This window comes from Triticum aestivum, chromosome 5A (genome assembly GCF_018294505.1).
Source record: "Triticum aestivum cultivar Chinese Spring chromosome 5A, IWGSC CS RefSeq v2.1, whole genome shotgun sequence".
In the NCBI taxonomy this organism is placed as follows: Eukaryota; Viridiplantae; Streptophyta; class Magnoliopsida; order Poales; family Poaceae; genus Triticum; species Triticum aestivum.
This window is the reverse complement of record NC_057806.1, coordinates 661,379,749-661,522,295: the sequence shown is the minus strand read 5'-3', so window position 1 is coordinate 661,522,295 and position 142,547 is coordinate 661,379,749. Positions and strand designations below refer to the sequence as shown.

At 45.1% G+C, this 142,547-nt stretch overlaps 8 protein-coding genes and 1 pseudogene across 12 annotated transcripts; 4 read left to right on the top strand and 5 right to left on the bottom strand.

Annotated features, from left to right (window-relative positions):
• Positions 1–31,690: 31,690 nt before the first annotated feature.
• On the bottom strand, positions 31,691–35,414 carry LOC123105756 (cyclin-B1-2). The gene is made up of 4 exons (XM_044527897.1): positions 35,195–35,414; positions 34,982–35,082; positions 32,880–32,977; positions 31,691–31,925 (listed from the first exon to the last, which is right to left on the bottom strand). The coding sequence occupies exons 1-4, from the start codon at positions 35,315–35,317 to the stop codon at positions 31,825–31,827; spliced, it is 423 nt and encodes a 140-aa protein (XP_044383832.1). The 5' UTR covers positions 35,318–35,414; the 3' UTR covers positions 31,691–31,824.
• An 8,064-nt stretch (positions 35,415–43,478) lies between these two features.
• Positions 43,479–45,446, top strand: LOC123105755 (fasciclin-like arabinogalactan protein 8). The gene has a single exon (XM_044527896.1). The coding sequence runs from the start codon at positions 43,794–43,796 to the stop codon at positions 45,060–45,062; it is 1,269 nt and encodes a 422-aa protein (XP_044383831.1). The 5' UTR covers positions 43,479–43,793; the 3' UTR covers positions 45,063–45,446.
• Positions 45,447–45,909: 463 nt separating this feature from the next.
• Positions 45,910–66,644, bottom strand: LOC123105754 (callose synthase 3). Of its 4 annotated transcripts, none has more exons than XM_044527895.1 (43): positions 66,162–66,644; positions 65,827–66,068; positions 65,466–65,566; positions 64,992–65,116; positions 64,821–64,914; positions 64,579–64,689; positions 64,369–64,485; positions 64,153–64,245; positions 63,891–63,982; positions 62,759–62,885; positions 61,825–61,962; positions 61,650–61,726; positions 61,492–61,582; positions 60,315–60,431; positions 60,002–60,119; positions 58,898–59,232; positions 57,992–58,044; positions 57,823–57,883; positions 56,144–56,225; positions 55,227–55,276; positions 54,989–55,075; positions 54,592–54,729; positions 54,397–54,494; positions 54,230–54,314; positions 53,982–54,142; positions 53,747–53,870; positions 52,780–52,877; positions 52,507–52,645; positions 52,160–52,311; positions 51,787–51,896; positions 51,570–51,686; positions 51,370–51,438; positions 51,058–51,238; positions 50,415–50,562; positions 49,649–49,768; positions 49,435–49,550; positions 49,267–49,350; positions 48,487–48,599; positions 48,088–48,317; positions 47,052–47,849; positions 46,921–46,971; positions 46,588–46,773; positions 45,910–46,463 (listed from the first exon to the last, which is right to left on the bottom strand). In XM_044527895.1, the coding sequence occupies exons 2-43, from the start codon at positions 66,029–66,031 to the stop codon at positions 46,215–46,217; spliced, it is 5,841 nt and encodes a 1,946-aa protein (XP_044383830.1). In that variant the 5' UTR covers positions 66,032–66,068; positions 66,162–66,644; the 3' UTR covers positions 45,910–46,214. The 4 variants fall into 4 exon arrangements, with proteins under 4 accessions (XP_044383830.1, XP_044383828.1, XP_044383827.1 ...); XM_044527893.1 differs by having other exon boundaries at positions 53,982–54,314; positions 66,162–66,287; positions 66,382–66,644; XM_044527892.1 differs by having other exon boundaries at positions 53,982–54,314; positions 66,162–66,330; positions 66,447–66,644.
• Positions 66,645–70,317: 3,673 nt separating this feature from the next.
• Positions 70,318–72,272, bottom strand: LOC123101753 (uncharacterized). The gene is made up of 4 exons (XM_044523061.1): positions 72,046–72,272; positions 71,758–71,868; positions 71,497–71,659; positions 70,318–70,796 (listed from the first exon to the last, which is right to left on the bottom strand). Exons 1-4 carry the CDS (start codon positions 72,270–72,272, stop codon positions 70,410–70,412), a joined length of 888 nt encoding a protein of 295 aa, XP_044378996.1. The 3' UTR covers positions 70,318–70,409.
• Positions 72,273–80,885: 8,613 nt separating this feature from the next.
• LOC123108270 (uncharacterized) lies at positions 80,886–81,982 on the bottom strand. The gene is made up of 2 exons (XM_044530092.1): positions 81,375–81,982; positions 80,886–81,277 (listed from the first exon to the last, which is right to left on the bottom strand). The coding sequence occupies exons 1-2, from the start codon at positions 81,813–81,815 to the stop codon at positions 81,188–81,190; spliced, it is 531 nt and encodes a 176-aa protein (XP_044386027.1). The 5' UTR covers positions 81,816–81,982; the 3' UTR covers positions 80,886–81,187.
• Positions 81,983–82,941: 959 nt separating this feature from the next.
• Positions 82,942–88,812, bottom strand: LOC123105753 (DNA polymerase delta small subunit). Of its 2 annotated transcripts, none has more exons than XR_006450998.1 (15): positions 88,547–88,812; positions 88,322–88,451; positions 87,503–87,609; positions 87,284–87,407; positions 87,077–87,181; positions 86,854–86,969; positions 86,685–86,768; positions 86,542–86,610; positions 86,377–86,448; positions 86,172–86,263; positions 85,967–86,094; positions 85,691–85,792; positions 85,560–85,627; positions 84,397–85,354; positions 82,942–83,427 (listed from the first exon to the last, which is right to left on the bottom strand). XR_006450998.1 is itself a non-coding variant. In XM_044527890.1 (15 exons), exons 1-14 carry the CDS (start codon positions 88,577–88,579, stop codon positions 85,295–85,297), a joined length of 1,290 nt encoding a protein of 429 aa, XP_044383825.1. In that variant the 5' UTR covers positions 88,580–88,812; the 3' UTR covers positions 82,942–83,427; positions 85,263–85,294. The 2 variants fall into 2 exon arrangements, 1 of the variants encoding a protein (XP_044383825.1); XM_044527890.1 differs by having other exon boundaries at positions 85,263–85,354.
• Positions 88,813–93,992: 5,180 nt separating this feature from the next.
• LOC123108269 (serpin-ZX-like) lies at positions 93,993–96,661 on the top strand. The gene is made up of 2 exons (XM_044530091.1): positions 93,993–94,421; positions 95,690–96,661. Exons 1-2 carry the CDS (start codon positions 94,011–94,013, stop codon positions 96,500–96,502), a joined length of 1,224 nt encoding a protein of 407 aa, XP_044386026.1. The 5' UTR covers positions 93,993–94,010; the 3' UTR covers positions 96,503–96,661.
• A 2,127-nt stretch (positions 96,662–98,788) lies between these two features.
• LOC123101752 (serpin-ZX-like) lies at positions 98,789–99,962 on the top strand (annotated as a pseudogene).
• A 386-nt stretch (positions 99,963–100,348) lies between these two features.
• LOC123101751 (serpin-ZX-like) lies at positions 100,349–102,399 on the top strand. Its single transcript, XM_044523059.1, has 3 exons — positions 100,349–100,358; positions 100,904–100,959; positions 101,608–102,399. Exons 1-3 carry the CDS (start codon positions 100,349–100,351, stop codon positions 102,397–102,399), a joined length of 858 nt encoding a protein of 285 aa, XP_044378994.1.
• Positions 102,400–142,547: the final 40,148 nt, after the last annotated feature.

Here is a 142,547-nt window from a genome sequence, read left to right as displayed (position 1 = left end):
GTGTCGGGTATCACTGTCGCTGGCTTGCATTTTCATGTTGTTCATTATTTTGCTATTTTCATTGCAAAATGTTGCTTGCTAGAGAGAAGGTGGGTGCACTCAGTTCACCAGACCTTGCTGTTTTACGTCGTGCACTGGAGGGTGACAACACTTATAGCTTGGGAGCTATTGTGGCACGTCGCCTCCACATTAATAAGTCCAAGGGTAAAATACATGGTGGTATCTTCGCTACTCGTTTGGCGGCTCACTTTAATGTTGAGATATGCCTTCATGATTATCCTTTGCCCAAGGTTTACCTAGATCGCGCAGCCATGGAACACCACCAGTTTATTGCACACGATTATCCTAACATTCCTATTCCTTATAACCTAGTTTTCAGTGTTAACACTCGTGATATTATTCCATTGCCTGCTCCTGCTTTGTTTGATCCTGTTGCTAGGGGCGGATATAGGATTATGCCCACAGATATCATCGCCTACTGGAAAGACCAGGCTGCAGCAGAGGAGGAGCCTCAGTAGTGGGATCCATAGATGCCTGCTCCTCAGCACCCCGACTACTATCCAGGCTACTGACTGCTTACCAAGTTAGGGCAAAAGCCTAAGCTTGGGGGATTACGTATTCCCACCGACATTACATTCATGTTCACACATTTCATTGCAGTTGTCGATGTCCACACTTTTTCATTGTATTATCCATGTTAAAATTAGTTTCTTGCTTTCTTCTTGTGTGTTTGAAAAACTTGAGAAAATCCAAAAATACCGCTTCTTTTTGTTTTTCCTTCTATGCATGCTTAGCTATAGCACTAACAAGAAAACCCAAAAAGATTTCATTTTTCTTCTTTTGCTTGTTTGGAGCTTTCCGGTGTAAATAGTTTTTCTCGTTTTTGCTTTTCCCTTTTATTTGCTTGTTCAAGAAAACCAAAAACTCCAAAAATATTTTGGTGTGTTTCTCTGAATTTCTTTCTTTTTATTCAAGTCGTACCGAGGAGAAGACCATGACGGAAATGTTGAGTAGCTCTCATTTGCATAATTGTTTATCTAACAAAGAGCCCATATTACCTTGTCTTCTCCTATTGAATAAAATGTTTGCAGATTCCAGCTTAATCCACGGCACTCTTGCACTATTATTATTTTCACATTGTTCGGTCGTGCAACTGAAAGGCAATAATGACGATATTTGATGAACTGGTCGTGGCAGAGAGAAACGGGTATGAACTCGACTTGTTCTGTTTTTGTAAATATGTTTAACCTAGTATCCATGATTCAGTCCATTATGATTAAACATGTTTGCAATGACAATTAGAGATTATAGTTTCTCATGCCATGCATAAGTAGCTAGGGTTGGATAATGATTTATCTTGGATATCAACATTGTGTTAAAATGATTGTGATGTAGTATGATGATATGGTATCCTCCTCTGAATGTTCGAGTGGCTTAACTTGGCACATGTTCATGCATGTAGTTGAATCAAAACCAACATAGCCTCTATGATATTTATGTTCATGGTGTTCATATCCTACTCATGCTAGCGTCCAGTGTTACTTATGCATAATGTGTGTTCATGACCATTGTTGCTCTCTAGCTGGCCGCTTCTCAACCTAATTGCCAGCCTTCGCCTGTACTAAGTGGGAATTCAGCTTCTACATCAAAAACCTTGAACCCAAGTTATTCCAGATGAGTCCACCATACCTACCTATATGTGGTATTACCCTGCCATCCTAAGTAAATTTGCATGTGCCACCTCTAAAAACATCAAATAAATGCCATTTTGTGTGTCTGGATCGTTCATGGAACGATAGGAGGTGGTCGGTATCTTCCATGCTAAGCGGGTTATTCTCAGGTCGAGTGTTTATTCACTTGCCATCGCACGAGAAAAGGGTAGTAATAGGGATGCCCAATCCCAAACTGCAAACAGAAAAGGCTTACAAATAACCAAACAAAAACTCCCAATGGAGTCAAAACCTTTACTTTTATCGCTTGGGAACCGCCACTAGCGTGCTTAGCATGGAAGATATTGATAACTGATGGCTCTGAAGTAAACAAGAAGGGTGCATGTCTCAAAATATCATTTACCTCTATTTTAAAATTTTGAGCTCTGGCACCTCTGCAAATCACTGCTTCCCTCTGCGAAGGGACTATCTATTTACTTTTATGTTGTGTCATCACCTTCTAAAATAAGCGCCAGAACCTGAGAGCATTGATGTCATGCTGATGCATTGTGTGTAGCTAATGTTGGGTGCATCATGACTGGATCTTTTCTACCGTGAATTACAATGTTTAGTCGCTGCTAGAACTTTGGAGGTGCTCTACATCTTTGTTTTGCGGTCTCGGAAAGGGCTAGAGAGATACCACTATTGTCATATTATATCATGGTTGTTTTGACAATGTTTTGCGTTTGAGATATCTTATTATTGCTCGCTAGCTGATTATGTTATTGATATGAGTTAATATAATCTTTAGGAGTTATTGTCGGCATGGTTAGTTATAATAGTGGTTGAAAACAAGGGTGTTGTTTAAGCTTATTTATGCAAACAAGAGCAAAAGAGTTCGTAAAAGTTTTTCTTTTTCACTTTCAGTTTATCAACTGAATTGCTTGAGGACAAGCAAAGGTTTAAGCTTGGGGGAGTTGATATATCTCCAACGTATCTACTTTTACTAACTCTTTTCCTCTTGTTTTGGACTCTAATTTGCATGATTTGAATGAAACTAACCCCGGACCGACCCTGTTTTCAGCAGAACTACCATGGTGTTGTTTTTGTGCAGAAATAAAAGTTCTTGGAATGGAACAAAACTTTGCGAGGAATTTTTATATCAATAAAGAGAATTTCTGGAGCCAAGAGTCACCTGAGGGGGGCACCTGGGTGGGCACAACCCACTAGGGCGCGGATGCCCCCCTCCTCCGGGCGTGCCCGGGTGGGTTGTCCCCACCTGGTGGCCCCGCATACCCTGAAACCGACGCTATAAAATCCTATTTTTCCAAAAAAATCAGGGAGAAAGAATTATCATGATCCACGAGACGAAACCGCCGTCACCTCATGTTCTTCATCGAGAGGCCAGATCTGGAGTCCTTTTGGGGCTCCGGAGAGGGGAATCTTCGTTCTTCGTCATCACCAACCCTTCTCCATCGCCAATTCCATGATGCTCCCCACCGGGAGTGAGTAATTCCTTCGTAGGCTCGCTGGTCGGTGAGGAGTTGGATGAAATTCATCATGTAATCTAGTTAGTTTTGTTAGGGCCTGATCCCTAGTATCCACTATGTTCTAAGATTGATGTTGCTATGACTTTGCCATGCTTAATGCTTGTCACCTTGGGCCTGGGTGCCATGATTTCAGATCTGACCGTTTATGTTATCACCATTATATACATGTTCTAGATTCGATCTTGCAAGTTATAGTCACCTACTACGTGTTATGATCTGGCAACCCCGGAGTGACAATAGTCGGGACCACTCCCGGTGATGATCGTAGTTTGAGGAGTTCTTGTATTCACCGTGTGTTAATGCTTTGTTCCAGTTCTCTATTAAAAGGAGGCCTTAATATCCCTTAGTTTCCAATTGGACCCCGCTGCCACGGGAGGGTAGGACAAAAGATGTCATGCAAGTTCTTTCCATAAGCATGTATGACTATTTACGGAATACATGCCTACATTATATTTATGAACTAGAGTTAGTGTCGTGTCGCCCTAGGTTATGACTGTCACATGATGAATATCATCCAACAAATTACCGATCCAATGCCTACGAATTTATCTTATATTGTTCTTGCTAAGTTACTACTGCTATCGTTACTGTTGCACTTGCTACAAAACTACTGCTATCATTGTTACCGTTACCGTTGCTGCTGTCATTATTATCAAAACTATCATATTACTTTGCTACTGATCGCTTTGCTGTAGATAATTAATCTCCAGGTGTGGTTGAATTGACAACTCAGCTGCTAATACTTGCAAATATTCTTTGGCTCCCCTTGTGTCGAATCTATAAATTTGGGTTGAATACTCTACCCTAGAAAAATGTTGTGATCCCCTATACTTGTGGGTTATCAACCAACTCGCATGGATGGTCATATGAGGCGCCAGTAGCTCCACCACATTTATACAAGACACTTTCATGAAGGAAGAGAGGAGGAGAGAGAACCCTAGCCACTGCCAGCGCAACTAGAATAGAGAGAGAAGAGATCTGAAGAACCACCGGGGATCTTCATAGTTTTGGTCCTTTCGTCACCATTATCATTTCACCCTTCACTATTGTAGGATGAATTCCAAGTTGTAAGATCGAGTTGTGAACTCTATTCATACTTATCTGGAGATCAAGACTACTTGGATCGTTCATTTCATCGTGGATCTCACATGTGTTATTGATATGGTTTCTGTTGGTTTATTCTTTGAGATGATTGGTTATTATCTTATTATGCATGAGTAGTTCCCCTAGGCGTGGGAAATGTAGGTGGGTGGTAAGATTCATTTGTGCCTGATCTATATGTTGTCATTTGTGCTTGTAGTCTTATGGTTTGTCTAGTACGTTGTTATACTATGGTGAACTCTATGTGTGTTGTCCAATTTAAGGGTCCAGGCAACATGATCTCAAGACCTACACAGGTAACACATGTTGTTTAGAAAATCTGCAACCTCTAACGTGACAGGTGGAGACATCTATGAGGACTGAAGACAATATGAGATAACGGTGATCCATTAAACTTAATACTTGGTTCCGGTCCAAGGACCTTAATTGTGGAGACGACCAGTCTGTGGCAACGGTGAAGCAGGACCATGGAATGAAATGTAATCTTGTGAGGAGGAGTTCCATGACCTTAGGGTAATCCGCCTACTGAACAACAAATCAAATACTATATTCATGATACAAGGTAACTGGTATTACCGTCGCACTAGCACATTCGATATATACCATGAACTGAATTCTTTCCACGCCTACCCTCTCCATTGCATGAAATATAACTTTACTTTCCATTTTATTTATGCTCATTACTTTCAAGTGTTATTACTCTCGTTGCTACCAACTCATCCTGTTTACCACTCTGGTTTATTTGCCTCTAGGAACAGTAACAGTGTTTGCATATCACAAGCAGTTACTTCACATGATAATTGTGACAATTTGTGTGTGATGGAAACTTTATTTATAAATATTCTCATCCGCTCTTTGTTGGGATAATAACTAATTGGGATACTTCCGTGAAAGTGCTACAACACCCTGTCTGTCTTGCAGGCCATTAAGCAACTAGGTCTGGCGCGGCGGTGGCGAGGGGCACGGGCGGTGGTTCCAGTGCAGATTCTTTCATCTTTGCATGAGCATCTCCAGACTTTTCAATAGCTTGTGAAAAATGAAATGTCTCTAAACTTGAAGTATGTGAATTAAATTTTCAATGTCTACATGTGAGTCGACATAGGTTACTACGGTTGGGTCGATCTAATCTTGATTTTTCCTCATTCTTTGTGAAATGCTAATGTGAATATATTTATCAAAATTGTCTACTCCCTTTAGGCCCTAAATTTTGTAACTGGAAGGCTTTGTCGTGGTTGTTGTCTACTTTCTCTATTTGAGTTTATATTTGGTACAAATTTTTAGCTCTTAAATTTGATACTAAATGTGTTATAAGTTAAAAGGAAATCATCATGAAATGAAGTTTCTAAATGCATATTTTATAACATTACACATGCTTTGTTAGTTTTTTTCTGAAAAGATTTGTTAGTTAAATTAATTAAACTAGTATTGTACGCTTCCAGCCGCATCCTGCTGGTGCAATGATATGCCTTCGACGTATCTATAATTTTTTTTATTATTTCATGCTATTGCCATACCACTTTTACATATTTTTGGCAATAATTTCTATTTGGACTAACCTAACCAAGTGCTAAAGGCCAGTTTCCTGTTTTATATTGTTTTGGGATTTTCAGATGAATTTTTATAGGCCCTGAATTTTTTGTGGTTTTTTATTAGAATTATCAGGAGTTTTTGCGCAATAATCAACGCAAGATGAGGCCCATGGGCCCCACAAGGGCAGGGGTGCGGGTACCCCCTCTCTGCGCCATGAGGGCTTGTGGCAAATCCTTAAGTCGGTTAGGGCTCTTCTTTCGCCGCAAGAAAGCTAAGTTTGCCTTTCTCCCATCTATGGGGAAGGCCAAGCAAGAGCGTGAAGGAGGGCCCTCTCTCCCCCTCTCTCCCGGTGGTGCCGGAGCACCGCGGTGAACCATCGTGACGGCGATCATCTCCAACAACTTCACCGTCGTCATCACCATCTTTCTCCCTCTCCATGCGGCGGTGTACTCTCTCTCTCTCTCTCACCCCGTTGTAATCCCTACTTAAACATGGTGTTTGATGCTATATATTATTATCCCATGATGTGTTGTATCTCTATTATGTGTGAGTAGTTTCTTTTTGCCCTAGGGGTTAATTGTGATATGCTATGGTGGATATGTGTTGTATGTTATTATGGTGTTTTCCTATGGTGCCCGTCGTCTCGCGCAAACGTGTGGGATTCCTGTTGTAGGGTGTTGTAATATGTTAATGGTTTCCTTATAGTGGGTTACAGGAGTGATAGAAACATAAAATTGAGTTCGCAAGTTGTTGCATATGGGATTAAAAGGAACTTTTAACTTAGTGCTATGGATGGGGTTTACCTTAATGAATCTTTGATAGTTGCGGATGCTTGCTAGAGTTCCATGTTGGGGAACGTAGTAATTTCAAAAATTCCCTACGCACACACATAGGATCATGTTGATGCATAGCAACGAGAGGGGAGAGTATGTCTACGTACCCTCGTAGACCGGAAGCGGAAGCGTTTATCAACGCGGTTGATGTAGTCGTACACCTTCACGATCCGTCCCGATCAAGTACCGAACATATGGCACCTCCGCGTTCAGCACACGTTCAGCTCGATGACGTCCTCGCCTTCTCGATCTAGCAAGAGGGGTGAAGTAGTAGATGAGTTCCGACAGCACGACGGCGTGGTGACGGTGTTGGTGAAGAACAATCTCCGTAGGGCTTCGCCTAAGCACTACGAAAACTATGACGGAGGATAAACTAGAGGGGACGGGGTAGCTGTCACATGGCTTGGTGTTTTTGATGTGTCTCGGGTGCTAGCCCTACCCCTCTATTTATATGTTGAGCATTGGGGTCGAAACTTGGAGTAAAAGCCTCCACAAAGTCGGTTTCACCCGAAAGGCAAGAGTCCTTCTCAGACTCCAGGGCCAGACACCAGGGTCCCGGCGTCTGGACCCAGACGCCAGGGACCATGGCGTCTGGCCTCTGGACTCCGCAAAAATTCCTTTTACGCTTTCCAAAAACCTTGTGGGCTTTCCCCTTTGGCCCAAATAAAGTGTTCTCGTACCCCAACATTTTGGGAAACATCCGGAACCCCTTCCGGTGAATTCCGGAACCCTTCCGAAGACTAAACACTATTATCCCATATATCAAACTTTATCTCCGGACCATTCCGGAGTTCCTCGTCGTGTTCGTGATCTTATCCGGAACTCCGAACAACATTCGATTACCAACATACATAACTCATAAATACTATATCGTCAATGAACCTTAAGTGTGCGGACCCTACGGGTTCAAGAACTATGTAGACATGACCGAGACATTTCTATGGTCAATAACCAATAGCGGAACCTGGATGCCCATATTGGCTCCTACATATTCTACGAAGATCTTTATCGGTCGAACCACATAACAACATACGTTGTTCCCTTTGTCATCGGTATGTTACTTGCCCGATATTCGATCGTCGGTATCTCAATACCTAGTTCAATCTCGTTACCGGCAAGTCTCTTTACTCGTTCCGTAACACATCATCCCGCAACTAACTCATTAGTTGCAATGCTTGCAAGGCTTAAGTGATGTGTATTACCGAGTGGGCCCAGAGATACCTCTCCGACAATTGGAGTGACAAATCCTAATCTCAAAATATGCCAACCCAACAAGTACATTCGGAGACACCTGTAGAGCACCTTTATAATCACCCAGTTACATTGTGACATTTGGTAGCACACAAAGTGTTCCTCCGGTAAACGGGAGTTGCATACTCTCATAGTCATAGGAACATGTATAAGTCATGAAGAAAGCAGTAGCAACAAACTAAACGATCATTGTGCTAAGCTAACGGAATGGTTCAAGTCACTCACATCATTCTCCTAATGATGTGATCCCGTTAATCAAATGACAACTCATGTCTATGGTTAGTGTTGAGGATATAACCTCTGAGGGTAAACCGCCCATGAGGGGCCAGTTCACCTTCAGCTATACTGAAGCCCAAGGAAACCCAAAAGATGGTGCTTTATGGATGAAGTTTAGAGGCCCAGAGCCCGCAGGCGATTTAGGGCCCATGATAGTAAACCGCCATGATTGTATAAACTTGCATTGTAAGATAAGAAAGAAGAGACCGAGGCGGATACTTGTATGAGCCAGCCTCGGGACTCTGTAGACCGGCTGGGGTCCTCCTGAGTATATAAAGGGGTGACCCGGTGGCAGTTTAGGAACAGAGAACAACAACTCAAGAACCAGACAAAGCGGATTCGCTCCCTGGCCTTCGAAACCCTAGCAATACCAATCACAACTAGACGTAGGCTTTTACCTTCATCGAAGGGGCCGAACTAGTATAAACTCCCGTGTCCCCTTGTCCGGTTTAACCCCTTCAAGCTAACCCGTTGTGATGGCTCGACGACTAAGTCCTTTCATTAGGACATCTGCCGTGACAATTCCACGACCGTTGGCGCCCACCGTGGGGCTATCCCACGGTGGTTTGGAGTTCTTGAAGGGCCGCTTCGATGGACTCAAGGGATACGCCGTGGGCCGGATGACGAAAAGTCGCCGTGGAAAGCTCTACATCGACAACGCGGGATGGGGTCCCGAGGCCGATTCAATCGAATACGGGTACCGGGTCCCCTTTGGTGGGATTCACGTCTTCATCGGCAAGATCGGTGAACCGGCCCCCGAGCCGGGCACCTGCACCGACATCATCGAAACGGCTCGGCGTGCAAGTTCTTCACCGGTTCAGCCTGAGGCAAGGCATGTTTTCGTAGGTGTCGTCCATGGTTCGGGGTACGAGGAGGAACCGGTCTCCGACGAAGAAACCATAGTCCACAGCGGTGACGAGTCTTCTAGAGAAATCGAATCGCTTTACCAGTTGCAGGACGGCCAGATTGAGGGAGGATCCGAGGGTAACAGTATTCCGCATTCCCCCGGTCCGCCAAACCGGGCCGCCGTCTTCATGGCCGGCACACGGCCAGCGCCTCATTCATCTACCGCCACAGCAATGCTCTCTGGTTCAACGATGGCCACGCCAGCAGGGGCAGGAAGCTCGGCGCCACCTTCGGCCCAAGTCTTGTCTGATTTCTTTGACGCTCTAGCGGCACTAATGTCCGCGGAGGTAGACGCAGCAGCCAGGGATCAGCACGATGCGGAGATTCTAAAGGTGAAAGATCAGATAGCCCAGGCTAAAGCGGACCTGGCAGCAGAGAACGCCAGGATGGCCACAGAGCGGGCCGAGTTGGAAGCACGGGCTTATCGGATTAGACTGGATCAGAATGCTTCAGAAGAGGTCATGAGAAGAAGGTACTGATCACGTCTCCCGTTGGTTTATGAGCCACAGAATCTTTTCAACACGCCAGGTGCAGGAGCTGGTAATCAACCCGCGCCAAACCGGGCGGGGGCACCGGAAGCAGGAGCGCCGGTTCAGCCACACGCAACAGACCTGCCTCGCCAGAACAATGTTGCGTCATCAACACCGCCCGGGCATTATTCCAACCCGTTGGATAATATTGTGGCCGCCGCTTCACGCCTGGTGGCTCTCCCGACCGACGGCGAATCACCAATGGAAGTGGAAGCGCGTCGGGCCAGGGATCTCCTTCAGACAGCACTGAATCAATAGCAAGCGTATTCACACAGCCGTGAGAGGACTCATTCCACTCCCCGTCCAAGCCGGAGTTACAGCAGACACGTGGAAGACGAACCGGCCGTGTCCAGTAGTGCATGCCACCGAGATTCGCCACGGGGGAACAACCCGGGCGGGGGAGGTGCTAATGCGCAAGATGTTGTGGACCATGGCCGCACACGACGGGAGGCCGAGTTGACAGCTCGACACGAGGCACGACAACATACTCTGGTTCACCTCACTGCCTCTGTGGAGCCAGGGGTAATGTTCAGTTCCCTAGGGGTACCATGTTTAACTCCCACATTGCGTAATGTGCGATTGCCCAAGGATTTCAAGGGACCTCGTAAGGTACCAAATTACACCGTTGATTTGCAGCCAGAGGCGTGGGTGGAGAGCTACGAGATGGCAATGGAGATGTTAGATGTGGATGAGGCGGTATGTGCTAAATATTTCACCATGATGCTGGAAGGGACAGATCGCACTTGGTTGAAGAGCTTGCCAACCAACTCTATCGATTCATGGGCCGAATTAAAGCGTCGGTTTATCCAGAACTTCAAGGATACGTGCAAGCAGCCGATGTCAATTGTAGATCTGGCCGCTTGTGTCCAAGAGGAAGGGGAGTCCACGACCCATTGGGTTAAACAGTCAGGTTACCAGAGTCACCCCAAACAGTTGAACAGCGGACAGTATCATGTGTTCGCTACTAGCTTGTGCAAGCGGGATCAGAAACTTCACAAGAGGGCAGTCAATACTGTTGAACCGGCCGTACCACATTATCTACGATGGTCGGAGCAACCCATTGTATGGAGCAGAGAGGATCACCCGCCCCGGGTTGACAATCCGGGTCAACTAGCTTTGGTGGTAGCCCATCAGGTGGGGGGCTATAAGTTTACCAAGGTTCTGATGGATGGAGGGAGCGGTATCAACATCCTGTACTATGAGACTTTCCGTCGCATGGGATTGACAGATAAGAGTCTTAAACCATAAAACACTATTTTCATGGCATAGAACCAAGTAAATCGGCATACCTGTGGGAAAGATCGCTTTGGAAGTCGTGTTCGGAGATAATCTTGATTCTAGGTCTGAGACGTTGACCTTTGAGGTGGTGAAAATCCAGAGTCCATATCACGCGCTTGGACGGCCGGCTTACACAAAGTTCATGACGAGACCCTGTTATGTTTATCTACAGCTCAAAATGTCGGGTTATAAGGGGACGATCACAGTACATGGGAGTCGAAAGATTGTCTTGGATTGCGAGGAAGGTGAAGCGGCCTATGCTGAATCAGTTTGTGCAACAGAGGAGCTGAAATTCTATAAAGACAATGTTGATCCGGCGGACATGACCCCTCTGAAGAAACCTACGACTGAGCATGAACCGGCGCTGACGTTCAAACCGGCTAATGAGACTAAACTCGTTGACTTCGTCCCTGGCGATTCATCCAAGCAGTTTAGTATCAGTGCAAATCTGGATCGGAAATAGGAAAGCGCGCTCATCGAGTTCATCTGTGAGAACCGGGACATCCTTGCATGGAAACCTTCTAATATGCCAGGTGTACCAAGGGAACTCGTTGAGCACACTCTAAATATTGATCCTAAGTTTAAGCCGGTCAAGCAGTACCTTTGCCGTTTTAACAAAGAAAGACACAAGGCCATTGGCGAAGAGGTAGCCCGGCTACTGGCAGCTGGGTTTATTGTCGAAGTATTTCATCCCGAATGGTTGGCTAATCCTGTGCTTGTTCTTAAGAAAAATGGCACTTGGCGTATGTGTGTGGACTACACTGATTTGAATAAAGCTTGCCCGGCAGATCCTTTTGCTCTCTCGCGTATTGATCAGATCATTGATGCAACTTCGGGTTGTGAGCGCCTGTGTTTCCTGGATGCTTATTCAGGTTATCATCAGATTAAAATGGCAGTTAAGGACCAGGACAAGACAGCCTTCATCATCCCCTTTGGAGCCTTCTGCTATGTTTCTATGTCCTTTGGGCTTAAGAGTGCCCAAGCAACCTACCAGCGTTGTGTGCAAAATTGTCTTCACAAACAGATCGGGCGTAATGTTCATGCCTATGTGGATGACATTGTGGTGAAATCCAGGAAGCAAGAAACCCTGATAAATGATCTCAAGGAGACGTTCGACAATCTTCGGGTTTACAAAATGATGCTCAACCTGGACAAGTGCATTTTTGGTGTTCCGACAGGCAAACTCGTGGGTTTTCTTGTGTCTAACAGAGGTATTGAGGCAAATCCAGAAAAGATCAAAGCAATCACATCCTTGGCTAAACCGGCATGTATCAATGATGTTCAGCGTCTGGCGGGCCGGATTGCAGCCCTCAGCCGATTTATCAGCCGTTTGGGAGAGAAGGCGAGTCCCCTGTATCAGATGTTGAAGAAAACAGATAAATTCGTCTGGAGTGACGCTGCCAATGCGGCATTCGAGGAATTGAAGCGGCAGTTAGCTGAACCGCCAGTCCTCGCTGCTCCAGTTGATAATGAACCTCTATTGTTGTACGTGGCTGCCAATGCCCGAGCGGTCAGTGTGGCGATTGTGGTTGAGCGTAAGGAGGCCGGAAAAGAATATCTGGTTCAACGACCAGTTTATTATATCAGTGAAGTACTGATCGAATCAAAGCAAAGATATCCGCATTGGCAGAAGCTAGTGTATGGAGTTTTTATGGCAAGTAGGAAAGTCAAGCAATATTTTCAAGGCCATCCTATTACAGTGGTTAGTTCTGCTCCCTTGGGCGATATAATCCAGAATAGAGAGGCAACTGGCCGGGTTGCAAAGTGGGCGATCGAGCTTGGTCCCCATGGTTTGAAGTATACACCCCGAACGGCCATCAAATCTCAGGCGCTTGTGGACTTCATCAATGATTGGACTGAGTTACAGGCACCAGAGGATAAACCGGATAATACATACTGGACCATTCACTTTGATGGATCCAGGCAGCTGGAAGGCTCGGGGGCTGGAGTTGTCCTCACTTCCCCTCGAGGAGATAAGATTTGTTATGTTCTCCGCTTAATGTTTCCTTGTACTAACAATGCAGCGGAGTATGAGGCCTTGCTCCACGGCCTTCGTGTAGCTAAGGAAATGAACTTAAGCCGGGTTCGATGCTTTGGAGATTCTGATCTGGTGGCTCAGCAAGTTTCTGGTACTTGGGATTCTAAGGACCCGCTCATGGCAGCTTATAGGCGTGAGGTGGACATTGTGGCAGGTCACTTTAAGGGTTATCAGGTAGAGCACATCGACCGGCGCAAGAACGAAGCAGCAGATGCTCTAAGCCGGCTGGGATCTCATCGTAAGCCGGTACTACCTAATACCTTTCTAGATATCTTGCATAACCCATCTGTAAAGTTGCCTACAGAGGAGGATTTAGTTGTTCCTGATCTGGAGGCCCAGTTGGTAGCCGTTTTGCATGCCACTCCGGATTGGACGGTTCCATATTTGGCGTATCTGAACTGGGGCGAATTACCAGAAGACGAACTTTTCGCCAGGCAGATAGTCCAGCGGTCCAAGTCTATGGTTGTTCACAACGGTGAGTTGCACCGTTCTAGTGTTTCAGGTGTATTCCAACATTGTGTTTCTCCTGAAGAAGGACAAGAGATTCTATGGGAAATCCATGAAGGGGATTGCGGTCACCATGCCGGTTCAAAGTCCTCGGTTGCTAAGGCTTTCTGACACGGGTTCTACTGGTTGACAGCTCACTCTGATGCGGAAGACTTGGTAAAGCGGTGTGACGCTTGTCAGAAATTTTCACGTCGAGCTCATGTTCCTGCTCAAGAGTTACGCATGATCCCCATCACTTGGCCGTTTGCTACTTGGGGGCTTGATATGGTTGGACCCTTTAAGCGTTCTAAGGACAAAAAGACCCACCTGTTGGTGGCGGTTGACAAGTTCACCAAATGGGTTGAAGCGGAGCCCGTCGGTAAATGTGATGCAGCCACGGCAGTTCAATTTCTCAAAAAGATTATTTTCCGTTTCGGCTTTCCACATAGCATCATCACAGATAATGGTACGGACCTTTCTAAAGGTGAGATGGAGGAGTTCTGCCAACGAGAGCACATCCGGCTTGATGTAGCGTCCGTGGCTCACCCTCAATCTAATGGTCAAGCTGAGAGGGCGAATCAAGAAATCCTGAAGGGTATCAAGCCTCGGCTCATGGTCCCTTTGAAGCGGACACCGGGTTGTTGGGTGGAAGAATTACCATCTGTGTTATGGAGCATAAATACCACCCCAAACCGATCTACGGGATATACACCTTTTTTCCTGGTCTATGGGGCTGAGGCTGTCCTCCCAAGTGATATTCGTCATGACTCGCCCCGGTTCGCGAATTATGTTGAAGCGGACAACGAGCAAGCACGCCAAGAGGCACTGGACCTGTTAGATGAGAAGTGAGACATGGCTTTGGCTCGGTCGGCGGTTTATCAACAAGACCTGCGGCGTTATCACAGCCGCCAGGTTAAGACAAGAACCTTTCAAGAAGGCGATTTGGTACTTCGGCTCATTCAAGACCAGACTGATATGCACAAGTTATCCCCACCTTGGGAAGGGCCTTTTTTGGTCAGCAAAAATCTGCACAACGGATCATACTGCCTCATTGACGTTCGAGAAGACTCACGTAGCTCTGAGGAGGAGACCCGGCGGCCATGGAACATAGCTCTCCTACGGCCTTATTACACTTGAAGCCACAGGCTTTTCATATGTACATATTTCAACAATGTATATATTATGATCAATATAATAAACCGGCATCCTTGCTATCAAGCAGGGTCTCCGCCGTTTTTCCTTCAAATATCTATTAACTTGGGGGCTTCAGCTACTAACACGAAGTACTACCTGTTAGCCCGGCTACCATGCCACCATCTAGCTGGGGAGCTTCACACCCAAGGGGCCAAAGAGGGATTGATTGCGCAAAGCACGACTCAAACATAGGCACCCATTGAGCACAGCTTACAAAGTTACTTGGGGGCTCTTTGTGTCAAATACCAAAGAGTTTGAAAGGACCCTTGTAGTTGGGTATCGACCCACGGCTTGGAAGCCTGGTGTATTCACCTAAAACCCTGGGTTAACCTGCCTTCATCAAGTAAGCCACTCCTATCCAGGTAATCCTGGCACGACCCGTCGAACGTTTGACAGTTACTCTCATTGAGACCCTGAACTTGTCAAAGTTAAAACGATGATTGGTTAGTTGGAGGGCCATCTTAAAAGGCTTTGTCAAAATGGTTTAACTCAGTGGCCTGGCAGCCCATGAAAAGCCTCGACTTGGGCCTGGCAGCCCTTGAAAAGCCTCGACTACGGTTTTTTGTTTGCTTTTTTGCCAAGTTTTTGTTTTTCGTGAAGGCTACGTTAAACCAAAGTTTTTTAACCCGGCATGGCTTATGGATCTTCTGTTAAAGTATACAATTGAAGGTAATCCGGCATCCTTCAAAACCGGTCTGGCTTTGACACTTTGTCTCTAGCAATCGGCCGGTGTTTATCACAACCCGGTTCTATATCATGTATATATACCAACATGGCATGGTGGAAGTTGGGTTTTCACCCTTCCTCAAATCACAATTGGTAAACCAACAGCAATGTTTTATATCACAGGCATGATTTATTATTGCTGCAACTGTAGTTGCTTACCAAGTTGTGTTGGATATTTTGACCCGTCCGGTGGTAAACCGCCTGGACAGATTTTCTTTATGCAGGCACAGGGATTGCATAATATTGTAAAAATACATAAGCCGGTACTGAAATTCTCATGACAAATCAACGTAAAGTGTACCCCGGTGCACGAGGGCAACGGATCAAAGTATTTTCACTAGCTTATTACAAGGCGCTTGAAGGCCCAAAATATGGTGTTTCCAGCAGAACAAGGTTTATGGAGCATCACTCTGATTGTCGGATCAAGTCTCATTACCATGTTGATGCAAAGTTGATGGGTCATTTGGCATTGGCTCAGCCTCCTCCTCCCCACCTAGCGGCTAGAAGTTTGTAGTGGTCCAGTCAATCCGGGTTAAGGCCTGAAAGATAGCTTCTTCACTGATAAGTTCTGACGGATCAATGTCAGGGGCATAAGTGTGCTTACGGATTCCTGGAATAAGATTTTGCGCCTCCGGAATGACAGGGTTAATCCGTTTGTTGTTGGCATCATAATAAGACCGGTGAAACGTCAAGTTAGCATCTTCTGCCAGCTGACTCGCCAGAGGACGCATTTCCCTTGTCACTCTTTTAAGGGCTGCATCATCAAAATCTGCTCCATTTTCTTGTGTGCTTGGAAAGCCTTTGGCAAGGTCAACTGGATCCAAGTCAGCTATCCACGCTTTGGCTCGGGTAAGTGCCAACAAAGTTCCGGCCCTGGCAGCAGATCGCTTCACCTCTTCTAGTTGTGCTAGTACCATGGATAGCCTTGTCAGAGTGTCCTTGATCAGTGTTGGGGCCGTATTGTCATAGGATGCTGCGCAGATAACCCGTTGAGCACCGGTGTATAGTTGTTCCAGAAGAGTATATGCTGCTTTCAGCTTCATCCATACATTTGAGCCCAGATGAGTAATGCGGCTACCTGCAATGATTTAAGAATTTCATATTTTAACCGGCACCTCACAAGATGGATATTTTAGATACCTTGCTAGGAGTACTTACCAAATACTGCGGAGGTCATGGCATTTACTTGACGCTTTAACCCAGAAAGCTCTTCTGCCACCGGTTTAAGAGCAGATTCGGCATCTTCAGCCCGTTTCAGCAATGTACCCTTCTCAGTGTCCCAGTTGGCACGTTCCGTCTTGAATTCTTCCTTCAGACGTTCTATGGAAGTTAAAGCGGCTCGAAGTTCATCTTTGGCTTTGGAAGATTCTTCTTGATGAGATTTGGTACTCTCTTGAAGATCAGCAATCTGCGTCCGTTGATGGTTTATGTCAGCCTGCCAAAATCAAGAGGAGCATTTCAATATTTTATTCAAAGTCCCAAGGATTCATACAAGTTTCAATCCTGGCACTTGGGGGCTAATGCGGATTAATTCTTTCTTACTACTTATTCAAAGTCCCAAGGATTCATACAAGTTTCAATCCTGGCACTTGGGGGCTAATGTGTGTTTGTTCGAAAAACTTAAAAGTCAACAATGTGCAGTTTGGAAATTCAAAGTCCCGGTTTGTTTTTACAAACTGAACCGACCCTTGGGGGCTACAGGATACAAGGCATTGAAAATACAAAGATAAGGAGGAAAATGTTTACCTCATAACGTTCCTTCATCAGATTTACCAAGTCAGCCTCATTGTCTCGGCTTGTATAAAGCCGGTTCAAGAATCCGGAATGAAGATCCTGAGCAGAAAGATTAGCATATTTTGACATATCAGTTTCCATCTTCTTCTTGCCCATTGAAATAAACTCATCCTTGGTGGTATGTTTTGCCAAGATAACTGGATCGCCCGGAGCGGTATAAGCAGTGCCAGTAATAATAACGTCATCGTCCTTGGCTGGGCTTGGCGGATTAGCATTTGACTTCAGTGGATCAGCAACCGGGCTTGCAGGTATAGCATGTGGACTGGAGGTATTCTCATGTATGGCCGGATCAGCTTCCGGCAGATCAGCATTGATGGTTGGCTCTAGCGGGACAAAATCATCCATGAGATTATCAAGATTTTGATTAGGATTTTCAGGAGATTTCTCCGGTTCAACTTCACCGGTAGGGGCACTGGTCTTGGCCTTCTTACTCAAACGAGCTTTAGCACTAATATTAAAACAAGGATTAGCATGATTAACTGAGTTATGAAAGAGAAGGGAAGACTGCACGCTTACCCAGGGACGGTTTTCAGTGGAGGCAGCTGAGTGGTTGATGAACCGCCAAACGAATTAGAAGATGCCTGATAAATTGAATCAGATGAATTGAGAGGGCATCGGAAGAAACTTCTCAAAAGATAACGTTTTTCAGGAGAACAAGCAACCTCTGGACGACGTTTCCGGTTTGGGGTATGAGGTAAACCGAAAGAAGTGACATGTTAACCACTGTGCCGGGTTGTGCGACGCCCTTCGGTTTGCTGTGTCTTCAAAGAAAGTTTTTGATCCAAATGAGCAACAGGGTGAGAGCATTTCACTTTCCGAACTGCAGGGCAAAATCGTTGAACCAGCACAAGTTCTGAGTCAGAAAGACAAATTACCTCAACATGATCTGCATGGCTGGCTTCCGCATCATCCTGGGAGTAATCATTATCAGTAAAATATATGGATAGAAGTCAAGGGAGTCAAACTTTACCTCTTCAGCCGAGTCATCGACATCTTCTGGCGGTTCTGAAGACTCAGCAGTTTTCTTTTTGGCAGCTCTCTTGATGACCTTGGTCTTACCACGAGGATCCTTAGCTACTTTGTCTTGAGTTTTACTTTTCCAAAAGGAGCTACTGGCCTATGGGATTGCAAAAAAGGATTATTATAGCAATGTCAAAGCGGAGAAGGATCAGGAAAGGTACAAGCTTAAAATCTTTACCACTGGCGGTTTGTTGGAGGCGTAAAAAGGACGTAGACCAATTTGAGTACATACGGTGAGCGGTTCGTCAAGTATTTTCTTTACACTTTCACTGACTTCATCGTCAGTCAGTTCTATTTCATTAAGCCGTTGTGGATCATTGGTGTTGCCGGTATATTCAAACATCAATCCGGGCCGGCGGCTTAATGGAAGAATGCACCATGAAATCCAGCAACGGACGAGATCAACACCAGTTAAACCGTTGGCAAGGAGAGCCCGGAGTTTGGCGAGTTGAGATGCATAAGCTTGTCGGTCTTTGGCAGGCAATCTCTAAGGCAAAGGGTGATTATTGCTGAGTCGGTGCGGACGGTAGCCCGGTAAAGGATTCTCTTCAGCAGGGGCAGTATTCTGACAGTAGAACCAGGTTTGGTTCCAGTCTTTTGGATGGCTGTGAAGTTTGGCGTGAGGAAAATCAACCTCTTTCCTCTTTTGAATTGACACACCGCCAAGTTCAGTATTGGGTCCATCAGAAAATTCCGTCCGGCGGTTTAAGTGAAAGAGATCTAGAAAAAGGTCGACAGTTGGTTCTTCTTGCAGATAAACCTCGCAGAACACTTGGAAATTGCATATGTTGGACACAGAATTTGGTCTAATATCTTGAGGATGAAGTTGGAGCCTGGCAAGAACATCCCGGAAAAAATTTGATCCGGGAGGACTGAAACCTCGAGCTAAATGTTGCAAGAATACAATCACTTCTCCATCTTGAGATTCAGGGGGGGCACTCAGGGCCAGGAACTCGCCAATGGAGGACATTTTTTGAAGCTAAAGCGCCGGTGGTGACATATTCATTGATTTGCGTTTCTGTGATCCGAGACGGAACCCAGTTGCAAGCAGCAAATTGCTTCGTCATCTTACAAAGTCTGTAAAAGGAAAATGGACGGTTTACGATTGGCGGTCCGTATGTGTTTGTCAAATATTAAACCGGCAATTCAAGGTATATGTATGAAGTGAACCGGGCATGGCTGTTCAAAGTTTAGATGGCGGTTTAAGAGAGGGCTAATGACATACGACGGATTATCAACACTAAAGGATAAACTGCCCTTTGCAGGCAGAACCCCGAACTGAAAATTTGTTAAGTGTTGCGGAAACAAGTTTCATAAGATGGTGATATAATTTTGGATCTACCGTTATTCAAGTGACAAATTTTTCTGAGCTGTACAATGGTGTTAAACAGAATAGAGAAGATTCAGATAAGAATTTATACAAGAACAGTAAGATGTTGTAGTATGGCAGATTAAAGCTACAGATCCGGCCGCAAGGGGAAATTATCAGGTTTATCTAGATTCAGTACGATGCCAAAGGAAAAAGCAGAGGAAGGGCTGATGAACACTGACGAACACCGAAGAAGCTTCGAAACCCTAATACAAATTCAACAAATAACGGGAAGAAGTATGTACCAGGGACACGCAGCAGCGGAGTATCTTCAGAGATCTGGTACGAATAGGGTGATGCAGCAGCCTGGTTGGTGCGGACTGGAAGATCAACGACGGCGGCGGCGGCGATACTTGAGGTCTTCGGGTCGCGAGGAGGAAGATGATGCCGTTTGGAAAGGGGGGAAATGGAAGGCGCCCCGGTCTTATTTATAAGGAAGTGGGGAAAAACAGCAGGCGCGAAAATCGAGGAGTCAGAAGCGGTAAAAGAGGATGCAGCTGTCGCCTCGATCTTCAGGAATTAATTAAAGAGAAAGGAATCTTTATAAAACTTTTTATACAGGGATGACGTCGCAATGATTTACTACAGTAACAGAAGATGATGTCATGGCGATTCACCAAAGTTCACAGGGAAAAGACAATATGGCGGTTTACGAGAATTGCCAGAAATTCAAGGATTTCGGCGAGGCCATGGCGGCGCCGGCGACGGCAGGTAGAGGGTTCCGGCGAGCTTCGAGGCGAGGCGGGGCGGACCCTGGTAGATCCGGCAAGGTCGGATCCGATCCGGGCGAAGACGGCGGCGCTCGCGGCGACGAGGGCAGGCGACGAAGAGGAGAAGGCCGGCGAAGAGGGGCCGGCGAGGTTGACGAACTTCGGCGAGCGGTCGAAGGAGCGGCGAGGTCGCAGGGGAACCAGATCCATGGCGAGGGTGCCGAATCCGTGGAGGTCCGGTGGCGCGCCAGCAACCACGGCGAGCGGCGGCGATCCATAAGGCGGCGGGGACGCTGCGGGTCTGCTTCGGCGGCGAAGGCGCATGGTGGCATGGTGGCAGCGGAGAGAAGAGCCAGGCGGCGCGGGATCCGGGCCGCAACGGGCGAGCGGCGGCGACGCGCGGGCCTGCGATGGGCCTGCAGGGTCGGCGCGGTGGAGGGAGAGGAGAGAGAGGGTGGCGGCGCTGACGTGTCGCGCGCTGAGTGGGTGAGGGCGCTGGCGGCGGTGAGGTGGCGCTCTCCGGTTGGTCGGAGTGAGGTGGCTGAGGGCGGCGGACATGTCCGGCGCGGACGAAATTGTCCGGCGGCGCGAGGTGGACGAAGGTTAGGGTTTGGACTGCGCGAAAATTCGGAGGGGATCACATATTTATAGGTAGAGGGAGCTAGGAGAGTCCAAATGAGGTGCGGTTTTCGGTTGGTCGGAGTGAGGTGGCGCTCTTTCTCGCGCGCCCAAGGGTCATCATTATTTTAAACCCCCCCCCCCCCCGGGCCAGTGCTCCTCTGAGTGTTGGTCCGAACTGAGCTGCCTGCGGGGCCACCTTGGGGAAACTTGAGGGTTGGTTTTACTCGTAGCTAGTCTCATCTGAGTGTGCCCTGAGAAAGAGATATGTGCAGCTCCTATCGGGATTTGTCGGCACATTCGGGCGGTGTTGCTGGTTTAGTTTTACCCTGTCGAAATGTCTTGTTGTACCGGGATACCGAGTCTGATCGGAATGTCTCGGGTGGAGGTCTATTCCTTCGTTGACTGTGAGAGCTTGTCATGGGCTAAGTTGGGACACCCTGCAGGGATTTGAACTTTCGAAAGTCGTGCCCGCGGTTATGGGCAGATGGGAATTTGTTAACGTCCGGTTGTAGAAAACATGAACTTAACCTTAATTAAAAGGAATCAACCGCGTGTGTAACCGTGATGGTCTCTTTCCGGCGGAGTCCGGGAAGTGAACACGGTTGTTGGAGTTATGCTTGACGTAGGTAGTCCAGGATCACTTCTTGATCATACTTTTATCGACCGTGCTTTGTCTTCTCTTCTCACTCTCATTTGCGTATGTTAGCCACCATATATGCTAGTCGCTTGCTGCAGCTCCACCTCATACCTTTACCTTTCCCATAAGATGAAATAGTCTTGATCGCGAGGGTGCGAGATTGCTGAGTCCCTGTGGCTCAGAGATACTTCCAAAACCAGTTTGCAGGTGCCGTTGAGTCCGTGCAGATGACGCAACCAAGCTCAGGAGGAGCTCGATGAAGATCTTGTCCTTTGTGTTGTTTCGTTTCAGTCGATCAGTAGTGGAGCCCAGTTGGGGTCGATCGGGGACCGTGTCGCATTTGGGGTTCTTCTTTTATTTTGGTTCCGTAGTCGGACCATGAGTGTATTTGATTGATGTAATGTTTATTCATGTAATTGTGTGAAGTGGCGATTGTAAGCCAACTATGTATCTCTTTCCCTTATGTATTACATGGGTTGTGTGAAGATTACCTCACTTGCGACATATGCCTTCAATGCGATTATGTCTCTAAGTCGTGCCTCGACACGTGGGAGCTATAGTCGCATCGAGGGTGTTACAAGTTGGTATCAGAGCCTTTCCCGACCTTAGGAGCCCCCATGGCTTGATCGTTTTTAGCAGCCATTGTTGAGTCTAGAAAAATGTTTTGAGTCATTTAGGAATTATATATCAGAGAGTTTAGGAATTATTTTTACTTCCCGGTCTCCTCATCGCTCTGGTAAGGCATCTTGACGTAGAGTTTTGACTCTTCTCTTCTCAAATTTCACTAAAAAAATATTTTAGGTTCACGCGGGTATCTTGGAATCGTTCCGATGGTTTTATGACGAGAACATTGTCTTGGTGCCTCCTGTCAGGGGTTTTGTGGAAGTGTCCCGGGGAGTTGAGCTCTGAGGTGTTGTCGTCATAATTTTATCGTTGCAGTTCTGGAATACCTGAGTTTAGTACGCTGACATCGAAAATCTCTTTTATGCAGTTCGTTGGTGAGATAACCTCGACGCCACCCAGTACTGGGGCGGGAGTTCGGGAGTATTGCCATAACTTGTATAACGGATGCTTTTCGAAGGTTGAGGTAGATGATTTCCGAAGGTTTCTTGGTTATGTGTTGAAGGATGGATACAGCTGGATGTAGGATTTGCTAGATTTGGGTGAGATATTATGCTTCCCCTGTATCCCCAACACCTGATTGCATAACCTGAAAATTTCGGGAGTTTCGTAGGTGGGAAGTCAAGTAGCTCTTAGGATATCTTTCCGACAGATGTATGATATTAAATTGGGGTTCGACGTCTAGTGGTCCGCCTATTCACGGTCGATTTTACAGTGGTCTCGTTGTGTCTTAAAAGAGTCCTTGGCTATGCTGACTCGGGGACGCTTCGTATGTCATGTGCACTGCCTTGTACATGATGGTGCTGTACGATCGAGCCCGTGTAGGCCCCACCACGAAAACTTCGGACGAAATCTCTATCATATGTTTGTTCCGGCTTATTCTGCAAGCCAACCCTTTGTTTTCGTTTTGAGTTGTGGTATTCAAGTTGCTTCAATGTCAAGTGTTGATTCCATACCTTCCCCAAATGGTGTTCTCATACTCCGATGTGAATACTAATCCTTCTTGATCATCAAGATTGTTTTGTCAATCCTTTTTAACCGGTGTGCTTCTCTTCAAGTGGATCCGATCATTGCAACATCCGCAAGTTTCAATCTCAGCTTTTTCTACGGTGTTCGTTTCATCCATCTCAAGTTGCATTTATTTTCCCACCCTCCCACCATTTTTCTTCAAGGACTCGGATTTCTTTATCAAGTATCCATCTTATGGATGTGAAGTCTCTTCTTTCCTTCCTTTCAATGTTCTTATTCGGTGATTCTCATGAAGATACTAACAGAGCTTCAAGTTCGTCAACCTTCACTCATTTTTTCTTCTCTGGTGGTTTAAATTCAAGCATTATTGATTATATCCTTTCCTCGTTGCAAATACCTTTTCTTACCGGTGCAATTCTTAATCATTCACCTCTCGCTATTCAATTGTTCTGGAGTGCTCAAGATATCTCAGAAGATTCGTGTTTCCACTCTTAATCCATTCAAGCTCTTTCGAGGTTGTTATCTCATTCAAGTCATTTAATTCTACCGGTGCAATCTCTCTCTTTAAAATCATTTCAACGGTGTTTCTTTTTAGTGGGCCCTAACCCACAGGTCTTTTCCCAGGATCTTACCTGACTCTTCTTATTTCCCGGAGTTATCCTAAATTCTTTTCGAAGTTTGGCGTAAGAATGAGTTATCATCAGTCAAATGTATTTCTCCAAGATCTTTCAAATTCTTTTCATCGTTGGCTCAACTTTTCCATTCTTCATTCCGGAGTGTCTCAATAATTCTTGGTGATGTTTCTCGTCGTCTTTCTCATCATTTGAAGACCGAAGAAGAGTTTTTCCTCCAAATCTTGCTCCATTCTCTTCAAGATTCGTGATTCTAGCTTGTTGCCATCCTCTCATAATTATTTTCGATTGTGAGAATCCTTTTCACCAATCAGGAGATATTCAGGAGTCTTTTCAGTTTTGTTATCCGGAGTTCACCAATTCAGGGTTATTCATTCTCAGTTTTCAGCTCTCGGTCTCTAAATCTTACCGGTGCATCGATCATATATCCTCTAATCAGTGCATGATCTCTTTGTTCTCTCATATATAAATTCTCTCAAGCATCTTCATTCATTTGCTAATTCTTCCCGTTGTTTTCTTTATATTCTCTTCGTTCATTTTTAATTCTTACGGTGGCTATTCAGGATTTTTCTTCCTTGTTATAACATCAATTTATTCGTTGTTTTCAATCCTTCCGGTGGTTCGTTGAAGAATTTCTCAAGTTGACGCTATATCTATCTTAATCCTTTTCAAAGAGAATAAGTAGTTTGCCAAATCTGTTTGCTCGACATCAATTTAAATTGGTGATGGATAAGCATAACGTAATTCTTATTCTTATTTCATCGAGAAAATTCAATTCCTTATTCCGGAGTGGTTCATCATATCATATTCTCAGTTCGAGATGCTTTATCTTTTCTTCCCGAAGTTCCAAGCTCTAATTATCACGGAGGTCCATCTAAATCATTACAAGGTTTCACCTTGTGTTTTCAACTTCTCTCTCTTTTCGTTATCTTTTGTTTACCGGAGTCCTTCATGAAGGTTCTACATGATGGTTCATCAAGGATTTAATTTCTTCTCGAAGTGTTCATCAATATTCTGTTCAGGGGAACTCAAGCTTTCATCATCTTCCTATCTGGAGTGCAATTCTTTCTTCCGTATTATTGGAGGTGGTATTATGTCATTCTTAATAATTTGAGTTCATGTTTCATAACTCACATGTTGTTATGAATGAGGTATTTTAAATCCATCAATCTCGTCATTGGAATTATCTTGGGTTATATTTCACCTAAAGCCTTCCCTATGGCTTGTTGCTATCTATGTTGTTTATAAATGACCCAAGTTATTCATCTATCCTCCCGGTGAATTAAGCTTCTCATCTCCTTGTTGTTATCAATCTAATATATCGGTTCTATTAGTGGCAGAATTTCACCTAATAGTTTTGAGATGTTCTCCATAAGCCCACTACATTCCTTGTTCTTTTCGTTGTTGGTTTTCCAACAACTCCGTTCGACCCTTCTCCTAAAGATGCCTTCTCAAGCTCTTTTGGCAGGCATTTTTCTCCTCATTTCTCCTATTTCAATTATCTATCTTCTATTCTTTTGTTCTGGAGCCATTGTCATGTTGCTTTCTTCAACCGTCATCTCGCTTCATCAAGATCATGTTTCTTTTCATGCCTACTCATTTAACCGGAGTGTTGTGCCATTTTGCTCAAGTTCTTTTCGTATTATCAAGTTGTCATCTCTTTTCAACCGAAGTGCTACCCGAATCGGTTCTTTCTTATTCTTCTTACTTAACGGAGTGTTTTCAACTTTGTTCATCTCCGTTGTTTTCTTTTCTCGTATTTGCCTAACCTCCTCAAGGTTCTTTGGTTTCACTCGTTTGTCAAAGAAGCAACTTAGTTTTTTACCTCTTCTCTTATCTCTTTCGTTGTCCCTCCGGTGCCATTCTAGATCTCGGGACGAGATCCTCTCGTAGTGGTGGAGTGTTGTAACGCCCCGAGACCGATGTGCCAGGTGTCATTCAGCTTTTCGCTGTTGTTGCTTTGTCATTGCTTGCATGTCATGCATTGCATATCATGTCATCATGCGCATTTCATTTGCATATGTGTTTGTCTCATGCATCCGAGCATTTTCCCCGTTGTCCGTTTTGCGTTCCGGCGCTTCGTTCTCCTCCGGTGGTTATTTCTACCTTTCTTTCTTGTGTGGGGGTTAAACATTTCCGGATTGGACCGAGTCTTGCCAAGCGGCCTTGGTTTACTACCGGTAGACCGCCTGTCAAGTTTCGTACCATTTGGACTTCGTTTGATACTCCAACGGTTAATCGAGGGACCGAGAAGGCCTCGTGTGTGTTGCAGCCCAACACCCTTCCATTTTGGCCCAAAACCCACCTAACTCTGCTCCATCATCTCGGTCGTTCGATCACGATCGCGTGGCCGAAAACCGCACCTCATTTGGACTCTCCTAGCTCCCTCTACCTATAAATATGTGATCCCCTCCGAATTTTCGCGCAGTCCAAACCCTAACCTTCGTCCACCTCGCGCCGCCGGACAATTTCGTCCGCGCCGGACATGTCCGCCGCCCTCAGCCACCTCACTCCGACCAACCGGAGAGCGCCACCTCACCGCCGCCAGCGCCCTCACCCACTCAGCGCCGCGACATGTCAGCGTCGCCACCCTCTCTCTCCTCTCCCTCCACCGCGCCGGCCCTGCAGGCCCATCGCAGGCCCGCGCGTCGCCGCCGCTCGCCCGCTGCGGCCCGGATCCCGCGCCGCCTGGCTCTTCTCTCCGCTGCCACCATGCCACCATGCGCCTTCGCCGCCGGAGCAGACCCGCAGCGTCCCCGCCGCCTTATGGATCGCCGCCGCTCGCCGTGGTTGCTGGCGCGCCACCGGACCTCCACGGATCTGGCACCCTCGCCATGGATCTGGTTCCCCTGCGACCTCGCCGCTCCTTCGACCGCTCGCCGGAGTTCGTCAACCTCGCCGGCCCCTCTCCGCCGGCCTTCTCCTCCTCGTCGCCTGCCCTCGTCGCCGCGAGCGCCGCCGTCTTCGCCCGGATCGGATCCGACCTCGCCGGATCTACCAGGGTCCGCCCCGCCTCGCCTCGAAGCTCGCCGGAACCCTCTACCTGCCGTCGCCGGCGCTGCCATGGCCTCGCTCTTTCTCCTGTCAAGGAGACGACGAGCGTCCACTCATGGGCCGCCTCCCCCTCGCTCGCGTGGGCCGCCTTGGCCTCCCAGGCCCAGCATCGCCGGCCTGCCTCACTTCCTCCTCTCCGGGCCAAGGCCCATGGGTGAGCCGCCCCCAGCGCATGCTCCTGTTCTAGGATTCGGCCCGCATGTGTTTTTTCTTCAGCGCCTGGGATTTTCCCATTTATCCAGAGATTGCCAGTTTTGCATATTAGTCCCCCTAGTTCATGCATTTAATAACTCACTAACCGTGCATCGGATTAAAATATTTTATATATGAAACTTGCTCGGAATTTTGTGTAGATTAATAATATCCAATTTTCATCTATGTTTGAAATGTTAAAAATGTTGTTTGCATTAATTTGCTCCTATGCCATGTTAAAATGATTTAATTCATAACTAAATAACCGTAGCTCCGTTTTTAACAAACTTTATATGTAAATGAGGTAGAATTTTGCCTAGTTTAACATGGTGACCTTACTTTGCATGTTTAACAACTTTAAAATTGTGTTTAGGGCAGAACAGTACCAAACCTAATTTTTGCATATGAGGAGTTTCCGGAATTGTTGTTCGTTGCTTCCGGCCTCATTTAAACTTGTCTAGATAGGTAGTTTTGTTGTGCTTCACCTCTTGCCATGTTAATCAACATTTAATATTGTTGGGTACATAAACGAGAAAGAACTAAATAATTGACGTGGTGTTTTGTCAATATGCATCCCGATGCATATTGAGCTCCACTTAATTTGTAGTTTTGGTTGTTGCACTTTGCCATGCCATGCCTCATTAAACCGGACATGCATCATACTTGATTGTGCATCATGCCATGATTATGTGGTGGTTGTTTACTTTGTTGTTTGCTTCTTTCCGGTGTTGCTTCTTCGGGTTGGTTCCGATAACATCGTGTGTGTGAGGACCCGTTCGACTACGTCCGTTTATCTTCTTCATGGACTCGTTCTTCTTCCTTGCGGGATTTTAGGCAAGATGATCATACCCTCGAAATCACTACTATCTTTGCTATGCTAGTTTGCTCGCTCTTTGCTATGCCAATGCTACGATGCCTACCATTTGCTTGTCAGCCTCCCAATTGCCATGTCAAACCTCTAACCCACCATGTCCTAGCAAATCGTTGTTTGGCTATGTTACCGCTTTGCTCAGCCCCTCTTATAGCGTTGCTAGTTGCAGGTGAAGATTGGAGGTCGTTCCTTGTCGGGACATTTATTTACTTGTTGGGATATCACAATATATCTTATTTAATTAATGCATCTATATACTTGGTAAAGGGTGGAAGGCTCGGCCTTATGCCTGGTGTTTTGTTCCACTCTTGCCGCCCTAGTTTCCGTCATATCAGTGTTATGTTCCCGGATTTTGCGTTCCTCACGCGTTTGGGCTATAATGGGAACCCCTTGACAGTTCGCCTTAAGTAAAGCTTTTCCAGCAATGCCCAACATTGGTTTTACCATTCGCCCCCTAGCCTTTTCTTTTCCCTTGGGGGTCGCGCGCCCAAGGGTCATCATTATTTTAAACCCCCCCGGGCTAGTGCTCCTCTGAGTGTTGGTCCGAACTGAGCTGCCTGCGGGGCCACCTCGGGGAGACTTGAGGGTTGGTTTTACTCGTAGCTAGTCTCATCTGAGTGTGCCCTGAGAAAGAGATATGTGCAGCTCCTATCGGGATTTGTCGGCACATTCGGGCGGTGTTGCTGGTTTACTTTTACCCTGTCGAAATGTCTTGTTGTACCGGGATACCGAGTCTGATCGGAATGTCTCGGGTGGAGGTCTATTCCTTCGTTGACCGTGAGAGCTTGTCATGGGCTAAGTTGGGACACCCTGCAGGGATTTGAACTTTCGAAAGCCGTGCCCGCGTTTATGGGCAGATGGGAATTTGTTAACGTCCGGTTGTAGAAAACCTGAACTTAACCTTAATTAAAAGGAATCAACCGCGTGTGTAACCGTGATGGTCTCTTTCCGGCAGAGTCCGGGAAGTGAACACGGTTGTTGGAGTTATGCTTGACGTAGGTAGTCCAGGATCACTTCTTGATCATACTTTTATCGACCGTGCTTTGTCTTCTCTTCTCGCTCTCATTTGCGTATGTTAGCCACCATATATGCTAGTCGCTTGCTGCAGCTCCACCTCATACCTTTACCTTTCCCATAAGCTGAAATAGTCTTGATCGCGAGGGTGCGAGATTGCTGAGTCCCTGTGGCTCACAGATACTTCCAAAACCAGTTTGCAGGTGCCGTTGAGTCCGTGCAGATGACGCAACCAAGCTCAGGAGGAGCTCGATGAAGATCTTGTCCTCTGTGTTGTTTCGTTTCAGTCGATCAGTGGTGGAGCCCAGTTGGGGTCGATCGGGGACCGTGTCGCATTTGGGGTTCTTCTTTTATTTTGGTTCCGTAGTCGGACCATGAGTGTATTTGATTGATGTAATGTTTATTCATGTAATTGTGTGAAGTGGCGATTGTAAGCCAACTATGTATCTCTTTCCCTTATGTATTACATGGGTTGTGTGAAGATTACCTCACTTGCGACATATGCCTTCAATGCGATTATGTCTCTAAGTCGTGCCTCGACACGTGGGAGCTATAGTCGCATCGAGGGTGTTACATGGATCTTGGCTCTTGCCGGTGGAAGGGCTCTTCCCTTTGTTTTTTGATGTGTCTTTCAATTAGCTTAGGGTTTGTGTCCTTCTCAGAAAGACGAGACGTCGGCGACTTCCTGAAGATGGAAAAAGGTTCTCCCCGCCTAGCCACCGTCTCAGTGATGCGTCTAGCGTCGCCGGAGGGCATGTGGAGACGTGTCTCCGGCGAATCTCACGGGATTCAGTCAACATTTGTCTTCGGTTGATCTGCTTGGATTTGGTCTTCGTTTGTCTGTGTTGGTGTGTCTACGGGTCCTTCCGATCTATGTTTCTCTCCATCATCGACAGTTGCTACTCTGTTGCGCTGGTTCTCTGTGACCTTAGCACGACAACTTTCCGACTGTCTACTACAACAAGATTTGCTCGACTCCGATGAGGGAGGGGCGATGACAGCGGTGCGCCTTCGGCTCGTCCTAATGCTTGTAGTCGTCGCTAGATGGTCTACGAACTTGGATGTATTTTTTGTTATTTTTTATGTTCTTTGTACCGTCATGATGTTTGATGAATAGATTGAAAGTTCTCCCTGTAATTTTCTTAATTAAATTACAGATCTAAATCTGTGGCCAACTTTTTCGATAGAGAATTCCGCGCTCAACTTTACGAATCCAACCAGAGGGAGTAGTTTTGTTTTTGAATGGTTTGAATACTTTAAGTGAGAAAAATTCTTTTTCCACAACGCAAGCAGGGTTCGTTGGTACGGATATGCGATGGCCCGTGCGGTTGGAAATGTCAGACATGTCAAGATCAACGCACCTTCACCACATGACGTATCATTGAATGCGATTGCCTCACATGTCATGATACAAAACAAACCATAGTCCATGTGGCTTAGGCTTAGCGCTTAAACCGGGCCATATATAAAAATAACAGTAGGCCAATGTAAAAAGGTTGATTAAAGCGACCCCGAGAAAAACACAAAAAAAGAATAACGCAGTTGTAGACCGTGTACGGAAGTCGCCGTTGAGAAGTCTGATATGCCTTCCTCGGTGCGAAAGCTGATTAGGGCGTATACAATGGTTGATAAGATAGTTTTATCTTAAATTTTACATGTAAATTTGAGATAATAATAAAAACATGTCTACAATGGCTCATCTCTTAGCCTTATCTTCAATAATTAGTTGTTTCTAAAAACATGATGAGACAAATTATGCTAAAAGATCATTTTTTGTCTTCTCTTAAATAAGATAAGACAAGTCTTCTCTTATGATTTTCTCTCTTTCACCTTATCAATTATCCTACGTGGCCCTCTTAAGATAGAACCATTGTACATGCCCTTATAAAACATTTGAAATTCAGAAATATCTCCCACGAACTTCCGTCGGTACATGCATTGATCACAGGAAACAGTACCTTCATTTTTTATGAGATAGTATAGGAGCAGTCTACTTTTTCTTGAAGTCTGTATTACAGAATAATACGACTGGTCTTCTATAAAGCTAAGGTACGCTATTGGCGTATTCTTGAAAAAAAGAATAATACAACTGGTCGCCGATCAAGAGTAAGACAAAAAGTAGCGACGGTACGCTATGTCTCGGTATGCTAATCCACAGCTAGTTTATCTTTTCCTACTACTATAGTCAATAAGATAAGTTTATCTTTTCTTTAGGAATAAGATCAGTTTATCTTTAATTTTCTTGCAGACCGTGAGAGAGAGAGGCAAGCCGACCGCGTGACCTGGCCCTTTAAGATGGTAGTGGTTAAGTGTTAGCTGGATGAAACTATATTTCACCTTATCACATGTACTACATGTAATTTCTCCGTTTGTTTTTAGTCTGCATATAAGGTTTGGTTAAGTTTGACTAACTTTATATTAAAAAATATAAACATTCACAATATGAAATCAATATTATCAGATGCACCATGAAACGTATGTTTATACTATATAGTTTTAGTATCGTAAATGTTTATATTTTTTTATATAAATTTGGTCAAACTTTGTGCAGTTTGACTTTGACCAAATCTTATATGCGGAGTAAAAAGGAACAGAGAGGGAGTACTACAATATGCAGCGACGTAGCCGATGAAAGATGTAGCTCAACCAGCGGCTGGGCGTACGTACGTAAAGCTGGACGAATGAAACGTGTCAGGTGTATGTGCCGTCTCCTTTTCTCTTCTTTTTTTAACTCGCGTGTTACTAGGATCCACCGCCACTGATATTAGTGGTGTGCTAACGAACTTTCTTTCTGCTGCTAAAACACCAAACTAGCAAGCGGAGTAAGTGACGCTCAAATAGCGACCCGGACGCCGGGGAGATTTCATGAAATTCAGACTGATGCAATACCCAATTATTTACTTCTCATGTTTCACCAATCCATGATACAGTGTAGATGCTGGACGGGAAGCAAAATACATGGGTGGAAGGAATCAACTGAAGCTGGGGCAGACAGGGCCCTTCGACAGGCCAAGCCGAACCTCCATCCCGTGGTGCATGTCCGGTATGCGCAGGCTGTCAGAGTCCTGGGGCACTGCAAAGTGGACAAGCAAACAAAATATCAACACAAGCACTGGTGAAATTTCTCGCAATGGAAACGACATATACTCCCTCCGATCCGACTTAATCGACGCAGACATTGTATACGGGCCGCGTCAATTAATTCGGATTGGCGGGAGTGGAATAGTTGCAATTTGCGTGGACAAACGTTGCACTGAAAGCCATCCATTTTCTTAAGCCACCGGCGCAGACCTCATAGTGGTAAGCACAAAGGAAAAATGATGAACAGGGTGCTGCACTCTTTGCCATACAAACCATATGCGTAACTAAGCTAGTATTTTACAACTGAGGGACACAAGATTGGTTCGTTTACTGCCAACACTTTGTTGTCAGCTATTGAATAGATTCCTCTAAAATACTCCCTCCGTTCCCAAATATTTGTCTTTCTAGAGATTTCAACGAGTGACTACATTCGGAGCAAAATGAGTGAATCTACACTCTAAAATAAGTCTACATACATCCGTATGTTGTGTCCATTTGAAATGCCTAGAAAGACAAATATTTGGGAACGGAGGGAGTAGAATGAGAACCATTAGCTACCTACCTTGTAAATACAGTTGTTGTTTTTAATAACATAATAATGATCTCTTCGAGTATATTCTACAGCACAAATCTATGCTCGTCTAAGTAACCAGAAGTATGAAAAATGAGCAACAGAACCATTTTGATAAACCATAAATCTTGATTTCCCAAGAAATCGCTTTTTCCCAGGAGCACTCCCCCATCAGATCAATAAATTTTGCTCGGGTGTGTTGCACTGTGAGCAAAGAAGCTAGTGCTCATCAAAGCTTAGAGAAGTTTAAAGATAACAGTCCATCCTAACTCCAACTAATCAATTCATTACTAGCAAGTTCTGCACGAATGCTTGCAGCGTTATGAAGCGGCAAAGCAAGAGATTGATGGAGAACAAAAGGATGGCAATGCTTACAGTTAAGGTAATCTTCAAATCCAAAATCATCCAAGGAACCTGTCATTGCCTCATATCCTAGCATAGATGATGGCAATGCACCTGGGGGCCTTTGGAACCTGGAAACACACAAGTCATCAATCAAACGTTTGTAGTGTGAGACAAAAAAGCTTAACGCCTATATATTTTTAAGAATATTTTTTTAGGACAGGTACACATGAAGTTCAAAAGCGTATAAACAAAATGTAACTCGCATGTTCTCTGCCCTCTCTTGTCCTTGGATTGATGTACTAATTGCTAGAAGGAACATGTGGACAGATAAAAACCTCAAGACATGTTTGTGCATTCAAACAGAAGAAGAGATTCAGTTATTCCTAGGGTAGCAAACCCATGTGCTTGATCTATTCTATGGAAATACTCTTGGATGAAAAGACTAACAGAAGGCCTCAAGTACCAGTCATAATATTGCAATTAATCATTTAAGCACGCAAGCATGCATATTTACACACAACCAACAACCAAACATGCAGCACAAGAACTTAATAAGTAACTGTACCGTACAAGAAAACGAGCTTCCTGCAAACAGAATGACACACGACAATATGAATACATTTGCAGCAAAAGAAAGCATTACATTTTATTTTACGGTTTTGCGCAAAACAACTTTACAATATGATAAAAAACCTCAAAAGATAACCAAGTATCCCGACGCCTGCTCAATTGCTGCCAACTGAATCCAGCTTGAACAAAACCTAACATGACTACATAGCTGCAGTGAGGGCCATTGAGCAGAGAAAGTACACATATCACTAACAAGACTACATAGTTGCTGTCAGGGCTATCTAACAGAGAGAAAACATACATATCACTACCAACAGCGGAGATATGGACATGGCATTATGGCTCATACGAGTATATGATCCTATTATCTGGGCCAGATGGTCTCCAGTGTGGATCCCGTGCCAATATGATTTAATGCTACCAGAGCGAGCGACATAAATTGGCGTATTGAAACAACTATTCCGTTCTTTACATCTACAGTGGTAGCCCATACTGACGTCCTGAGCTATGTTCTGGCAGACCCGTTTGAAGGATGTAGCACCTCCGCAACCAGAAATCATCTACTGATGGTGCAGGTAATGCCTCGTAGATGGACCATGGAAAAGAATAAAAATCTTGCAAGCATCATGGTGTGTGGCTTTCGGTACCTACTCCCATTGCTCTTCTCCTTTGTCTTAATGTTGCACGGGAGAGGACCTCAACACGACAGTCAAACGTGGGAAGGTGTCGGCCTAACATACATGAAGAAGGTAGCGGATGAGCCAATGGATTTCCCCGTAGATTCAATTTGCAGGTAAGATAGTTTGTTGCTGAAACGACTAATCTTTTTCCTTGGAAAAACAAAACAGAATAATCTTAGGAACCTGCGTGGGCAGATCGGCAAAGACGAAGCAGATGCTGATGTCAGGAAGACACTAGAGGTTTTTAATGAGATTGGAGCCAAGGATCCAGAATTCTTGTTTAAGGTTTATGCTAATCCCGGGAGTTGGATAAAGAATCTGATGTAGTAGACGAGCAGGAATTATAGGATGCAGTACAGGTGCTTTGATGATGTAATCACGTTCGACACAACTTGTAGAACTAACTTGTACGAACCATTCGTGCTATTTGTGTTGCAGACTATCACTACTATGTATGATGTGTACTATGAGCAGGTTGAGACCTTGGAATAGTTGTTCATGGAGTTCATAAGGATGATGGGAAGGGCCGCACCTAATGCAATCCTAATTGGTACCAATTGCAGTGTGCCTAGCCACCAGAAGAATACATCCCGTTACGAATTTCCAGGAGACGGTCCTGATTGGTATATGTGATCTGGATAATGAGAGCATATAACCCTACAACCCATGTCGAATTTCCGAGATATTAACACATGGACTACAAGATATTATTAGCACATCTGGTTCTCACGGTAAGGTGAAATTCACGACCCCAACAAATTGCAGCTGCCCAATTGGATGGCCAAACAATTATGAATGACCACATCGGCTACGAATGACTCTTAGTAGTTAGCCAAAACCTATTTCCAGGAGGGGAAAGGAGGGGGCAGCGAGAGAGCGAACCTGGAGAGGATTTGGGCGTCCAGGTCCTTGCGGATGTTGAAGGCGGACCCGTAGATGGCCTCGGTCCCGAACCTCTTCTTCTCGTCCCAGAACTTGGTCTCCTGCACGGCGCGTACCCACGAAACAGTCAGATTCTCCCCGCAAAAAAAAAAAAGAAACAGTCAGATTCAGAGCTAGGGTTTCGAGGCCCCGGGCGGGAACGAACGGGCTCACCTTATGGATGGTGGCCTGGACGGGGTGCGCCGGCGCGAGGTCGGCCCTGACGCTGTCGTTGACGCCGAAGCGGAGCACGTCGTGGGTCTGCCCGATCTCCTTCTTCGTCATCAAGCTCGACATCGTCGCTGCTCAGGCTCTCTCTCTCTCTCTCTCTCTCTCTCTTCTCTTGTGGTTCTGCTGAGTTTTTTTCTTTCTTTGCGGAGAAGAAAAGGCAAAAAAGATGAAGAGAGAAGAACCTGGTCTGGGCTGGGCTTGGTGAGCCCGTGAGAGCCGGATAAGCAGGCCGGCCAGTAGCACGAAACGGTCGGAGCGCTGGCATTTCCTAAACGGCGCCCGCTGCGCCCGTTTTAGTTGTTTTCCCTAACGGGCGCATACCCCTCGCAGCGACTTGGGCTCGGCCCATCTACGTTCTGCTTTTATTCCGCAAAAATGAAAAGTGCGTGGGTGCGGGATTCGAACACACTTTTATTCTGCATTCACCAGGCCATCCCGTCAGATGTGTTCACTTACATCTTCTTCACTCTTTTCTTTCGTCTCGCTGTTTTTCTTCATTTTTTTCCTTTTGCTTTGTTCTTTTTCTCCATTGTTGGAAGGGTTTTGTTCCCTTTTTCCTTTTTCTTTTTCTTTGTTAAATGTGTGAGCTCTTTTTTTTATCAAAATCCCATGAACCTTTTCAAATACGTGAACTTATTTTTCAAAATCGATGAACCCTTTTTTCAAAACCGATGATTTTTTTTTCCAAAATCGACGCACTCTTTTCGAAATTGATGAACTCTTTTTTCAAATCAATGAACTCTTTTTCAAATCGATGAACTCTTTTTGAAATCTTTTTCAAAACCGATGATCTCTTTTCAATATTGATGAACTTTTTCAAAATCTATGAACTCTTTTTCAAATCGATGAATATTTTCAAAATCGATGAACTCTTTTCGAAATCTTTTTTTCAAACCGATGAACTTTTTTCAAAACCGATGATCTCTTTTCAAAATTGATGAATTCTTTTTCAAAACCGATGAACTTTTTCAAAATCGATGAACTCTTTTCAAAATCGATGAACTTTATCGATGAACTTTTTTAAAAATCGATGAACTCTTTTCAAAATCGATGAACTCTTTCCGAAATCCATGAACTTTTTTGAATTTTGATGAACTTTTTTTCAAATTCGGTGAACTAATTTACAATTTTGATGAACTTTTTAAAAAATTTGATGAACTTTTTTCAGATACGATGAAGATTGTTTGCAATCTCGATGAACTTATTTCAAATTGATGAACTTTTTTTCAAAGTGAACTTTTTCTAAAATCGATGAACTTTTTTTAAATCCGTGAACTTTTTTTAAATCCGTGAACTTTTTTTCAAGATTTGTGAACTATTTTTCAAAACAGGTTAACTTTTTTCTCAAAATTGTGAACTTTCTCAAATTGCTCAACTTTTTTCAAATTTTTATGTTTTTTTTCAAAACCAATGTACTTTTTTGATAATGTTTACAAATAATTGAAAAATCAAAGCGCTACAGTTAGCAATAAAGTACACGGATATAAATGTCCTTAAACGCTTTACGCTGAAATAAGTCAATAGGAAGCATTAGATTAGGTGGTTAGGGATACTCGTATGTTTCTGTAACAGTGGGAGTTCGATCCCTCACAAGAACAACATTTTTGGAATTTTTTTCCCTCTAGCGCTACCCACGTGCTAGCTCTATCGAATGAACTTTTGCTGGGCCGGCCCGGTAGCAACGCCTTCAGGCGCCAGTAAGCCGAACCGGCGCTCTAGGAGCTCCCAGGAGCGGTCCCTAGCGTAATAAACAGTTTTTTTTTTGTAGCCCTAAAAAAACATGTTTTTGTCGGTTTTCGCTACGTTTTTGTCAAATCCGGTTTTTAGCAATAGCTCGATTTTATGCCCAGCTTTTATCTTCTTCTATATCTAAATAGCTAGCCACACTAACTTAGGGTGTGTTCGGTGTCCCTCCGCTCCGCTCGGCTCCGAGTGCGGACGGAGCTGGAGTTATAATCCCTGAAGCAAGCTAACAGCTGCTCCGTAGATTCTGCATTTGAAGGAGCGGTGGACTGCCGAACGCGGCCTTATTTCTCTCAACATGCAAGCATGCCACCTCATCATTCAACAAAGATGAAAAAAGACCCACCTTAACATGCAACCATGCATAAGTAAAAGCTACCTCAACATGCAAACATGCATGAAACTTTTCATTTTATTCATATTTAACAAAAAAAATATAACTATACAATAATTTAACACAATAAATCATTTGTATTTTCAAAAAAAAATGTCATGTTATTCCAAATCTTCATGTTCCATACAACCAAATCACATTAGAATATATTGCAACATATTCCCACAACAACTTGCGGAGTTTCATCTAGTTTTTTCAAATGGTAAGTGTCACACGTTTGGCACTAAGCACTCCAGCCCTGACGGTTTTTACTGCTACAATTGCCATCCGAAAAGAAAAAATAAACCAAAAATAAACTGAAACTTGTCATCTGAAAAGAAGTTGTTATGCTTGACAACTAAAGTTGTCATCCTTGCGTCACTAAAATTGACATAAAAAGCGTTCGAAGTTGTCATGTGTTCGTGCCACACGTGTCGCACTTATGAGGGTCCTTTATTTTTTCCTTGGTTTTTATTGTTCTGGCTTTATTTCCTTTCCTGTTCTTTTTATTTTTATTTTTATTTATTTTATTTTATTTTATTTATTTTTCCTTTCCTTTTGCCATTCCTCCTTTATTTTTCTTTATTTTTCCTTTCCTTCTGCCATTCCTCCTTCTTTTTTTTACTTTTAGTTATTATTTTATAAATATTTACAATATTAGGCAAATACACATGCACGGACATTTTCAATGAGATTGCACAGATTTTGTGGAAGATGCGAATAATTTTTACGATTATGAACAAATTGCTCTCGAACCTGTTATGATATTGTTCAACTCTTATTAAATGTGTTCTCAAATCGCTCGAAATAAAATTCCATGTATTGAAAAAAATGCTCACATGTGTAACAAGAAGTTCAAATATTTTTCAAAAATGTGTTTTGTGCAAAATCTGTTCATTGCAACAAAATGTTTTTCCCCTTTTTTTGTTTCTGTTATTTCAGTTACTTTGTGTACATATATGTCAAAATGTCCATAATGTTTAAAAAATGTATTTCATGTATTTCAAAAAAAGTTAATTCAATACTTTTACAAAATGTTCATTTTTCTGTTAAAAATAATTTATTGTGTTTTGTCTTGACGTGGATTTTGAAAATGATTCATCATCTATTTTGAAAATTCTCAATGTGTATTTTAAAAATTGTTCATCATGCATTTAAAAAATGTCATTGTGTAAATTTTCAAAAAATGAAAATGTTCATCATATTCTCAAAGAATATTAAGTCTGTATTCAAATAAGTGCTCAACATATATTTTTGAAAACTTTCATCATATTCTTAAAAAGTGTATTTAATCTTTGTTTCTTTTTCAAATTTGTGAACCTTTTTTGAATGCATGCTTTTTTTTCAAATTCATGAACATTTTTTAATTCACAATTTTTTTGCATTACAAAGTTTTTCATAATTTCTGAACATTCTAAATTTTCCTGATTTCTTTAAAATTAAGAAAAAGACAACCAGTTGTGAGAAAAAGACTGATGTGAATCGGTGTGAACGAAGCGCGACCGCCGCCTCGTTGGCCACCCTCGATCATGTGCTGCTCGATCTGCTCTTGGTCGGACTCCGGTCAAAATGGCTCGGATGAACCTTGAAGGATTTTGCACACGTGCTGGAATGCATTGTGCACGTACAGGGTCGGAGATCGATGCGGAAGTGAGAGGATCGAGTAATTAATCCAGTAGCAGAAAAGAAGCGAACAGCTAGGGAGGCGGCGGCTACATGAGGCAAATAAGCGGAGGAGCCAGCAAAGGGTGAGATACTGGGTTGCAGCCCACTCAGATGCACCACCTCCTATTCGTGCTAAAGGCGTTGATGAGGAGCTCCCGTTGCCGCTAGCACCACCAAGGTGTGGCGAATGAGAGCTCCTATTGACCGCTCTTTGTGCCGTCGGCCAGACGCATAGATTTGTGCATAGTCTTTTTTACTGTGACAAGCATTGTGGCGACACGGTCATTGTAGCAATTGGGTTTTTAATCTTTTTCTTATTTGATCATTTTTTGAAAACTTATAAACATGTACAATTTTTTAAATTTCAATCATTTTTTGGAAATGCGAATATTTTTTTAAAATTTGAAGGATTTCTGGAAATTATGATTTTTTGGAAACACAGACATTTTGTTAAAACGTGATTTTTATAGAATGAACTAATTTTTATAAAAAACTTATTATAACAGGAGCATTTTTGAAATCTTGAATATTTTTAAAACATGAACTGTTTCTAAAAACACTACCATTTTTTAAATTCTGATTTTTTTAGGGAAAAATCAAAAAAAAATAAAAACCTTAAAAAGTGGTAGATAAAGAAAAAACCAACACATAACATTCTATAATGTTTCTAAAGAGTAACAGCAGAATCGTTGGCTTTAAGGTTCGGTCTATTTCTTGCATAAAAGGCGGGTTACAATCGTCTCGTTGTTAATTCTGACAATATGAAGATGATTGACACACTGAATAGTGGGGGGACATTCGGCGGGAGCGGCGACAATAGTGTCCGATGATTGCTATTTCATAGCTTGTGATTTTCCTCTTATTAGGTTTGAACATTGTAATAGGGAAGCAAATAAGGTGGCTCACGAACTTGCTAGCCTAGCGAATTTTTCCGTGACTAGGGATTTTGGTTTGACAAGCCTATAAGTGACATTGTACCTTTTCTTATTGACGATGTAACAACCATTACTAATTAATAAAGGTGATGTTTATTTCAAAAAAGTAGAGTAACCAGAACATACTAAATTGGTCGACCCAAATCCCTAGCGTTTTGTGCGATCTAGCAACTAATGCTTCAAATAGGACTTGGGGGGCCGAAGCATCGCGACACACACAAGGCGTCAACTGTTCCGGACATTGGCGACCACGCACGATGCACGATGCCTGGGGAGCAGCTAGGTCAGTATGATAGGACCCATAGTTGTTTTGCCGCTCCGTGCAGGAAAAAAGTCCAAAACAAACCTTAAACTAGTAGACGAAAACTAAATCGTGCTTTGAACTCCTAATCCCCAAAATCACCCCAGTCTAATTTAAACCTTGGGAGTGTTCACAAACAGGGATGGTCAAGGTGGCAGGTCGAACCCGGGATTGTTGGTTGTGGCTGAGGGAGATAGCCGGTTGGGCGTGACCCACCCTGTCCATCCTTATTTTGTTTATATTTGAAAATATTGTAAACATGTACAAAAAGAAAATTCTAATGTATACGAAAAATGTACAAAGTGTGTGAAAAAAAATTAGATATCATAACATAAATATGAAAAAAATAACCACATATTTAAGAAATATTAAACCTATATAAAAAGTGTTCTTGATGTATTCCAAGAAATGCACAAGGTGTTTGAAAAAATAGACATCAAAAAATAAAATGAAAATTGTTAATCATACATTTAAAATGTTAAACATGTATAAACAATGTTACTAATGTATACAAAAAATGTACAGCGTGTATGAAAAAAGTAGACATCAAAAGTAAATATCAAAAAATGTTAATCATGTATTTAGAAAATGTTAAATATGTATAAAACAATGTTCCTGGTCTACAAAAAAATGTAGAAGGTGTTTGTAAAAAAGTAGACATAAAACACACACAATTTTTAAGAAATGTTCCTGATGTATATGAAAATGTGCAATGGTGCTGATGTATACAAAAAATGTATAATGTGTATAAAAAAGAAAATTGGCATCAACCATATATTTGAAGAAAATGTTAATTGTGTATTTTACAACTATTAAATGTGCACCAAAATGTAGCTGATGTGTACGGAAAACGTAGACTTGTGTTGAAAACTGTGGAAGAAAATTGAGAAAGAAACAAAAGAAAAACGAGTGCAAAAAAGAAAAGGAAACAAAAGAAAACCAGATAACCAAAGAAAAAAAACCAAACTATAATGAAGAAAATAACCCGAAGAAACCAATGAAGAAATAAAGAAAAAGGAAAAAGGAAACAAATACAAGCAATGAAAACAAAGCGAGGAACACACAACCCAGTCAACAATCCCAAGGTTTGTCTTGTCACATCAACGAATAACAACTAAACGATCTCAATTGCTGAAAAGAAGAGCTAAACGCTCCCAAGGTTCAAAATAGATCGGGTCATAGAGTTTGTTGTGCTGAGTTCGAGGATTAGGAGTTCATGGTTTGATTTAGCTTTCGTCTACAAGTTTAAGATTTGTTTTGTACTCTTTGCCTTTGTGCATGACTGGTCGCCACTTTGTAGCACACCGATCGTGGAGGAAAAAAAAAGGCGTGTCGGGTTGACGGATACAAGACAGGGAGGTTCAGGACGTACACAACACATCTCCGTGCTACCGTGGCGCGTCAATTGCAGGTTGAAAACTATTTTCAAACCCACTTACTGGCCAGTGAGAATTCCAGCAAGGGCTTTCTTTCTTTACACACAAAAAAGGGGCTCTCTTTCCTTGGAGAGGGTAAAGCCAACAAGTCTAAGAATGCAAAAATATATTTGACGTAGTCTTGTATCGAATATAATATGGAAGACGTTTGGAAACACTGGAATGACTGTTGGTGCATGTCGATCGCCTCCACGAGCATCTGGTCGGTCTTTGATAGTGTGGCGCGCAACACCCTCCTACTACACACATATGTTGGTGCAACATGAGTCGTGTGCCGGCAACCGAGCGCAACACAGGATCTGTTAGCGTCACGATCAGGTGTTGCGAAAGAATCAAAGAACACAACGCAACATGGCGGATGTTGCAATGGGGCGTAGCACATCATGATAGATGTTGCGAGGGAAGCAGGAAAATAGCTCAGCAATGCTACATTTACAGGGGTTTTACATGAGTTTTACAGGCTAGGCTGAGGTCGCGTGCGTTGATTGGTTGTTAAGATGAAGCGGGTCCCACCCTGAAAATCAGGGGGAGAGATTAGTGAGGGGGAAAAGGTTAGTCCGTTAATTCTTGTAAAAAAAATCCCGTACGTCTAGCATTTTTGAAAATAGCTAGACGATCAGACGACAGCGGTTAACGCGATAGAACTGCCCGCGGGAACGGCTGATCTTTGTCGGTTCATCCATTCAATATTCAGAAACAAGCGGCGGTATGATCGCCTTGCTCTCCACTCACGGTTGAGAAGAAGATGTCCTGGCCATGTCAGTGTGGGGTGCTCAAAATCGGCCGAGATTCCACAGTGGATGCGGACATGCTAACGGCGCATATTATCACCACCTTATCCGTGGTCGTGTGCTAAATAAGAACGTTGAGACCGGATCAAACTCTGCCTGACACGTTGCTGATGCTTCGCCGATCTACTCCCTCCGTCTGTGAATAAGTGTACATCTAGCTTTTGTCTTAAGTCAAAGTTTTAAAACTTTGACCATCTTTTTAGGAATAAGTAAAAGCATCTATGGTATCAAATTAGTATCACTAGATTCGTCTTTGAAATGTACTTTGATAATATATCAACTTTATGTCATATATGTTACTATTATTTTCTATAAAGTTGGTCAAAATTTTAAAACTTTGACTTAGAACAAAACCTAGATGTACATTTATTCGCGGACGGAGGGAGTACGTGACAAAGAAGCAGACTTAGCCGAAACCGTAAATAAAGTGAGTCGTAAGAATCGACGAGAAAACTAATGACTGAGCACGTGCGCACCTCTCCTGTGCTTTCACCGGTGCAAACAGAGAGGAAAACAGAGCCGACTCGCCTCGGATTCCATCACTAACTAGCCTATGGGCCACGTTGTCAGCACTGATCAATCTTCCGGTCGATGTCTCCACCCTAACGGCCATACTATTATTTCTTCGGCTTTGCTAAAAATCAGTCGACTGAGACTTCGCGAAGTCTCAGTCGATACTACAATCTGTTGATCTTGCATTGAGATTTGTGCAAACAATCTTTTTTTCAGTTTTCTTTTCTTCTTGCATACTACATTGCTTGACTGAGACTTCGCGAAGTCTCAGTCGACTGAGACCTAGACAAACCCTTTTATTTCTTACGTAGACACGAGAGAGCGAGAGCCAAACTGCCAAATACCATCACCTTATTATCAATCCTCTTTTTATCAACAAGTTTGTAGTATTAGAATTTAGAATAGACCGGGCGACGCATAATGGAGCACAATGACCCCCACCAAATAAAAATGGCCAACAATGGAGGAGACACGCCGTGCCAAGTGCCATCGTCGTCCCTAGCTACCACCGGTAGCCAGCCAGCCAGCCCTCCAATCGCTCGCGCTCCCGCGCCCTCACATGTCAATGTGCTCGCCCGCCTTGCAATTTGCAGACCCCAAACCTCACCAACCGCCCATGAACCATACATAATTAGTACTTAGTTAGTTGCCCACAAACCATCGCTCATTTTATCCTCACACTCTCCGCGTGCTCACAGCTCACTCCGGCTACCCGGCCAGCTTAGGTGCTCGGTCCATTCCAGCGCCACCCATAATCAGTGCGTCGGCCACTACTGAGCTCGGCCATGGCGGGGGCGGGGGCGCAGCTGCGGCGCGTGGTGGCCTTGGTCCTCCTGGCCTGCTGCAGCATGGCGCCGGCGGCGACGGCGAGAGGGATGTCGGCGGGGATCGCGCACAACATCACCTCCTTCCTCAGCGGCCACCCGGAGTACAAGCAGTACAACCGGTACCTGACGGAGACGCGGGTGTGCGACGAGATCAACGCGCGGGGCGGGGTGACGGTGCTGGTCCTCGGCGACGGCGCCATGTCCACGCTCGTGTCGGACGCCGGGGCCGACCTGGGCGCCATCAAGAACGCGCTGCGCCTCCACGCGCTGCTCGACTACTGGGACGTCAAGAAGCTGAAAGCCCTGCCCACCGGCGCCGACACGCTCACCGACACCTTCTACCAGGCCGCGGGCGGCGCGGCCACCAGCGCCACGGGCAGCGTCAAGATGGCCAAGCTGGAGGGCGGCGGCTTCGGCTTCGCGTCCGCCGCCAGCCCCGGCGACGCCTACGACGCCACCTTCACCAAGGCGCTCAAGCAGACGCAGTACGACTTCGCGGTGCTGGAGGTGTCGGCGCCCATCGAGTTCGACGGCCTCTTCGACGGGCCGTCCGTCGCCAGCCTCACCCGGCTGCTGGAGAAGGCCGGCTGCAAGCGCTTCGCGGCGCTCATCGCCAGCACGGGCGTGCTCAAGGACTACCAGGCGGCCATGGCGGACAAGGCCGGGCTCACCCTGTTCGCGCCCAAGGACGACGCGTTCCTGGCCAAGGGCGCGCCGGACGTGGACAAGATGCCCCGCGCCGACCTCGTCGCGCTGCTGCGCTACCACGCGCTGCCGGGGTACAACCCGAGGCCGTCGCTGAAGCTGGTGAAGGCGTCGGCCCGGCCGTTCCGCACGCTGGCGTCCACCGCGGGCGGGAAGTACAACGTGTCGGTGGTGGCCCGCGGCGACGACGTGTCGCTCGACACCGGCCTCCGCAAGTCCCGCGTCGCGGAGACGGTCCTGGACGACACGCCCGTGTGCGTGCTCACGGTGGACCGCCTCCTGATGCCGCTCGAGCTCTTCGCCGGCGCGCCCGCGGAGGCCCCCTCGCCGACGCCCGCGCCGGCGCCGTCCCCCGCGGACGCGACGCTGAGCTCCCCGCCGTCCCCGCCACCGGCCGACGCCCCGTCGGAGGCCGCCGCGGACCACGTTCACAAGGACGTCAAGGCGTCGTCCGCCGCCTCACTGTCGGTCGGCGCGCTCGCCGCGGCCGCGTGCTCCGCCGTGCTCGCGTCCCTACTGTGAGAGTAAGACCAGTGAAAGCAGAGAGAGCGGTGGCACGTCCCCTTCCGGCCACATTCCTCGTCAGCCCATCACATTCTTCTCGCCATCCTCTTTCAGCCATTGATCGTTGATTGCATGAGTCGCAGCTATTCTCTCTGTGTAATTCATGAAACATTGTGTACATTACTATATGTTGATCTTTTTACGTGCTGGTTTCGTCGGAAGAACAAAGCCGTTACAGGGCAGCCACACCGACACAGCCCTTGCCATTTCCGCTCACCACTCACGCAGACACGCTCCATGAATAAACAACACCCGACGATACGGCGGCGACTTTACACGCTGCGCAATGGAATTGTAAATTGGATGGAGCAGATCATGCATGTGACTCCCTCTCGAGTTTTACTCCTCTTTGTCCTTGGATCGAGGTCGTCCTTGCTGCTGAGCAGGCAGCCCCACCACATGCAAATGCAACTGACGCCCATTTGCCGGGCGCTTCAAAATCCGGGGAGATGAGGCCCAGGATAGCCAGTGCGCCTGCCACAAATGCCATTCCACTCGCAGCTCGATCCGGATGAGCTGGCGCTGTCAGTTCATACGGATTCCGTCTCATCAATTTCACCGGGCCAGACGACTCACAAGTTCAGGACCATCTCTTCTGATCTGAAAATAATTAACGGCAAGTAGACCCAAACACTAAACTCTGCAGTAAGAACCAAGGACACTAACATGCACGGATAAATAATCATCAGCGGGCAGTAAATAAGACCGTGCTGGAGCTACTTTTATCACAGCCGGAAAATTAGGGCATGCACTCTTGTGAAGCGGTGAAAGTACTTGTAGTTGCACAACTGCTGGGGGAAAGAAATGATTACCGTAGCACGGGGGAAAAGGCAACACGCATGTACCCGCGGCGCTGCATCACATGATCAATGTACTCAAGGACAGATGTTCCCAGCTCCTGGCCAGTGGCCATTGCTAAAGTGCTGTAGTATTTACACAAGAAATCACTACAATTCCTACATTGCAGCTTGTGTGAAGCTGTGATCACAGGAAATATTTCTATATCATGGAATATCTACAACCTATGTATTCTGAAGTAGCACTATATATTTCTTTATGGCAGAAGTTCTAGATCTTGAAAATGGCAGGCAATTGGGCAGAAGAGCTAACTTAGTCTTTGGTGCTAGCGGCCCTCTCCTTCTTCTGACCGCCAAGAATCCGGGAAATCTGCAGTCCTCTACTGAACGCCTGGTTGAACAGCATCCGCGTCTGGAACTCGGAGACGAAGGGGAACCATGACAGGACAGTGATTGGTGTGAACAGAAGCATCCCCATGATAACCTCGTATGCCCGCGCAAGGGCTCGGACAGATCCCCAAAGCCCCGTGACCCGGAAAAGAGGCCTGCAAGCTTGTGCAATCTGGAAGTGATAACAGAGCAACGGTAAGAAACCAACGGAAGCATATATAGATGAAACAGAAGCAGGCATTCCGTTGTAGTAATAAATATATGATGAAGCAGACACAAGAAAGAGAATGGCTGACCAGTAGTATTCCCCATCCGGTGGGCAAGAATGCCAGGAAGCATACAAGTATGTCTTTTATAGTCATGTGAAGCAGTACTATCAGCACGACCAAAATAGCGAAGAACGAAACGAATATCATGAACTTGATCAGACGGAAGAACAGCTGAAAGTTCGCGCCGAACCTCCGCCTTCCGACAGATATGATCTGAAAAGACGGTAGGCAATTTAGGAAAGGAATTTAGCCAACGCAACTTTCAGAAATACAATGTTGACAGGAAATCGTGATGTTCCGCTATAAACATTTGTACTGACTGATCCATGTTTTATTGACAAAGCAACCATACTCTCTCACCTTCAAAATAACCAGCATCACCAAAATTACGAGCCATGAAATTAAGTAAACCTGGAAGTCACAAAATTGAAAAATGTTAAAGACCCACCCAACCACCTAGCACAGTCAAAGTCAAAACACTGCTCGCATACCACGATACTTTTGTTGTTCTTTGCGATAGTTAACTGGTAAACGAGGCCATACTGATATATGAAAAACCGAAGGGACAAAATTATCTCAAAGATGATTCCGATTGTTCCTGTATGCTTCAGATGCTCCTGCTCTATCTCCCACCAGGATTCCCAGCTCTTTTCTGGTGACACACCAATCCCACCACGATTGCTGATCCACTTATTCCAGTCCGACCAATCGTCCAAAATTTTCGCCCACTCAAACCCCGAGGGGTTGAACAGAAAGGGTGCAAAGAGCCATGTCAACACTAGGAACCACATGGAGGACGTAACAAAGATATATGCGATGGTTGAGTGTGAAGTTTGACCAAATAGTTGATAAACGATGAGCAGAGTCATCAACTCGATGCCTTTAACAAAGTGGCTGCGAGAATATAGCCTGTAGTTTTCTGCAAACTTTGCATGAAAGACAACAAATCCCCTACCGGTACTTCTGTATTGAGCACCTCCATGAAGCAACATACGTCCATAATAGTGAGTCTTGGTACCAAGTGAAAATGTAAAGAACACGGATGCCAATTGCAAGTTCATCATTATAAATTCACTTAGTGCCTTGCCAAATCCTTTTTCAAGGCCAATTTCCATCATCATGGGCAGGGCCATCAGAAAACCAAGCTGAACAAGAGACTGCGAGGCAAGAGCAACCTGAAGAGCATGATTATGGCTGAATTTCCGTTGTGTTGCAAGCCCTTCTTCAAGTCCACTAAGAGCAAGATAAAGGCGCCCATACAGAAACACATAAACTGTGAAGACTGTCAACTGAGAGGAGTAAAAGGCGTTAGAAAAAACTATAGTTCATTGTACTGATATACTCCAAATGCAAAATACAAGTCGTTGTGAACATATTGATGGCAATATCAATATAATATAAATGAGACAAATATGCCCCTTAAGCTGTAAACAATCTCTATAGAGAGAAGTTCGTAGGCTAACAAGATTCATATTTGCATTTGGCAGAGAAACTTGTATGGATATATTCAGAACGAAGTGATCATACCAGTGTACTGAAATAAAATCCCACGGTGGTGAAGTAGCATGAAAGCATTCTGAAGAAATCGAACCGGTGCCCAAGCCGGTAGATATCACGGCTAAGGGTCTGCTCGCCATTTCCATTTGCCACCTTAGCCTCAAACTTGGAGATCTGATTTAGTCCTACATCTCGTCCCTTGCCGACTTGCACATATTCATGATGTGTTACATTGCCACCACGAAGAGTTGAGTTAAATCCTAAAGTATTGAAGACAATATGAATCAAAATATAATACTGATATCTATTTTGCTATCTCTTGCAAGAAAATATCTTTAATGACTACCCTGTTGGCTCTTATAAACACTACCCCCTGAAGCCTTGATTTTAGGAACATCATTGATCACTCGATAAAATCATGTAACAAACCTGCAAAAATATCTTCACTTAAGTTGATACTCCTTGATGCCTTACTGACACCACCCCTTGTTAGATGGAAAAGCCTATCAAATACATCCGGGTGGCCATAGTGGAATCGAACCCTAGACAAATTCAGTAATAAACTTAGATACAATTCAAAAGGAGAATGCAGGATCAGCTAGTTGAAGCAAAGCAAATAATGAATGAATTGGAAGAAGAGAACAATATGAAAGTAGACACAAATGATGGACGGTATGAAGTAAATGGCGACACAGAGGAATAACCCTGTCATAAGAAATCACTGTGCATGTGGACAACACGTTGAAAGATACAAGTACTGCTTCCTTGGTTTTATTCATAGCCCTTAACTGTTTCCACCCAGTAGTTATAAAAGTTCGATCTAAGACTTGCTCTCTCACAGAATTTTTGGATAACCGCATGTATGACGATTCTTGTGAAATATGAATGCTTGCACTCCCGTCTTATTTTCCGCACTAACTATTGCGAAATAATAAGGGACTGAATAGAATGTATTAATACTTTTCCAAATACTTCGATACTCAAATAAATACAGTGTGTGTGTGTGTGTGTGTTTCTCTTTTTACAGTAGCTGACACACTGCCAGAATAAATGTATAGAGTATTTTTCTAATCATTGAAATGTACGAGTAAATGTGTAGTGAAATACTCCCTCTGTCCCATAATATAAGAGAGTTTTTGACACTTCACTAAGTGTCAAAAACACTTATATTATGGGATGGAGGGAGTAGTTAATAGGAGAAGATCTCACTTCAGAGGGTTTGCAAGCAGCCGTTGTCCAATAGTCACAAAACTGTGCTCCTGATTTGACATAAACCATGCAAGGGAGGAGACACTGCACCATGGAAGACAAGAGAGGTTTAAGATGCATAAATAACAGGAAAAAAAATCTCAATTGTACACTACATTAGTAATCAACCTGCCAGTAAAAATGTGCTCCCTAACTCCAAGGATAGATGGCTGCCGGATTCCATCTTCTGTAAGGAACTCTTGAAGCAAGTTTCTCATTTTAAGTGCTTCTTCCATATAGTTATCCTATGAAATTAATGGCATGATGACAAGAAAATGAGTTCTTACTAGAAGCATTAGTATAATTTCATAAGTAAAAGCACTATAAGCATGATGGGAGATACCTGGTTCATGTCTATGGTTTGCAGGCCTTCACCACGGGTGAAAATTATTGCATGGTTTTGATTTTCAGGTTTTCCTTCTCCTAATATTGCAGGGCCTGGAAGTTTTATCCGGTAGATAACCTTGGAAACATAAAGATGTGCCCAGATGGTAGAAATGTCACATGAGTCATTTATACAAACAAAAAAGAGTACCCATCCAGAAATCTTGACATTTTTATGGAAAAGGAGAAGTTTTGTGAATAGAAATTGCAGCGGAGATTTTAAACTTGTACAATCATGTCACTTGAACCCTTAAAACATGAAGTTGCTAACTGTACCTCCATCAGTCAATGATAGTAAAAGTATCACAAAACACAACTACATAAGTGGCAAGTTTAGTGACCGCTTTATTACGCCATCTGATTTTATTTTCTAACTATAGACTAAATTTCAGAAATAAGTTTGAAGACTTCATAGACTAAATTTCCGTTTAATGACGTCCATGAATCAATCAAGTAGGAAGATTACTGCCACCATTTTCAGCACCTAGAAGATACAGTTGAGAATGCCCCTTTCCTAGTTTTTTTTTTTCTTCAGTGTTGAATTGCATTGCCTGTGTTCTTTATATCTTCCATCACATGTTTTAGATCCATACTAGTTTCAGAAAAACAAACTGTGGGTATTTTGGTTCTGCACTGCCCTTTCTATTAGTAAAAATTATTTGCTTCACAAACATGATTTGACAGAAGTTCCGCACCATAGCCTGATAAAATTGAACTAACATTACCTGATCAAGATTTTGTACTGGACCCGCAGATTCAGAGTCCTTATTTAGAGCAACCTTTACCAATGTAGAGTAATAAGCTGTCTCAATTTGCTTCTCTCCTACTCTATCTTCCACCACATCAATATATGCTACACGAAGAGAAGGGTACCTGCGAGAAATATAACTCCAGCAATTAGTTTACACTTCGAAGGTAAACTCTAAGTAATGGCATTCCTATGCTATCAAATTATAATGGGTAATCAAGTGTACACTTATGTGAACTTGTGAACTTTGTGAAGGCAAATGTGGGGGAAAGCATGTGTTGTGGCTCTGGGTAATTGCATGACCGTATCAGGGAGAAACAAGAGAAAATTTAAGTTCCCACAGAGATATATGGTTACGGGCTTCCTGCACTATTCCATTGAGCTGCTTCCATATTTTTGTTTCTCAGAATTGCAATCTAATTTGATCATGAAATTTCTCAGTGCCATATAATATCCCTGTCTCTATGCCCACCAATATTTCGAGATTTTTTAGAACTCGTCAGAAAATTTCATGCGGGTTACATCAAGATATGGGTATTTCACACAGCAATAGAAAATGAGTATTCCACTAAATTTATATCCTGTATTGTTATTCAGATATATGCAGAAGGATCATTTACGTTCTCATTAGCTGTAATATGTCTTGGGCATTTGAAAGAGCAGAACGCTTGTCATTTCCATATTGTTGGCATGATACCACATAGGCGAACTTCATATCAGCCAATGCTTCACACTGAGCAATCAAGGACTTCCACTCTTCATCCGATATTGTCCCAGCTGCTTTATATCCTTCCATGAGATCTGCAGAAAACCCATGTTACAATCATTAAACCATGCTTGAACTAGTAAAGATGCGCTGCTAATGGTGTTATACCCCCGTTCTTTCCATTTGGGTTTAGCTGGGGAGATAACAGAGACTACAAAAATATTACCTTCATGTTTGGCCATATCTAGAAATGCTTCAAGAACCAAAGCTTTTCGATAGTACATCATGCCTCTAACTGTTTCAGATCAATCAAATAATTTGAAATTAAGCATGATCAGGTTAAATTGAGAAAATGTAGCATTTGTTTTAAAAAGGGTGATACATGTAGCTGAATTCAACAAATAAATGCTAACCAATTAATTGTACCTGTTCGAGTTAGTGTTTGGCCTCTGTATGAAGCCCATTGACGAAGCGCTTCTTCCTTCAGTTCTTCATCATCTTTTAGTTCTTCCTCAATCCTTTCCTGGAAGTTTTTCCATTCATCTGTATGCATAACCATACAAAATAAATGTCTGGTTGTTTCATAATATACTTTATTACTTATGACTGGAAAGGAGAAATTGTTCTTCCTCTTCCCCCCGACCTGGGTAAATTTTCTGTAGGTAGAACAGAGTGGAAACTCCATCTTCATTTTCCTCTTCAAGCTCTTTTATGGAGAAAAGAACATGCTCATTGTAATAAGGAGTCAATGCACTACACACAAAAAAAAATCTCATCATTATAACAGAAATATCTGACATGTGAATCATAAGCAGATGAAAAGAGAAGAAAGAGGAAGTTGATAAAACCTTATCATTTCAGGCTGTGTGCTATTACATTTTTCTATTTGCAATATACAGAAACAAATCACTACGGTAGATCTATATACTTGATCACAGTTTCACAAAAAGAGTGATGCATGCAAGGTCAAAAGAGGATTAGTAAAATTAATGTGCAAGTTACATATAAGGACTTACGAAAATGAAAGTGTGTTTCGGACTTTAGGAGCATCAGGCATATCCATAAACAAAGAGTTGGTGAAAAAGGTAAGACGCCTTCTGGCTTCAAGATTTGAAGGAACGTCCATAGCAGACTCTTTCACCGTCAGCAGTAGTTCCAGCCTATTCACCTGGAGTGAAGATTATATCCTTAGACAATAGGTAAACATCCGGTTTCATTAGAACGCCAGAAAAGGGGAACAAGAAGAATTGCATTATCGGAAGGAATTAAGAATGGAGCAAATTGGTCAGGAAATGATCCCCCAGTCTATGAAAACAAGAGACATTCACAATTTTAGAAGTTTCAGTTACTTCTTCAATAAAACCTTTTCTTTCCAAGCCTCTGTGCTGACTTCTAGTGGAAACTTGATAGCTCCAGATGGTTGAAATAACTGATATTCATTATCCCATGCTGTCATGCCCTCTGGCCTTTGATATGAACCCCCATGACTTGACTCCAAAATACTGCCATGTTGTAAAAGAAGCAATGACAAACCACAAATATAAGCTGCTCACAGAATGAGCTCTAAGCAGTAAGATAGCAGGGTGCAGTACTTCATCGTCAGGGATATTTATACATGCTTAAAACAACATTGTACCTAGGAAGTTGGTCTTCCATTATATCTCTCGTTACAACCTCCAGCATATCTTGAAATATCTTTATCACAGCGACCCTGTCTTTCTCATCATTCTTTTTCTGACATCAGTAAACAAAAGAAAGAGGAATGAAAAACAAGAATGAGCACAATGAGGCAAAACAGCATAATATGGTTGCACAAACATGTGAATGGACTACATTTATGCTGTAGTATGTCTAACAAGCATTATGTAATGAAAGATATACAAAAGGACAACATGAGCTTACGAATCGACATCAGTACAAATAGGCAAGTAGGAAAACGTCTAGATATTTTCATTAAAAAAGGTCTAGCTATTTCCTTAATGAATCATGCATGCAGTGCTAGTCTTACATTAGGTAAAATTGCACACTGGTCATGGCTATAGTACGTAACCATGCATTGTCCAAAAGAAACACAAAGTGTCATGTGCTGGCACAAATCATTGGAACAACCACTAATGTGTTATGAATAGTATTCACACACACACACACACACATGTCTACTTCATGTTAGTGTGCTGTTCCAGTTTCTATCTGGTTACTGGAAAAAAGATAGACCATTTTGATTTGCTCAAATTCAGGAAAATAAATTAGACTGCTGCTAATAAGTTGCTGATTAAGTTGTTGTGCCAGCGTATTTAGACAAGCTCATGAAAGACAAGTTCTCCAGTAATGAGTTCTAAGGTGGCATGAGAAGACATTGGATTAATCAGTTATTTGTGTACACTATCAACACTTGGAAAAGGAAGAATGCAACTTTAAAACACAAAATGAAAATGATATTGCTTTGTATTGAGGTGCATACTTTCCAGCAATATATCCATATTTGTACTTCTAAAAATGGGGGAAATAAATTGTACCTTTTCCGTAATTCAGTAGAAAACCAGAAAAAAACATAACTTATTATTTATGACCTTGTTTTTTACAACTGGAAATGTCATACTTACCAAGAATAATACCAAGTCAACAAACTTATTGTAGAGATCTGGCAGGGATTGCATATTCAAATCTGTAATAACTTTGTCCTCAGCAATACACTTTTCAACTTCAGTAAATATAATATTTATGACCCTGAAAGCAGCACGAATAAAATGCATCAAGTACACCATGGATCAGGCAACTATTTCTCACAAGTTTAATAGATAAAGTCTAGGACTCATAAAAGGTATATAGGAGAGATACCTTTTCTCTGGTTCACCATGTACAAGATCATTGATGATGTTTTTACATGATGCATAGCATTCTTTAATTGCACAAGAAAAATAATAATCGTTTTCAATCCTCTTTTTCAAGTCACGGTCTTTACCATTGCTATCCTTCGCCATGTCAACAGCTATGGGGACCTGTCCATTTGCATATAAATAGAAGGGAATGAGGATGGCTTCCCATAAATTATAAATAAAATAAACAAAGTAAAAGCAGAGAAGAACCATGCTGGCAAGCAAAAATGGAGGCCACTGCGTAACACGAAGACCCTGATCAGCCACATATGGAACAAGTAGCAGCTCCTTCTCCCTATGTTAAAAATGACAGCATTTGCTTATGGTCAAAAGACAAAAGTGCAGTTGAAAACTTATAATTCATACAATCTAATCACCTGTTATCTATAAGGTCTTCCTCACGGAAGCTAGAGACAATTTCATTCCACATCTGTGCAAATCTTGCAGCTACCTTCTCCTTGTCTTCATGCGTCATCTAAAATGTAGTATCATTAACAATATATTTCAAAGAATTAATATCGAACAATAAATTGCAAGAATACCACAATAATATGTAAATGAAGTATGAGTACCTCCTTGAAACGATTCTTGAAATTAGACCTTAGACCTTTCTTCCGCCTTGGATCAGATGTTTCAACCGGAACTAGACAATCATTAACGGCTAAAGGTATTGAATCAAAGCGAGACCGCAGCATTCCAAGTGTGCGGATCTGTCTCATCCAGGAAAGAAAAAGATATTTGTAAATGATTTCTTTGAGAAACTCATTCATATGATTTGTAAATGATTTCTTTGAGAAATTACAATCATTAGAACTGCCTACTGAGGAGCCTGAGTCACGTTAACAAAAAAGCTTCATGACGGGATAAAAGTGTTACGCTATGAAAGAGGGACCGCGCCATAACAGAAAAGTAATGGTGGCCTGTTTAATAAATTTGTAAATAGACATCACTGAACAGTTAAAAGATAACCTCGCCAAGTCGTTGGAAAGCACCATAAACTCCACCAACTAGAGTGGAGAAGATTGTATACCAAATTTGCGTGTCCATGAAATACACCTGGAAAGGGAAAAATGCACATAATCATTGTCGTGCTCTCCTCTAGTGCAAGTGAAACTGTCATAAAGTGGCGGCCTCCTATTTTTCATAATCGGTAACATGGTCATAATAGGCATTGAACTTTCCAACAAAACAAAGGAAAAGAATTTACCAAAATGACTGGGGCCCAAAGTGAAATTACAACGCCAATGTTTCCCTTCGCTGCATAACATGATTTAGGAATGTTATAAACAAATAAACACCAAATGATCATCTCTGCAGTGTTTTAACAAAATTGACCCTCTGTTGAAAGTTCAGTCAAACAGAACTCTAGTCCAAAAATTTAACCAAATCAGTGCTGTGCATCTTAATGTTGAGAAAACTTAGCATATTTGTAGAAACGGCGATTCACAGGCCAGCGCAACATCACCGGCTCAGCACCATTCCCGTTGGTGCTGAATGATTTGCCAACCTAAGCAGTTCAGTTGTATGTAACACATGCATTGATCGCACTGCCGAGTTAGCTGAGTGAGTGGTGTAGGTGTGTTCTTGGTGAAGTTTGGCTCCTTGTGCGTGAGATATGCATAGGAATCGAAGATAAAGTAGAATTTCTAGCCGCTGTTGCATGGCAAATATTAGCAGTGTTGCCATGTGGTGCTCAGCCTGCAGTGCGTGCAGTTTTTTTTTCGAATGTTAGTGTGCATGCATTTTTCTAGGTAACATGGGTTGGCGGTGCTGGCCAGGGCCAAAAGAATGGCACTGAGCTCTCAAAGCTCAATGTTGATAACAATGGCACTGCCATGTGAATTGGTAACATGGGTTGGCGGTGCTGGCCAGGGCCAAAAGAATGGCACTGAGCTCTCAAAGCTCAATGTTGATAACAATGGCACTGCCATGTGAATCATCATTTCAACCATCAAGGTTGACTTTTTCTCAATGCGAAGATACATGGTGCTGACATAGCCAACTTCAGCGCCGGGGGCAAAAAGGTCAGACTTATTTAATATTTCGGACTAGGGTCGCTTTTAGCTGAACTTCTGATAAAGGGTCAAGTTTGTCACTTCTCACATCTCAGAAAGACATAAATACCTCTTGGAAAAAACTCATGCCACCGGAAATGATTTATAGGGAATTTCATGATATCCTTGGTGGGTTCAACAAGAGGCTTGATCTATAAGAACAAGTGCAACAGTTAAGTTAGAGATACATTTAGTTCAATACCAATTTATTTGAACAAAACAAAATAAATCAGATGAAAAATTGCATCGCTTAAAATCAATCAGGCTCAAACACTCCTGCGGCTTCAAAATGTAACTCTTCAACGTATTAGACCATCATGGTTTGCACTATCTTATAAGTGCAACATCTCCAACACACAAGCTTGTGAGAAAGTTGCACTCGAGCTTCATCAAACTTGTAGTTGTAACAAAGTGTGGCTTACCTTGGTAAAGTTGGAATCTCCAGTTCTCTCCTAAGGTTCCAGTTTAGATCCATAAACTTGCAAGTTTTCTCACTTGGGTCATTACTACAAAACTATTGTCGGACGCTAAAATGGATGGTTGGTGCAAAGATCCGGTGGCATTATAACTATTAGATTATATAGTTGCAAGTACAGTAGCAACTAAAAATGGAGGTTTAATATTGAGGTGCATTTGGAATTTTATAGATAGATGTATGCCAATTGCCAAAGCAACAATTGGAAGCCACTTCAGGATCATTAATCCCATACCTTAATTCAATGTCGGATCATGGTGCAAACACTTCTTTGGTAAGTAAGGATCTATGCAAGTTTTGAAGTATTAAGGACCTTTTTTTCAGGAATAGGTGCAAGGACCTAACTGGACCATCTAGAAGAATTTTGCCCCTTTCTAAGGTCAAGCTAGATTTTATGATCAATTATCTTATATATGTGGAATAGTTATATTAGGCCATACGATTTAGATGTTTTACTTTACGATTGACTGCCCTACTACCGATTATAAAAACACTAGCTACTACTGTACTACACTTCGGGTACACGCTATTTAAACCAAAGCTAACAATCTATTACAAATCAGTAGACACTCAAATTGTTGTTCTGCCATGTAGGATGCGTAGTAAGTTAATATTCCAAAAAAAATGGTAAGTAACAAAATGTAAATTACTACGAGTGACCTCTCTGGCCAAACACGACTAGCTTGACCACAAAAAAAATTCTTTCACTGATTTTGGCTGAATGTTACTCCCTCCGTCCCAAAATAAGTGACTCAACTTTGTACTAAAAGTTAGTACAAAGTTGAGTCACTTATTTTGGGACGGAGGGAGTATTTATTAAGTATTATGCACCAACCCAGTAGAACCTTCAACACCCCCTCTCACGTGTGGCTCGATAAGGCCTAAATGTGGATAGAAAGAGGACAAGCAAAAAATTAATTTAAATTGTGAAAAAACCAAAACCTCTTGGCTCCACTACCATATCAAGTTTCATGTACCAACAGGTAGAGCCAAAAGTTCGAACTGGGAGAAGGTTGGGCAATGCATTTATACTTCAACACCCCTCTCACATGTGGCTAGATAAGGCCTAAACGTGTACAGAAAAAGGGCAGGCAATTAAATTGTGAAATCTGAGACTTGGACCCAAGACCTCTTGGCTCTAATACCATATTAAGTTTCATGCACCAACCAGTAGAATCAAAAGTCCAAACTGATGTACAAAGTTAGGCAATCTACATATAGTTCAACATTATTGACATAAAAAGGAAGATAAATTGGTATGTGTGTATAATCACCTCGACATAGTAGCTAAATACGAACTTTGTCAAAAGAAGAGCAACCCAAAACATGGTGTACCTGAAAAAAACGAAACAAGAACCACATCTCAATATACAACCAAGTACATATGTATTGTTGATTATCCTGGATTCAGTATGTAGTGAACACTAACATACGGGCGCTTACATGAAAAGTGAAAAGGCACTTTCATGCATTCCCCTACCAACAAACAGGCGAGTCTGCATAAATACAACAACATAAGTTCACAATGTTCAACTTGATTTAGTAAATAAATTGTATAACTTCTATTGAAATTTCAGGGGACAATTCATATGTGGCATCAATGTCAAAGAGTAAATTACACCGAGATGTATCTTAAAAACTAAGAACCAAATTCAAAACCAAAACTATAATAACTCAGAATATTAATATTTTTAAAATTATTGTATATTTGTAAACATTTTATACATAATTGCTTTGGATTTACATAACTTTAAAAACCTGCATTTTCAATGTTATCATTTTATATATTTGATTTTAAATATCAACTTTACCTTAGCATTATTTTATTTTAACAGAATGATATTCAGCTTACCGAAAACAAATCAATTTCATTCTACAGTCACTTTTTAAAGTTTTTGCAGTCATATAGACACAGTTTGTTTCCCATCATATAAGTACTCAAGGGAAGTGCAGAACATAAAAGGATTATATTCTTGATGGTTTAAGGCAATGTTAGCTTTGGTAAATGAAATAGTAGCACAAATTTAATTTTCACTAGCATAACGCGCATCCATTGCTAAGGAACCACAAGAAACAATTCAGTCGTACTGGATTAGTAGTCTATTACAACCAATAAAGAAACTCAATCAAGCAGCCAACACTGCACTTGTGTAACTGCCGCAGCGATGTGAGCACCATTGCAAGGTATGATTTGTTTTTCTTCAAATTGGAGGGGTATGGTGGGTTCTAGATGGATCAGGGCGATTGGGATGGAGTGGGGAAGTGAACTGACCACTACCACCACCAACTCCAATTTATAAGATACAGAGTGGTAGAGAGATAAGTAAAATTCACTCAAATATAAATTACCTGAGACCACCACATGATCAATCTCATGAGTTTATAATCTGAACCTTCAAGTTTCCGGCGTAGTAATGGAAGAGCGAAAAGTACAGCAGCTAGCATATCGGGCAACAAGTATACGACTACTGCAATGATGAAGAGTGATGGTTGATCTGGACCATTTCCGAACCAGTTTTTGATGGTCCTAATAATTCCTGTCGGTTTCTCCCAGGTGTATGCATATGTAACTGACAGAAGTACCACCCACATAGCTGCCAATATGAACTTCAGGACATATCTCAGTTTGACCATAAATTCCATCGTTCTCCTGGCCCTCCAATTAAAGATTATGTCAAGTGTAGCTGTAAATAAATACAAATGAGCATTCAAATCACAGCTGAATTTGACTAAACTACATAACAATCATGAACGCTGGCAGTACAGCTTTATGCTCGCTGAAAGATATTAGTGCTACACATTATGAGTTTGGGCCACTGGGTGACTCCAAGTTGAACTTCCTCCATAGCCAATTTTCATTGTAAAACTTCTATCATGACACATTCCTTTGACCGATTCTAAACTTATTCAACTAATCCACCCATTCCCAAATGGTAACAGCATATAGGCATAATTTACTCTGTTTCATATTCAGAGATGATATTGTGCTGCGAACCTAATCATGCCTGTCTCATGAGAAAGTTAGAAGAATGTGGTGCCAGGGTTTCCCAGAACTTCAGCAGCACGCCACTTGTGACTGTAACCCAGATTAAGGATGAGCAAGAGCAAGTACATCTGTACATGACCAATGCTAAGAATCTACAGGCTCTTATATCAGGGGGGGGAAGGCTTTTGGTCTTCATTTTTTTCCTCTTTTCATGGTTTGTTTGTTAACAGACTCCTTATGCAATGAAATTAAACAAAACTTTAGTCGTTCGCTTAAAAAAGTGATATTCTACACAGCCAGTTACATGTATGAAGAGGGAGAAGAAGCATATGTGGCATGCTCGCACTCGAAGAGAAAGAGCGAGGAAAGAATACACAATCAAGTAAAATTAGGATGTGAGCTAAAAAAGGTTAAGGAATAAAATATAAAAGAGTCACTGTAGCAGGTTGGTTATCAAGATCCCATACCTTTTCCAAGATTTAGTATAGAAGAAGTGATAAAGATGCTCAAGATCTCCTTGAAAACCAGAGGATCAAAAATATTACCTAATGACCCTCCTTCACTCCAAGCAAGAATAACCATAATCTGGCATTAAAAAATCAATATTATATTAAGCTGAAAATGGTATTTCATCCATCTAACCTACCATAGGTTGTTTAAGTGCCTTGCATATAAAAGCACTTCTCAACTTAAAGCATTTGACTCTGCAAAGGTATGCACAAAATGACGGATGTGAAATCTGCGAAGACAGATAGTTACCACCAAAGTGGAAGTAAATACCTGAAGAGCTAGAACAAAGAAGCTCCACATTCTATCGAAACTCCTGAATATGTGCCAAAACGAGCGCAGCTCCACAAAATTGACCTTCCCTTTCTGCTTGTCAGCTTTTATTGTGCTCTGCAAATAAACAGTTACACTAGTTGTTGTTGTTGTACTTCAATGAAATAAGGACATAGCATGATGACATGAAATAGATCCTAAAAGGGACATTTTGGTATATGCCACTGCTAAACCTTGACCTACTTTATATGCCGCTGTAAAGGTTGTCGTATACTGCAGAGACTTATTTTGATTTATTTTTTATGTCATTACCGTTACACTCAGTGCGTTTTCTCAATTGGCTATAATTGGCAGCAGAGTTCTCCTCGACTCATGCTACCTCCCTCCACCTACCTAAACCCTTCATCCATTGCCTGGATGCAATCTCTGTAAATGCATATTGGACTAGCCTCGAAAGCTCAGCAAGTGGTGGGCCCACCCACAAGGCGTCGTGCAGCATGCATGTCAGCAGCGATGGCACCCGAGGGAGGTTAGCAATGCAGCTTATGATTTGGAGAAATATACTTAACAGGGTCGTTCCCTATGCTGTTTGGAATTATTTTTGGCATAAAGCTGTGTTTTCAAACTCTCTGATATATGTGTTTAGTACAATACTATTTTGGCGCAAGCAGTTGGGTCCACAAGCCCTGTTGGTGACGGATATTGGAGTTCCCAATTAATAATCATGAAAAAAATCATGGAGTAGAGCATGCTATAATAGGGGACCTGCAAAAATTCATGCAAAAATACAAGCATTTGTATACTGTAAAAGAAGATAAATGGATAGTGCCGCCCTATTCATTTATCTTTGCTTTTTACATGATATACATTTTGAACAGAAAAATGCAGCACATTATAGCACCTTCTACATCCAAGAAGTTTTCATGATTGATTGTTGGAAACTCCAAGGTGCATCACTTGTTGCTGGCACAAACACTTGCGCCAGATCCGTGCAATGCTGCTATCTAAGTTGGACTGGTACTGTAGTTTTTTTTGCAAAAAGTTACACTAGTAGAGGAAAACCGACGGCAGTGCCATAGACAAATAAGTCAGCATTTGCAACGAGCCCAATGACATGTAAAATGTTTTAAGTTCTACCAAAAGCATGTACAAATATTTCATGTTGAAATGGACTTACTTCATTTCTTTCATCAACTGGCTTTAAAGGTTGACAAAAGAAATCAGCATCAGCTCGCATAGGCCAAGCTAGCCGAAAGCAGTCAGCAGACCTGCAAATAAACAAATATAAAATCTAGAAAGCATGGGTATAAAGTAGGAAGTAATAAAAACTAATACCAAAAAAATTCGTTAAGATCATCGTAGTTTCTCCACTGAGAATGATTCCCTTTTTCTCTTTTGCTCCTTTCAGCTTCCTGAAAATGAGGGTGGAATACTTATATCTAGCAAGTGAAGAAGCATCAGACACAAGTTAGACAGTCAAATGATGTTTGAGAGCAAAGCCAAAGTGTACCTGCGCGATGGTACAGTAAATTGGAGTGACAATCTTTTTTAGAAAGGCTTCTTTATCACCGCCATAGGCTGGCTTCACATATTCGCCTGTCATGGCACTCACATTTCCAGCTAGCATACCATACATTTCAAATGCCATCTATAAAAATGTAAGAGCAAGAATTGTCAGCCCCTTGCCAAGCTATGATAGTTGAAGATGAACATTTTTGTGGGCACGTTACAATTTAAAGATGCACGGCTGACTACATTCTTAAAATAGAAATAACAATTGTAGCACTTTATGATGCAAGCCCTGAACTCTGCAAGCACTCCACTACTAGTCAACAGATCTTTGAAAGAAAACAACCACATTAGCATAGAGATGACACTGAACTCTAGTCACACATTCACAGCCGTTACATTATGCCTCCGATAAGCTCGATTGTACAATTAAGCTAATAGCACATGTACTCCCTAAAGTTACTAGCTGGTTATTCAGTATTCCCTCAATAACTCGAACAATTTCAAGTAGGGTCTAGCAAAATAATGAAAATATGTCCAAAATGGTTACACCACAGTTTTCTTTTGCACCAACCGAGGATGTGTTCATGGGTCAAATGGATATGGACATAAGAATATAAGCGTCAGTCAATTGTTTAAAATGGCGGACACCAAGTTGATTGGCGGTGTTGCATGAATCAGTTTACATAGAAGAACTTCATTGCTTATTGCTATTCATCAGAAAAAGTAAAGGATTTTTCATATAGACTATAGCAGTCCGAAAAAGAGATGACGAGCATGAACGACTTGATTACCATTAATGGGAAACTAAAGAGTAACCTAACTAAATACAAGATGTTAGTAAAGCAAATCAGACAGCTAACTATAACAGATTTTTTCAAGGAAGAATGAGAACTCGAGATGAAGAGAGTTATTATTATTTGTCCACACCATACATGATGATATATGTAGCAAAGACATTCTGGCAAAAATCGCAAATTTGCAGCTTCCCCCCAGATAAGAAGGTATAGACCAATATAGAGTAATTTCCGTTGTTGCACCTCTTGCTGAATTGTTGGCAACCTATAGTTGAGAAAGACACAACAGAGAATCAGAAATGAGTAACCGTGGAGCACAGCAGTCTTATTTGTACATTTTGAGAAAAAACTCAATGCTCATTTTCTAACTTCGAAAGTTCGTCTATTCTTACATCTCTTTCATTATCTGACATTAAAATCATAACAAAACAAAACATTTGATAATTGAGAAAACCTAATCTATTTTGATTCACTCTAGCTATTATATAGTTAACCAAATTGAGTGGATAACTAACACTGGTGTCCAACCCAGGCACACATGATGGAAGTACATGAACAGGTAGGGTTACACCCCAAATACGTTTGGTGTCTGCTAGGTTCCTTCTCTGACACACCTACACACGCACCCACTTTTTTTTAGTTGATTCTACATATCATTCATGACTTACAAGTACCAAAAACACCAGAAAGACCCCTAAGTTGATTGGATAAGCGCTATGGCTGCTGCCTATGAAGATTTAAAGGCAATGAGGGTATCATGTTCAGAAAATTGTTTTATTTGTTCCATCTACTTTCCATATTTGTGTGTATTTACGGTGCATACACAAGTGTTGATTTTGCTGCCAGACAAGGAAGCCGAGAAAAGAAGGTGACAGGCAACGTTTTACTTCGATTGGTAGGGTGGACGACATGTGGTTTGAAACTGTGTGCGGCAAGAACAAGCATTACAGTTGTAACCCCGTTCAGATTATGTGTCCACAATTTATACCTCCATGTTTAATATGCTTTATAGTGGGTAAACTTTTGCAATTTTTTAGTATTAAAGAAAAAATTTTGCAAAAATGTCAATTCCACTTTATATATTTGTATGCGATTTTCATAATAATTTTACCAAGTCCTAATGCTTTAAGTCCATCAAGAAGACGCAAGGAAACATAACAAAAGAATCAATCTCCAATAAATAACTTTAAATATAAACAGTAAAAAGGCAGAATAAATCAAAGTCACAAATGAACAATTAGGATAATAGAAAGGTTTCTCAGGAATTTACCAAAGGCTACTCTTGCGACCATGATATGTGCACCACTTCTTGTAGTTCTTAAATAACTTTTTCATCACTTCATCAAGCGCATTGTCCTCCAACTGAGGCGGCAATCGTTAACCATTAGATCTCTAATAAAGTAAAAATGTATATTAACAGGAACAGAAGATAAATGTTACGGAAACATAAGAAAGGTAAGGGGAACATCTGTATATGTATGTTAGCAAGAAGTAAAATCAAATGCTCCAAGTGCCTACAGAAAGAAAAACACCTTTGAGTGTTCATCGGTCTTTGGATGTTTCCGTATATGTATGTTAGCAAGAAGTAAAATCAAATGCTCCCTCTGATTAGAAACATTATCTGTCTGCATGTCAAGAGATTAATGATACATCAAACATCAGAAAACGAATTGGTTAAATGTCAACATCAACAATATAAAACCTAAACAGGTTAGACAATAACAGAAGTTAAATCTAGACTGCCTTTCCTGAAAGCCAAACATAGCTTGTAGCCAATCCAAGAGGTCCTCGTTAACCTTACTCTCGTAATTTTTGGGTAGTGGAAGGCCTCTAGTATTGCGAAGAGCAGAAGCAGCAGCTTGTATCTTAAAGGTAGAAAAAGCACCATAAATACTTCACTTGGACAACATTAAGTCAACAGGATATTTTAACAAAGAGAAAGGGCAGAAAAAGGAAACCTCAGGAAATTTCATGACTGCCTGGTTGCCACTGTCAGGATCAAGAGGCAGAATGTTAAAAGGGATATAGATTTTTGTCTTCTCTTTAACCTTATCAGCAGTTTCCAAGATCTAAGAACATACAAAATTAAATTGGTAACTGTTAATTATCAATTGTTATAGTGGCAATTTCCATACAAAATCTAATTGGTGATTACAGTGCAGCACCATGAAAGGGGAGCAAATAACTTGTTAGGCTATACCTCATCGTCAACTTCAACAGCATGTTGTTGAGTGACTGCTTTTAAAACCTCAAACAGAACATTGGCGGTCTGGTATGCTTTGGTAAGTTGGGAACTGCATGCAGAAAGAGAATCTCTTGGCGACAAAATCAATTAACAAAGGAGCATTATCAAATATACAAAGTAATGTACCGATCCCCTTGGTCAGAAGCATTTTGAAGTGCCTGAATATATTTTTTGTAGTAGTGTCGATAGAAGGTCTGTATTTCCCGTGCATCGCTCTTTTGGGCCCTTCCGGTCAAGGTGGGCACATTCTCCTAATGGGCACAAAAAAAATGAACAGGCTATGAAATGTATAATCAGATAAAATGGATGGGTTTAGAATTCAAACAGGACACTGATGTCACCTAAAGGTTCTCCATGTTGTCTGATGAAATCAAATCTCATATAACTCTTCTCAAGCACAACGCGAAATTCACACTCACAAGACCATCCAAAACTATGCAAGTATTAGCATGTGCAGCGACTGTTCAAAATCTAACATGAAGTGGTGGACAAAAATGGAGCACGCGGCGAAGAATCCAATTTGGCATTCGATGGGCAGGTCATCTGTAGGTGGTGGCTACTGAGCTAATGCAAACAGAAGAACTGAAAACAAACTCGTACCCTTTCGAGCCGTTGTAGAAGAGCGGTCTTGAACTGTCGGACACCTCGACCGCTTGAAGTCGGATCCAATCTGTGAGCCTTTTCGAATGCATAGAATCGACCTGCCCATTATTGCAGACAGGCACATTAATGTGATGCAGCACAAGATGAAGTAACAGAACAATAATGGGCAATTATAGGCCTAAGCTGATGGACATGACTAGCATTGAGGCATGCCATAAGTGGCACCAAATATGGTTCACTACTTCTTCAATAGAAGAAGACAGTACTAGTACAGTTTAGCAGAGTGCTGTGTTGACACCTGACAGTATGCGTGTGGCAGTGCTGAAAAAAGCAGAGGAGAGGAATAGTAGTAGCTTACAGAGGTAGGCGACGCGGGGGTTGGCCGCCTCGACCTCGTTGGCGACACGGAGGATGGGCGCGATCTCCACGAGCGACGACGGCACCACCTCGCTGTCGAAGATGGGCTCGCCGAGGTTGACGGCGGTCTGCGTCCTCAGAATCCGGCGAGGCCCCGGCGGCTGCATCGGGCCAGCCCTGGAGAGCGTCCGCGACAGGGACGTCATCGCGATCAGTCTCCTCGCTTCCCGTCACCGTGCTAACCTGAACGCACACACGCAGAGAGATTGGGGCGGAGCTGAGCATACAGTACATCAAGACCACGGTTCCAGAAGGTTCTAGAAGGAGGGGCATTACCTTGCTCCTCTGGCCAACCGATTCCACCAGCAAAATTCGGGCATGAGAGGAACTGAACTCCTCGAACAGCTGCACCAATCGCCTGGAAAAAATCGAGCTCCAGGCCTAGCCCATGCGTGAGATTCCCTGAATTCCGGAAAAGTTAGCGCACTCCGCGGCGCTCGAGGACCTGGAATGACACGAGACGAGACGAGAAGCTCGGCAAGGGAAACTGTAGAACCTCCTCGAAGCTTCTAGAAAAGCGGCAAGAGACGAGGCGGGTCGCCGGAGCGAGCGATTACGCACCCTGCGCGCGCGCGGAAAAAACCCGGACCCGCCAGCCCGCCGCCTCGGCCACCGCGACGTCCTTCCGCGCCGTGCCCGGCGCACGAGGGCGGAGCCTGTGGAGAGCGCCGCCGGAGGCTTCGGGAGGGAAGGCAGGCGACCGCGGGGGGGCGGCTTCTGGCGGGCGAGTTGATCGGCGGGAGGCGGAGGAGGGGGGAGGGGGGGGGGGGGATTTTGAGTTGGCAGTTGGGAGGGAGGGGAGAGCTTGGCTTGGGGTGGGAAGTGGGAAGAGGACGCCACCGCCGGTGGAGAAGGAGGCAGAATCTTTTCGTTATTTACGGGTCCCTGCCACTGAGGGGTGAGGGCCAGATAGGTCGATCGTCGTCGGGTCGCGAGAAAAGGCGCAGCAGCGTCTGGCGTCGCCGGCAAGCACGCACGCCCGCCACCCCTCCCCGATTCCACTGATTAAACCCTCGTCTATCACCGTGCAAATCATTGCTTTATCTAATTAATCACACGCTAATGCACTCGTACATACGGTACTCATAAGTATTTATGTAATTAAAGACAGGCAGTGGCTACTTCTCAGCTCCTCCAATCCGTTACGAAGGTAGGGCCTCTTTGATTCATAGGATTTTCAAAACGCGGGAATAGAAAAAACATGAGATTAGAGTGGAATGTCGTCTTGAATTCTATAGGGTTGTACGAGTGTTTGATTGTGCATAGAAAAGACGCGGGATTCTTTTAAGCAAGTTTGAGTGGATGGGGTGTTTCCTATGAAATCTAGTGCAAATGAATCCTATGAAAAAATTTCTATGGTTTACAATCCTTCAAATCAAACAACCAAGATGGAAAAAAATTCTAAGAATTAGAATGCTCCAAAATCTTTTGAGAATCCTTTGAATCAAAAAACCCGTAGTATCATACACCAGTATTATATGCATGATACTAGTATACTTCCTCCGTTCCATAATATAAGGACGTATTTTATACTAGTGATTCCACTACACCGGATTGTAGCATGGCACAAACCGTGCATGGTAGTAGGTTTGACGAACGAAAGCAAGTTTATACTACCATTAAAAACTAGTCTCTGCATAATCCAGGAGAATGCCAAATCCATGGTATGATTGACTGACAACTGATTTGCGTGCAATTAGGCTACGCTCTCTCTCGAATTCACTCGATCGGCGAAGGTGACGGGGCTGAAAACGAAACGGCGGCTCCAATCGAGCGAGCACCAAAAAAATCTGCGTACACCGCGACGCTGCTGCTAACGACTGCCTTTCGTGAGCGACCGAGCGAGCGAGACAGGTGCGCATATAAATTCCTCATTTTTTGTCGAAAGAGACCCTCTGTCCACTGGAATTGACAAAAGAGACCCCTTACGGACGAAATTGACAAAAGAGACCCCCTCACTAGTGGCGGCAGGCGCGGCAAGCGACACGTGTCACCTGCCGCCACGCCGTGAGGCGGCGGGCCCGGCCGCCACAACAGGAGGCGGCAGCCCGGCTATAATGGTGCGTGCACAGGCCAGCGTGCCGCGACGGAACGGGCCGCGCCAGGCGGGCCCGGCCGCCACCGGGTGAGGCGGCCGCCGCCGCTGCTGTCGCTACTCGGCCGACAAGGCCTGCTGCGCGCGGGCCCAGTGGGTGGGCCACGCCGCCACTAGCTGAGGCGGCACGTCCTGTGCTGCTGCACGCGCGACAGTGCGCAGACGGCGCTGATTTCGAGGCGCGAGCTTGATGGTTGTGACTCCGACGCGCGGGAATATGGCCGCTTTTGGTTCTTTCGCCCGGGAATCCTGCCTTTGCTTCTTTTGCCTCAGCGGATGCGATGGCACTGGGAATCCGAGGCTACGCGAAACTGTTGTGCCGACACTACAGGGATCGTAAATATCCTCGCTTAATTTTCTCGCCATCATTTATCGTCTGAGCTTATAAAAGGAGGCACCGAGGCTCTCGTCCAGCCATCCTAGAAATCGCCAGTGCGCAAAGTGTGTAACACATTTTTTCAGTCGGTATGAGTTTGCCTTGCTCGGATCAAAGCATTAGGCCGAGGGAAATGAAGAATGCAAGTTTGCCTCCTGGGGTGGCAGTCCTGCGGTGTTGGTGTGGCGATCTTTGCAAGGTGAAGGAGGTGACGGATTTTTCAGATTGGTTGGGCATGAAGTTTTTCATGTGCGCCAATTATGAGGAAGATCCTGCCGTAGCTATTTCAGAGTACGACAAGCCTCCAGTATGCTTTAACCATCACGAATAGATATTGTTGGTATTTTCATTGATTCTTTAGTAACATTCTTGTTTCTTGTTGTAGTCTCCTCCGCCTCTGTGCATGTACTATCATTAGATTGACACGGAGAAGCCGGCTTGGGCAGTGACTGAGATTCATGAAAGAAGTCGCCGTGCGTGGAATAGTTTATTTGCGGAAGAGCGACGCGAGAAGGCGGAAGCTGAGGAGAAAGCAGAGCAAGAGAGAGAGTTAAAAGAATAATATGCGGAGCAACACCGTTTTTTTGAGGAAATGGGAAAGAAAAACAGGGAAGAGGCTCGTCGCATGGAGGAGCAGAAACGACAGCGAAAGGAGGCTCGTGAGGCAGAGAGGCAGAGAAAGAAGGAAGGGATTGTCAGGCCAAGGCAGCAGAAGAAGCTGGCGATGGAAAAGGAAAATATCCACGCTGGACTCAGTAGATTCCTGTGGTAGTATTTAAAATTCCGCAATCATTTGTATCTTTATTTCTGCACTTTAATGTAGCTTTATTTCAGGAGTTAAATGTAGGTATATTCCTACAATGTATCTTATTTTCAGTTATGCCGTGTCGTAATGGAAAAAAATATAGTTTAAGAATAAAGTAGTGGCATTTTCTTTCCCTCCACTAATATCGAACATCGTGCAACAACTACAAAATAAAATTAAGATAGAACATAATGCCCTACAATAACAGAGTACAAACTAATAATGCAAGTACATCCGAATTAAACGGTAGAACTGGAATAAAACTACATGAAGGCATCATCGTCATCCTCCATCGATGCAGAACTCTTGCCCTTCGAGGATGTAGAACTCTTACCCTTGGACGATGCAAAACTCTTGCTCTTCGAGGATGCAGTACTCTTGCCCTTAGACGATGCAGAACTCTTGCCCTTTGATGATGCAGCACCCGGAAGCGGCGGCATGAAGATATCATCTTCATCCTCGCTCTCCTCAGTCCATAAAAATGGATGCTTTTCTGCAGTCCTTCTGAAAGTTTCACTCTTCGGCTCCACTACATTCTTCCACCTTGCACGCAACCTAAGAAGTTCTTTACGTACCTCCTCATAGGTCCTTTCAGGCCACCCACACCTACGTAATTGGTGAGCCAACTCATTCATTATGGTGTCACTACCGGTGAGTTCGTCCCATGGAACTATCCTATTGTCCATCCTGAAATCGGTAGCTAGCCTCAGAAGAGTCCTGCTCATCCCAGGGTGAAAACTACGATCGAAAGGATAATGGGACATCTCGACTACACTACACTCGAATGCTTATCCAACTCCGTCTGAAGGGGGTTTTATAGGTAGAGAGGAGAAAATGGCGGGAAAGAACGAGTGCAGTATGGCGGGAAAGGGTTGGCGAGAACATATGGCAGGAAACGAGTGGCGGGAAGATATGGCGGGAAGGGGTTGGCAGAAAACGGATGGCGGAACATATGAAGGGAAAGCGTTGGCGGGAAAATATTGAGGGGAAAGCGTTGCCTGAAAATATTTTTTTCAATGTCTAAGACGGGCAATGGTTGCACAGTATTCATCAGCCAAAATATTAAAAAAAATTCATTTCGGCCTAACATAAGCAAAAGAATGGAGCGGGATAGTATGGCGGGAGATATAGGCGGGAAAAGTTGTTCCTGACTGGTGCATTTTTATTTCAGCAAACATAGATGTTCAAATCGAAAAGTCTGATACACACATATATAGATACAATGGGTCGCGCACGTGCATAGATGAATCACCCTACTTTACGACGACCACCTGGCCTTTCCTTACGACCGGAAGGCGACAAGCGATTAGGTGGCCGGGTCACACGAAGACCGCGGCCGTACTCCAATTCGGCTTCATGTGTCTGCGAGTCCTGCGTAGGTGGTGGAGTCGCGAATCCTTGTTGCGAACCTGAAGCGTAATTGTAGGCGTATGGTTGTGACTCCGGGGGGATAAAAGATGGGCCAATAACATCCCCTCCGAAGAACTCTGTAACTAATGATGTAACCGTGTCACCAAGATCATGTGATGCTCCCCGGAGGCCTGTGTTGACGCCATGATCATGTGATGCTCCCCGGAGGCCTATGTTGACGCCGCGTTGGGTGTTCTCATCGCCCCAATTAACATCAGGTGTGTCCTGCACATAGAAACATTTTAAGCAAACTGTTAGAAGATAATATATGATATCATTGTAAATGCATTGAAATGTAAACATGACTACCTGAGCATATCCCTCTCCTATACTGTCTGGCCATTGTACTTGGTGCTGGTTTAAATCTGGTACACGAGTCTCCTCGGGCATGGGGATCCCTCGCGTGGAGAGAAACGGCTGAGATCCCTCACCTTGGGTGTATGCATCATATCCTGTGTACGCATATGGGTTAGGGGAAAGAAATTGCTCAGGCATCGAATCCAAGCCCGTGCCATGGTCCTGAGATGTCTGCCCCTGACGAAGCTGCATCGAAGAAGAGCGATGCAGTGGCAGAGATGAGTCATGTCGTGGCAATGTCGTTCTAGTACTCGGACCCTCCCCCATTGCTCATGGCTCGTACGCGCCTCGCTCGGTCTGGACGACGGTGCCACACTCGGTCTGGCTGACCTCGCTACCGGCATGTATGCTCCAGTGGCAACGCCGTCGCCTCTACCGCATCTGAACTTCTTTGCCACGAATTGTTGCAAAAGTTTCTGGAATGTCTTGCGATATGGGCCCTGGGCCGGCATGCTATCCGTAGCCATCTGCCCTACTTCGTTGACATTTTCAAGCTGAACAATATTTGGATGTTATTTAGTTCAAATGATTATGAAATGATGGACCTAAAAAAGTTACAAGTGATTACCAGGTGGTCACGATAGTAAGCTGCATGCAGCTCAACATGTCTCCGCGCCTGCTCCTCTTGTGTGAGATGTGTTGGTATAGTAGCTGGCTGACTGGCCAGGCTAGCACGTGTGTTCATGCAGTACCACTGCTTGTACGCTTGATCTGTACTTCCATCGTACGGTCTGCAAAATTAAATAATTACATAAACCGTTGTGATGAAAGCAAAGCATCTTCACGCATCGTATGATCATCGTAAAAAAATAATGTACATAAAATATACCTAAGTTGACGCACTATATCTGCTAGCGCTTCATTTTCCCACTTGTGTACCCATTCACTGTTCTCTTCCCTCCAATCGTATAAACTCCAACCCCTGCCCATATTGGTTAGCCTGCAAATTATGTAACAAAGTGTGAGTTTAGTAAATTAAAAATGACACTAACTATTTAGGGATGTCACATCTTACTTATGTGTTTCCTCGTCGATACGTCTGGGAAAAGGTGGTGGAATTTCTTGATAGAGACTGAACTGTCTCATTACACGCTCTGGGTTGTAAGGTTCAACACACCACAGGAACAATAAGTTGCAGCGAGTCAGCCAGAATGCACTATCGGTCAACATGCCTGGTGTGAAGTGTCGAGCATCAAAGACCATTTTTAGCTGGTCCTGAGTCCACGGGTTCCATGTGACTTCTGCCTCATCAAGTATCTCAAACTGCTGGTGGTACATAGGGTAACAATTTTTCGCAATATCTGGAGACCAACGTTTCCGTGCCTTTGTCCACCTGGTGGCCATAGTTGCGCTAGCACCCTCGCTAATGTCGTATGGGTATACGGGTTGTACTATACGAGGTCGTCCTACAGGGAGGTATTCCCAGGACCACAACTGTAGAAACTCGTAGGCGACACAAAGTAATGGAGCTTTTTGTGCGAAAGAGGTTTTTTGCGTGGCATCACACAAGCCTCTGTATGTATGAGATAGCATGGCAGAACCGAAGCTGTATTTTGGCTGCTCGGGTAAAGGTTCATCTAACATATTCTCTGCAATGTAGATGAGACCAGGGATAACAACGTCCCCATGTGAATTTGGAAATAGATTCCCGAGGAGCCACAACAAATACGCAAACAGATGTCTTTTTCTCGTCTCCTCATTGGCGAAGCTAGATAAATTAAGAAAGTTATCACGAAGCCAGACGAGTGGGATGCCCCGAGGGTTACCAGAACGTTGTGATTCTGGCATTTCCATCCCAAGACGGGCTGCTATATCTAATGCCCAAGATGGAGACACTCGTGGAGAGACTACCGGCTCACCTCTAATTGGTAGAGCAGTGATCATAGAAACATCTTTCAGTGTAGGTGCAAGCTCCCCAAAACGAAAGTGAAAGGTGTGGGTTTCAGGTCTCCACGGTCAACGAGGGATGTCAAAAGGGATGGGTCCGAACGTACTTGGTCGTCGCATGATGTGAGCCTAGCAAAACCTTGTAGTCCATAAGCGTCAAGGTGAGCAAGGAAATGATTGTGTATTGGCCATGTTTTCTTTATGGTTCGAAGTCTGAAAGGCCGATAATCATGCTTAGTATTTGGTTTCAAAAATAGGTGGCAACGGTGGCCGGCGTCATGGGGCCCCTGCAAAAGCACTGGCACTTCACCCATAACCTGCACACAAACATACAAATATAAATTACGAGGAAGACAAAATACAAATGCAAATCAAAATTAACTTAAAAATACAAAGAGATACGATTTACATTAATTATCTGAAGTTAACATCAGGAGTACAATAATACAAAGAGAATCAATTTAAATTTAATATAAGTACACATAGCGAGTAGAAATATAAATAGACATGGCGAGTACATATATATCAACATCATGCGTTGTTGTTGGCTCGATACGGGCAGTCTTTGCGTGAATGTCCAGGACACCTGCAAACGCGGCATCGCCTTGGTTCTCCCATCTGGCTATGGTCCATGTCATTGCGATGACGCCTAGACTGACGTCGTCCCTTTGCGGTTCTCATCAAGTCGGTGTTCGGAACCCATTTCGGCCCATCTGGCCACAACATTTTGTAGTTCATACCAATGCCCCAAGCCCAGAACTCACCGTTCCAAGTGTTGTACAGATTGTACATGTTGAAGTACGGCGATATGTATGGCTCGACGCTGATTTTTTGAACAGCAGCCGCCCGGAGCACATGACTGCAAGGGTAGCCCTCAAGCTTGGGCTTGTTACAAGTGCACTCACAGGAGGTTGAGCCAAGGGTGACAGCTTGCTTTTTTGATCCTCTGTGGTGACCCTTAACGTACTTGGCTCGCACATTGACCTCCCACTTATTCCTAAGTGCGTCCACTTTCCTGCAGCCATGACTTTGGGACTTCTTTGCTTTCTCGTCCAGATGTCTTTGCATCTTCTCGGACCATGGCTTGTTCAATTCAACTTGTGCTTTGGCGACGGTGACCCTGTCTGCAAAGTATGACAGGGTCCGGTTCCAAGTTTCTTCAATTAGGGCTGTGATAGGCAGTGCTCGCACCCCTTTAAGAACACCATTGTACACCTCTGACATGTTGCTGGTCATTATTCCATACCGAGCCCCGGTGTCGTGAGCCTGCGCCCACTTCTCCAAATGAGGGCAATTCTCGGTGATCCACTGGCTCAAATTTATGGCCGTCCTACGACCCCTCCGGTCTTCTCTCTGCGGCAAGGCCGCGCGGTCGATCTCACCATTGATACCTGCCCATATCGCATTCATTTTGGCTTCAGTTTTTTGCATGCACATCCTCTTGAATAACTTGAACCAATCCTTGTTTTTGAATTTGGAGTAAAAGTTTGCTGCCAAATGCCTCATGCACCACCTTCCCTCTAGATCGGGCCAGCCCCACTCTTCTTCCGACGCCTTAATTATTTCAAGAGCGCTTAATAATCCAGTGTTGCGATCAGAAATGATGCAAACACCTTTACGCTCTTTCACGACACCAATCTTCACGCAGCTCAGGAACCACAACCAGCTATCTTTGTTCTCGCTCTCGACCAATGCATATGCAATAGGAAGAAGCTGATTATTTGCATCCGCTGCAATCGCCACCAATAGTGTGCCCTTGTACTTTCCAGTGAGAAAGGTACCATCAACAGATAATACCGGGCGACAGTGCCTGAAGGCTTGTATAGTCTGGGCGAATGCCCAGAATAAGCGGTCCAGGATTAGCTCACCCGGGTTCATTGGGTTTGGACGTTCTCTCCGCCAAACTTGAGTCCCCCTATTAGCACTTGCTATTTGATGAAGCATTCTAGGGGCATAAGAATATGCCTCCTCATAGGTACCATACAAGTTCTTGAATATATTTTCCTTCGCACGCCTAGCCTTGCTGTAGCTAACAGGGAATCCAATTAGATCCTCTGCATCTTTTTGCAGAGCCCTAACACTAATGTTGAGACTTCCCTGCACAATTGTTTCCATCGTCTGTGCCACAAATTTTGCTGTCACATTGCAGTGATCTGAAAGAGTCCCAGTTTGCTCACAGGTATGCTCCACTATTTTTGTGATATGCCATGACTGACATACCCCAGGCTTCAGTCTAGCGAGAACTCTTCCGCGGCAACCTTTCGCGGTGTGGATGCATATGACCTTCAACTCTTTTTTATCAGACTGCTTCACTCTATGCTGGCGGTGGATGCCGATTGCATAGCTACCCATTGCCTGGTAAGCAGACTTCTTATCTGGGAAAACTTGCCCAACCTCCAGGCTTCCCGCTCCTAGGCCAGAAGCAGAGTGAAATTCGTTGGTGATGCTCATATCCTGTAAAAACCCAGGTTGCAGTGCCGCCGCGACCGCCCTCTGAGGAGGAACATCTTCTTCTCCGCTTGACTCCGAAGACGCAGAAGAATGATCATCATCATCTAGCGCCTCCGGCAATCCCTCCACGTGTTCGCTCATGTCAACGGCCGCCGACCAATATCCTGTGTCATACACAGGCTGGCCGCCCGTCGGTTCCGATGGGCCGATGCTAGGGGCTGATGTGATGGCCAACTCGACCTCACCACCCCTGCTACTGCATCCGGCAACATCAGTGACTGAAATGAACTCCACATACACCATCGGCTGACCATACATTGAGTTATTGGGATTGCTTGCAAACCTCATGTACGACCCCCACGACCGATCACCTGTGACAGGCCGCAAACCCCAACGGGCAACTGTCCCATCATTTCCTCCGTCAACGACGAAGGCCTCCATTGTCATTTTTTTCCTGCATCACTGGGTCAAACACCGCTCGGATGCACCTTCTAACAGCTGCGTAACCCACGTTGACCATGTCTCTCACCACTACTGTAGTCGACTCGCAGAAGGACACATCCATCCCGCATGGACCGTCGCGTAAGACGTTCCCATAGTACACTACTAAATTTTCCATAGTACCTAACCAACATACATGTTTACATTTCAAATAATTAGTAACTGAACATTTAGTAACGATGACAACATTTACATATCTTATGACTAAAATAATAACCGTATTTTTGTTATAAATATTCGGTTTGTTTTTAGAATCATTTGCTTAGACTTTAAGGGGTTGTTTGGTTAACGGGTATTTAAAGATCTATTTTTCTCAAACTTGTCTACGAGCGTAACAAACTAAAACTCTGTTTGCTTTTCTCTAACTACCCCAAAAATATCCTAAAATAGTTCTCGTAACATGCAAAAACTTAGCTTCTGGAAAAACGACTATTAGTAAAATATGGTTTTCTACATAATTTCCTTACAACAGGTTATGACAAAACTGAGGGTAAGTACTCGCTATCCAAACAACCACTAAACATAATATTACGATAATAACATTTAAATATCATATGAGTAAAATATCTAATTTCTTCCGGCATGATATAATGTTTTTCATATCATACGATAAAATTCATTTATTTACAAATAATAATATTTGCAGCGGCATGACAGTACATCAATATAAAAAATATTAACAAAATTACGGCGTCATTTTATACCTTAGCTCCAATATGGATGTGCTTGTGAATGCAATTAAGAGTCCAAATAGTTCAAATAAAACTCGTCTACGAGGGTCATTAACTAAAACTCTCTTTTTTCTCTAACGACTATTAGTAAAAACTATTTTTCTTACAACAGGTTATGACAAAACCCATGGTAATTACTCGCTATCCGAACAACCAGTAAACATAATAGTATGATAATAACATTTTAATATCATATGAGTAAAACATTTAGTTTCTTTCGGCTTTATATAATTTTTTTCACATCATACGATAACAATCATTTATCTACAAATAATAATATTTACAGCAACATGCACATTATTCACAATAGTACATCAATAAAAAAATATTAACAAAATTACAGTGTCATTTTTTTACCTTAGCTCCAATATGGATGTGCTTGCGAATGCAATTAAGCGTCAAAATAGTTCCAATAAATATCCATCGCCAGTACTATATGAACGGAGTCAACCTGTTATCACATTAACATCAATATTACACACGGATTTTTCTTCCTGCTAACAAAATGGAAACACAATTTCTTCAATCAGGTCTTCTCCTCCTTGTTTGTTACTAAGATGAATTATTTTACCTAATTACATACATCATTAAGTACATTAGCACCTAATCTTAACATATAAAATTTAGATTATTGCGACATAACTATAGACTTATTAATAAACATACGGCATAAAATAACATACCACATGAAATAACATACCGCATGCAATAAAAAATATTGTAAATGTTGTATCTGTCGTCTGAAATTATTTCTAACCTCTACGCACTAACATCGCATAGCTAATGACGAGCTAAAAGACTAACTAATTACCACCCTGCATGCACAAATAAATAAATGTATTGCAAAGCTCATACCTTGATCTTCAACTTCGTACTTCACTTTCGCAACGCAAATCCTACTCCTCAAGCTCTAAATGACTCCAAATGACTCCTTCAAGTGCTAAAATTATGCTTAAAACAACAGAGAATACACACTTAAGAATTAATCAAACAGAACAAAAACATCATGCATGTGAACGAAACCAACAAAAATGGATAGATCTTACCTTAATCTAACTTTTCTTCAACTTCATCATCTTCGAAATCAAACTCCAAATCGACCAAAATCACGAGTAAAAGTGGCTACCTAGTTTTCCTTTCTGTCTATGTATGCGCTCAGAGAGAGCTAAGAGGTAGAGGAGGCAACCAGAGATATGCGAGAGAGAGTGTATGCGCACGGAGTCGCGGATGTGCGTTTAAAAAGAAGAGGACCACTGTATTGTCGGCAGAACAAGCCAGAACTCACCTACCACGGCATCGGATTGCAGCATCGCGGTGTCTCATCATACGCAGCAACAACAACGCCTGAGTGCTGTCGCTTCGGCTGGAGAAATAGACGGAAGCAAGAATCACGCACAGCTTTAATCAGTGTCGTTTACGTAGCAATCAGTACTACAAAGTTTAGGCGGAAATCCGATCATCGAAACTTGTGGCAGGCAAAACAAGGAGCTGGGAAAAGCAGCGCCCATGAAAATCTGCGCCACCAGAATCAGCGCCGCACGGGAATCAGCGCTGTCTGCGCCGTTGTCGCGCGTGCAGCAGCAGTGTCGCCGTCTCCTGCAGTGGCGGCCTGGCCCACAGGCGGGGCCCGCGAGCATCACAACTGGTCGGCCCGCGCCCGACAGCGGCCACAGAGGCCGCCTCGCTAGGTGGCGGCGTGGCCCACCAGGCCTGGCCGTTCCTTAGACCTGGGGCGCTTAGACCTGGGGCGCCCTGCGGAAAGAGAAAACCGAGGCGCGGTGGTCGGCGTTGATGACGAACAACGCCGTCAAGCTCGACCTGCTCCGGACTAACGTCGCCGCAAAGAAGAGGAACACTGACTTGGCTTTTCTGATGGGCGGGGCGGACATGCTCCAGAGCGACGACGAGCAGCTCAAGGCGTGGTACCTGGCAGAGCGCGACCTCATCCTGAACCAGATGCCGTCGACAACGCCGCCAACTCCCACGCCGACGCCAACGCCGCCGCCAAGCCCGAGCGATGATGCCTCCACGACGCCCGACAGCATAGAAGTCGCGCCGACGCCGACTCCTCCGACGCCGGAGGCCGACACCGTCGTTTGATGCATTGCCTACTCGTCCTTCCTTTTTGCACGCCGAACTTTTTATTTGATCGTCGAACTGTGACGCCGATCGCCGGATTTGTGACGTTTTTTAGAATGGGAATGGACCAAATTTGAATTTACGACGCCTTACAGACGGCATCTAGGGGCGTGGTTGAGACATAGATCGCCCCCAGAGCCTAAAAATCATCGAGCGAGCGCCCGAAAGAGCATCGGCCTATACGCTGGAGGGTCGAACGAGTGGAGATGCTCTTAGGCCAGACTGCACATTAGGTATGTCGCTCGGGCTCGAGATGTCAATGCTGCTGAATACGACGTCTTTGTACACACATCATTACGCTGTCACGAGTGACAACCATCGGTCGGTCCATGAATTGGTCGCCAGGCAGACGAAAGCGGACGCGCGTCTGTTTGGATCGACGCGTTGGGTCGACTTTTCTGTCCATGTCCCAAACGAACGGCGACAGACGAAATAAGTCGCCCCATTGAAGTTGCTTCCAATGCTGCTGAATACGACGTCTTTGTACACACATTAGTATTACGCTGTCACGAGTGACAATGAAACGGGCCAGCTTCAGAGTTGCAATTCCACACGATCCTGGCCAGATAATCAAATCCTACCACCGGGACGTACTCGCGGGCTAGTAAACAAAGCCCCCAGTTGCAGTTGCATCAAGATTATTCTGCTTTGCTCGACTGGACCTTTTTCCCTCAGCAATCGCAAAGCGATCGGGTCCTTTCTCCGAAAGAGAATAGGGGAGACGGCGCGCGGAAAGGCTCGCTCCACCAACCACTGTATCCGTTCCGGGTGGCAAAGATGAGCTCTGCCCGGCACGGCATGAAAAGGCCACGGAAAAGGCGGTCGATTTCCGCATCCGTCCGTTCTCCACATGCCACGATGCCCGCGGCTCTTTACTCGTCGGCTCACCGTGGACAGGTAGGGGAACCTATTCTACTCTTCTACCTGAAGATTTGCGGCGATGCTTTGCAGCGTTCCAGCCTCTCTTCTCCTTTTCAGATTCAGACAGAGGAAAGGCAGCTCTGTTATCCTTACCTTGCTTCTTTCTGCAGGTGATTCAGACTACTGGGAGTGCAAAGGAGCGCCGTCCGCCCGAACCAGCCTGCCCACTGGTTGGTTGATGATGAGATTCAGTGCAGAGCACCGCACCCAGACACTTTGTTGTTAGGAAAAGGAGGAGCTCGCCGGTGCACGGAATAATAATGTCAGTGTTTGACTTGAGGTCACGTTTTCTTAGCGCGGGGGGTTTGCCTTGCTGTGCTGGGTGCGAGTATATGATGCCTACCAGCGTCAAAATTCATGGGACCGACTCATCACTTATCCTGCTTGCCTTTCGGAACTGGCCTTGTTTATTCAGGCCCTGGAACCTAACGATACGTGCTGCCATGTAAAGGAGTACTAGGGATAAGAAAGCAGGTTCGTTGTTGTACCAAAGTAGTAACAAGAAAGCAGGCTGGAAATTTCACGCGCTGAGACCGCATGGAAAGAGCTGGAGACCTATGTCTCTCTGGTCTGGTGCACAGTTTGGAGCGGCCAAGCAACCAAATCAAACAACACCGTGTGTGCTGCTTGCCTGCACGCATGCATATCCCCGCGTCCGCGTGTGTTCGCGGCTAGTATGATCTGAATGTGAGAGCTTGCTTCTTTCTGCTCTGCCTGTACACCTTCAGAGAGTTCGCAAGCTCATTTACGCCATTCTAGCGGCGCAAAAGGTGGGTATTCGTCGTCAGAGAGGATACGAACGAAGCATCATTCATGCGCAAGTTCTCTTGGACAGAAAACTTGGTAAAAGCCAGAGAGCACGTCACGTACTGCGATTGTGCAGCTAAAAACCATGTTTTCCTGGGGGAGCACGATGAGTAAGTAGACCAAAGACTACTTTTTTTCTTCTCTTTGAGGTGAAGAAGAAGCAAGTACTTTGAGTGGGAGGGGGATCCTCCAGGCCCATCCAGGACAGCCCAACACACAAAGCCCAAGGCCTTATCGGCATGAGGTTCACATTGGCAACAGCAGTTTCCCCAAAATTGTCTAAAAAAGCAATTTCCCCAAAAACAAATTTGTCAATAGCACTGCCACCCGGACCCCTCCACCTGTGGTACTTGAAACAAAAAAAAACCTGTGGTACTACTGTACTGGGTGCGGACCCTCTCTTTCTCTCGGTCTCCTCTAGCCGTCACTCCAATTATACAGAAAATACCCTTCAAAAAAAAATTATACAGAAAATTTGCACAAGCTGGAAGTAAACAGTAGTAGTGCAGTACAAGTGCAGTGGAAGATGAAAAATCCAATTGGCATATAGTATAGCAATGGTACAGAATTTGCAAACTTGAATTTACAATGTGGTGGCGATGAAGGAATGAGCATAAGCAAACACACTTGCAACGGCAAAGAAATACGCTGAACCGCCCGGAGAAACGTAGCTGGTTCGATTCGCCTCGTTAATCCTTCTCTGCCATTTTTATTCCGCTAAGTTCAGAAACGAATTCAGTTAGTAATTCGCAGAAACTGGAGTAGCTATCAACCCCGAGCAGACGGCCGCCGGGCGGGCAGTGGGCACGGTGATCTCATCTGCTAGACCATGTCGCTGATGAGCTGCACGTGGCTGCTCCGGTGCCGCTCCACGAACATCCTCGACGCGCCCGCCACCGTCTTCTTCCACGTCTGACCACGCGCGCACAACCAACCAATGATGCAGTGTTAGCCGAGGCGATCGAAATTGAGGTTCAGAAATGACGTGACAGAGAAACGGCCAGCTTACCCGCTCCAGCGCGGCGAGGAAGTGCGCGACGCCGGCCTCGTCGAGCCGCGCGCCCCGCTTCGCACGCGCGTGGCCGCCGTTGCCCTTGCGCGCGGCGGCGGAGGAGGAGGAGGCCGTGGTGGTGGTGGGCAGCAGCAGCCCGACCCTCCAGTCCGTGGACCCGCCGATGCTGCGCCGCCGCTTGGGCGCCGCCAGCTCCAGGTCCGCCCCGGACGCGCTGGAGTCTCTGGCGGAGAGCCCCGACGCGACGCGGCGGGACGAGCGCTTGCGGCGCAGCGCGAGGCTGCGGCGGGGCGGGGTTGACCGCTGGTTGGAGGAGTCGCCGTCGTCCGGGTCGGCGAACTTGCGGAGCAGCTCGTCCGAGGAGGCCTTGGCCACGTGCTGCACCGACACCGCCTCGCCGGCCTCGCTCTGTGATGGCCGCGCCGGCGTCGTCGCCATTGGATTGGGTTGGATTGGCCGGAGGGGGAGGAGGTGCGGTGAATGGCACAGTAGCCGTTGGGGAGCAGGAAGTCCACCGGGACAGGAATTCAGGATTGATTGGTGGATGGGAGTGGTGCGGGAGATCGGGAGGGGATGAGGAGGAAGAAGGGGGCGCGGGATTTAAGCGCGGGGAAGGCGAGGAGGAATATAGCCGTTGCGGAGCGCGGGTAGGTGGGATCCCACTTGGCCGCGACGCACGCTGGTGCGGTCGTGGTCGGCACCTGTGAGCAGAGTGCATCGCTGGACGGCCTCCTGGGGTGAGCGCTTTTCTTTCTGCCGATCGTGTGGTCGCTGTGCTGGGCTTTTTTTTTTTTGCGGGTGATGACCACCGTTTACTTGTCCCGTGACACCGGCGGGCGGAACGGAAGGGAATCTCCATCATCATCGCTCGTCGTCGCCCACGGGATTCAGGCCGTTAGGCTAGATCTGCTGACCGGCCGGCATAATAAATGACAGCAGCACTGACAGCACGGCGCCCGTGAGCCGTGGAGTGGAGTACGTAGTGGTACATACTTGCTCCGTCGTGCACTGCAGGCGAGTAACTCTGTTCCAAGTACATATCGTTGTGGGTGATAAACACGGCCGAGGAGGCATGCCAACACAATGATCGAGTGTGGCCTCTGATCTGGTACACAGACGTCACAGGTACCGGGTGTGTTTGGTTCGTGCCCAACTTTACCCCTACCAAAAAAAATATTCTGAGATTAGCCAAGATTTTTGTTGAGCTTTCGCTTGCCATGAAGAGGCCAACATCAGCTCCAAAAAATGAACTGGGGTCGTCAAAAGAGCATTGCCATAGGTATATCAAAAAGCAAGCGGTCGAGAATTCGTAGGATGGACTTTGGTGACAATCCAAACACCAACAGGCACGGAGATAGGGCCCATGACAGCCTGCATCTAGTCATGCCATTGCAGTAACTAAGTTCAGGGTAAAAAGAAAAACTAAATTCAGATCACGTTCGATTGCACCTCATCAATAAGAAAAAGGGAAAGTTTATGTGCTTGCAATAATCTGGCAGCAACAATAGGCACGCATGCACGCACGCAGCAGCAAAGAAGAAATGGAACGAACACAGGCACTGTCTTTCTCCAAAATAACAACACTTGCTGTCATGAGCCAAGATATGGCTAGAAATAACAGTGTGGTAATCCGTGACTTTTGGCTAGGAATATGTAATACAATTATTCAAGAATCTCGGATGGAAATGACAGCAGAGGATGCAATGATCCAGGGCTATCATCAAACAGCAGCCGGGGACAAGTGTATATACAACTGAAAAGGTGCAGAACTATCCTAACATTGATAAACACCTAAGATTTCGCAGCCCCGAAGACGAGACCGACGATCCAGGTGAAGATCGATCCGATGACCCACAAGAGCAGGAAGAACACAGCGATACCGGCCAAAATGGTCAGGACTGGCGGGCCATGTGGAGAAGAGTTGGCGTCGCCGGTGCTGCTCTGTTTTGAAACCTCGGTGCTAGGGGAATCTGTCTCTGATGCAAACAGAGCTTTCTTCCTTGCCGCATTCTCAAACCATCCAGAATTTCTTGACGAAGGGTAAGGATGCCTGCAGCGCAAATCAGTGAGAGTGATAAACAGATAGGTGACGACTCAAATATTTTCAAGTGGCATGAGGTTGCGCACAAAATGGACAACTGAAATTTCTAACATGTAGGTGATTCTTTTGCTGTTAGCAGTTATCCCAATTTTGCAAAGCCACAGATGACAGATTCGATCCACATAGGTGCATCAGATAAGCCAAATAACAAAACTTATCTATACTAGTATGTGGTGTATTAATTTTGAACTGAACTAAGTGTCAATCCTATCCGTTGGTCTTCTAAATATAACGATTGGGAGCAACCCCTCCGGTTTTGAGACGAACAGTAACGTGCTGCGCCCTCCACCGTGGTCTAGAAACATCGCGTCAACCTTCCTGTAAAAAGGGCCCATGCCTCCTGAGCCGTGCTGCAGCATGAACTGGGTATGTTGTTCAGCAGAAGCCGGTTCCAGTGCATGGGGATTGCACTTGTACTAATTCCTAAAACCAATCCTACTGTGTTTCCTTCCTCCAGGCATTCTATGATCTTTTCTCCTTTACCAAAATCAGTGTATAAATTTAAATACTACTGTAGTAGCATGTTAGGTATTCCTAAGACTGAGTTAACCCCGATGCATCATGAAGCACGGGATAAATCACTGTGATATGCTACGTATTTCCAAGACTGGCGCAGCTAATTGTTTGGCAAGAAGGGGGAGCCTATGTTGTCAATTCTTCCAGTTGGTTTCTGCAACACTACGAAAACCTACAGATCCCAGAAATCCACCCCCTTTCTTCCCCTGCGCCGGTATTGGCAAAATGGGGTGCCCGCACGGCCGCCGCAACTCCAAATACATCAATCAAGAAAGAAAGCGGCGGAGTAGAGCGTAACTACTGATGGTACCTCCCCTGCCTCCGGCCAATGCCCGTTGTTAGAAGGAACGCTAGGGTAAGGAAGGGGGTGAGGAGGGAGGGCATCATACGGCCGGCACGCACCTGGAGGAGCGACGGAGGGCGATGCGGGCGCCCCGGGGCGGGAGTAGAGAGGCCGCGCGCGAAGGCCGGCGGGCAGGGGGCCGGAGAGACGGCAGGGTCGCGGCGAGGTGGGGGGAGGAGAGTGCGGCGGCCATGGCGACAGAGGGGGGAGCAGGGCGAGGGCGCGCGGATTGGTTCAGTAGTCTAGTCGGCCCAGCTCCTGCTCTGGTTTTGGCACTTTGCTGCGTGCGATGACGAGCTGCGACCACAGGTTTTGGGGTTTCAGGATCAGGAGGGGCTCTCGAAGAGAAAAATACTCCCTCCATTCCTAAATACTTGTCTTTGCATTTCAACAAGTAACTACATACGGAGCAAAGTGAGTGAATCTACACTTTAAAATATGTCTACATACATCCGTATGTAGTAGTCATTTGAAATGTCTAGAAAGACAAATATTTAGGAACGGAGGGAGTAGTTTTGTTTCTCTTTCTTTTTTTGCGGGAACAAATAGTTCTATTTCTTGATGAGAATTCCGACCTAAGGAGTGCTCCTGTTTCTCAAGGTAGTACATGTATGGATAAAACAGGTGACCATTTGCACCAACGAGAATGTGAATATGCACTCCTGGCCATACCTGCCGGTGTGCTTCCAGACAGGCATACTACACAAGAAAACTGGGAATAGAAGCATGAGCTTCTTCTATTTGTTTCTTAGCTACAACCAAGCACAGGGCTACCAAACCTAGGTCATCACATCTAACAATGAGCTGCTAAGCTACAGATACAGGTAGCCCTTACATGAGCCTCTACGGGTAACACAATAGCTTGTTCCCTCGTGAAACCTTAAAATTCAAGATTTGGATCTGCATAGTAGCGCTACAACAGAACCTTCTTGTGTGCACTCCATGCATGGAGCAGAGTCAGGCGTCGAAGCTTGTTGAGAAGCTCAAGGTGCTGCATTCCAAGTTCCTCAAGTTGAGCTGCATTAACATACATACGGATATGCTTGTCAGCAAACTACAATCACACATTTTATATTAAAAAAACAGAACAGAGGAATGGAGCTTATGGTCTCATAGCTAGCCTTTTGTTCTACTTCATGCAGTTATTATTATTGTTTAAAAGTAACAGAGCAAACCATTAATAGATTGTAAACGTGGCAGATGCAGAGCTACCGGTACATACCATGACAGCGATTCCACTCTCACAAAATCTTGGAATGCTGATTAGCCTGACCTGCTGCTTTTCCGTTCCTGGATAACAAGGGTGTTAAGTTGGGTGCTGAAACAACATATGGATTTCACTTGAAGTAGTACCTTTCAACAATCGAGTCTCGTATCTGTCTTGATTCCCGACAAAGTAAACATGGGGGCAAGTTTCGATGAGGAAAGGGTCCTTGTCTGTGTATGGATAACATCCTGGACAAGACAGATAAGTATGTAAGGATCATCTAGCTTTAGATAACATAACTACCAATCATGAAAATCAACTAAAATAAATGAATGATAACGATTAACGGCGCTGGGTCATTTTACCCAACAATATCATCATTACCACCAAGGCACTGAAGTTTGAAATGCCTAGTGAGTTACCTAGGCTGTTCGGTGCAGTCGGAGCAAGATGGCGCCATTTCAATGTCCTTTCCATGAATTCCAGCCGATCTTTGGCATCCGAGTACCTGTAGAGGTCATCTATGTTCTGCCCAGATGTTCCAATAAACCTGCATACAGAATTTATTGCATAAAAATCTCCAAGTTGCTTTCATTTAAAGAAAGTTAAAGAAGCAGTGCCACTCACTTGACATTGTCAAGATCGAATTGATGTGGATTCGGACATGATGAAAATGTATTGTAGGTGGATGCTCCAGAGAAAAGGCATCTATGCAAAGGCTACAATAAATAAATTAAGAAATGAGTTAGTCATGCATGCACAAAAGAAACTACTCCCATTGATTGGTTCTGATACACAATTCAATAGCTATTCATCAGCATCAAGAACCCACCTGCTGAGGCAAAGCAAAATTCGCTGGATCATTACACCCTGGCATTATATCTACAGGTAATGATGCCACCAGCTGCAGAGGAAATGGGATTACATCAAGATCTACAACAGAGACCGGAGCAGTCACACTGGCAAAATTTGAAGGGAAAGGGTAAAACAGTTGAACCTGAGTCAGCATTATATCCAGTTCTTTGATTGGCTCAGCTATCCTTGGTTGATCTTTTGCAGCTACTGTCTGAAAGATATGATACATACTAGTAAGCAATTTCACAAAGTAGTCACAAAACATGTGAAATGAAATGCCGTTACCTGGCCATTCAAGAACTTTGGTGCAATATGTACTGAATTTCCAGCAACCACAACACGAACTATCTTTGATGCTATGGCTTGCTCCTAATTAATTTCAAGAAAGATCATCAGAATTAGTGTCTCACTCGAGTATAAAAACTCTTATACTTGATAATGACAAATGACATACATTCTCATCACCCAAATGCCCAGTGATATGGTCAATAAGAAGTTGGAACTGCAGAGGATTGAATGTGCTGCTCCCAACACTTAATCCCGACACAAAAACAACATACTTGTCCTCATCTGTAAAAGAAATGAATGTGATTCCACAGCAATTTTAACATGACTAGAAATTTGTAGCAACATGGAACAATATTCAGGAATGAGTCACAGGATCCGGAGAATATTACTTATGCTAGGCAACACAGTTTGAGGAGGAAGACCAGCCTCCATGACATCTTCAACAAGAAAGTTGCCAGCACTTGTTTCCTTCCCGTGAAGAGCTACTACAACTCCTGTAGATGATCAAGTGTTATTCCAAAGAAACATGACATGCTGGTTAAAAGTACAAAACAAATTGTACAGTGCCGAGTCTTTTAAGTGACAGTCAAACTTACCAGTCACATAGGCTGCTGGAGGTATGGCTCCTGCAAGTGCAACTCTTCCACTTTCATCTTCCAGAATAAGATTATCGTCAGAGTGCATGAAATTGTGTGGCTTAACAAGAGGGATTGCCGACCTCTGCAGCACAGAAAGTTCATGCAGAAGCACATCAGTTTTTTTCAGACAGGCATCATATATGAACACATGAAAGCACTATCATAATGTTACATTACCTCCTTTGAGTATTCATCGAGAATAGAAGGCTTCAGTTTCATGTGCTTGTATAAAGTCCCAACAAGCACACAATCTTTTCCCTCTTCGAGTCCGAGCACCGTAGTGACTGCAAGATAGGGAAAAGATGTGACTTTAATCATATCTTAATTCACAAAGCAGAGCACATGTGTGATCCACTAGCATGAAGAAAACGTAACTACAGAACACCAAAACTCCTGTTGAGGATTCAAATCGGTAAACCCCCAGAACCTGGATCCAAATTTCCAATCTTGCTAACAAGGAGGCGGCTTTATTAAGATTGTAAATATAGAGTTTAATTACGAAATGATGGTGTTCTTAGCGATATTAACTCCATTGAAAAGATCCTATGCCACAGACACAGAGCACAACAGCCAAGTGAAATGATTTCAATTCAACTTCAATTCCACACCAACCAAAGCATTTGATAGCTACCAGTTCCGGAACTTTATGAAAGCAGACGAACTAAATTTGACATGAGCCTGAACACACCCAGGAGACCGTAATCGGCCAATCAATGTCCGGAGCTGCTTAACCTAAACGGAGCTGAAAGGGCCTAAAATTCGACATTCACAAGTGACAACTGCACTTGCCAAATCCAACTGCACATGGATTAGAGAGCAACATTTCAGCAGAGAAACCCTAACTCAACAAGCCAGACATACTGTATCACAAATTCACAGCAGACACCGAAATCAGGCAATACTCTGGATACAATTTCTATCCATGACTACCTTCAGACAAGTCATGCTCAACTCTCCTAAGCATCGATGGGGAGGGAGGGGGGAGGGTTTCCGTACCGGGGAGGTGCGGCTTCCGGGAGGGGACGAGGGCGTGGAGGAGGGTGCGCATGTGGTGGAGGCGGGTGTAGTAGATGTGGCTGTACTGCTGGCCCTGGTACCTCTCCCCCTGGATCGTGTACCTCTCGTCCTGCACGCGCACGGCCGCCGCTCGCCAAATCAGTCAGGTCCACTGGCCCCGAACGGGGGCGAATCGAATCGGATGGGGGCGGCGGGGGTGCTTACCAGGTTGCTGTAGTCGGCCTGCTTCCTCTCCATGGCGACCGGCGGCGGCGGCGGCGGCGGCGCGGAGTTTTGGGGGAGGGGCGTGGGTGGTGGGGTTTGGACCGGTCTGTGGGGGTCTCTCTCTCGTCGTCCGCGCGTGTCTCCTTCCCGCCCGCGCCCAAATTTTATCCGCCGCGGGCGCGCTCCGTGGTTTCGTCGGCGATGGAAGCGGTGCGGCGTCACTGTGGCAGGGTGACACTGGCCTTGCTCAGGCCCGGGTAGTAGGAAGGACGGAAGATCTAGCACTTTTGTGGCCCAACCCGATGGACTCCCTCACGGTGCGCTCGGCCCACCTAGAATGATTTCGTGGGGCGAGTGACTGTCACGGAACTACTCTCCGATATATACTTTTCTCAACAACAACAAAAAGCTACTCTCCGATATACTGGATTTCAGCATAATTTATCTCCCTTGCAATTAAAAATCTCAGAGGAGAAGGAAATGGAGAAAGGGAATCAGAACCAGAGAGAGAGAGAGAGATGTACAAAGTACTTCCTCTTGACGAAAATTCAATTCGGTGCCCTGGTCCAGATGAATCTGGTGAACATCTGTTTGAGTGCATGATGTGCGTGCAAAATTTCATCCCGTTTTGACACCTGTGGAGCTCGTGGCAAAAAAGAGAAAACCGGACAAAACAGTGCGTGAACAGTAACCTTACTCACATAGCCAAATTTTGTCTTTTTTGTCGCTCGCTCCTCGAATGTCGAAACTCCACCCAATTTTGCATGAACATCACGCACAGAAGCATCTTGCTTGCAAAAAAAAAGGATATTTTTTCCTATTTTTTATGAATTTTTTTATTTTGCCGGGGCTCGTCTGAGCCTCGGCGTTGAAACGTCGCTCTCTTCCTCTGGATGGGAATATAAACTGGACATGGATTTTTTTAGGCCTTGATTTGACTACCAAAACATGTGTTGTATGTCATAAAAATTGTATATGTGGAATCCTTGTCGAATGAAGTTCCTAAACACATATTTTTTGGGAGGAATATTCTATATGTATCGCAAGTTAATTTCATGACCAAATTTTCGGTGCTCAATTTATATTCTCATCTGAAGGGAGTAGGTGGGAGGGATAGAGAGTCGTTACAACATTTCCTTTCTTGCCCTCTTCATAGTCTCATCGTCACTTAGGATCAGTTCTTTTGGTGGCTTCTCTAGGCTTTTAGAATAAGCTGGGTAGGGGAGGGGGGGGGATATCAGATGCTCCCATCCTTGGAGTGCTCCCCATACTTCAATTTGAAAACATTAATTTTAAATGTTTTAAAAATTCTGGATAAAATTGTGGATGTTCACAAGGAATGTGACTATAAACCCCTAAAAATTTTAGGTCCCAACTCAAAATGTACATTGAGATACAAAAAAGACAAATTCAGATGTGAATAGTGTCAAATGTTATTTTTGTCTTTTTATGACACTATTCATGCTAGATTTCACATTTTTGTTTCTCATGTTCGTTTAGAGTTTGGACCTGAAATTTTTAGGAGTTGTAGTTACATTCATTGTGGACTTTTTTTTGAAACTATGATGATTTTTATAGAAAATTCGGAAACTATACATCCTAATGCAGAAAAATCAAAAGTATCACCCTGTCGGCCTTCTGTTGGCCGAAGAGGGACTTTTCGGCCTACCATTAGCCAAAGAGGAACTTTTCGGTCTACCGCAGTCCAAAAAGGACTTTTCGGCCAACAGTTGGCCAAAGAGTCCCTCTTCGGTCAACACCGACTCTACTATTTTAGAAAATTCATATTAATTAGGATTTTTAATATTTTAATTTGATTCTTTTTGCATTAGATTAGAAATTTTATGAAGTTTCTATAGATATCAAGTTTGAATAGATTTGAAAATTTGAATTTGAACTTTTATTAATTTGCTCAAATCACTAGATTGCCTATAATTTGAGCTAGGAGTATTCTTTTTAGATGGTTCTTTGTGACTTTGTTTATCAGTACTAATTAATTGGTGAATTTTAAGATTATTTAAAATTAGGTTTCCACGAAAACAGTTCTGTTTTAGTGTTTTATAGGTTTTGTGCTATTTCTTTTAATTTTAATTGCTTTAAATTGTTTTCTTTATTTTTTTGACATATTCTTTTAGTTTCTGTTAAGTTATTAGTATATATTTTATTTGTAGTCTTTTTTTGTATTTTATTTTCTTTATCCTCCATTTTCTTTCATGTCGTTCTTTCCCTCCATTTTTCCCACTATTTTCTTTGCCGCCATTCTTTGCCGCCATTCTCTCCCGCCATTCTTTGCCTCCATTTTCTCCTGCCATTTTCTTTCCTAACATTTTATTTGTCGCCATTCTCTCCCTTCATTTTCTCCCGCTATTTTATTTCCTACCATTCTCTCCCGCCATTTTCTTTCCCGCTATTTTCTTTCCCGCCATTCTCTCTCGCCATCTTCTTTCCCGCCATCTTCTTTCTTGCCATCTTCACTTCTCAACTTATAAAACGAGCCTCATGTTGTCCACGATCGTAGATAACAACGTCTGACACAGTCTGTGTCTCCTGCGTCGGTGCTGCTGATAGAGTGTGAAACACTGTCTGAGAGAAGTCATAAGTGTTTGCATCTTCGTCATCATCATCGGAGAGTGTTTCACACTTATGACTTCTCTCACACAGTGTTTTACACTCCACATGAAGGCATCATAGTCATCCTTAGTGTGGCGGGAGAGAATGGCGGGAAAGAAAATGGCGGGAGAAAATGGCGGCAAAGAAGATGGCGGGAAAGAAAATGGAGGGAAAAAGATTGCGGAAAAGCATTTTTTCATGTATAAAACGGAAATGGTTCTACAGGATTTATAAGGAACTTCTAAATATAAACTCCTATGAAGCTCAAAACAAATTTTCTAGTAGGATAAAAGAAATAAAATACAAAAAAGTACTACAAATAAAATGGCTACTGATAACTAAACATAAACAAAAAGAACATGTCAAAAAACTAAAGAAAACAATTTAAAGCAATTAAAATTAAAAGAAATGGCATAAAACCTATAAAACACTAAAACAGAACTGTTTTTATAAAAACCTAATTTTAAATAATTATAAAATTTGCCAATTAATTACTACTGATAAACAAAGTCACAAAGAACCAGTAGCAAAAAGAATCATCTGGAAAAATACTCCTAGCTCAAATTATAGGCAATCTAGTGATTTGAGCAAATTCATGAAAATTCAAATTCAATCTTTCAAATCTTGTCAAACTTTATATCTACAGAAACTTCATAAAATTTATAATCTAATGCAAAAAGAATCAAATTAAAATACTAAAAATCCTAATTGATATGAATTTTCTAAAACAGTAGAGAAGGTGTTGGCCGAAGAGGGACTCTTTGGCCAACCGTTGGCCGAACTCTCTTCGGCCAACATGAGACCGATAGGTGATACTTTTGATTTTTCTGCATTAAGGTGTATAGTTTCCGAATTTGCTATAAAAATCATCATAGTTTCAAAAAAAATCTTCATTGTGAGCATTCATATTTTTTTCTAGAATTTTTTGAAATGTTTAAAATTGATTTTTCTTAAGTTGGAGCATTGGGGGTACCTTAAGGATGGGAGCACCTGATATTTCCCCGGGTAGGGACAGCTTATTCTAGCTTATTTTAGAAGTCAGCAAAAGAACTACCCTTAATTAGTTTAGGCCCTTGCCGCTGGATGGTCGCGAGACTCTTTTGAGGCGTTGATTTGGCACGCTAGGCTGGGGTGGGCCCATGACATTCTTCCCTCTTTTACAAGTGGCTTGTACCCAAGTTAAACCCTATCAAATCACTGAGTAAAGTGTACTCCTCGCATAGGTCACTACTACCTTCGTTTTTTGATGATAAGTGACGCACTGCATGTGCGACAGTTGTCGTAACCTATGAGTATTATAAAAAAATCATATATTTTTTAACATTTTATCTCTTGAACCGTGTATGCAAATCACAACCATTTTCACAGTTGCATGTCTCATATCAAGTATTTGGAAACTAGATCCCATGATAATATGTTTAGAAAGACTTTTTTTGTAAAAAACAAAAACATGGAAAAAGGTGAGACCCAAAAAAACAAATACAAAGAGCGAAAGCACAACCGTGCTTTTTCACCTTTTTGGAAGCACACATGTCACAGTTGTGTTTTTTACTTTCTGGGAAGCACACTATACATTTCACATTACAGGAAGCTCAAGTGTGCTTCTCAATTTTCGAATGCGCAACTATGGGAAGCACAGATGTGCTTCATGTCGAAGCAGAACAATGTTTTTTCACATGGAGTGCTTCACCAGAGAAAATAAAACAACAACAAAAAAAATCAAGAAAACACAGGGAAAACCAAAAGCCTGGAAAACAATGTGTGCAAAAAAACGACTTTTTTGGGTATTTGGTTTTGTTTAGTGGTTTTCTGGGCTGCTGGTTTTCATAAAAAGACTTTTCCCTTTTTCTTCATGATTTTTTTCAAATGCGTGAGCTTTTAAAAAATTTGTGAACTTTTTCAAATGTGTTTTTTTGTAAATCGTGTTGCAAATTGATGAACCTTTTAAAATCACAATTTTTTCCAGAAAAATGTTAACTTCATTTCAAATTCATCAACTTTAAGAATCTTTTTTCAAATTTATGAACTTTTCAAAATTTGCACAGTTTTTCAATTTTACTGACTTTTTTGAAAATTTACTATTTTCCGAAAATCCACAAACCCTCTTCAAATTTGCAAACAAATTACTCCCTCCGTTTATTTTTGCAAGTCGTTTAGGACAGCTGAAATTGAACTGTTTTAGGTGCTGTCTTAAATGTCTAAAAGGTCTTTAAAAAATGAATGGAGGGAGTAATAAATTTTGTGCACTTTTACAAATTTACAAAAAAAAAAAACAGATAGTTTTTTAAAGTTAACCGCATAACCAAGCCTAGCTGGTCCGGACTGCAGCGCGCGGGCGTGAGCGCCAGTTGAGTGAGCAGAAGCTCTCCATTCCCAAGCCGCATCGTTGGGGAACCGAGCACGCAGCTAGAGTTCATTCTCCCAAAGGAGCATGACCAATGTGGTGTAGGAATTATATTTTTAGGATTGTTGGTTAGGTAATTCTCATCTTACCTCACACGCAGGGACGGTGCTGGAGGCCGGACGTATTTTTCTCCTCCTCCGGCCGCTGTCGACATTGCGCACGACTCACACGCAGCGACCGTGCTGGAGGCCCGACGGTGCTTGTGTCCCCACGAGACCGCACACGTCGATCTTCAGCTCTAAATTCAGACAACACGCGGCTCTTCATCTTCCATACTCAAATACAAGAACAAACAAGCCCTTGATTACGCTGTCCATCCCTAGCTCCCAACCACTTCTACCCCTCAAAAAAAAAAAGCTCCCAACCACTTCTCCACTCGTTAAATACCCCTGGAAAATACACTCCCTCTTCAGATCAAACATAGAAGTCCAAGGAAACCCCAGCGTGGCCATGGCGACCACCGACAGCATCAGGCTCTCCGCCGCCCAGCAGACGAGCTTTGCACTGCGCCTCGCCTCCGCCGTCTCCTCCCCCTCCAACGCCGACGGCGCACGCGGCAACGTTGCCTTCTCTCCGCTGTCCCTCCACGTCGCGCTCAGCCTCATCGCCGCCGGCGCCAGCGGCGCCACTCACGACCAGCTCGTCGCCACGCTCGGCGCAGGCGAGGCCGAGGGGCTCCACGCGTTCGCCGAGCAGGTGGTGCGGCTCGTGCTCGCCGACTCCTCGGGCGCCGGCGGCCCGCGCGTCTCGTTCGCCAATGCCGTCTTCTCCGACGCGTCGCTGCCGCTCAAGCCGTCCTTCAAGGAGGTGGCCGTGGGAAAGTACAGAGCCGAGACCCACTCTGTCGACTTCAAGACTAAGGTAATCAAAGCCAAGACCCACTGTCGTATTTCACCATTAAATTTTTACGACGATGTTAAAAGCTCGGACATATACAAACTTTTTTTTGTGAATTTTCTTGAATTTATAAACTTTGTTTTCATCATTCATCTTGGGCGCACCCATAATTCAATGTTGCAACCATTAGTTGAAACAATGAACATAAATAGGATATAAAAAAAAATTGACACATGCACATGTACTCTCTCCATCGAAATATATGGGCCCAACATGTTTTTTGAAGTTGTCTTTGACCGTCGATAAGATTAATAATTATATTATTAAAAACTCCTTTCATATACAAACTTGATGATATGATTTGTGTAGCATGCATGTTAGGCCTTGTACAATGAGAGATGCTTAGGGGAGGTGTTTAGAGAAATAAACCAGACATTTCTTAAGCATCGGTGCTTATTTATATAGGATAGACGCTTAACTAAGCGTCTCTTAAGCGTCTCTCCTGTAGAAATAGGCACCGGTGCTTCAGAAAAACCCGGTTTATTTTTCTAAGCATCTCTCTAAGCATCTCTCATTGTACAAGGCCTTATGTACTCCCTCCGTTTTTATTTAGTCCGCATATTAGCTATGGTCAAAGTCAAACTTTGCAAACTTTGATCAAGTTTATAAACAAAAATATTAACATATACAATAACAAATCAATACCATTAGATTCATTATTGAATGTACTTTCACATCATATAAATTTGTTACGATAAATGTTTATATATTTTTTCTATAAACTTGGTCAAACTTTATAAAGTTTGACTTTAGTCAAACCTAATATGCAGAGTAAATAAAAATGGAGGGAGTATTATTTCTTTAACCCGTGGTCAAAGATAACTTAAAAAATCTTATTAGGTCCTATATATTAGTATGAGGGGCGGGGGTACATATTCTTGCCATGCTTCTCTAGTGCTGCAGTTATACTTGTTTCTATTCAGGGTAAATTCGATCTTAAGAGATACCGATATGAAGTGGTATGTAATATGGTGATTTGCAAGTGTGTGAGGCCCTGCTAATTAATCATCATAACTTAGAGATACATAGCATGTTATTTATATGAGCAAAGGGGCCTTTTAGAAGTATTAGCTCGCCTAAAGATTTTGATGGCAGAGAATTTCTAACAGATGGAACTGTGCAAACACTATTACTATTATGTTGAAAATTTAGCACATATTCGTTACAGAATCTTATCATTTCTGTCGTTGCGGCAATTGTACTAAATAGTTATGTATTTTATCTTGGTATAGGCTGCCGAAGTGGCTGGTCAAGTGAACTTATGGGTTGACCAAGTCACATCGGGTCTCATCAAAGAGATACTTCCAGCGGGGTCCATTGAGGCTGACACGAGACTGGTTCTTGGGAATGCATTGTATTTCAAAGGAACTTGGGTTCAGAAATTTCATGCATCGGACACTAAAGATGATAATTTCTACCTTCTCGACAAGACATACTTCTTCCAAAAGCACAAGACAATAAAAGCACCATTCATGTCTAGTACAAAGAACCAATATATTTCGTCTTTTGAAAACTTAAAGGTACTTAAGCTTCCTTACCAGCACGGCGGGGACAAGACGCAGTTCTCCATGTACATACTTCTTCCAAAAGCACAAGATGGTCTTTGGAGCTTAGCAAGAAAGTTGACCTCTGAACCAGAGTTTCTGGAGAAGCATATCCCTGCTCGAGCGGTTCCAGTCGGACAATTCAGGATCCCTAAGTTCAAGATATCATTTGATTTTGAAGCGTCCAAATTGTTCAAGAGTTTGGGACTCCAACTTCCATTCAGCACAGAAGCAGATCTTTCAGAAATGGTTGATTCCCCGTTGGGACAAAGTCTGTGTATCTCATCTATATTCCACAAGTCATTTGTAGAAGTGAATGAAGAAGGAACCGAGGCTGCCGCGGCAACTTTTGCGGTAGCCATGTCTAGATCGCTTTCAGCAGTTCCTCCCAGGAAGGTGGATTTTGTCGCTGATCACCCTTTCCTCTTCGTGATACGAGAAGACGTGACCGGTGTGGTGCTATTCGTCGGTCATGTGGTCAATCCTATGCTTGCAGCGTAGCGTGTGTAACTGTGTATAGTGAACCATTGTCCATGGTGCAAGCGTGATCGTGACGGCGTCCGTCACAGGAAGGCCTTTCTCCATCTTGTTGCTAGTCCAATAAATGTACGTAGTAGTACATGCTCCTTTTCCAAAACTATAAAAGAGTTGCATGTGGTATGATGTTTTGGCTTTCAAATTGTGCCTTGCTTGGTGTACGCCTAAAATACTCTCTTCGTACCATAATGTAAGAATGTTTTTGACGGAGGGAGTATATTATACTAGTCTTTGGATATGAATTTCGTAGAAAAGCAGCCAGGCACTCCATTCTACCATGGTTTACAGGGGTTAGAGAATTTGGAACCTTCTCCGCTTTGGAACAGAACATTTCAATTCGACCACAAGCTAAGCCCCACACAGCATGACCCTGATGCAAATCCCATTTACGCAATGTCACGCAAATCTCCTTAACAGTAAAAACTTTACACACTTGCATCGTAATCCAAAATCTGGATTCCAGTACTAAGAAAACACCGTGCATCTAAAGCAAACACCCAAAAGGCCACAAGATGTCTAGAAATGTTTCCCGATTCAAGAAAATTGTTTAAAAAAAAAATACAATTTTCAAAAATGTTTGCAAATAGTATAAAATGTTCATGAATTCAAAAATGTTCTAGATTTCAGAAAATGTTCAAAAATTTGTAAAAGTGTTCACTAATTTGAAAAATATTCACATTTTCAAATATATGCACGAGTTTAAAAATGTTCATGATTTCACGAAATTGAGAGTGATAGTGTATCTCGGTGATGCAGCAAAATGTGGTCATGGTCACTGAAGATTATGATAATTTTTTTTTCTTTCTTTGCAACGCACGGCCCTTTTGCTAGTCAGACAAAAAAAAATAACACGTGTACATGTACGTAATCTTGCCCTTTACTCACAAAAAAAACATTTTTCTTGTCCTTTATTTTCTTTATGGAATTCCTATCCTTTTATAGGTGTGTCAAATTTCATGAAAAAAAGTTACGCACTTATGTTTTTTTTAAATGGTTTACCTTCAGAAATTCCCTTTTTAGATAACAGGATTTTGTGTCCTCTCTAAAGCCCGTGATTGTTTCTTCTGACGAAATTGCTTTGCGTACGGCCCTTTTACATGTGCATACGATTTGTAATACGCTCCTTCTTTAAGTAGCAGTTTTATCCCATGATGACTTACTAGTGTTGTACAAGCGTCGTCGTAAAAAGTGTCAGACGTGTAGCACTGCTCTTCTTCTTCTTATTGCATTGCGGCGATGACTGGTTGCAATATATTCTAATGAGATTGGTTGTATAGAACACAAATATGTGAATTATTAATATAATGTGTTTTTTGTATATTGTAAACTTTTTTCAATGCATAGTCATGTATTGAGGTAGTCATTTTTCCATGCTTGCATGGTTGCATGTGCATTAAGCATGCTAGTTGGGTGGAGCATGCAATTGAAAAGGAGGGAATAATAATTGAAGAGGTGGCATGTGTGGTGAGGTGGCATATGTGCATGCTGAGATAAATAGGATAATGTGGGTCAACTTCTTATGTATACTAGATGATGCCCCGCACGTTGTTGCGGGAATATTTGCAATATATTTCAAAGATGTTGATTTTATGGATTGAAGAAATAACATGAGAGGTAAAAACTATATATATATATATATATATATATATATATATATATATATATATATATGGTTCATTGTGTATGATTATTGTATTTTTCTAAAATATTTATTAAATATATCATGCATGTTTGCATGTTGAGATGAATCTTTTTCTATGACTCATTGAATGTTGAGGTGGAGCCTTGTCTAATGCATGTTGCTTGATGAGGTGTCACGCTTGCATGTTGAGAGAAATAAGTTACTGGGGCTAGCTATTTAGATATAGAAGATCCATGACATATGATTAATGGGAGTTTACACAATAATCCCTGGTGACATTTTGGTCCAACCCATTTGGGATCCGGCCCATACGAGATAACATTGCCAGTAGAAAAACCTAACCATCCCCATTTCCCATAGTTTCATCGCACTCCTTTCCATAGCCTACTTTTTTTACTCCCTCCCCACGTGCCACACAGGTCCCGTAGAACTCTCTAACACTATCAGTTCATTGCCCTTTGTGAAAATAATTCAGATGTTCACTGTTCGGTACAACCAATATGAATTAATGGAAGTTTTAATTTAGTATCCTATAGTGCATTTTTGCATCATTTGTTCCACGGTGGCATATAGCTTCTCTAGCGCTGCAGTTAAACTTCTGTCTAATCATGGTAAATTTGATCTTAACAATTACTTTTATGGGAATACTTTATTGTTTAGATCATGCATTGGTATGTAATATGGTGATTTGCAAGTGTATGGGACCCTACTAATTAATCAACATAGATATACATAACCTGTTATTTTTATGAGCAAAGGTATCTTTCAGGAGTATTAGCTCACCTAAAGATTTTGACGGCGCGGGAATTTCCAACATATGGAATTGTTTTTTGTGGTAATTGTGCAAAGACTTACTATTATGTTGGAAATTTAGCACATATTCGTTACAGAATATTGCCATTTCTCTATGTTGGTCATTTAAGAGATAGTAATTGGATTGTTTATTGAATTATGACAATTGTAGTAATTAATTATGCATTTTTCTTGCTATAGGCTGCCGAAGTTGCTGGTCAAGTGAACTCATGGGTTGACAAAGTCACACTGGGTCTCATCAAAGAGATACTTCTTGCGGGGTCCATTGAGACTGATATATTGGTTCTTGGGAATGCTTTGTATTTCAAAGGAGCTTGGACTCAGAAATTTCATGCATTAGACACTAAAGGTGATAATTTCCACCTTCTTGACAAGACATCAATAAAAGCAACATTCATGTCTAGTACAAAGAACCAATATATTTTGTGCGTTCAAAACTTAAAGGTACTCAAACTTCCTTACTAGCAAGGTGGGTTCAAGAGGCAGTTCTCCATGTACACACTTCTTCCAGAAGCACAAGTTGGCCTTTGGAGCTTAGCAGAAAAGTTGACTTTCGAGCCAGAGTTTCTGGAGAAGCATATCCCTGCTCAAGTGGTTCCAGTCAGGCAATTCAAGATCCCTAAGTTCAAGATATCATTTGATTTTGAAGCGTCCAAATTGTTCAAGAGTTTGGGCCTCCAACTTCCATTCAGCACAGAAGCGGATCTTTCAGAAATGGTCGATTCCCCGTTGGGACGGAGTTTGTATGTCTCATATATATTCCACAAGTCATTTGTAGAAGTGAATGAAGAAGGAACTGAGGCTGCCGCGACAACTTTTGCGGTAGTCATGTGTAGATCGCTTTCAGCAGTTCCTCCCATGAAGGTGGATTTTGTCGCGGATCACCCTTTCCTCTTCGTGATACGAGAAGATGTGACTGGTGTGGTGCTATTCATCGGTCATGTGGTCAATCCTCTACTTGCAGCGTAGCGCGTGTCTGGTGAACCACTATCCATGGTGCAAGCGTGATCGTGATGGTGTCCGTCACATGAAGGCCTTTCTCCATCTTGTTGTAAGTTCCATAAATGTACGTAGTAGTACATGCTCCTTTTCCAAAACTATAAAAGAGTTGCTTGTGGTATGATGTTTAGGCTTTCAAATTGTGCCTTGCTTGGTGTACGTCTGAAATACTCTCTTCCTACCATAATGCAAGAATGCTTTTGACGGAGGGAGTATATTATGGGACGAACACGGTTTCTGAGGTTGTCTTTGACAGTTTATAAGATTAATAATTATATCATTAAAAATTCCTTTCACATAAAAGTTTGATGATATAATTTGTGTAACATCCATGTTATGTATTATTTCTTTAACCCATGGTCAAAGGCAACCCCGGAAAACTTTAGGTCCTATATATTTGTAGGATGGGGGGGGGGGGTACACATTTCATGAATAAGAAGTTAAGCACTTGCATTTTTAGGGGTTTACACAAACATGTACACACCTATAAAAACTTCTTTGTATTAATGAAAGTTTACACAAACATGTACGCATCTATAAAATTTCATATTTTTTGACACCTGCATTTTGATTTTTTTTTGTTTCATCTCGAGAGCATATTTCTAAAAAAATTAACCTGAGAGTTTATTTCTAGTAAAAACAATCCATGGTGACTTTGGTCCAATCGGTCTCAAATCCGGCCCATACAAGGCCCATCCCCCCACATAGCCTATATTTTTTTCACTCCCTTCCCATGTGCCACACAGGTCCCATAAAACTCTCTAACAGTATCAATTCATCACCCTTCTGTGAAAATAATTATGATGTTCACTGTTCAGTACAACCAATACAAATTAATGGAAGTTCTAATTTATTAATCTATGGTGCAATCTTGCTTCATCTGTTTCGCAGTAGCATATGTTGTGCTGCAGTTATACTTCTATCTAATCATGGTAAAATCGATCTTAAGAGATACCTATATGAAGTAGTATGTTTTTTTTAGAATCACCGGGGGAGGAGTTCCTCCACCTGAATATATTACTCAAAGTGGCCATAATGCCAGGAGTGTGATCCAGTTTATAAGGAAAACCGAATCGAAAACCTTAACAAATTGACCCCATTTATAAGGAAACCCGGGCCGAAAACCATACAAACAACAAGTGTTGCAAGAAGAAGAGAAGAACATGGACGCCAAACAAAAGGCATGACCTAACTAGCAGACTAATAGGACCAAGTAGATGAGGGGTACGTCGAGGGATCACAATACCAAGACTCTACAAGCAGCCTAACGCACCGCATCGGCGTGCGTATCAAACTCCACGGCACAACAGAGGAGCATCCACAATCAACGAGTGCGCTGCTAATTAATCAGCATAACTTAGAGATACATAGCATGTTATTTTTATGGGCAAAGGTGCCTTCCAGAAGTATTAGCTCGCCTAAAGATTCTGATGGCAGGGAATTTCTAACAGATGGAACTATGCAAAGACTATTACTATTATGTTGGAAATTTAGCACATATTTGTTATAGAATCTTATCATTTCTGTCTTTTGGTCATTTCAGAGACAGTAACTGGATTGTATATTGCAGTTATGGAAATTGTACTAAATAATTATGTATTTTGTCTTGGTATAGGCTGCCGAAGTTATTGCTCAAGTGAACTCATGGGTTGACAAAGTCACATCGGGTCTCATCAAAGAGATACTTCCCGCGGGATCCATTGAGACTGATATGAGACTGGTTCTTGGGAATGCATTGTATTTCAAAGGAACTTGGGCTCAGAAATTTCATGCATCAGACACTAAAGATGATAATTTCCACCTTCTTGACAAGACATCAGTAAAAGCACCATTCAAGTCTAGTACAAAGAACCAATATATTTCGTGTTTTGAAAACTTAAAGGTACTTAAGGTTCCTTACAAGCAAGGCAGGGACAGGAGGCAGTTCTCCATGTACTTACTTCTTCCAGAGGCACGAGAAGGTCTTTGGAGCTTAGCAGGAAAGTTGACCTCCGAGCCAGAGTTTCTGGAGAAGCATATCCCCGCTCGAGTGGTTCCAGTCAGGAAATTCAAGATCCCTAAGTTCAAGATATCATTTGATTTTGAAGCGTCCAAATTGTTCAGGAGTTTTGGCCTCCAACTTCCATTCAGTACAGAAGCAGATCTTTCGGAAATGGTCGATTCCCCGTTGGGAGAGAGTTTGCGTGTCTCATCTATATTCCACAAGTCATTTGTAGAAGTGAATGAAGAAGGAATTGAGGCTGCGGCGGCAACTGTTGCGGTAGTCATGTGTAAATTGCTTCCAGCAGTTCCTCCCATGAAGATGGATTTCGTCGCGGATCACCCTTTCCTCTTTGTGGTACGAGAAGACATGACCGGTGTGGTGCTATTCGTCGGTCATGTGGTCAATCCTCTGCTTGCAGTGTAGCGCATGTGTAGTGAACCACTGTCCATGGTGAAAGCGTGATCGTGACGGCATCCGTCACATGAAGGCATTTCTCCATCTTGTTGCAAGTTCAATAAATGTATGTAGTAGTACATGTTCCTTTTTCAAAACTATAAGAGTCATTGCTTGATGTATGGTGTTTTAGCTTTCAAACTGTGCTTTGCTTGGTGCACGTATGAAATATTGATATGCTAGTCTATGGATATGAATTTCATAGAAAAGCAGCTAGGTACTCCATTCTATGATGGTTTACAAAGGTTAGAAAATTTGGAAACTGCTCCGCTTTGGAACAGAGCATTTTAATTTGACCACAAGATACGAGCATCTACAACCGCGACCTACAAATCCGGGCCCTCAAACGCCCGCGAGCACTGACTGGACACTTGTCAAATCACGTCGTCTACATCGGTGTATCTCATATCTGGTACCTCATATCCATACTAAGCATGCAGCGTAAATTAAAAACAACGTAGATCATCACATAAACATAGAATCAGACATAAAAATGCACATTCTGATCACCAAAAGATCACCGACGGATGTCCAAAAGATCGCCAAAGTTCACATAATTCACATAAACGGCTCATAAGTTTAAACTAGATTTCTAAAAACTTAAAATTAAAGACAGAGACGGCGGAGCTTCACCACTTCCTCGCCGGCCCTTTGCCCTTTCGGTCGCCGGCGCAACTGTAGGTGTCGGCGGTTGGTGGCGGATCGTCCGAGTTGTCGGACGAGGAGCCGTGGTGGTCATCGTCGGATGTGTCAGAGAGGATGATGCGCCCTTTCAACCGCTGGACCTCCGTGTCCTACTGTCGCTTGAGCTTCGCGAGCCGAGCCACCTGCGCCGCTGCCTCCGCCGCCTCGTGCTCGGACTGCTCAATGGAAATCTGGAGTGCCTTGGCGTTCTTCCGGCGAAGCCGCCGCGCGTCCGTCTCCGCAGTCGTAAGCGATCGGTGATAGACCCATTCGAGGAGCCGCGCGTCCTCGTCGGGCTCCACCTACATCCCGCGGCGGTGGCGCACGGACTGCTCCGCCTCCTTCCTCTCCCTTTTCCCGCTGCCTCTTGCGGCGGGCGGCGCACGCCTTTGATTCCGACGTGCGCGTCCGGGCCGGCAAGGTGGGCCCAAGCGCCCACCGCTGCCCATGCGGGGGAGCAAAAGCCAGCGGGGGCAGGGGACGGCATAGGGGAAGCACAGATTACGCAGACAGCCTGTCGGAACTGCGCATGGGTCGGGAGGGGCCAGCGCCGGCAGGGAAGCTGCGTCTGCGACGAGGCTACATATCCAGAGTTGCCCCCGGTCTCCACCTTGGACCGTTCCAAGGCGATTCGGAGGGCAAGCTCATAGTCCGGATCCAGTTCGGAGTCGGAGTGGCTGCCGGAGCTCGACATTGCGCCGGATTAGATCGGAATTGGTGCGGGGAGGGGAGAAGACGGAGCGAGAGAGAAGAGTGTGAGTGAGCTAGGGTTTCGAAGCGATGAGTTGGATGAGATTTTTTCTGGGACAACCCTGCGGTCGATGGTGGGCCGGACTTGTCAGGCGGATGCGCCCGGGTGTGACCGGGCCACCCCATTTCCGCCTCGTATTTGGGCTGGATACGAGGGACGCCAGTCGTTTGAGACCCGTTTGAGACGTTTGTCTAGATAAAAAAACCAGGACTGGCCAGTGATCTGACGGGCCATCCGAGTGTTTGAGGCCGGTTTGGAGCGCCTGGCTTAGATGCTCTAAGCCGCACGCAGCAGTATGACACTGATGCAAATCCCATTTATGCAATGTTGCACAAATCTCCTTAACAATAAAAACTTTACACACTTGCATCGTAATCCATAATCTGGATTCCAGTACTAAGAAAACACCATATGCATCTAAAGCAAACATCCAAAAGGCCACAAGACATGTACTCCATAAAAACCAGATATTCTACAGTACTCTCTCCGTAAATAAATATACGAGCGTTTAGAGTACTAAAATAATAATCTAAACGTTTTTATATTATTTACAGAGGGAGTACAAAATTGGGATAGAAGGACAAATTAGACCAACGCGATCAGCTAGCTTATTAAAGAACTGGTTCAGTCCGGCTGACGGCAACTCGGCGTGCTAGCTGCCGCAACAAGGAGATTGAGAGCGTCACTTGCGCCGTCGCTCGATGTGCATGGGGGCTTTGTTTGTGGGATGCGTATATAACGGCGGACAAATCATGTGCTCTGCGGTGCTGGAGCCTACGTGGACGGATAACGCAGAGTAAGTTTTTGCCTGCCGGTGGTGTCGAGATAAGAGGCCACGGGGCACAGTTCAAGTGTACAGCAGTAGGCTGCTATAAACATCTGCTTGCAACTGTGGCACATGTTTCCACCAGAAATCGCAGATTTACTTTCTTCTTCCTTTTTACGTTTAACCTACTCGAACAGTATATTTACTGTATACGGCTGCATTCACGATCTACCAGTGCAGCGTAAAGGTTTTCGCCTGGTCACACGCAAATGGTAGAACTGTTCACGTTGACAGGGCACCGGCCAGAGCGCTGATCACGCGGGGAGGGGAGGAATTGTCTAGGCCTGGGATTGCTTTGACACTCCGCCTGGTCTTTGCCTGACGGCGGATCCAGCAAAGAAATTTCGTGTGGGGGATACCCTTGCAAATCAGAGGAAATAAAGGGGTTTGGTAGTGGATGGAGGGAAAAATCAGGGCATCTTCAACGCTATCTCCTAAACGGAGAAAGTATCCGTCCGAACATTGGTACGAAGCTGACCATCTAACCCTTACACCATCCAACTGAAGAACACATTTCAAACGGAATTTGAATAAACCGGACAAATTTCATGCGGACCGGACAATTTTCATTTAAGCCGGACCATATTCATGAAAATCATATTTCCTTAAACAAAAGCGGACATAGCAAAATTTCCTAGTGTAAATATTCGCCGGGCGTGGAGACGTCCGTGTTCCGCGTCTTGTTCTTCCCCATGTCTGGCGAGGAAGAGCAAGACATGGGACATGGGACACGGACACGCCCACGCCCGTCTCCCACCTACTATTCCTCACCAAAGTCTGCCGCTTGGTTGCAACGTTTTCGATGGAGGTGAGGTCGATGATCGACCCGGATGGCCCCGCCTCCCAGTCGTTGTGGGTGGGTGCAAGCGAGGAGCCGGTGATGATGGTGGTCGACGTTCCCTTCCACGGTTGCTTGCGCTACCTCTGCGTCCGTCTCCACCATGATCTGCTCGAAGAGAAGATCGCTCTCCGGTCAATGACGCAAAGCTCCGAACGCTTGTGGCGGATTGTGCGGCGCTGCACACAGGATCGTAGAACGCTTGTTGCTCTAGCCTGGATCGTTCGTTGCCATGGTGGCCATGACCTACTCGCTCGCCTACTTGCCATGGATATGCCCCTCTACAAGTCGGTGTTCCTCAAGGAGCCGAGGTTGTACTGTTGCTCCTCCTACAACATTTGGATAGCGGAGACCGACGGCGCGGACGCTCCTCATCCGCCATGACAACCTAGTAGTGCGCCTGGGCCATGGTGAAGCCGGCAACCGGCGCAGGTGCGGGCTTATCGTTGAACGCATAATCCATCTTTCGGTCATCGTCCCCCTCGCTCACCTCTGGCGAGCCCGCGGGTAGTCTGGCCTCTACCTGCCGCGCATGACGGGCCTGCCAGAGGCTCTCCTGCAACGCCCTAGAGCTCTTCGTCATTGCATCAGAGGTGCACGGAAGGAGGAAGGAAAGCAGATGCAGTGTGATGCGGATCATGCCATGTGCGTCGACGTCTAAATAGCAAGTGTCGGCCAGACCTAGCGGTGTTCTGTTTCAATGCAGGCGCCAAAGTTGATTTATCGGCCTCCGCGCCTGTTTAATGCCGGCAGGTGGACGATCAGGCGGTCGACTTTAATGTGGTAGAAAGTTGCCCCATCCGATCACTTTGCTCCAGCATTGAACACGCGCGGAGACCAAGCAGACTCGGAACAGAAGAAGCTCTTGGCTAGCGCGCTGCTTAAATGTCGGCTCCAGTGACCGAGCGCGTCCACTCTAACCGGCATGAATGCGGTGTGGGGCGCGTATGTGCGTTCACGCGAGAGAGGGTGCCGGTGCGGGACATGTTTTTACGTAGGATCGTGTTGTTGGACGTGTCCATGAAGACGGTCCAGACGCCCGCAAACCTCCCTCTGGTTTGTTGAAAAACGGACACAACCCAAATAGGGTGTCCGCGTTGGATGGCAAACTGTAATACATTTATTATTACCTCTAGGGCCTATTTCTAACAAGTAGGACTCGTGATGTCTTCCCAAGTAAGCCACCCGGACAGTTGCGAATGATTGGAGGGTCCGCTTTGGAGATGCCCTGAGTAATTTGTAACTTCTTGGCTCCGCTGATTTTGAACTGAACCCCTGTGCAACGCAACCAGAGTACAACTTGAGTCTAGAAAAGGCATAAAGAAAACCAATGAAACAAAACATTGTTGCCCTTGACGACACTTGTTCTACATTTGTGCACGGAGAGGGCACTTGTGAAAGCACTCGTAAGGCGTAACAAACAACCACTACAATGTCATCTCCATTGAGAACCACTATGCATAGTGATTTCCATGACCATTGTACCTGTAGTCATCGCAGATGTGGAAGTTGACTGATTACCTCCCAAGAATGACGGGATGAGGCTTGTCACACTATCTTGAAAAGACTTAGAGTCAAGCTTATGATCCATAGTTGTGCTGGGGAAAGATGATGGATACATGAGCATTGAAAAGATCATCAAGATGGTGATGCAAAAGGTCCAGATTCCGGCTCTTGAACACATGAGCTATAGTTCCTACAAAAACATTGATCTTGGCCAACTTCTATTTTGGATGGCAATCGATGGATGTGAGATGGTTCTAGGGTGGGTACATGTTCTAATTTCTTATCACCTGATGTCTTCCTTCGCTTGCCATGGTCATGTTATCCTTGACCTTGTTAGAGCAACTCTAGCAGACCCCGCATCCCGCTCTGGCCCGCAAAATTACCACCAAAATGTGGGTCGGGGCGGGAAAACATGCCCGATCAAACATCGCATTCCGCCCCGGCCCGCAAATATTTTTACGGGGCGCGGCAAATCTTCTCCCTCAACCTCTATCTTCATGGGCTGGGAGGCCGACCCGAGCTCAATCCCTATCCGCAGCGAGATTTGGCGGGAGGGACATTTTCTCACGCCCTTTCCCGCTCCCCCACCCTCCGCCACCATTGCCCCGCCTCCGCACGCTCCGGTGGTTCCTCCCCGGCCGTCCCTCACCGCCATGGATGACCCCATGCTGCCCCCTGTCACCGTCGAGGTCGCGCACGCTCCTTCCCCACGGGCGGATCTCGTCGTCGACCATGTTGGCCCCGCCGCCGTCGCCCAAGCAAACGCCGCGCCTGCCCGCAAGCGGCAGGGCAACGTGGTTGTGCAGGGCGGGAATCTGGCTGCCCCCGCCACGATGGCCCGCGCTCCGGGCGCCAACACGGCAGCACGTTCCCGAGCGGCGGCGGAGAAGGTCGGCAAGGTCGCGGGCGTAAAGTGGATGAAGATTCCAGCTACAAAGAAGCGACCTTCTTCATCGTCTCACTCCATCCCACCGCAAGGAGGTGCTCCGGTGATGCCGTTCAACGGTGCCGCTCCCCCCGCAAGCGTGGTGTTCGACGAAATGGCCAGAAGGTTTGTGTCTTCGGCCATGGCGATTTCCTTTCATTTTTCAACATTATCCTCGATAGCTCGTGACTTGTTATTGTTCGCTATAGCGGTGGTTCTAACAATGCAACAACCGAGTTCGTGAACTTGTTGGACACTGATATGTCTCCATCATATCTACTTTTCCAAACACTTTTGCCCTTGTTTTGGACTCTAACTTGCATGATTTGAATGGAACTAACCCGGACTGACGCTGTTTTCAGCAGAATTACCATGGTGTTATTTATGTGCAGGAACAAACGTTCTCGGAATGACCTGAAACTTCACGGGGCCACTTTTCAGAAAATAAGAAAAATACCTGCAAAAGATGAAGGCCAGGGGGCCCACCACCTCTCCATGAGGGTGGGGGGTGCGCCCCTACCTCGTGGGCCCCCTATTGCCTCTCCGACTCCAACTCCATATATTGAGTTTCGGAGAGAAAAAATCAAAGAGAAGAAATATCGCGTTTTATGATACGGAGCCGCCGCCAAGCCCTAAAACCTCTCGGGAGGGCTGATCTGGAGTCCGTTCGGGGCTCTGGAGAGGGGAATCCGTCGCCGTCGTCATCATCAACTATCCTCCATCACCAATTTCATGATGCTCACCGCCGTGCGTGAGTAATTCCATCGTAGGCTTGCTGGACGGTGATGGGTTGGATGGGATCTATCATGTAATCGAGTTAGTTTTGTTAGAGTTTGATACCTAGTGTCCACTATGTTCTGAGATTGATGTTGCTATGACTTTGCTATGCTTAATTCTTGTCACTAGGGCCCGAGTGCCATGATTTCAGATCTGAACCTATTATGTTTTCATCAATATATGAGTGTTCTTGATCCTATCTTGCAAGTCTATAGTCACCTATTATGTGTTATGATCCGTCAACCCCGAAGTGACAATAATCGGGATACTTACCGGTGATAACCGTAGTTTGAGGAGTTCATGTATTCACTATGTGTTAATGCTTTGTTCCGGTTCTCTATTAAAAGGATGCCTTAATATCCCTTAGTTTCCGTAAGGACCCCGCTGCCACGGGAGGGTAGGACAAAAGATGTTATGCAAGTTCTTTTCCATAAGCACGTATGACTATATTCGGAATACATGCCTACATTATATCAATGGACCGGAGCTAGTTCTGTGTCACCCTAGGTTATGATTGTTACATGATGAACCGCATCCGGCATAATTCTCCATCATCGATCCATTGCCTACGAGCTTTCCATATAATGTTCCTCGATTATTTACTTTTCCGTTGCTATTGCTATCATCACTACAAAATACCAAAAAATTACTTTTAATACTGTTACCTTTTGTTACCGTTATCATTACTATCATATTACTTTGCTACTAAACACTTTGCTGCAGATATTAAGTTTCCAGGTGTGGTTGAATTGACAACTCAGCTGCTAATACTTGAGAATATTCTTTGGCTCCCCTTGTGTCGAATCAATAAATTTGGGTTGAATACTCTACCCTCGAAAACTATTGCGATCCCCTATACTTGTGGGTTATCAAGACTATTTTCTGGCGCCGTTGCCGGGGAGCATAGCTCTATTCTTTGAGTCACTTGGGATATATATCTGCTTATCATTATGAAGAACTTGAAAGATCCAAGAACCAAGATTTATCCCTCAACTACGAGGGGAGGTAAGGAACTGCCATCTAGCTCTGCACTTGATTCACCTTCTGTTTTGAGTAAGCTTGCGACACCTACACCTGCTTCTGCTATTCGTTCTGATATGTCGCATGTTATTGATGATGCCACTTCTGCTATGCATGATACTTATGATGAAACTATTACTATGCTTGATACTACTGTGCCACTTAGTGATTTTCTTGATGAACAACTTGCTAGAGCTAGAGAAATTGAAAATATTGAATCTGATGATACTGATGAAAGTGATGATGAAGAATCACTTGTTATTCCTAAGGGTTATGTTTTTGATCAAGAAGCTTCTTTAGCTATTTTAGCTTGCAAAAATAGAAATGAACTCAAAAGGTTATTAGCTAAATGGAATAAGCAATCTCTAAATGCTAGAATGAAACCTGACCCTGCTTTTGCTACTTCACCTATCTTTGTTACTGATAAGGATTATGAATTCTGTGTTGATCCTGATATAATTACTTTGGTTGAATCTGATCCTTTGCATGGTTATGAATCTGAAACTGTTGTGGCACATCTTACTAAACTGAATGGTATAGCCACCCTATTCACTAAAGATGAGAGAAGTCGTTACTTTTATATCCTTAAATATTTCTGTTCTCATTAAAGGGTGATGCTAAGATATGGTTTAATTCTCTTGATCCTGGTTGTGTGCGTAGTCCCTAGGATATGATTTATTACTTCTTTGCTAAATATTTCCCTGCTCATAAGAAACAAGCTGCTTTAAGGGATATATATAATTTTGTGCAAATTGAAGAAGAGAGTCTCCCACAAGCTTGGGGGAGGCTTCTCCAATTACTTAATGTTTTGCCTGATCATCCTCTTAAGAAAAATGAAATACTTGATATCTTTTATAATGGACTAACTGATGCCTCCAGAGATTACCTGGATAGTTGTGCTGGTTCTGTTTTCAGGGAAAGAACACCGGATGAAGCTGAAATTCTATTGAATAATATGTTGACAAATGAAAACAATTGGACACCTCCGGAGCCAATTCCTGAGCCTATTCCTAAACCAACTCCGAAGAAGAGGGATATTCTATTTCTCAGTCCTAAAGATATGCAAGAGGCAAAGAAATCTATTAAAGAAAAAGGTATTAAAGCTGAAGATGTTAAGAATTTACCTCCTATTGAAGAAATACACGGTCTTAATTTACCGCCTGTTGAAGAAACATATAATCCAAATCCTTCTCTATTGAAGAAACTCATGGTCTTGATAACCCGACACAGGTAGTAAAGGTAAATTCTCTCTCTACAGATATGATAAAGCTGAAATACCATTTACTAAATTTGCTAGCCCATGCTTAGATGAGTTTGATAAATTTATGGCTAAGCAAGAAAATTTTAATGCTTATTTTGGTAGACAGTTGAAATACAATTCAAATATGCTTGAACACTTGGGTGATTATATGGCTAATGTCAAAGGTGAACTTAAACTTATTAGTAAACATGCTTCTATGGTTACCACTCAAGTAGAACAAGTAATTAAAGCTCAAAATGATTTGCTCAATGAATTGAATAATAAGAATAATGATCATGTTGTAAGAGTTATCACTAGAGGTGGTAAAATGACTCAGGAACCTTTGTATCCTGAAGGCCATCCTAAAAGAATTGAGCAAGATTCTCAAAGAAATAATATAGATGCACCTAGTTCTTCTAAAAAGAAGAAAAAGAAAAATGATAGGACTTTGCATGCTTCTAGTGATCCTATTGTTGAAACACCTGTGAATCCAAATGATATTTCTATTTCTGATGCTGAAACACAATCTGGTAATGAACCTGAAACTAGTGATAATGTTAATGATAATGTTCATAATGATGCTCAACCTAGTAATGATAATGACAAAGAAATTGAACCTGTTGTTGATCTTGATAACCCACAATCAAAGAATCAACGTTATGATAAGAAAGACTTTGTTGCTAGGAAACATGGTAAAGAAAGAGAGCCTTGGGTTCAGAAACCCATGCCTTTTCCTCCCAGACCATCCAAGAAAAAGGATGATGAGGATTTTGAGCGCTTTGCTGAAATGATTAGACCTATCTTTTTGCGTATGTGATTAACTGATATGCTCAAAACCAATCCTTATGCTAAGTATATGAAAGGTATTATTACAAATAAAAGAAAGATACCGGAAGATAAAATTTCCACCAATGTTGCTAATTGTACTTTTAAGGGTGGAATACCAAAGAAAGTTGGAGATCCAGGAGTACCCACTATACCATGCTCTATTAAAAGAAACTATGTTAAAACTACTTTATGTGATCTTGGAGCCGGTGTTAGTGTTATGCCTCTCTCTTTATATCGTAGACTTGATTTGAATAAGTTGACCCCTACTGAAATATCTTTGCAAATGGCTAATAAATCAACTACTATACCTGTCGGTATTTGTGAGGATGTGCCTGTTGTAGTTGCAAACGTTACTATTTTAACGGACTTTGTTATTCTTGATATTCCCGAGGACGATAGTATGTCTATTATTCTTGGAAGACCCTTTTTGAATACTGCAGGGGCTGTTATTGATTGCACTAAAGGCAATGTCACTTTTCATGTTAATGGTAATGAGCATACGGTACACTTTCCGAGGAAACAACCTCAAGTTCATAGTATCAACTCTATTGGAAAAATTCCATCGATTATATTTGGAGGTTTTGAATTTCCTCTTCCTACTGTCAAGAAGAAATATGATATTCTTATTATTGGGGATGTGCATATCCCCGTTGAGGTAACATAGTGTTATTTGAAATTTCTCCGGTTCCATGTTATTCGGAATGAGTTCGTTAACAAGACTTCATAAACCTTGTTAGTGGATTCCTTTTGATGATCATGAGATGGATGAAACTAGAAGGCACAACCTTCTTGATACGTCTCCAACGTATCTATAATTTTTGATTGCTCCATGCTATATTATCTACCGTTTTGGACTATATTGGGCTTTATTTTCCACTTTTATATTATTTTTGGGACTAACCTATTAACCGGAGTCCCAGCCCGAAATTGCTGTTTTTTGCCTATTTCAGTGTTTCGAAGAAACGGAATATCAAAGGGAGTTCAAACGGAATAAAATCTTCGGGAACGTGATTTTCTCACCGAACGTGATCCAGGAGACTTGGACCCTGCTCCAAGGAACAAAAGAGGCGGTCACGAGGGTGGGGGGCGCGCCCCCTGCCTCGTGGGCCCCTCGTTGCTCCTCCGGCGTACTTCTTCCTCCTATATATACACACGTACCCCCAAACGATCAGAACAGGAGCCAAAAACCTAATTCCACCGCCGCAACTTTCTGTATCCACGAGATCCCATCTTGGGGCCTGTTCCGGAGCTCCGCCGGAAGAGGGCCGTCATCACGGAGGGCTTCTACATCATCATAGCCTCTCCGATGAAGTGTGAGTAGTTTACCTCAGACCTTCGGGTCCATAGTTAGTAGCTAGATGGCTTCTTCTCTCTCTTTGAATCTCAATACAAAGTTCTCCCCCTCTCTCGTGGGGATCTATTCGATGTAATCTTCTTTTTGCAGTGTGTTTGTTGAGATCGATGAATTGTGGGTTTATGATCAAGTCTATCTATGAATAATATTTGAATCTTCTCTGAATTCTTTTATGTATGATTGGTTATCTTTGCAAGTCTCTTTGAATTATCCGTTTGGTTTGGCCAACTAGATTGGTAGTTCTTGCCATGGGAGAAGTGCTTTGCTTTGGGTTCAATCTTGCGGTGTCCTTACCCAATGACAGAAGGGGCAGCAAGGCATGTATTGTATTGTTGCCATCGAGGATAACAAGATGGGGTTTATTTCATATTGCATGAATTTATCTCTCTACATCATGTCATCTTGCTTAAGGCGTTACTCTGTTTTTAACTTAATACTCTAGACGCATGCTGGATAGCGGTCGATGAGTGGAGTAATAGTAGTAGATGCAGAATCGTTTTGGTCTACTTGTCACGGACGTGATGCCTATATACATGATCGTGCCTAGATATTCTCATAATTATGCACAATTCTATCAATTGCTCAACAGTAATTTATTCACCCACCGTAGAATACTTATGCTCTTGAGAGAAGCCACTAGTGAAACCTATGGCCCCCGGGTCTATTCTCATCATATCAATCTCCATCACTTTTATATTGTTTTGCTATTTACTTTGCCTTTACTTTTTACTTTGCATCTTTATATCAAAAATACCAAAAAGTATTCTATCTATCAGATCTCACTCTCATAAGTGACCGTGAAGGGCTTGACAACCCCTAATTGCGTTGGTTGCGAGTAGCTATCGCTTTGTGCGGGTACGAGGGACTTGAGCGTGGGCTCCTACTGGATTGATACCTTGGTTCTCAAAAACTGAGGGAAATACTTACGCTACTCTGCTGCATCATCCCTTCCTCTTCGGGGAAAACCAACGCAAGCTCAAGACGCAGCAAGAAGGATTTCTGGCGCCGTTGCCGGGGAGGTTCGCGCAAGTCAAGATTTGACTCTCGACAACAAGCCATTTCTGGCGCCGTTGTCGGGGAGTCTACGCAAAAAGTCAACATACGAAGTACCCATCACAATCCTTATCTCTCGCATTACATTATTTGCCATTTGCCTCTCGTTTTCCTCTCCCCCCAATTCACCCTTGCTGTTTTATTTGCCCTCTCTCTCTATCCTCCCTCTTTGTTTGCCTCTGTTCCCTCGCCATGTCAGAACCAAAAAGAGTTGGTGGTTTTCTCCCAAGTTCTAGTGCTTTAGACAATCCTGCTATCTTATCTAAACTTATAAATCAGAATGCTATAGAACAACTTACAGGAGTTATCAATGAGAACCTTAGTAATTTTGATGAAGATGATCTGGAATTTTCTGTTATTTACTTGATGAATCTTTGAAAGATGCTTGGGATAGGCTGTTAAGGATTCGGGCTAGCTATGTACTCCAATATCAAATTGAGGTTTACTTCAAAAGCTTTTATGTTGGGCTGCCCGCTTCGTTCAAACAAGTTTTAGATTCTATTTTCGAGGGGGTTTTTCTCGAAGGGGACCCCATAGATACCTATGAGAGGATGAAAACTATATTTGGGCACCCCATTAATGAGAAAACTGAAATCACATCTCTCTTGCTCTCTTATCAAAACGAATCTATTAAAGAGATAAAAGCTAGCCTAGATGCCAATTTCCGCAACATTCTTAATCTTTCTTCTACCATTAGTGGACATGTACTTTGTCAAAATAGAAAGATTAATTCCATAGATAACAAGTTTACTCTCTTTTTCCCTAAAACCAAAGATGGCAATACCTAGATCTATTCTTGCTTGTTATGCCTAGCTAGGGGCGTTAAACGATAGCGCTTGTTGGGAGGCAACCCAATTTTATTTTTTCCTTGTTATTTGCTCCTGTTTAATAATAAATAAATTATTTATCCTCTGTTTAGGTTGTGTTTTTTGTGTTTAATTAGTGTTTGTGCCAAGTAGAACCGTTGGGAAGACTTGGGGAAAGTCTTGTTGAACTTGCTGTAAAAAACAGAAACTTTAGCGCTCACGAGAACTGCTGTCATTTTTATTTGAAGAGTGATATTTAGTTAATTCTTTTTTCAGATGATTAATAGATAAATTCCTCACGTCCAGCAATTTATTTTAGAATTTTTGGGGTTCCAGATCTTGCGCTAGCTACAGATTACTACATACTGTTCTGTTTTTGACAGATTCTGTTTTTCGTGTGTTGTTTGCTTATTTTGATGAATCTATGGCTAGTAAAGTAGTTTATAATCCATAGAGAAGTTGGAATACAGTAGGTTTAACACCAATATAAATAAAGAATGAGTTCATTACAGTACCTTGAAGTGGTCTTTTGTTTCCTTTCGCTAACAGAGCTCATGAGTTTTCTATTTTGAGTTTTGTGTTGTGAAGTTTTCAAGTTTTGGGTGAATTCTTTTGATGGATCATGGAACAAGGAGTGGCAAGAGCCTAAGCTTGGGGATGCCCATGGCATCCCCAATATAATCCAAGGACACCAAAAAGTCAAAGCTTGGGGATGCCCCGGAAGGCATCCCCTCTTTTCGTCCACTTCCATCGGTAATTTACTTGGAGCTATATTTTTATTCACCAACATGATATGTGTTTTGCTTGGAGCATCTTATATTATTTGTGTCTTTGTGTCTTAGTATTCCAAAATTATACTTGCTGTACACACCTTTTGAGAGAGCCATACATGAATTAAAATTTGATAGAATGCTCTATGTGCTTCACTTATATCTTTTGAGCTAGATAATTTTGCTCTATGTGCTTCACTTATATCTTTTGAGCGTTATAATTTTGCTCTATGTGCTTCACTTAGATCTTTTAGAGCACGGTGGTGGATTTGTTTTAAAGAAACTATTGATCTCTCATGCCTCACTTAAATTATTTTGAGAGTCTCTTACTAGCATGGTAATTTGCTTAATAATAATATGCTTGGTATTCAAGATTTGCGAAACTTTCTTTTGAGTGTGTTGAATACTAAGAAAAGATTGAAGCATGATAATTGTTTTGAGATATGGAGGTGATAATATTAAAATCATGCTAGTTGAGTAGTTGTGAATTTAAAGAATACTTGTGTTAGAGTTTGTGATTCCCGTAGCATGCACGTATGGTGAACCGTTATGTAACGAAGTCGGAGCATGATTTTTAGAATTTTTCAGAGGAAGAAATATGCTTAGGAAAATGTTCCAAGGTGGTTCTGCAAGGAAGCAAGGACCCAGGATTGCAATGCGTGATGCTGATGACGAGCCACCAAGAGACGCTCCAGTGCGTCCTTGTGAATGGCCTTCTGAGAACTTTATGGGTCGAGCGGGAATCAAAGAAGAATTTAACGCATATTTGCGTAACGCTGATCTTGTGAGCTTCGAGGAAGAGAAGTGCAGCTAGTATCACAACCTCACCAGTACCTTTGTGAAGAGGTTTGAATTTTCAACTTCACGTAATTCTCCAACTGTCATGTTTGATCTTTATGAAAATTCTTACACTATGGACTTAGATGATTTTACCATTGCTTGCAAACTTCCACAATGGGGTAGTATAAGGGACCCTCACAAATCTGAATTTAGAGATTTTCTTACTAGTATAACTGTGGGGGAATCTAGAGATATAACACAAGCCACCATAGGGAGCATTCACTTTCCTGCTATACATTATTTTGCTCTTTTTATAGGTAGATGCATTAATGGTAAAGATGAGGCATGTCACATGTGTGTCCCTGACCTCAGTATTCTTCGGAGTGCTGTGTTAGGAGACAAATCTTATAATTTGGGAGCCATTGTTGCATGTAGGTTGCATCTTAATAGATTTAATGGAGATTTCTTTGGTGGGATTTATGCAACCCGCGTAGCTAATTTTCTTGGTATAGCCATACGCGAAGATGATATTGAATTACCTCCTGCTTATCTAGATTTTAATGCTATGGTTCACCACTAGTTTGTCGAGAGGAATGAATCACCTCTCCAGTATCGACTAATCTTTGACAGACGCCGTGCTGTCCATATTACTCTCCCTGCTCCCGCCTTCTTTGATTATCAGGTAAAAGGAAGATATACCATTACCAGAGAGGAGGTAGATGAGTACGAGAGGAGAGCAGAGGTCGCTCGTCGCCACGCTGCAGCTCAACAGGTGATAGCCGCTGCATCTCAGTACGACCCCAACTACTATTATGGATATCCGCCAGGCCAGCCATGGCCATAGACCAACTTAGGCCAAAAGCCTAAGCTTGGGGGAGTATGTATTTTCTACCGACATTACATTTATGTTCACACACTCATTGCTAGATGTCGATGCTCATACTTTTTCATTGTATCATCCATGCTAGTTTATTTTCCTTTTTATGCTTTCTTCTTCCGTGTTTAATTAACCTTAAGAAAAACCAAAAACAATTAGTTGTAGCTTTTAGTTAGTTTAATTTCCATGCTTGTAGTAGTAATTAAAAAGAAAACCCCAAAAGATTTCCTGTTCTTCTTTTGCTTGTTGGGAGCTTTCCCGTGTAAATAGTTTTATTTCTTTTCTTTTCTTTGGGGGTCGATAGGAGAAGACCATAATTAAATTATTGAATTGGCTCTTATATGCATATTTGTTTATCTGACAAAAGAGCCCATATTGCCTTGTCTTCTCCTGTTTATTGAATGCCTGCAGATTCTAGCTTAGTTCAATGCACATGTACTATTATTATTATTCACATCGTTCGGTCGTGCAAGTGAAAGGCAATTATGATGATATATGATGGACTGACTGAGATGAGAAAAGTTGGTATGAACTCGACCTCTTTTGTTTTTGTAAATATGATTAGTTCATCGTTCCTGATTTAGCCTATTATGAATAAACATGTTTGCAATGACAACTAGAGATCATAGTTTCTTGTGCCATACTTGATTAGCTATGAGTTATAATTGTTTACCTTGTGTGCCAACATGCTATTGAGATAGTTATGATGTGGTATGATAGGGTGGTATCCTCCTCTGAATGATTTAAGTGACTTGACTTGGCGCATGTTCACGCATGTAGTTGAAACAAAATCAACATAGTCTTCACGATATTTATGTTCATGGTGGATTATATCCTACTCATGCTTGCCTTCAGTGTTGATTAATTTTAATGCATGTTCATGACTGTTGTCGCTCTCTAGCTGGTCGCTTCCCAGTCTTTTGCTAGCCTTCACTTGTACTAAGCGGGAATACTGCTTGTGCATTAAATCCCTTAAACCCCAAAGTTATTCCACATGAGTCCACTATACCTACCTATATACGGTATCTACCTGTCGTTACAAGTAAATTTGTATGTGCCAAACTCTAAACCTTCAAATAATTATCATGTTTTGTATACTCGAATAGCTCATGTATCAACTAGGCCTGTCTGTATCTTACATGTTAGGCAGGTTATTCTCAAGAGGAGTGGACTCCGCTCCTCACTCACGTGATAAATGGCTGGTCACCGGGATGCCCAGTCTCATGCTTTATGCAAACTAAATCAAAATAATTGCAAACAAAACTTCCCCTGGGACTCTTGTTAGTTGGAGGCACTTGTTGTTTCGAGCAAGCCATGGATTGATGCTTGTTGGTGGAAGGGGGAGTATAAACTTTACCATTCTGTTTGGGAACCGCCTATAATGTGTGTAGCATGGAAGATATCGCCATCTCTTGGTTGTTATGTTGACAATGAAAGTATACCGCTCAAAATATTATTCACCTCTATTTCAAAACCGAGCTCTGGCTCCTCTACAAATCCCCGCTTCCCTCTGCGAAGGGCCTATCTATTTACTTTTATGCTGAGTCATCATCCTCTTATTAAAAAGCACCAGTTGGAGAGCACCGCTGTCATTTGCATTCATTACTGTTAGTTTACATTGAGTATGACTTGACTGTATCTCTTTTACCATGAATTACAATGTCTAGTCAGTCCTTGGTCTTTAAAGGTGCTCTGCATTTATGTTTTGCGGTCTCAGAAAGGGTTAGCGAGATACCATCTTGTTATATCATATTATGATTGTTTTGAGAAAATGTTGTCATCCGAGATTTATTATTATGGCTCGCTAGTTGATTATGCTATTGATATGAGTAAACATGAGACCTATGCGTTATTGCGAATGTGGTTAGTTATAATCTTTGCTGAAAACTTGAATGTTGGCTTTACATATTTACAACAACAAGAGCAAACAGAGTTTGTAAAAATTTTTCTTTATCACTTTCAGTTTGTCAACTGAATTGCTTGAGGACAAGCAAATGTTTAAGCTTGGGGGAGTTGATACGTCTCCGTCGTATCTACTTTTCCAAACACTTTTGCCCTTGTCTTGGACTATAACTTGCATGATTTGAATGGAACTAACCCGGACTGACGCTGTTTTCAGCAGAATTACCATGGTGTTATTTATGTGCAGGAACAAACGTTCTCGGAATGACCTGAAACTTCACGGAGCCACTTTTCAGAAAATAAGAAAAATACCTGCAAAAGATGAAGGCCAGGGGGCCCACCACCTCTCCACGGGGGTGGAGGGCGCGCCTGACCCCTAGGGTGCGCCCCCCTACCTTGTGGGCCCCCTTTTGCCTCTCCGACTCCAACTCCAACTCCATATATTGAGTTTCAGGGAAAAAAACCAAAGAGAAGAAATCATCGCATTTTACGATACGGAGCCGCCGCCAAGCCCTAAAACCTCTCGGGAGGGCTGATCTGGAGTCCGTTCGGGGCTCCAGAGAGGGGAATCCGTCGCCATCGTCATCATCAACCATCCTCCATCACCAATTTCATGATGCTCACCGCCGTGCGTGAGTAATTCCATCGTAGGCTTGCTGGACGGTGATGGGTTGGATGGGATCTATCATGTAATCAGTTAGTTTTGTTAGGGTTTGATCCCTAGTGTCCACTATGTTCTGAGATTGATGTTGCTATGACTTTGCTATGCTTAATGCTTGTCACTAGGGCCCGAGTGCCATGATTTCAGATCTGAACCTATTATGTTTTCATCAATATATGAGTGTTCTTGATCCTATCTTGCAAGTCTATAGTCACCTATTATGTGTTATGATCTATTAACCCCGAAGTGACAATAATCGGGATACTTACCGGTGATGACCGTTGAGGGAGTCCTGGATTAGGCGGGTATCCGGACAGCCGGACTATATCCTTTGGCCGGACTGTTGGACTATGAAGATACAAGATTGGAGACTTTGTCCCGTGTCCGGATGGGACTCTCCTTGGCGTGGAAGGCAAGCTAGGCAATACGGATATGTATATCTCCTCCTTTGTAACCGACCTTGTGTAACCCTAGCCCCCTCAGGTGTCTATATAAACCGGAGGGTTTTAGTCCGTAGGACAACATACAATCATACCATAGGCTAGCTTCTAGGGTTTAGCCTCTCTGATCTCGTGGTAGATCTACTCTTGTACTACTCATATTATCAAGAATAATCAAGCAGGACGTAGGGTTTTACCTCCATCAAGAGGGCCCGAACCTGGGTAAAACATCGTGTCCCCTGCGTCCTGTTACCATCCGCCTAGACGCAAAGTTCGGGACCCCCTACCCGAGATCCGCTGGTTTTGACACCGACATTAGTGCTTTCATTGAGAGTTCCTCTGTGTCGTCACCGTTAGGCTTGATGGCTCCTTCGATCATCGATAGTGATGCATTCCAGGGTGAGACTTTTCTCCCCAAACAGATCTTTGTATTCGGCAGCTTCGCACTGCGGGCCAACTCGCTTGGCCGTCTGGAGCAGATCGAGAGTTACGCCCCTGGCCACCAGGTCTGGTTTGGAAGCTTAAACTACACGTCTGACATCCGCGGAGACTTGATCTTAGACGGATTCGAGCCCCTGCCGAGTGCGTCGCACGGTCACGATGAGCATGATTTAGCTCTACCATCGGACAATGTTCAGGAGACCGCACCGGCAATCGCTCCGACCCTCAATTCGGAGCCAATTGCGTCATCCATGGATGGGTGGATAGACCCCGCCATGGAGGCCGTATTCTCAGCGGCGATCGAGCCGAGTATCGACCTTACCCTTCACGGGAGCCGTGACGCTGAACTGCCGGATTCTTCCCCGGCAACGGACCCCGAACCGCCTGCGCCCGTGCCTATCGAATCCGACTGGGCGCCGATCATGGAGTTCACCTCCGCGGATATCTTTCAGCACTCACCTTTCGGCGATATACTGAATCATTAAGGTCTCTCTCCCTGTCAGGAGAGTCCTGGCCGAACTATGTTCGGTAGGATTGGGATGCGGATGACGAAGAAATTCGCCGCCCACCCACCACCCACTTAGTAGCCACTGTCGACAATTTGACTGACATGCTCGACTTCGACTCCGAAGACATCGACGGTATGGACGACGATGCGGGAGACAAAGAGGAACCACTGCCCATAGGGCATTGGACAGCCACCTCATCATATGATATATACATGGTGGACACACCCAAACAAGGCAATGGCGACGAGACAACGGAGGATGACCCCTCCAAGAAGCAACCCAAGCGCCGGCGTCAGCGGCGCCGCTCTAAGTCTCGCCAAAGCAAAAGCGGTGACACCAGCACAGGAGATAATAGCAATCCGGACAGTGCCGAAGACGACAACAATCCCCTCCAGCAAGATTTAGAGTAGGAGGATGGAGAAGCCAGCCCTCCCGAGAGAGCGGCAGATGGAGAGGCGGAGGATGATAATTACATGCCTCCCTCTGAAGATGAGGCAAGCCTCGATGACGACGAATTTGTCGTGCCGGAGGATCCCGTCGAGCAAGAGCGCTTCAAGTGCCGGCTTATAGCCACGGCAAATAGCCTTAAGAAAAAGTAGCAGCAGCTTCAAGCTGATGAAGATTTGCTAGTTGACAGATGGACTAAAGTCCTTGCGGCCGAAGAATATGAACTCGAACGCCCCTCCAAGAGTTACCCAAAGCGCAGGTTGCTACCCCGACTGGAGGAGGAAGCATTAAAACCTACATCTCCAGCATATGACGCGGCTGATCGGCCACCTCGTGGCCGCGACAGAGAGCCATTTCAGCCAAAAGCTCAGCCCGCACCCCGACGCCACTCAAATAAAAATGTCAAGGCGCGGGGAAATACGCTAGACCTGCGAGACATATTGGAGGACAAAGCAAAACACGCAAGATCGATCAACAGATCACGAGGGCGCTGAAGGAAATATGCCCTAGAGGCAATAATAAAGTTATTATTTATTTCCTTATATCATGATAAATGTTTATTATTCATGCTAGAATTGTATTAACCGGAAACATAATACATGTGTGAATACATAGACAAACAGAGTGTCACTAGTATGCCTCTAGTTGACTAGCTCGTTAATCAAAGATGGTTATGTTTCCTAACCATAGACATGAGTTGTCATTTGATTAACGGGATCACATCATTAGGAGAATGATGTGATTGATTTGACCCATTCCGTTAGCATAACACTTGATCGTTTAGTTTGTTGCTATTGCTTTCTTCATGACTTATACATGTTTCTATGACTATGAGATTATGCAACTCCCGCTTACCAGAGGAACACTTTGTGTGCTACCAAATGTCACAACGTAACTGGGTGATTATAAAGGTGCTCTACAGGTGTCTCCGAAGGTACTTGTTGGGTTGGCGTATTTCGAGATTAGGATTTGTCACTCCGATTGTCGGAGAGGTATCTCTGGGCTCTCTCGGTAATGCACATCACTTAAGCCTTGCAAGCATTGCAACTAATGAGTTAGTTGCAAGATGATGTATTACGGAATGAGTAAAGAGACTTGCCGGTAACGAGATTGAACTAGGTATTGAGATAATGATGATCGAATCTCGGGAAAGTAACATACCGATGACAAAGGGAACAACGTATGTTGTTATGCGGTCTGACCGATAAAGATCTTCGTAGAATATGTAGGAGCCAATATGAGCATCCAGGTTCCTCTATTGGTTATTGACCGGAGACGTGTCTCGGTCATGTCTACATTGTTCTCGAACCCATAGGGTCCGCACGCTTAACGTTACGATGACAGTTTCATTATGAGTTTATATATTTTGATGTACCGAAGGTTGTTCGGTGTCCCGGATGTGATCACGGACTTGATGAGGAGTCTCGAAATGGTTGAGACATAAAGATCGATATATTGGACGACTATATTTGGACACCGGAAAGGTTCCGGGTAAGATTGGGACAATACAGGATCACCGAGAGGTTATCGGAACCCCCCGGGAGGTATATGGGCCTTATTGGGCCTTAGTGGAAAGGAGCAAGGGAGGGAGCGCGCCCCCCCAAGCCCAATCCGAATTGGGAAGGGGGCCGGGCCCCCCTTTCCTCCCTCCCTCCTTCCTCTTCCTTCCCTCTCCTACTCCTAATAGGAAAAGGGGAGTCCTACTCCCGGTGGGAGTTGGACTCCCCCCTTGGGCGCGCCAGCCTCCTTGACCGGCCCCCTCCTCCACTCCTTTATATACGGGGGCAGGGGGGCACCCCAGAGATACAACAATTGATCATTGATCTCTTAGCCGTGTGCGGTGCCCCCCTCCATCATAATCCTCGATAATATTGTAGCGGTGCTTAGGCGAAGCCCTGCGACGGTAGAACATCAAGATCGTCACCACGCCGTCGTGCTGACGGAACTCATCCCCGACACTTTGCTGGATCGGAGTCCGGGGATCGTCATCGAGCTGAACGTGTGTAAAAACTCGGAGGTGCCGTAGTTTCGGTGCTTGATTGGTCGGGCCGTGAAGACGTACGACTACATCAACCGCGTTGTTATAACGCTTTCGCTTCTAGTCTACGAGGGTACGTAGACAACACTCTCCCCTCTCGTTGTTGTGCATCACCATGATCTTGCGTGTGCGTAGGAATTTTTTGAAATTACTACGTACCCCGACAGGCGCGCCACTACGTGAGACGATAACCGTCATGCCGGATACAGTAAAAGTAAATCCGGCCGGTCCGAACATAGCGGACAAGACTCATTCGAGCTGCGTCGAGGCATAGCCCATTACAGAGGCGCCGCACACCCCATATGCTTCACAGACGAAGTAATGGATCATCAAATCCCAGAAGGTTTCAAACCTATAAATATTGAATCATACGACGGCACAACAGATCCTGCGGTATGGATCGAGGACTTCCTCCTGCACATCCACATGGCCCACGGTGACGATCTACATGCCATCAAATACCTCCCACTCAAACTCAAAGGACCAGCTCGGCATTGGCTTAATAGCCTGCCAGCAGAATTCATTGGCTGTTGGGAAGATCTGGAAGCCGCATTCCTCGACAACTTCCAGGGCACTTATGTGCAACCACCAGATGCCGATGACTTGAGCCACATAATTCAGCAGTTAGAGGAATCGGCCAGGCAATTCTGGACGCGGTTCCTGACAAAGAAAAATCAAATCGTCGACTGTCCGGATGCAGAGGCCCTAGCAGCTTTTAAGTACAACATCCGCGACAAGTGGCTCGCCTGGCACCTTGGCCAGGAAAAGCCGAAATCTATGGCAGCCCTCACGACACTCATGACCCGCTTTTGCGCGGGAGAAGACCGTTGGCTGGCTCGCAGCAATAACATATCAAAGAACCACGGTACTTCAGATACCAAGGATAGCAATGGCAGGTCACGTCGCAACAAACATAAGCGCCACGTCAATAACGACAATACCGAAGATACGGCACTCAATGCCGGATTCAAAGGCTCTAAACCCGGTCAGCGGAAAAAGCCATTCAAAAGAAGCACTCCGAGCCCGTCCAGTTCAGACCGTATACTCGATCGCTCGTGCCAAATACATGGCACCCCCGACGAGCCAGCCAACCACAACAATAGGGAATGTTGGGTGTTCAAGCAGGCCGGTAAGTTAAACGCCGAAAACAAAGATAAGGGGTCACATAGCGCTGACGAGGAGGAGCCCCGGCCGCCGAACACCGGAGGACAGAAAAGGTTCCCCCCACAAGTGCAGACGGTGAACATGATATACGCAACCCACATCCCCAAGAGGGAGCGGAAGCGTGCGTTAAGGGATGTATATGCGTTGGAGCCAGTCGCCCCAAAATTTAACCCATGGTCCTCCTGTCCGATCACCTTCGGTCGCAGGGACCATCCCACTAGTATCCGTCATGGCGGATTCGCCGCACTGGTCCAAGACCCAATCATCAATGGATTTTACCTCACTCGAGTCCTTATGGACGGCGGCAACAGCCTGAACCTGCTTTATCAGGACACAGTGCGCAAAATGGGTATAGACCCTGTTTGACACGAAAAATAATAACAAACAACGATGGTTGTCGTGTTACTATCTCTCTACGCGCCAGGGGAAATGAAAAATTGCGGGCGTGCCAGTGTACTGAGTACACAATGAAAAGGATGCGGGAAACAAGGATTTCATTAATCTCATTGGAGAAACAAAAGTACAAGATCCCGTAAAGAAAAAGTGCGCTCTGTGGCCTACTAGCGCGGCTAGCCTGACTATGGCGATTGCAGTCTCCTGGTTCCCGGGGCCTCGGAAGGCTCCCGGTTAATTACTCCTGCGGTTTGCTCCGCGAGATACCTCCGATTAAGCTGTGTGGTCGTCTTCGTCGTCTTCGCTTCTCGTCCTCCATGCATGATGATGGTGATGTGTGTGTGGGTAGCGGCAGAGCCCGTGTCCTCGTCGGTACACGCGCCGCAAGTGGCGTGGCCTTAGCGGTGGCCGCGCCCGCCGTCGCCGTCGTGCCTCGTCGGTCTTGGCGGCGTTGGAGTAGTTGGTGTTGGAGTAGCATGGGTCGCGGTCAGCTCAGACTTCTTGATGACATATTGCTTCATCGGGGTGTTCAAGGGGCTACGCCTTGCGGGAGTAACGGTTTGGGGAGACTGGCGTCAGTGTAAAAATAAACTGACACGCGCTCACATTGGCTAGACGCCAAGTATTTGGCGGTCTGCCAAGGCAAAGGCGCCGCCTCACAGGGCCGTGAAAAGTGGTGTCGCAAAGGCCGCATCGCCTTGGGCTGGTACTACGTGAAAGAGTGACCTGTGCGCCGGCGATGCCATGGACCTATACACTAAGGACCTGTCTGCCATGGTGGGTGTGCCTCTCGAAGGAGGGACCGGTCTTGGACAGCGTCGTTGCAACATTCGGTTCAGTGAAGGATCTATACGCCATTGACCTGTTCGTCGGGGACGCGGGCCTCATGAAGGAGGGACCGGTCTTAGACCCGTCGTTGCGGATATTTGTTCCACCAAGGATCTGTACGTCGTGATGGGAAAGGCGGGGGCTGCGTTGTCGGCGAGCTCCGGTTCCGCCGCACCGTCCCCTCCAAGAGTGTGACGCAAAACCTGTCCACCGTGGCCTTGTTCGTCGCAATCTGTGCGTCATGAAGGGAAAAACGAGACTCGGGCTGCGTCGTCCGCGAGCTCCGGTTCCGCCATGCCGTCTCCTCCAAGAGCGTGATGCAAAACTTGTATGCCTGTGTATCCTTTGCCATGAACCTGTTCACAGTGGCCCTGTTCGTCGCCATCTGTGTGTCGCGACCTGTACACCGTGGGGTGTTCACCAAGCGCCATGAAATCTGCGATGGTAGGGCGCCGGGGCTAGCGGTTGGGCTGCGTTGTTGGAGAGCTCCGTTGCTCCAGAGTCATCTCCAACCAAGAACATGGCACCTGAAAGTGAAAGGCTTGGCGTAGACAAACTCCGGCGATGTCAATGCAGTTTTCTGTTTCGGTGAAGTCGTCTCCAGCGGCGGCGACCGGATCACGCGAGTGTCATCACCGGTGACCGCCACGTACCCTCGGTGTGGTGCATGCATGCTGGATGTGAGGGAGAAAGACAAGATAAAAATTAGACGATCCTCTCACCATCCGAAAGAGTGAACTTGGTGTTCATGCCGATGCCGCCGAGGTTCCCTGAGCGTAGATGGATGAACGCCGGCCTCCTCCTCTCCGTGTATGCCGGCGTGGATGCCCGCGTTCTTGGTCCGGCTTGCGAGAGTTCTTCGGAGAGCTTCTTGCGTCGCGCCGGACGCCTGGTGCTGAGTTTCTGCGTTGGTAGATCGATCTGTTTCTGCCTGCCTCCGGGCCTCACGAGACTAGCCTTGTGTCTCTATATTTATAGGCAGAGAGAAGGGGCGCTGGCTGCGTAGGAGCCACGCCACGGCCGTTCGGCCGTTCCGATTTTCTCGTACGAGCTCGACCGATTCGGCTGCTCCCATCTTCTTGTTCAAGGGCTAGGCCGTTCTTATCTTCTCTTGGCGTCCTTATCTCCTCCGCTGGCTTTCTTGGCGCCTACACCTGTTTTAGTAGTAAGAGAAAATGTGTGTACAAACATGCATGTTACCCAAGTATTTCGGGTACTCGGAGAAGTATAATACGCGCTGGCCAGTGCGCCAGTACACGGGTATTCAGAACTGATGCGCGGACGTTCAGGTATATGTACGAGTCGACGAGACGTCAATGGGAACTGCTCCGGACCTCTACAACTGCAAGGTTAGCTAGCTACATGATCATATACGTAGAGTGGTGTAGCTCATACTATGCATGTAATCATAGGTATATGCTAGCTGGTACGTGGGCAAACTCAACATGCATGCATGCACCGGTTAGCACGTAAATACTTAGCAATTCACCCATACAAAGATGACCACCCATCAAATAATGTGTGCAACGTCAAAAAAAATGTGTGCACGTACAAAATTAGAAAAAAAGGCGCACACCTCCCTTGATCAAACTTGCATCCACGTAACCTGCATTAACACTCAAAAGAAGAAAACTCCCAATAGTTAATTTAGATTAGTCACATACTAAAAAAAATCATGGATCCATGACCTTTTTTATTACTATTGAAAGCATTTAACTTCTCTCAGGTGGTGCAAATTCACACCGAACAAATGCCCCCTCGTCAAGTTGAGTTCGAGCGCGGAGCGATCAAACTTGACTTGGTGAAAATGTTCGACCGCTGGGCGCAATTTACTTGCAGCCTTGTGTTTTTTTTTTAATTTAAAGATAACGCGGGTAGATCCTTCCGCTTTCTCAGACAGCTTGTTGGGCCATGTAGCTTCTATGGCGCCGATCAACGAAGCGATCTCAGCTTACCTCCATTCTGCAGCGCAATACCATGCTACATTTTGGAGAAGTTTTATCGACCTAGTCGCGACCGCCTAGCTGTTGCGGTGTCAGCCGACTAGATCGAAGGGTTTCATAGATTCATGCTAGCCGCACTGGCGCATTACACTGCTCCCGTGATCTTCCAGTGATGATGTAGGTGAGGCGTCAGTAGACCATCGACAACTCACTTACACCTTGGATAGTGGGTTGCCATGGCATGGCGAGGCAATTCTGATGGTATGCTGGGACGCCATCGGCCTTATGGATGATCAAGGGGGTGATATTGCCCCCAAGCTTCATTGTTGTTGGAGACGGGGTACCGGAGTGACATCGGCACCACCCTTAGGAGCATGCAAGTGTCGCCTTCCGGCGCTCACCGTTGATGTTGGTGTAGGTGATTGGTCGCCGGGATGCCGTCGGCGCCGCCATGGACGCATGGGTATTTCTGCCACCACGCGAACACGGTGTAGGTCGGTGTAGAGGTTTGACGTCGGGATATCGTCGACGTTCATGGCATACGGGTTGGTTGCCCCGGACGCCTGCGATGTTGGTTGGTGTAGAGTACTCGATGTTAGGTTGTCATTGGCAACGCCGAGAAGTACCTATTCATTGCCTGCAAAAGACGTTGGGGAAGTACAACAACTAGAAATACCCAACAAAACAAAGCGAACAAGGAGGAAGAAAACGAAAAGGAAGGTTTGGTTGTTTTTTTTAAATGTTGGCTTTCCCGTTATACACCAGCTATAGGTGTGACATCCGAGAAGGCTATCAAAGGACTTGTTATCGGGAATCGTCGAAATACCATGACGATTACAACTCAACAACTGTATAAGCCTCGGTGTACGTGTATGAAGACGCCGTGTTTCGGGATGCTTCCGAGAGGCAACAGAGATTCATATTCTAGCCCATCATTGTGCGGAGGGGCCCCACAGTCCGCCGTGCCCCCTGTACATGCCTCATGAACCCAGGGACTTGGGTATGGTAGGTTCAGGGTAGATGATTTTGGGAGAACAGCTTGGCGATTTTTTCTTCACGCCTGATTGAGGATGGTGAACATCTACCTTCCGCCTTCTTTCCAGTGTCTCTCTTACTGCTTGGGGCAACTTGACTGCTTCTTGGACTCTTGGAATTTTTCTTTTTTTGATTGCTTCGTGGAGATTCTGGATTTTTTTTTGTGCGGATTGATTGGCTGTAGACTTCATGAACTTGCTTGAACTTTTTGAGGATTTTTCTTGCACTTCTCGGGGATTCTTCTTTCATGACTTCTCGAAGACCCACCTTGAGAACTTGGAAGGCACCTGTTCACCTCTGTGGACTAAGAAAACCCTCTGGCATTTTATCTGGAGCTTTTTGGTGGCGTATCCCAGGGTTGTCATGTGGCTAGGCACCGAACCAACTTGCATTGGGCCAGGTAGCCACCATGAATCTTTTCCTATAGTCTCCCCTGGGATGAGAGCCTCTGTGAACATGAAGCATGACAGGAGACATGAAGGGCGTGGGGTCTCGGCGCCCAGAAGTGCCCAAGTAATCGTCTCCGCTGCCTCCGAAAGCATACGCCTAATACGTGTCGTGCATTGTGGGTGTAGGAGCCGCTCTGCCTGCAACTTGACACATTGTGCCACCCTCCGACAAGTCTTGGGGTAGCCGAAACTTCAATCAACAACATGATGTGGTAGGGGAAAGCCAGTTTTTTTTGTTGGACTGAGTCCGTTAAAATTGGGGAGACCAAGAAAATATCGACAACATGCAATGAAGAGTGCATCATGGAACCGATAGCCCACTGAAAAGGGTCTCCCCAAGAAAAAAAGGCAACGAAAGAGGCAACATTTTAAGGAAAGTATTTTTTAAGGAACCTTCCGTTGATTGGAGGCATAGGTCGGACTCCCTGGGAATCAATCAGCTGGTATGCACCCCCGTCGTAGACTTGCTCGACGACATATGGTCCTTCCCACTTTGGCTCGAACTTCCCCTTCGTCTTGTGTGTGATGACGATGGGTCGACGGAGCACGAGGACCAAATCGCCCTTCCGAAATACGCGCTGCTTGACGAGCTTGTCGTAGGCTCTCACCATGTTCTGGCGGTAGAGCTCCAGGTTTTGCAGGGCATGAAGTCGCTCCTCTTCAAGGGCGTCAAGCTCCTGGAAATGAAGTTGTACCTGTTCATCATGGGTGAGTCCTTCCTGGAGAGCCACCCGTAAAGAGGGTAGCTGGACTTCCAATGGCAGTACGGCTTCACTCCCATAAACGAGAGAAAATGGAGTAGCCTGTGTCGGGGTACAGACTGTAACGCGGTACGCCCATAAGGACTCGAAGAGACGATCATGCCAGTCTCTCTTGTGTCTTGTCACCGTCTTCTTGAGTATCTTGCCTAACGTCTTGTTGAAGGCTTCGATCGCCCCATTGGCTTGAGGGTAGTAGCCGGTGGAGAAGTTCCACTTGATCTTGTACTTCTCCATGAACCTGTACATCTTGTTGGACTTGAATGCCTTGGAATTGTCGGAGGTGATGCGGTGTGGGATCCCAAAGCGATATATGATATTTCGCTCTAGGAACTTGATGACGTTGTCGCTCTTCACCTCCCGTAGTGGGACGGCTTCCACCCATTTGGAGAAGTAGTCTGTCGCGGCGAGGATGAAATGATGCCTCCTGGATGACGGGGGCTCAATGAGGCCTATGACGTCGATTCCCCAGGCGTCAATAGGCCAAGAGGGAACTGTAGGGTGAAGCGGGACCAGCGGCTGGTGCTTGAAGTCGCCATGTACTTGACAGTTGTGGCATGACCTGGCCACTCGAAGGCAGTCCGCCATGACGCCGGGCCAGTAGTATCCTGCAAGAGGTATGCTATGATACATCTTAGCTCCTCCTTGGTGCCCGCCGCAGACTCCATGGTGCATCTCCTGGAGGATCTTCTCGCCTTCACCTCGATTTGACGCATCAAAGTAGGACCTCATGTCCATGAGACCGCCTGTATAGGACACCTGCTTCATAAAGATAAAAGGGGAGTCGTCGTTGTAGTTGGCGTCTCGCGACGGGGTCGTCGGGGAGACTGCCATGCTTGAAGTAGTCGAGGAAGGGTTGCAGCCACTCGTCTTCCTCCACGGTGTTCGTCATGATGGAGTTGACTTCGTACTCCACCGGGATAAGCTCCAGAATAGCTGGGAGGAGCCACCTTTCTTCAACATTTACCTGCATGGTTTTATTATCTGGGAGCACCAATGCTGCCGCTAGTTTTGCCAAGGCATCAGCAGGCGCATTTCTGCTTCGTGGGACATGGAGCACTTCAACATGTTGAAATTTTTCCATGAGGTTCCGGGCCGCAGTGTAGTACGGCACCAGTTCAGGCTTGCGAACTTCATAGATGTCATTGACTTGACGAACAATGAGGTGGGAGTCACCAATGGCCCATAGAGAACGGACTTTCATGGAGAGCGCCAGGAGAAGGCCGAAGATGAGCGCCTCATACTCTGCCTCATTATTTGAGCATTCTTCTTTGAGGAGGGAAAATGAGTGATACATCACCCCTCCTTGCGGCGTCTTGAACACCAAACATGCGCCTGCCCTTCGTCTTGGGGCTCCATCAGCATCGGCCTCCATGCGAGAGGCGCCGTCGAAGTAGAGCTCCCACGGTGCGTCGAGGTCGACGGTGAAGACCTCCTCATCAGGAAGATCGGTGATGAGAGGGGAATCATCTGGCACCGGGTGCGCCGCGAGGAACTCCGCCAAGGCTTGCCCTTTGATTGCCTTCTGAGGGACAAAAGTGATATCGAACTCCATCATGAGAAGCGCCCATTTTCCTAGTCGCCCCATGAGCGCGGGCTGACTTAGCACGTACCTTACGGGGTCCGCTCTTGCGACGAGCTGGATTTGGTGCTTTAGCGTGTAGTGCCTCAACTTCTTTAACGCGAAGATTAGGGCCAGGCATAATTTCTCTATTGCAGAGTAATTTCGCTCGGCCCCCACCATGGTGCGGCTCAAGTAGTAGCAGGCCACTTCCTTCCCTTCGTCATTGTTTTGGGCGAACAAAGCACCTACCGAAGTAGGCTGCGCTGCAATGTATAGAATGAGTGGGCGCCCCTTGACAGGAGCTGCCAAGACAGGTGGATTAAGGAGGTACCTTTTGATATCATCAAAGCCGCGTTGGCATCCCTCATCCCACACGAACGGAGCTCCTTTCTTCATGAGGCTCGAGAAGGGTTGGATGCGTCCGGAGAGGTTGGAGATGAAGCGTCGGATGTACGCTAGCTTCCCCTGCAATGACCTCAACTCCTTGAGATCTTGGGGTGGTGGCATGTCGATGATGGCCTTGATCTTCTTAGGCTCGATCTCTATGCCTCGATGACGAACGACAAAGCCGAGGAAGAGGCCCGACTGAACGCCGAAGGCACACTTCAACGGGTTCATCTTGAGTTGATGTTGTCGTAGCCGCTCAAAGACCACTCGAAGATCTTCTAGATGATGCTCGCGTTCTTTGGTCTTGACCACCATGTCATCGACGTAGCACTCCACCGAATGGTGGATTAAATCACCAAGAATGCACGTCATGGCACGTTGGTACGTTGCGCCGGCGTTCTTCAATCCAAACGGCATGACGATGTAGTAGAAGTTGCCCTTTGGGGTCCTGAAAGCGGTGTCGATGGCGTCATCTGGATCCATCTTGATCTGGTTGTAGCCTGATGAACCATCCATGAAGGATAGTGCGCCGTGTCCCGGTGGTGGAGTCGACGACTATCTCCGGGATCGGCAAGGGAAAGTCATCTTTGGGGCAGGCTCGATTCAAGTCGCGGAAGTCCTGGAAGATTCGTATCTGCCCATTCTTCTTCTCCACCGGGACGATGTTGGCGAGCCGCCGTGGATACTTGACCTCCTTGATGAAACCTGCAGCAATTAGTTTATCTACCTCAGCGATGACATCACCTTCGAGTTCCGGACGCAAGCGTCGCGGTTGCTGCTTGATAGGACGGAATTGTGGGTCGATGGCCAGCTTGTGGGTGGCGACACGAGGGTCCTACCCCGGCATCTCCTTGTAGTTCCAGGTGAAGCAATCTCGGTACTCCATCAAGAAGCTTTGGTACTCTTCTCGCTCCTCTTCTGTCAGTGTGGTGCTAACAAAAGTGGGGCGTGGGTCATCTTCAGTCCCGAGATTGACCTGCACAAGCTCGTCGATGGTCGGCTGCCCTCCATCTTCGAGTTCTTGGGGTGCTGGTGCGGAGATGAACTCCTCATCATCACTTGGCTTGACGTTGATGGGGTGTTGTTGATGAGGAAGGATGAGCGAAGTATCAGAATCGTCGCTCGATGAGACCGACGTGGCATGGCAGTTGACTCATGCTCCGTCGTCGGGCTCCTCCCCTTCATTTCCAGAGACATCGTAGGTGTAGCATTTCGCCGTAGGGCGGGTCAGATCGCCAAGGACACATGTCATGGCATGCTGATATGTTGCACCAGCATTCTTCAACCCGAAAGGCATGCTGGTGTTGTAGAGGTCCCCTTCTAGCATTGGTCGCCCTTCGTCTTCTGGTTCTCGTGGTGTTGGCACGGGGCCAAGCTTCCCTTCATCGCTAGGGGCGTTGAGATCGATGTAGCCGAGCCCAAACTTTGGCTGGGCCTTGCCTTTTTGCTTGACGAGGCCCTCTACTTGTCTCCACCATTCTTCACATATAGCTGGCGGTGGAGGCATCCTGTTGTTTCGACGAAGAGTGATCCCGGCCTTCTCCAGCAAGCGAACCATCTTGGGCTCAGCCTTCATCGTGTGCAGGACCTCCTTTGGGTCACTGCAAGGTTTGGGAAACTCACATATAGAATCACATTGTTTTACCTGGGGAACCTTGTAGAAAATGGTATGGACTCCACATCCGGATAAGTTGGGAATCGCCCAAACCTCCAACGGAGAAGCCACTGAGATGTAGAGTGACGGGGGCTGCACGCCTTGAGCTCCCCTTGCGACTTCCTCCATCTCTTTTATTCTTGTTCTAACCACTCCTGGTGCGGGCGCGGGTTCCTCCTTCGGAGTCCTGTGTGCCCGCAACATGATGGTTGGTGGCGCATCATTGCCGCCTATTAGCATCTTTCGACCCTCCTGGGCACCTGCAGATCTTCCAAGTGTTAAACCGCTAGGGTCTCGGTGCACCGAGGTCGATGAAGAAGGGGTAGCCTCCTGACGAGGCGTCGTTGCCGACCTCAGGTTGGCTGACGTTGATGTCGGGAATCTTGCCTTCAATAGTAATGGGGCTGTTGGAACAGGCTCAAAAGATCCTGTCCCACGCGAGGTCGAAGTAGAGCTCCCGATCTCTGTAGGGGAAGAGCAATTGGAGTCATGGCGCCCTGTTGAGGATGATCGCCTACGTCCTTGGCTCCTATGGCTTCGCGGGAAGGAGTCCTTTGCCCCGGAAGGTGAGCACGACATGAGGAGGCGCTTTATCTCGGCCGCCAGTGCCACACCTGGCTTGATCAAGACATCAGCCGAAGGTGTCGTCCGCCCTAACTGCTGGTCGCTGCCTTCTACAGGGAAGTAATACTTTGCATCTGCATGGTGAGATTCCTGCATAGTGTAAGGAGAGATGTTGCCGATGATGCGCTGCTGCGTGCCTTGGGTGTCGAGGAACTTTAGGCACTGGTGAAGAGTGGATGGCATGACGCGGTACTTGTGAATCCACGGCCTCCCCAAAAGGGCCGAGTAGGAGGTGTTCGCTTCAATGACGAAGAAACGCACCTTGAAGCTGAGAGTAGACATCTGGATCTTCACCGTGATGGCGCCCAACGTTGGCTTTCCCTGGTTGTCGAAGCCGCAGATCATTACATCTGTGGACTCCAAGTCGTCCACCGTGAAACCAGCCCGCGTCAAGCTCCAAAGGGGCAGGATATTCACGGCAGACCTTGGGTCGATGAGGATCCTACGAAGGTGTGTAGTGCCAATGTTACCTTCCACGTAGAGCGGTCGGTTATGGTCACTATCATCTATGAGCTTGTCTTCCTCGTAAAATGTTATTTCATTCATGAATAGGGGATTGGAGAAGAGGCGATGCTTCGCCATGGACACCTCGTAGAGCTCCGGAGCTTGAAGCGCCTTGATGAGGGCTTTGCGAAGGTCGGGCACCATCATCAGGGCATCATGCACACTCAAAAGTGTGGGGATTCGCTTGAGGTGAGCGATGATGTTGTAGTCGATGTCATGTTGCTTCGTCTTCCCTTGGCCTTGCTCTTCATGCACTTCCTCTTGCAAGGGCGCCTCTTTTGAGGCAGCCGGCTTGGGCACCCTTGTTGGCTTGATCTTCAGTGGCTCAGGTAGAACCTTGTCTCCACGCAAGTTCATGTTCACCTCTTCTGCTTGCATGTCCTTCTTCGTGTCTTCAGCATGGAACATCTCTTGCTCTTCGGGTGTGAACACATCTTCCGAATCAGAGCTAGGTGTGTCGCTATAGTTGAGGATGGCGTTGCAGCTTTCAATGTTTGATGATTGGGATGGTCTAGATCCTTCTTGGTCTTCTTGCCTCCGCTTTGCCAGTACCTGCACTCGAGCGTGTGGCATGAACTGCTCCAAGGTGGGTAACACGCGCCCTGGCCGTGGGAATGACTTGTTTCCCTCTGACTTAGGGACAAATCTTGGTGGAGGGCGGTGTTGACTCGGGTCAACTCGTCTTAGGATCCTTGGGGTGGCTTGCGCCATGGGAGCTGCGCGTGGAGGTCGAGGTGGAAGGCTCCTCGGGTACGGCTTCCGGCGAACCATTCTCCAAGGCTCCTCCTTGTGGATGGCTGGGGTTGCCCCCTGATGGATTGGAAGTGCTTGCGTCGTGGACAGAATGAGGCTAGATAGCTGGTCTTCAACCTGCGCGAGTGGCACCCACTTTTCTTCGTGCTCCATCTCTTGACCTGGTGTAGGGGATGAGGCCACACTCACCACGTTCACCGTGTGGTAGTCCGGGTTGATGGCTTCCGGGTCCAAGTTGATCCTCTTCTCATTAACAGCTCTTTGGAGCCATTCTTTGAAGGCGACACAATCTTCGATGACGTGACCCACATACCTGTGATATGGGCAAAACAATGGATTATCAGTCATCCGTACCTGATCGGGCCTCCGAGGTTCTGGAAGGTTCAATGCTCGATGCTCCATTAACTGATTGAACATGTCCTTGACAAGTTCACGACGGAAGATGTACTGCTTCTTGAGGAGCTCCTGGATCGACGGGCGTTGTCTTCCTGCTGCCTGTTCGCCTCTTGCTCCCAAGACGGGCACCTGGCCTTGGGGTATAGACGAGAAGATCTTAGTGGTTTTTACTTCCGCCGGCGCCTTCAGCTTGCCCCATTGTTAGCTTGCTTGGATGTCGCGGCGAAGCGCTTGGCAGGGTCGAATGCGCTGGCATTCTTGCAGAGCTCCATTATCTGTGGTGATTTCTTGAACTCAAGCTTCGTGGCTGCTACCGCCGTGCTTAGGGCACTGAAGGTTCTAGGCTCGCGTCGAGAGACCTCAAGTGACCAATGTTGTTGCATCCCATGGACACACATCTCGATGGCGTCCTCAAGGTGCATCTCTCTAGCGAGGCACACATAGCTGTTGCGGAATCTGATGATGTAGTCGTCGATGGACTCATCTCGTCGTTGTCGAACTTGCGCCAGCTCAACGATGGAGAAGTCCTTCTTCATGGCGACGAAGTGCTTCTTGAAGACTTCCTTCATGCCTGCCCAACTTCCAATGGATCCGACCGGTAAACGACTGTACCAATGGAATGCAGGTCCTGTTAACGACCCTGAAAATTGACGCAAGAGGAGTGACGAGCTGTTTGCCGTGTCGCCGCATGCCGCCTCAAAGTACGCCAAGTGCTCCCTTGCATCACCGGTTCCATCGAACTGGCGGAACTTCGGTGGGTGCCACCCTGAGGGGTATGCCACCATGTCATGCCACGCCTCATAAGGCTTCTCTAGCTCGCTCTCGGAGGTGCGAGGTGCTTGATCTATCGTCATTTGCTTGAACTTTTTGGCCACCATATCTTCAACAATGTCGTGGCAGTCCTTCAACATGCTTGCATTTGGCGCCACATTGGCAGAACCAACGGGGCTAACCAATGGTCGAGCGTGCATGCTAGGGTCTTGGCATTGACGCACATCATTAAGAGGCGGCACTGCATGAGTGTCACCAAGTAGCTCTTCTTCTTGTGGATCCACCACCCGTCACGGCGCGCCTCGTGATGGAGCACCTTGGTTGTTCATCATGAGCTCGATGAACTGGTCAAGCTTTGACGACAACTAGTTGATTGCCTGCCGCTGGTCCCTGACCTGTTCTTCTAAGAAAGCTTGACGCGCAGCTACTGCATTGGCGGCACCTGGCTCCTGGACGACGGCACCGGGATCTTCAGGAGCACCGCCACTGTTCACCATGCGAACTGGCGCGGTGTGGAGATCTCTAATGCCATCTTCGGAGTCTGAGAAATCAGACGGGATAAGCTCTTGGTAAGGAGGGGAGTTCGGGTGCCTCTCCAACGAAGGCAAAGAAGATGAGTCAGAGAAGCTCTCTTCGTCGTCAGGGTCATCTTGGTGCTCTCCACCTTCAGCAGGCCCATCAGTTACACTCTGACATGCAATGGACCTCAGCCGCGTGTTCGCTCCAGGCCGACTTGCAACCTGGTGAAGTTAATTAGGGTCTTCAGGAAGACGAGCCTTGATGTCGGTGTAGCGCGTGATGATATGTCTCTATGTCGTGAAGTGCTTCCATCCGCTAGCGATCCTTTGCCTGCAGTTACAGGAAGACATGGGGCCTTGGATCTTGCACCTTCTTGTGATGACGAAGAGCTTGTCTTAGGGCCCCCCTCTGCTCCTTTGAACCATGCACACACATGGCCGAGGCGGGGTAAGAAAGTCTTCCGGAAGTCCGCCTTAGGGTTTGGCACTATCTCTTCATCTGAAGGATAGCCAAACTCCTGGGTGATGCGAGGAGGTCACCATCCATTACTTGATTCTTGACTGGGTTGCACTCCTAGTGTACCACACAAAGCAAGGTTCTTCTCAACTGGCTCCTTCGCTTTGTCTGCCTCGTGCTGAAGCTTATTAGCCCCCCCATCTTGGTCCAACCTATCAGAAGGAACAAGAGGAGGATTCGTGGGAAGTGTTGCGTCTGGTTCGAGAGCGGACTTGGATGTAGCATCAGGAGCCGCTTCGTTGTTGGTGGAGGTCGTAAACTTGGTTACTTCAATACCGTCCATCGGTGTGGCCGTCGGGGGCGGTGTCTTCCGGTCCTCCAATGGGGGTGGTGTCGTGGCTGCCTTCACCTGTTCACCGTCTTTTGGGGGAAGGGATGAAGAAGGCATCTCCTTGCCCCTTTGCTCTGCGCTGCTTGTGGAGGACTTGCACGGTTTGGGCGCCAAACGACTGAGCAGGTAGTTATACTGCTCGTGCCGCTCTAAGTCGGGGGAGATGCAGAACCTGATTCTCTCATTTTCTTGAACGACCGCGCCATCGGGTCATAGGCGTACCTGGGTGTGTCGAAGGACTAAGTCCTCTAGTTCTTTATATAGAACTTGGCGGTTTCTCTGGCGCCTCTCGCACTTGCGTTGGTTATCCGTCGGCACGCCGCCAGCCCTTACTGGCACTGGTGGCATGGGGAGAAGTGGTGGTGCAAGTCGTCGCGTGGATGAGGAAGTCCTGTCCATCGTTACCTGTAGTTGTGGTCGATCTCCCCGCCTGGGAGAAGATGGTCGTGGTGGAAGCGTCGGTCGCGAAGGCTCCCGTGGTCGCCATTGCTGAGTGGGCTGTGTGTTCCTTTCTTCCTCCTGGTGTCTTGACCATCGGTTCCAATATGGGGGCATGTTGGGATGCCTCCGTTGTTGAAAGTGTCGGGTTGGTGACGATGGTCGTCGAGGTGCCAACGTGTGGTGCTCATGTTGAGGGCGATGACTCAGGGCTTGACGTCTGGTCCCTCCTGCACCCTGTGTTGATGATGTACTTGGTGCCGCGGGATCAAGTAGCCGCCTCTGGATGTTGTTCATCTGCTCTTGGAGTTGGCGAAATTCTCGCCGCAGGTCTTCGTCACGTGGCGCTGGTGCTTCATGGCGAAGGACAGAAAACCTGTTGTTGTTGGTGAGAGATCATCCGTCGACCGCGGAGGTGTGGAGGCATGGCGCCCATGCCCCCCGTCGAGTATCTTCAAGGTTGATGAAGACTGTAGGGCCCGGTAGAACAGGCTCCTTGCGTGAACGCCGCTTCCAGAACTCCTTCATAATGGCCCACCTCACCAGCTGCTTGATCTTGGTTGGCTCGTGCGCCCAGTCATCAGGGAACAAGTCGTACGGAGGGGCCTGGGTGCTCTGGTAAGTGAACACCTTGTCTGCCAAGTCCCTTGCTCCGAGGGACCAATCCTCCTCAGGCACCGTGCTCTGAGCAAGGCGTGAGGTAATTTGCTGGTGGAGTCGTTGTACCTTGTGATACTTCCTCCTATAGTTCTGAAGAGGGTGCGGGCTTTCTGACAAACGTGTGTTCGCCATGAGTTTCCGCAAGTTCTGGGCGATGGCCTCCAAACCTTCGAGCAGCTCAACCTCGGTGCGTCGGGGTGCTGGTCGTGAAGGCTTCAAGTGTGGAAATGGGATAGGGGCGTGATGGGACGCCGCTCTTGCCCGCCTGTTGGCAGCCTTGGCGCGAAGGCGTTGAGCCGCCTCCATGTCTCCTTTCATATTCGCCCTTGTCGACTCCTTCAACAGGGCACGTGCCTCGAGCATTAGCTCGCGACGCTCCTTCTTTGCCTTGGCGGCCTCCCACCTTTGCGCCTTCCTCGATTGCACAGTTTGGAACTGCACAGGATCTTGAGCTTCATGCACGTAGACCTTGTCACCGAGCTCGATGACGATCATTGCTGGCATCGATCCAAACTGAAGCACCGACGGCTCCGAGTTGCTTCCGTGTGAGAGTCCACCTGCAGAAAAAGGGATCTCGATCAACGGAAATCCTCGCCGATGCCTTGTCATGCAGCATGCTGTGTGGATTGGGAGACAAGCGAAGACGATTCAAACGACCACCGCGAAGCAGAGATGGGAGGAGAACCATGTCCCACTGGGCGTGCCAATTTGTTTGACACGAAAAATAATAACAAACAACAATGATTGTCGTGTTACTATCTCTCTACGCGCCAGGAGAAATGAAAAATTGCGGGCGTGCCAGTGTACTGAGTACACAATGAAAAGGATACGGGAAACAAGGATTTCATTAATCTCATTGGAGAAACAAACGTACAAGATCCCGTAAAGAAAAAGTGCGCTCTGTGGCCTACTAGTGCGGCCAGCCTGACTATGGCGATTGCGCTCTCCTGGTTCCCGGGGCCTCGGAAGGCTCCCGGTTAATTACTCCTGCGGTTTTCTCTGCGAGATACCTTCGATTAAGCTGTGTGGTCGTCTTCGTCGTCTTCGCTTCTCGTCCTCCATGCATGATGATGGTGATGTGTGTGTGGGTAGCGGCAGAGCCCGTGTCCTCGTCGGTACACGCGCAGCAAGTGGCGTGGCCTTAGCGGTGGCCGCGCCTGCCCTCGCCGTCGTGCCTCGTCGGTCTTGGCGGTGTTGGAGTAGTTGGTGTTGGAGTAGCATGGGTCGCGGTCAGCTCAGACTTCTTGATGACATATTGCTTCATCGGGGTGTTCAAAAGGCTACGCCTTGCGGGAGTAACGGTTTAGGGAAACCAGCGTCAGTGTAAAAATAAACTGACATGCGCTCACATTGGCGTGGCCGGGGTGGTTGGTGCCTCATCTTGGCTAGACGCCAAGTATTTGGCGGTCTGCCAAGGCAAAGGCGCCGCCTCACAGGGCCGTGGAAAGTGGTGTCACAAAGGCCGCATCGCCTTGGGCTGGTACTACGTGAAAGAGTGACCTGTGCGCCGGCGATGCCATGGACCTATACACTAAGGACCTGTCCACCATGGTGGGTGTGCCTCTCGAAGGAGGGACCGGTCTTGGACAGCGTCGTTGCAACATTCGGTTCAGTGAAGGATCTGTACGCTATTAACCTGTTCGTCGGGGACGCGGGCCTCATGAAGGAGGGACCGGTCTTAGACCCGTCGTTGCGGATATTGGTTCCACCAAGGATCTGTACGTCGTGATGGGAAAGGCGGGGGCTGCGTTGTCGGCGAGCTCCGGTTCCGCCGCACCGTCCCCTCCAAGAGTGTGACGCAAAACCTGTCCACCGTGGCCTTGTTCGTCGCAATCTGTGCGTCATGAAGGGAAAAGCGAGACTCGGGCTGCGTCGTCAGCGAGCTCCGGTTCCGCCATGCCGTCTCCTCCAAAAGCGTGATGCAAAACCTGTACGCCTGTGTATCCTTTGCCATGAACCTGTTCACAGTGGCCCTGTTCGTCGCCATCTGTGTGTCGCGACCTGTACACCGTGGGGTGTTCACCAAGCGCCATGAAGGCTGCGATGGTAGGGCGCCGGGGCTAGCGGTTGGGCTGCGTCGTTGGAGAGCTCCGTTGCTCCAGAGTCATCTCCAACCAAGAACATGGCACCTGAAAGTGAAAGGCTTGGCGTAGACAAACTCCGGCGATGTCGATACAGTTTTCTGTTCCGGTGAAGTCGTCTCCAGTGGCGGCGACCGGATCGCGCGAGTGTCATCACCGGTGACCGCCACGTACCCTCGGTGTGGTGCATGCATGCTGGATGCGAGGGAGAGAGACAAGATAAAAATTAGACGATCCTCTCACCATCCGAAAGAGTGAACTTGGTGTTCATGCCGATGCCGCCGAGGTTCCCTGAGCGTAGATGGATGAACGCCGGCCTCCTCCTCTCCGTGTATGCCGGCGTGGATGCCCGCGTTCTTGGTCCGGCTTGCGAGAGTTCTTCGGAGAGCTTCTTGCGTCGCGCCGGACGCCTGGTGCTGAGTTTCTGCGTTGGTAGATCGATCTGTTTCTGCCTGCCTCCGGGCCTCACGAGACTAGCCTTGTGTCTCTATATTTATAGGCAGAGAGAAGGCGCGCTGGCTGCGTAGGAGCCACGCCACGGCCGTTCGGCCGTTCCGATTTTCTCGTACGAGCTCGACCGATTCGGCTGCTCCCATCTTCTTGTTCAAGGGCTAGGCCGTTCTTATCTTCTCTTGGCGTCCTTATCTCCTCCGCTGGCTTTCTTGGCGCCTACACCTGTTTTAGTAGTAAGAGAAAATGTGTGTACAAACATGCATGTTACCCAAGTATTTTGGGTACTCGGAGAAGTATAATACGCGCTGGCCAGTGCGCCGGTACACGGGTATTCAGAACTGATGCGCGGACGTTCAGGTATATGTACGAGTCGACGAGACGTCAACGGGAACTGCTCCGGACCTCTACAACTGCAAGGTTAGCT

Bases quoted from the DNA above. Each gene is read 5' to 3' on its own strand.
- LOC123108269 (XM_044530091.1), top strand. From the start codon at position 94,011: ATGGCGACCACCGACAGCATCAGGCTCTCCGCCGCCCAGCAGACGAGC. The intron at 94,422-95,689 runs GTAATCAAAGCC...ATCTTGGTATAG, and splicing joins CTGTCGACTTCAAGACTAAG to GCTGCCGAAGTGGCTGGTCA.
- LOC123105754 (XM_044527893.1), bottom strand. From the start codon at position 66,031: ATGACGTCCCTGTCGCGGACGCTCTCCAGGGCTGGCCCGATGCAGCCG. The intron at 54,315-54,396 runs GTGATTAGATTG...TTTTTAACATAG, and splicing joins GAAGACCTTATAGATAACAG to GGAGAAGGAGCTGCTACTTG. The intron at 47,850-48,087 runs GTATGATCACTT...TACTCCTCTCAG, and splicing joins GATTTTATTTCAGTACACTG to TTGACAGTCTTCACAGTTTA.
- LOC123101753 (XM_044523061.1), bottom strand. From the start codon at position 72,272: ATGGCCACCAGGTGGACAAAGGCACGGAAACGTTGGTCTCCAGATATT. The intron at 71,660-71,757 runs GTATATTTTATG...TTAATTTTGCAG, and splicing joins GATATAGTGCGTCAACTTAG to ACCGTACGATGGAAGTACAG. The intron at 70,797-71,496 runs GTAATCACTTGT...TTCTATGTGCAG, and splicing joins CTTACTATCGTGACCACCTG to GACACACCTGATGTTAATTG.
- LOC123105755 (XM_044527896.1), top strand. From the start codon at position 43,794: ATGGCGGGGGCGGGGGCGCAGCTGCGGCGCGTGGTGGCCTTGGTCCTC.
- LOC123105756 (XM_044527897.1), bottom strand. From the start codon at position 35,317: ATGTCGAGCTTGATGACGAAGAAGGAGATCGGGCAGACCCACGACGTG. The intron at 32,978-34,981 runs GTTCGCTCTCTC...GTGTGTTTCCAG, and splicing joins GACGCCCAAATCCTCTCCAG to GTTCCAAAGGCCCCCAGGTG. The intron at 31,926-32,879 runs GTAAGCATTGCC...TCCACTTTGCAG, and splicing joins ATTTGAAGATTACCTTAACT to TGCCCCAGGACTCTGACAGC.
- LOC123101751 (XM_044523059.1), top strand. The intron at 100,960-101,607 runs GTATGTTTTTTT...GTCTTGGTATAG, and splicing joins AGAGATACCTATATGAAGTA to GCTGCCGAAGTTATTGCTCA.
- LOC123108270 (XM_044530092.1), bottom strand. From the start codon at position 81,815: ATGGCGACGACGCCGGCGCGGCCATCACAGAGCGAGGCCGGCGAGGCG. The intron at 81,278-81,374 runs GTAAGCTGGCCG...GCGCGTGGTCAG, and splicing joins TCCTCGCCGCGCTGGAGCGG to ACGTGGAAGAAGACGGTGGC.
- LOC123105753 (XM_044527890.1), bottom strand. From the start codon at position 88,579: ATGGAGAGGAAGCAGGCCGACTACAGCAACCTG. The intron at 85,628-85,690 runs GTACTACTTCAA...CTTGTTATCCAG, and splicing joins CGAGACTCGATTGTTGAAAG to GAACGGAAAAGCAGCAGGTC. The intron at 85,355-85,559 runs GTATGTACCGGT...ATGTTAATGCAG, and splicing joins AGAGTGGAATCGCTGTCATG to CTCAACTTGAGGAACTTGGA.